A 144,179-nucleotide genomic window follows, 5' to 3' on the forward strand; every position below is an offset into this window, starting at 1 on the left:
TATTACAAAGAAAACCAATTATATTTAAATAATATCAGCTGAGTGCAGTGGCTCATGCCTCTAATCTCAGCACTTTGGGAGGCTAAGGCGGGCACATTGCTTGAGCCTAGGAGTTCAAGACCAGCCTAGGTAACAAAATGAGACCCTCTTTCTAAAAAAACAAAACAAAACAAAACAAACAAAATAGCTGGGTGTGGTTGTGCGCACCTGTAGTCCTAGCTACATATGCATATGTCAGTGTCATAGATACTGCTAATGTTACTGAGGTTGTTGCCTACATTCAGTTAAAGGAAATGCCAAACTTCACGTTGAAGTTATTGAAAATAAAGAGGTGATTTTTTTTTCTCCTCAAGTCTACAACCCCCCGTAAATTCAATTTGCAGACTCCCTGGGAGTCCATGGACTCCAGGTTAAAACTTTTGCAATCTGGAATAGGCTCAGCTGATCCTCTATATCATAATAAAGTAATAAAAATTTTCAGGGTCTTTTTTGTGGAAGGTGGGCTGATCGTGAGGCATGTTGAAGGTCTTAGAATTCTAAGAGAGAGAGAAAGAGAAAGTGGAGAGAGAGAGAGAGAGAGAGAGAGAGAGAAGCAGGGCTACAGTAAAGAGATAAGTTAAGACCAGGGATCTATAGATGATATTGGGCAAATCATCAGGAAAAGTCTGTTACACACAGCTCCTTTTTGTCAGTACGTTGTAGTCGGGGAAGAAGGGGACAACTGTACCTGTCTGGGGAGGGGCAACAAAGAGAAGTGCAGCCACCCATGTGAGGCCAGAGTGGCTACCCCAGAACTACATCCAGAGAGCAGTTAGCAGCCAGTTGACCATGAATAAACAGCTGGCAGTGTGGGCTGAGTCACGGTGCCCAAGAGACCAACCTTCTTCAACCCAAATATGTTAGAGGCAAGTGTCTGTTGCCTGAAAGGGAGAAGCTGGATCCTGCATGGACAGGAGCTACCCAGAGGCTAGACGCTGAGGTTACTTCTAGCTAAATAGGTAAACGTGACCCTGTAGGCAACCAAGGGCTAGGGGCCAGGTAGGATGTAGCAAAGGAGTGTCTACTGTAAGTGAGATCATAGAAGGAGCATTCTGCCATGGTTGTGGGATAAGAAGGGACAGTCACAGGTAGAGACATAGTACGGTAAAAAGAATGATAAATATCTCATTAGTAATTTTAATATTTTGATTACATGTTGACATGGTTTGGCTGTGCCCCCACCCAAATCTCAGCTTGAATTATATCACCCAGAATTCCCATATGTTATGGCAGGGATCCAGGGGGAGGTAATTGAATCATGGGGACTGGTCTTTCCTGTGCTATTCTCACGATACTTAATAAGTCTCATGAGATCTGATGGGTTTATCAGGGGTTTCCACTTTTGCTTCTTCTTCATTCTCTTTTGCTGCAGCCATGTAAAAAGTGCCTTTTGCCCTCCACCATGGTTGTGAGACATTCCCCAGCCACGTGGAACTGTAAGTCCAATTAAACCTTTTTCTTTTGTAAATTGCCCAGTCTTGGGTATGTTTTTATCAGCAGCATGCAAATGGACTAATACACATATTGAAATGATATTTTGGATATATAGGATTAAATGAAATCTATTATTATAACTTTCACCTGTTCTTATTTTTTAATGTGGCCACCAGAAAATTTGGAACCACTTATATGGTTGGCATTATATTCCTATTTGTAGAAATAACACATAGTTATTTCACCTAGACATAACTCATGCCATTAACTCATGTAACTCCTGTAGTTATAATCTGGCTTAGACTAGACAAACACTGTGTAAGCTTCTGTAGTCTTCTGCATGTTCCCTCTTTTCTTATTTTCGGCAACAGAATGGCTCATATGAGATTCTCAAGAGTTCCAAAGACATTGGCAGCAAGGACTAGGTTGAGAAAGGTTCAGCTCTCTCATACCCTCCTTCCCACTATCCTGATCTCACACCTCATAGACTACCAGATCCTCCAAATTCTCTCAGTAGATCAGTCATTTTGTGGCCTAACCAGCCTATCCTGAAGCTCATCACCTGAACCCCTTATCCTTCAAAACCACGAAATTCCTTGAAAAGCCTCTAGAATATCAGGCTCCTTCCTGGAAAAACCCTAACCATGGATCTATTTCCTAAACTGCCTTCTCCATTTCTACCTCTGAGTTTCCAGGTATGCGTACAGAGCATCACTCAATCCTGCAGATCGGCCCATGAAAAATTCACGGGCTGCAGTCCCAGCTATACCCTCCGCGATGCACAGCAGTGCACACGCTGGACAGCTCTCCCATTCCCTTCAGTAATCATTCAGATCCTTACAACTCTCAGGGGCCCTAAGGATTGGCAAAATGTGCCCCTTCCACCATTTAGTTTATTATGATATTGTGGCTCAATCTGGACAGTTCTGACCTTGGGGTAGGGGGAATTGGGGGGATTTCCAGGGTCCTTGTGGGAAGCTTCCTTGGCTGCACACACATTCTGTGCCCACATTGTAACAACCTGCCCCCCTCCCCAACATTTGGTTTCCACAGTGTCAGTAGCTTGTATATTCTATGCTATCTGTACCCTCCTGCCACAGGGAAAAAGAAGCAAGGTTGGAGTCTGGTAGACGTGAGTCAGATCTCTGAGGGTGGGGGCAGTAACTTCAGGGGATGCTCGGAGCATGATTCATACAGGACACATGCTTTTTCCAAGTATATGCATGGCCTTATGTATATTGTGGGCTTATATTCAGGAGGAGTATATTTTCTACTTTTCTGTGACCAGAGATTCCGGCCTTCACATTCTGGGATAAGTTAATATATGGTGCTCCTGTGCAGTACACAACCCAGACAACTTTACTGGGGGCCTTAACATAGTCACCTCAAAACCCCTGCACCATTCCCATCTATTCCATTGTCAGAGGATGGCTGCCTTAGTCCATTTTCAGCTTCTATAACAGAATACCATAGAGTGGGTGATTTCTAAACAATAGAAGTTTATTTGTCTCACAGTTCTGGAGACTGGGAAGTCCAAGAGCATGGTGTCAGCATCTGGTGAGGGCCTTCGTGTTGCATTATCCCATGACAGAAGGCAGAAGGTAAGTGAACACAGGAGACAGAGTGGAAACTGGGCAGAATTCATCCTTTTTATCTGGAACCCACTCCCTCAATAACTAACCCACTCCTGAGATAAAGGCCTTAATCTATTATTAAGGGCAGAGCCCTCACAATCTGATCACTTCTTAAAGGTCCCACTTCTTAATACCATCACAATGGCAACTAAATTTTAACATAAATTTTGGCTGGGACATTCAAATCATAGCAATGGTTTTGCCTCTATTCATGTGAACTTTCTCAACTTTCTGTTTCCCACCTACAAATCTATACCTGGGTGCCCTTCTCTTGCCTCTCCCTTCCATTTCAGAGCATCGGGTGTTTTGTCTTTGTCTGAGGTCAACAACTCCTATGCTCTTGATCCTATCAGTGAGTTCCTCTGGATCTTGCTACATTAGTTATTCTCCTTGTTCTGATTTCTTCATATATTTCTCTCCATGTGCTTTCCAATTGTCCCATAAAATTCATTTCAATCCATAAAAACCTTCCCTTGACTGCCAAGGTCCTCCGTATGACTTTTTCTCTTCTCTCTTTCAGCCAAGTTTCTGGAAAGAGAATTCTCTTTTTTCTTTTCTTTTTTTTTCCTTTGAGACAAGGTCTCACTCTATCACCCAGGCTGGAGTACGTGGTATGAGCATGGCTCATTGCAGCCTTGACCTCCCTGGGCTCAGGCAATCCTCCCACCTCAGCCTCCTGAGTAGCTGGGAATACAGGTGTACACCACGATGCCCAGCTAATTTGTGTACTTTTTGTAGAGTCAGGGTTTCACCATGTTTCCCCGGCTGGTCTCAGACTCCTGGGCTCAAGTGATCCTCCCACCTTGGCCTTCCAGGTGGGCTCCATCTCTATCATTCAGCTTAATGTTCTTCCACAAGGGTCTTCAGGTACCTCCACATTGCCTGATTTGCTGGGTAACTTTTTGGTCCTTATTTTACTAAACTCCTCAGTACATCTGACATTGATGATCACTTCTTTCCCCAGAAAACTCTTGATAGATTCTACTGGCTTGCATGATACTTTCCTATATAGAACCTATCAGTCAGTAGAGGACCATATCTGACATCTTTGTCTAGGGTGAACAGTTAAACTCAGAGTCCCTGGCTGGGCAGCCCCACGGTCTCCTGAGTTGAGGGAAACCGATCTATAGCCAGTTTGTGGAAATCATGCTGAGTGGGGAGTGAGGCAGCCATGGGAAGTCTTGGCTTGAGGGCTTCAGGCCTGGCCTTCTTTATATCTGTGAGACTGCTTTATCCTTACACTACATTTACTGTTAAAGTTTCTGTTGGTTGTGATCAAAAGTTTGTCTAAGACAAACACCATGCACTTTAGAGTTTATCCTCTGACATGTACATTTGTGGGTTTCTCTGGTCCCAAACTACACAGTTTCTTACTGTAATTCTCGCTTGCTCTTTACCGAGAACAACTGTATCAATGTTATATCCACCTGATTTTGAGGCTCTGGTTGCAAATGGTCTGAATCACTTATTTGCAATTTTGGGGAGACCATGTGCCCATGAAACATAACTCAGTGTGGTGATCTAGGTAACTGGACAGAGATTAGGGACACCATTGCTATTGATTAGATTCCTCTGAATTTTACTTTGTCGAAGCTCCCTTTTTTTTTTTTTAGATAGGGTCTTGCTATGTTGTCCGGGCTAGTTTCGGACTCCTGGCCTTAAGATATCCTCCTGCCTTGGACTTCCAAAGTGCTGGGATTACAGGAGTGAGCCACTGCACCCGGCTGAGGCTTCTTAATTTATGATGGAAAATATCTAATTGAACAATTGAAATTATTCTCATCATCCCTTAAAAGATCTATTTTGGTGATAAAATTATTTATTATAAAGTATGAGAAATTCCTGGGCATTCGAAGCTCTCCATTCTCCTTTTGTCGAATATTATGCTTGGCTGTGGCCCACAGTTATTGCTGACCCATCCTCCTCTTTTCCTCATGCATATGTATGACTGTGCAGTGTGTACCATGCAAATTCTTTTACTGTACATACATTCATATACACTCCTCATCTCTCCATCAGTCCCAGTCCTTTAAGACCCAGCTCAAGATGCACCTCTTCCATGAAACCTTGCTCAAGAGCTTCCAGTACAATTCTTTTGATCTTATTGGGATTTCTCCAGCTCGGTGGTTATCAACTGGGTGTGATTTTGTTCCCTAGTGTCATTTGGTAATATCTGGAGATATGTTTGGTTGTCACAGCTGGGGTGGGAGCTGCTGGCATTTAGTCAGTAAAGGTCAAGGATTGTAGCTAGACATCTTACAGTGCACACAACAGTCCCCCACAACAAAGAATTACTGGACCAACAGTGTCCACAGTGTTGAGAAACCTTGCAGTCTAGCCTGACTTAGCACCCCTATCATTTGATTACTCATTATGGTATAGAATCTTAGGGCTGGATGGGAACCTTTAGGAATCATCCTATCATCCTTGTATTTTATAGGTTGGAAGACCAACCCAAAAGAAGCTGCGGAGAGTCACAGAGTGAGTGAATCTTTGGCAGGGCTGTGTCCCCTGACCCCTGGGCCATTGGCTATTTCTTTTTTTTTTTTTTTGAGATGGAGTCTCGCTCTGTCGCCCAGGCTGGAGTGCAGTGGCGTGATCTCAGCTCACTGCAAGCTCCGCCTCCCGGGTTCACGCCATTCTCCTGCCTCAGCCTCCCAAGTAGCTGGGACTACAGGTGCCTGCCACCATGCCCGGCTAATTTTTTGTATTTTTAGTAGAGACAGGGTTTCACCGTGTTAGCCAGGATGGTCTCGATCTCTTGACCTCGTGATCCGCCTGCCTCAGTCTCCCAAAGTGCTGGGATTACAGGCATGAGCCACCGTGCTTGGCCAGCCATTTCTGTTCACTTACGCAACAGTTCCCTTTCTCCCAGGTAGGTTTAAAACTTTAAAAGCAAAGTTAGAATCTTTTTCTTAAGCTTGTAGTGGACTCTCCCCTCCATGCCCTCACCCTCAGCCCAGTACTAGGAACACAGCACATATTTGTTGTCATATCAAAATAGCCCCAGATTGTGTAAAATATTTTATTCCCCTTCAGACATATTTTTTAAAAAGAAATGTAAGGTTATCTCCTGGATGTAACCTCTCAAAAGGAGAGATGAGTACATCTAAATCACAGAAGAAATCCTACAGAGGCCTTCTGCGGAAGCATGTTCAACATTAATTAGAGTAAATACCAGCCAGCTGAGGCTTATGCATTTAAATGATGGTGATGAAAATCACCAGCTTAGCAGTTCAGAGGAAAACAGGAAAGGTTTCTACTAAGGGGAATGATTAACTGTATCCTTACAGAGAAACGGAAAACAATGAAAATCAGAAAGGACATCACATTGTATACGTTTGTAAATTTGATCCTATACACTCTGACTTTTAATCCATTCCCATCAATCAATAAATTATTCTCATTTAGGAAAAATATGTAAGCAATTGTTGAAACAGAGTTCAAAAAGGCTAGGTTAAACATTCAATGAAGGAATATGAGAACAATACTTCAGATTGCAAAAGAGGAGCTGGTTGACTAGAGTTCTGCATTTCAGAGGCAGAATAGTGTAAGAGGAGGTTGCAAGTGTGGGCCCAAGGGAGCTGATCCTGGATTTGCATCCTGGTGGTGCCAGGGAGAGGCTATGTGACTCAGGTAAATGCCCTAATCCCTCAGCTTTGAAGTGAGGATTGTTAACAGTGATTCCCTAAATATAAAATCGTTGTGAGGAATTAATGAAAAAATACAAAGAGTACTCACCATAGGATTGGGCTAAATCTAAGGGCAGAATGACGATTATTGTTTTTAATTAATGACAGTTACTGTTATTAAGAATTATTAAAACTCTACTTTTGTTTCTGAAAAAATGGAAATATAACTTAGTTTTAAAATTTCCATTTTATGTCCTCAGAAGAAATATGACATTCCCTTCATAATAAAGAATAGAAGTTCCATTACATTGGGGTTCTTACTTTTAAAATAAAACAGTGGATTTTTAGATATACATATGCAGAAGCTATTTCAATTGTATGAATAAATCTGTAGGGTTAAGGATATGGAAAATAATTTAAGCTTGATTTTCTTTCTTTCCTCTCTCCTTCCCTTCTCCACTTTCCTCCGTCCCTCCCCCTCTCTTCCTCCTACCCTTCCTTCATTCCTTTAACAAGACATACAAATGCATGTATATGGGGTATGTGAAAGTAAGACATTTATAGAGAGTGTGTCAAGCAGGTGTTATGGAAAGTTTAGGAAGAGAAATTTCAGAGCCCTGGGTTTCAACCCTGGCTCATAGTAGATATGTCAGGCAGATCACTTAACCATCTCTCATCTGTAAAACAAAGGGCCTGGTAGACAATGGGTAAGGCTTAAGTACTAGATTGTATTTTTATATTTGAAGAGCCATAACAGACATACAATTCAAACGTGTTGTTAAAAATGATCCCGTCTTTTTTTTTTTCTTTTGAGGCGGAGTCTCGCTCTGTTGCCCAGGCTGGAGTGCAGTGGCACAATCTCGGCTCACTGCAAGCTCCGCCTCCTGGGTTCACGCCATTCTCCGGCCTCAGCCTCCCGAGTAGCTGGGAATACAGGCACCCGCCACCACGCCTGGCTACTTTTTTGTATTTTTAGTACTGACGGGGTTTCACCGTGTTAGCCAGGATGGTCTACGATCTCCTGACCTCGTGATCTGCCTGCTTCGGCCTCCCAAAGTGCTGGGATTACAGGCATGAGCTACCGCGCCCAGCCAAAAACGATCCCGTCTTTTTAATAGTAAGTTCAATGTGTGAGAAAAGAGTGAAACATGATTCAATTTTGAAATGACATTTTACATTTTGAATAGATTTCTTGATTCAGGCATTTTGTTACAGTCAACTTACAAAACCAGAGCTGGCTTTATAAGTGTGTGACCTGTGCAACTGTGTGTTTAGGAGGGCTCTACAATCGATTTAATGCTGTGTTGTTGCCATCTTGAAATTCTTAATGATTTTTGAACAAAAGGCCCTGCCTTTTCATTTTGCATTGTGCCCTGCAAATTTTGTAGCTGGTCCTGGCTACAACTTCTAATTTATAGTTTAATTTCTAGGTCCGGCATTCTCTCCTGTTTTAGTTAGAAATCCACATGGATCGCTTTCCTCTGCATCCATTCTCAGTGTTTCTGTTGATATAAAACTAGCAAAGGCTGCCTGCTAAGCCTGCCAAACTGTAGGATGCGCTGCCAACTGAGCGCAGGACGCGCAGTGCCCTCCTTGGGCTTTAAAGGGCAGGGGATCCATCCTTCAGCCTCAGCCATCTGTACTGTAGTGGCCTGAGCTTCTGTCACTGGCAATTCCCACATCAACGCAATGTTTGTAATAATAGTCCAGCAGACTGCGTGGAGGACTCGGTGAGAGAATAAATAGTCCTCTGAAAACTAGAGGTTATCAGTCACCTCAAGGATGAGACTCATCCTGTGAAAACCCACAGCCCCCATGCACCCCCTCTTCTTGCTGGTGTTGAGTATTTGCTCAAGTCCTGCTCTAATTTCCTTCAAGCAAATGCTTGATGGCCCAGTAACAACAGTCTCTACAGGGCAGTAAAAAGGAACTATTCAGAGAGAGCCTCTGAGTCCTATTAATGCTTGTGAAGATGATTCAACTTCAAAAAACACTTCTGATCTCTTAGCGTGTGCTGTCTGTCCTCCATCCAGGCGCTGAGGGCACAGCAGCGAGCAAACACAATGACAATGAGATAATTACAATTTATCATGGTGGCCCAGACATCGTGGGTTTACTCCCTGGCCTCTAATAGTCACCTCGCAGAGCTGATGTGAGGATGTGAGGAGATAATAAGTGCCTGGGCACTGAAAGACCTACTTTGCGGGAGTATGCGCAAGGTGCAATACAAGCACACGATTTAAAAAAAAGGCAAGTTGTTCCTGAAAATGCATAGAGGTATTTTCCCCAATAGGAGCAGCTTAAATGCAAACAAACAGAGGAAGAAATTTAAGTTATTTATCTTTTCTGCTAATTTCCAAACAACAGAACGTGACGTCCAGCACAGCATCACTCCCTAGACCTGCAACCGAGGGGAATGCTAGTGGATAGACATGCCAACAGCGAGAAAAGACTGTGCTCACTCCAGTGCTGGCCGCTTCTGGCTGTCCAGTGCTTCTCGGGGCGCGCTCCCTCTTTCTCTTCCCACGCCCGCCTAGTCCCAGCGCCGGAGGGAGGCGGCGCTCGGGCGACCCTCCCCACCCCATCCCGGGGCTCCGGCGTAATCCCGGCCCAGCTTGGAAAGGAAGCGGGCGTGGCAAGTAAAGGCAGGGCTGGGCCACGGTGGGCAGGGCACAAGGGCGGGGCTATAGCCTAACTGCGCCGCCGAGGCTGCTGCTGGGTTTGGAAAGGAAGCGGGAGCGGTAGGGAGAGGAGGGGTCGGGCTGAGCTGTGGGCGGGGAAAAGGGCGGGGCCATGGATGGACCACGTGCCTTCTTAGGTGGAGTCCGGGGCTGGGCAGGGGGAGGCGGGGCCAAGCCGAGGTGGGTGGAGAAAGAGGGCGTGTCCATGGCCTAGCTGCGCCGCTGAGGCTGCTGCCGGGCTTGGAAAGGAAGCGGGATTGGCAGGGAGAGGCGGGATCAGGCTGAGGTGGGCGGGGAGTCGGGGGCGGAGCCATGAGTGGGCCTCGTGCCGGCTTAGGTGGAGCCCGGGGCGCGCGGGGAGAGGCGGGACCGAGCAGAGGTGGGTGTGGCGGGGGGGCGGGGCCATGATGGGGCGGGGTTCGCCCGCTTCCTAGGGCCCAGCCCAGCCACTCGATCTGCCCGCCGGCTCCGGAGCGGCTCTGCCTTCCCGAGCGCGGGACGCGGCGCCCTGGGGGAGGAGGGCGAAGCGACGCGGCGATGGCTCCGCGGGCACTCGCGGGGTCCGCCGTCCTAGCCGCTGCTGTCTTCGTGGGAGGCGCCGTGAGTTCGCCGCTGGTGGCTCCGGGTGAGTGTCCGGTCGGAGCCGGGGCGCCGGGTGCTGAGCCCGGTCCCGGGAGCGCGGAAGGAAGCGAGGGGTCGGGATTGCAGCCCCGCGGCGTCCCAAGGAGCCTGCTTTCTGGCACAGCCGCGGGATCCTGGCGCTGAACAACTGGCTGTCCCGCGGCGGTCCGGGCAGGGCGCGGTGCGTGGCAACGGCTCCCGTCCCTCCCCTCCCGCGGGCCCCGCTCCCGCCTTCCCTCCCTGGGGCCTCCTCCGAGGATCTGTGTCCCCCAGCCCTGGGCTGTGCGGGGTGTAGGGACCAGGCCTTCCTCGGGGGCGCTTCCTCCACGGCCGCGCGCCTGGGAACCCCGCGGACCCCTTTCCCGCCGCCCTTGTCCTCAAAGGCGCCGCGAGCGGAAGATCGTGACACAGAGCACCGGGTTCGCCGTCGGCGCCTCCTTCTCCCTTTTAAATACCTCAGAATATCCTAAAACCTAGAGGACTTTGAATCTCTTTCCACGTTTCCGTTTATTTGGGTGGTTGATGGATTCTTGTAACAGGTCAAGGAGTCCACATTTCTTCCCATATATCCTGTATAAATCAGGCTCGGAAAAAGGGAAGGCGCCTTGGTAAACTACATTTTTTTCTTCATTGTGTTGATTCCTGTCGTCACGAAAGGAACCTTGTGTGGTCAGGGCAGGAAGCCACCAACAGAGATGCTAAGGTGTCACCAGCAATGAAGCAGTTTTTAATTGAAATCAATCTTAAGAGGAGGTGTAAGTTTTATGGAAGTCCTATGTCACATCCTTGCTTTTATAATTACAGACACTAGGGATTCCTTACCACCGCTTCCCCTCTTAATTGCCACCTAACAGCTGCAGTTAAAAAAAAAAAAAAAATACTTACTTGGCCATTTGGGGTTACTACAGCTGGGAGTCTGACGTCAGCAAGCTCTTCCAAGCTTGGTTTCAGGGGTGGCTCCTCCTCAGGTCCAAATAATAAGCAACTGGAAGCCTTTCAACAGTGACTGTCTCCTCCATAAACATCCATAAACTCTTCCTCCTGAGAACATTTCAGTCGCTTACAACTTTTACACTGACTTAGCAGTTTGGCCTTCACTTTTTCATAGAAACCAGAGCAGGTTGGAAGGGAAGGAGATGGATAGTATTGTCTCCTGAGTCTTTTTAGCAGGCCCGTATTTCCGTTAGCCATCTACCTGGGGAAATGGCAGCTAGTGACATGTTGTACTGGATGGAACAATTGTTTTTCTTTTTCTTATTTTGATACAGGGTCTCATTCTGTCACCCAGACTGGAGTGCAGTGGCATGATCTCGGCTCACTGCAACCTCCAGCTCTCTGGTTCAAGTGATTCTCCTGCCTCAGCCTTCGGAGCAGCTGGGATTACAGGCATGTGCCACCATCCCCGGCTAATTTTTGTATTTTTAGTAGAGATGGGGTTTTGCCATATTGGCCAGGCTGGTCTCAAACTCCCGACCTCAAGTGATCCTCCTGCCTCGGCCTCCCAAAGTGCTGGTATTACAGGCATGAGCCACCATGCCCTGCTGGTTCATTTTGATTTTCATCCTGCGTTTGATTGCTGGGACACATAGATGCATAATCAGGTTCCACTTGGATGTGAGGTTGGAGACATTCCTTAGAGGGTTAGAGTCAGTTGCAACAGAATCTGAGGAAGAGTTTAATCTGGGAGTAAAATTATTAAAAATTCAGCACATGATGCATGTAATTAGCCATCATCAGTAGGAGAAATCCATCCCTAGAGTGGGTGTGTGTTTGGTTTGACCTCTGAGCAACACCCAGGTCTCAGGACTAGAATGTGACTGATGAAAGCTCTCATCTAATTGCATGACAGCCTTTTTTTTTTTTTCTTTTTGATGAAAGTTAATGCGGAAGAAGAAACAGGTATCTAAAAAGGAAAAGATACAGAGCACAAATTTGCAAGTATCTTGAGGTGTGTGTAAAGAGAAGATGCTCTGACCAGCCAACGTCTGATCCCCTTGGAACCAAAGATGGTGTTAATGTTCTCACGTTGAGCATAGGGAAGTAGAGGGAAAGGAATGGGAAATACTGTTGAGTGCCTGCTGTGTGCCAGGCTTTGGGTTGAGTACTTTATATGCATTTTTATTTATTTATTTATTTTTCTTTTTGAGACAGAGTCTTGCTCTGTCGCCCAGGCTGGAGTGCAGTGGCGCGATCTTACTGCAAGCTCCGCCTCCCGGGTTCACGCCATTCTCCTGCCTCAGCCTCCCGAGTAGCTGGGACTACAGGCGCCCGCCACCACGCCCGGCTAATTTTTTGTATTTTTAGTAGAGACGGGGTTTCACCATGTTAGCCAGGATGGTCTCGATCTTCTGACCTCGTGATCTGCCCGCCTTGGCCTCCCAAAGTGCTGGGATTACAGCCGTGAGCCACCACGCCCGGCTGCATTTTTATTTATTTATTTATTTTTATTTTTATTTTTATTATATTTTGAGACAGAGTCTTGCTCTGCCTCCCAGGCTGAGGTGCAGTGGTGCCATCTCGGCTCACTACAACTTCCATCTCCCGGGCTCAAGCAATTCTCCTGCCTCAGCCTCCCGAGTAGCTGAGATTATAGGCTCCCACCAGCATGCCTGGCTAATTTTTGTATTTTTTAGTAGAATCGGGGTTTCCCCATGTTGGCTATGCTGGTTTGTAACTCCTGACCTCAAGTGATCCGCCCTCCTCGACCTCCCAAAGTGCAGGGATTACAGGTGTGAGCCACCACCCCCAGCCTTCATATGCATTTTTAAACTCATTGCTCATAACCCTATGAAATACTTATTTCCAGTAAGGCAACTGAGGCAAGAGAGGTTAAACAACTGGCTGAACATCACATAGGTACTGTGCCAGTCAGCATTCAGAGAAGCAGAACCACTAGGAGGTGTCTGTGTATGTGTGTACCTTTATATGTATCTTTATCTGGGATAACCCAGCCTGCTTGATTCCAAAGTTCATTCCCTTTCCACTGTACCCCACTGCTCTGCAGAGAAAAAATAGAATATGAGTCAACCTCTGCAATCTCGCTGAGATTCTAAGATAGTTTAGAACATCATAAAATTGTAAGCATGTGGTTATCAGAAGTTGTTAAGTAGAGAAAAGAAGGGCAGATAGCTTCACGGTGGGTAGTGACAATGCCTTTTTCACTTCCTTCCTAGTAGAAGAATCTCATTAAACTTGTCTCTTAGCAGCAGCATTCGAAACTATATACCACAAGCACCCAAAGGGATGATTTTCCACATCTTGGCTTATTTATGTTCTTAAGTTCTCTGGTTACTCAACCTTTAGGTTTATTAGTTTCTCTCTCAGACAGTGGGCATAGCCCTCGAGTAAGGAGTGGGTGGAAGAGGTCCTGGGGCTGGTGAGATGAGAAATGCATTGTCCTTGGGCTGCGGGCTTCCCTCCAGCATTCTGACTCCCTTTTAGATGCTAAAGATAAGCTTTATTAAATTCTGGGTTCTGTCTTAGCCAGGTAGCTGCGAAGCTGTACATCCACATAATATATAGTGTTTGGAAAGTTTTGAAAAAGCACGCCTTGGAACTTGGGAGTCCATGTCTACATTTAATTTAAAAAGGAAATGAAAAATGTGAGAAGTCTCTGTCAATTCCCTGCCCCTCCCCCAAAAAGGAAATGAAATGAATCTATTTGGAAGTTTGAAGAGTTGAATTTGAATGTGAGAGACCAAAGCCCCAAGTGAACAAACAACAGATTTTATTGTTTCTTTAAAAATGATTCTTTGGCCCTAATGTTGAAGTTTAGTGACTTATTAAAGCAATAGAGAAATGATTTAAAGCTGACAAGAATAAATTAAATTGTCACTGGTATAAACTATTAGGTTGAGTGGTTCCTAATAATTTAGGACACTTCAGTGGTTGTAAAGATTTGGTTGCTGCTGAAAACAGGTATGTTAATAATTCTGGTGTGGTTTATAAAAACTAAAATCAGAATTTGGTGTTAGTACACTGTAGACGCTTTACTCTTCTAGGAAAAAGGAATTCAATTTTTATTATTACCTGGTTTGTGGCAGGCGGTAGTCTAAGTACCTAGGTCATTTCATTCTTACAATGAATTTCCTGTCAGTTATATACGTAATTTTATTCCTGTGTTTGTAGATGAAGAAATTGAGCCTCAGAGAAGTTGAAAAAGTTACTCATGGGCTGGGCGCGGTGGCTCACGCTTGTAATCCCAGCACTTTGGGAGGCCGAGGTGGGTGGATCATGAGGTCAGGAGATCGAGACCACGGTGAAACCCCGTCTCTACTAAAAATACAAAAAATTAGCCGGGCATGGTGGCGGGCGCCTGTAGTCCCAGCTACTCGGAGAGGCTGAGGCAGGAGAATGGCGTGAACCCGGGAGGCGGAGCGTGCAGTGAGTCGAGATCGCGCCACTGCACTCCAGCCTGGGCAACAGAATGAGACTCCGTCTCAAAAAAAAAAAAGAGAGAAAAAGAAAAAGTCACTCATGTGTAAGCTGGATTTTGTCACGGAGTCCATTGAGTCAGATCTGTTTGATTTTGAAGTCCATGCTTATTATTACTAAACTGTTTTTTTGAGTAAGAAAATTCTTTTTTATTCTGACATATTTATAAAGAATCAGTAAGTAACAAGGTCATGGGGTGCTATGGTGGAAAGAGCACCAAGCCTTAAGTCAGGGCCTTGGACTTGAAGTCAAAAATCAGAAGGAGGCCGGGTGCAGTGGCTCACGCCTATAATCCCAGCACTTTGGGAGGCCAAGTTGGGCGGATCACGAGGTCAGGAGTTCAAGACCAGCCTGGCCAATATGGTGAAACCCCGTCTCTACTAGAAATACAAAAATTAGTTGAGTGTGGTGGCACATGCCTGTAGTCCCAGCTGCTGGGGAGGCTGAGGCAGGAGAATCACTCGAACCTGGGAGGCGGAGGTTGCAGTGAGCTGAGATCGTGCCACTGCACTCCAGCCTGGGTGACAGAGCGAGACTCCATCTCAAAAAAAAAAAAAAAAAAAAAAAAAAAAAAAAATCAGATGGAGACCCTGATGCCTGCAGCATATGGTTCTGCCCACCTCCATTTCCTTACCTGTAAAATGGGCATTGTGCCAACACCTGTCTATCTGTCCTACTGGCTGCTCTGTCTTACTGAGCTCTTGTCTCTGAAAGTTCTGGGTAAATGGCAAAGTGGCATGTATCTTTTATCCTGTGTATCTTTAAAAAATATAGTATTTTTTCTCCAGAGTGCGCTAATATTAGGCTTGATTTATATTATGTCATTTAAACTGTCAAATAAATGTGGACCACATATATTAAACAGTTTTTATTCTGGAGGTGGTGATAGCTTTGCAATGATAGGGATTTTTAAAAAGCCCAGAGTGACCCCTCAGATTAGAGTTTGCTACTGTTGCATGGGAGTTAAGTAGCCAAGCCATCTTTTCCCATTTCCCTTTAGCTAAAATACAGTGCACTAGGTATTTTTGGAAAATTTCCCCAAAGATTTAAAGTTTGTGGGAGGAAGGAGCGAGAATCACCCTTGATTCCATTACTCCAAGGCACTAGCCATTGTTAGCATATTTCATTCTGGTCTTCTCTGATTGCATTTTTTTTTTTTTTTCTTTTTTGAGATAGGGTGTTGCTCTGTCACCCAGGCTGGAGTGCAGTGGTGCGATCTCAGCTAACTGCAAGCTCCGCCTCCCGGGTTCATGCCATTCTCCTGCCTCAGCCTCCCAAGTAGCTGGGACTACAAGCGCCCACCACCATGCTCGGCTAATTTTGTTTTTGTATTTTTAGTAGAGACCGTGTTTCACTGTGTTAGCCAGGATGGTCTCGATCTTCTGACCTCATGATCCGCCCGCCTCGGCCTCCCAAAGTGCTGGGATTACAGACATGAGCCTGTAATTGCATTTTTAACTCGGATAGGTTCTTTAATTGCATTTTTAACTCGGATAGGTTCATAATGCAATATAACTTTGTGTCATGACTTTTTCAGTTTGTTACACAGAAATGTTTCTCTATTTCCGTACACACCCAAAAAAGGGCTGCCTACTGCTCCACTATATTGATTCACTGTATTTTACTTTACTATGTAACTATTCGGGAGATTTCAGTTGATAATTATTTTTAAGTGAGTTTTAAAACTCATTTCAGTGAATGCCTCTGTGCCTGAAATTTTGCCTAAATATCAGAGGACTTCCACAGAAAATGGGTTCCTGAAAAGGCACTTTGAGGGTCAAAGATGTTCACATTTTTGAGACAATTGATGACATCAGTGTTGATCTGAAGGTCATCCCAGGTTACATTCTCACAGCAATAGCCAAAAAGACTCAATTTCATATTCTTGTTATTTTCTCTGAAAAACATATTCGCTAATTTGTTAGGCAAAAATTGGTACCTTGATTGTTTTAATTTGTACGTGGATGGTAACTATCAGGTTGATTTTGTTTTCTTCTAGTTTTTGAGCCATTTGCAAGTGTGTAATCCTTTATGGACAATTGTGAAACGTAAAAAGCTCCGAAAACAAGTTTTTCTTGTAGGCTTTTGATACCCTCTGTAGGTCGTAAAACTTAACTTGAACTAATGTGAGGTTTTTAATTTTTTTTTTGAGATGGAGTCTCTGTCTCCCAGGCTGGAGTACAGTGGTGCGATCTTGGCTCACTGCAAGCTCCGCCTCCCGGGTTCAAGAGATTCACCTGCCTCAGCCTCCCAAGTAGCTGGGATTATAGGCATGCACCACCACGCCTGGCTAATTTTTGTATTTTTAGTAGAGGTGGGGTTTCACCATGTTGGCCAGGCTGATCTGGAACTCTTGACCTCATGTGATCCACCCACCTCGGCCTCCCAAAGTGCTGGGATTATAGGGATGCACCACCACACCCAGCCTAATGTGAGGTTCTATGGTATATATTATTCTGTCTTGACTATTTGCATGTTCTGCTGAATAATATTAATGAATTTGATTTGAGTGTTACAGGTTGTACGCTAAATGCATTGCATTGCCTTCCTAAAATCACAAGGTTTAAACTTTGAAGCACATCTGACCTCCAGGTTTTCAGATAAGGGATTATGGTCCTGCATTTTTGCTTCTGTGACTCATCTGTTTGGAGGCAAATACAAAGCTGCTCAAAGTAGCAAAATTTCCATTGGAGAAAATGAGTCCGCAAATGAGTGACGCTTCAGAAAAAGTACAACTTTGGTACTCTAGTGTGAAATCTAAGAAAATAAGGGTACCCCCAAAAAACCAAGATTTTGTTTACTCCAAGTGACTTTATGAATGGGTGCCAATTAGAATGGAAACTTGTTGGCTAGATGGAGAGTTTGGGCCAAATTTCTCCTCTGCTTTCTTCTGCCAGTTACTAACACAGTTCTCTTTGTAAGAGAAACTGAATCTACCCAAGGGACTTTCTGGAGGATGGATGGGTAGAGGGGCCGGACATCTGACCTTGAGCATCCTTTTGCCAAACCTGTTGAACTCAGAGGACCTGGTTTCCTTTTTTTTTTTTTTTCTTTTTTGAGACAGAGTCTCGCTCTATCACCCAGGCTGGAGTGCAGTGGCGCAGTCTCGGCTCACTGCAAGCCCCGCCTCCCGGGTTCATGCCACTCTCCTGCCTCAGCCTCTCCGAGTAGCTGGGACTACAGGCGCCTGCCACCACGCCCGGCTAATTTTTTTTTTTTTTTTTTGGTATTTTTAGTAGAGACGGGGTTTCACTGTGGTCTCGATCTCCTGACCTCGTGATCCGCCCGCCTCGGCCTCCCTAAGTGCTGGGATTACAAGCGTGAGCCACCGTGCCCGGCCAGCAGGACCTGGTTTTCCATTCTCACTTGCAATACCCCAAGGCCCCTGGCTTCTTCTCTTTACTCAATAGCACCGTCCGAGGATCTCGAACAGAGAGAACCCCCCAGCCAGGTATCTCCCATTTCCCGTGCCCGCTGCCAGCCCTACCTGATCCCCCTCTCCCATTTTGTTTGTGCACTCTTGTGGATAACTGCATTCCAGCCACTAATAAAAGTGCCTGTTGTACAGAGAAGAAAAAAATCTTTAAATTACTTTCCTTATCTGTATTATAGAGAGAATATGGCTGAGCTGTCTCACGGCATTGTTGTGTCAGTTACGTAAGATAAAACTAGTGAGTGCTTGGCACACAGTAAGTGATCAAAAAGTGTATTATTATTGCCTAGCCTAAACCAAATACTAACCTATCACAGCTAAAGATTGAGACAAAGTTCCTAACCACTCCAGAATTTTCCTTTTTGGGCCTCTGCCATTACTTGAGGGGTTTCCTGTCACCTGTTGTTCCTGAGCCCTGGGTGCTGGTGCTGGTTGTGTAAAGGGCAGAGGGGTCTTTGAGGAGGGGATGTTGGGCAGTGCCCAAAGGAGTAGGGTCCAATGGGCTTGGCAGAGTTCTCTTGGGAGGCAGGGGATTTGTGGGGCAGAGCCATTAGCCACCAAAACTAAGCAAAGAAGGAAGGAAAACATTACCTTTATAAGGTGATATAGTCTGTATATTTGTCCCTGCCCAAATTTCATGTTGAATGGTAATCCCCAGTTTTAGAGGTGGGGCCTGGTGGAAGGTGATTGGATCATGGGGTTAGATTTCTCATGAATGATTTAGCATCATGAGAAGTGCTGTCCGCACGATAGTGAGTGAGTTCACAAGAGATCTGTTTGTTTAAAAGTGTGTGGTACCTCCCCCCGACTCTCTCTTGCTCCTGCTTTCACCATGTGATGTGCCTGCTCCTCCGTTGCCTTCTGCCATGATTGGAAGCTTCTGAGGCCTCCTCAGAAGCAGATGCCACTGTGCTTCCTATACAGCCTGCAGAACTGTGAGCCAATTAAACCTCTGTTTTAAAAAATAAATTACTCAGTCTCAGGTATTTCTTTTTTGGGGGGACAAGGTCTTGTTCTGTTGCTCAGGCTGCTGGAGTGCAATGGTGTGATCTCAGCTCACTGCAGCCTCTGCCTCCCGGGTTCAAGTGATTCTCCGCCTCAGCCTCCCGAGTAGCTGGGATTACAGGCGCCTGCCACCATGCCTGGCTAATTTTTGTATTTTTAAGTAGAAACTGGGTTTCACCATGTTGGCCAGGCTGGTCTGGAACTCCTGACCTCACGTGATCTACCCGCCTTGGGCTCCCATAGTGTTGGGATTACAGGCGTAAGCCACCATGTCCAGCCTCAGGTATTTCTTTATAGCAGTGCAAGAATGGCCTAATAACGTAAGGGTAGAACATGACATTTTCTTTTGGAAGAACTTTGGAAGATTCACCAATTGGTTTATTCTTAGATAGCTGATCTATAGGTGTAGTCACAAAATTGTGACAGTTTTTCTTTAGTATTTGATGTAATTGTCACACTGACATGCTTTGTGATTATCCAGGGTCCGACTGCTTCTTGTTCATCTTCTCGTGGCTCTTTGATGAGTGTTTCAATGAAGGAGACTCTTAGGAGGAGGAAGCAGAGTCCTGTAGTATTAGGGCTGGAAGGGACCTTGACTGTGTCCTGCAAGCTTTTATTTAGCAGATGAGGAAACTGTGTTGGCACAGCCAGGACTTAAGTGAGTGTCTTTGCTCATTCTGGGACTCTTCTCTTTCTGTTAGGCTGTCTATGGAAGTGGATCCAGCCTTGCTGCCTATGGCAGGTTTCCTTGATCTACATATGCCCTTGATCCTCATGCTCAAGGGCCTGGTTTCTCAGCTCCTTGGATGTAGGAGGAGGAGGACTAGGAAGAACTTTGGCTAACTGACTCATGGGAGTAATTGTGTTATTCTTAGTCATATTTTAGATTCAGAAGGGACTTTGATGGTCATCTTGTAATTAACAGCCTCTCTTTGCAGCTAGGGAAACTAGCCCAAAAAGGTTCAGTGTCCTGTGGGAGTCAGGAATGGCTGTAGCCCATAGCAGATGAGGAGACCTTTAGGTTTGGTGAGGGAGGGACTATGTGTATGTCTTGTTCGCCATTGTAGGCTCGTATCCAAGCACAGGGCCTGGAGTAGAGTAAATATTTAAATATTTGAATGAAGGAAGGAAGCCAGAGTTAGAATTCAGGTGTTAGGACTCTTGGTCCAAAGCTTTTTCTTTATAATAAAGTGAAGAGTTACTGTTTTCAATCTTCACCCACAAATCTTAGATGTAAGCCTCCCCACAGCCCTTCCCCTGCACTGGTGAGAGGCTGTTTTGTCTGCCAGCCTCTATGGGCCATATTATTCCAAAGGCAGAAAAATCTGGTCATGGAGGAAAAATGAATGATAATAACAAACAAGCAATACTTACCAAGAACGATAATAACAAACAATCAATACTACCTTATCAGGTGATATGGTGTGACATTGGTAGCATTTTCAGTGCAAAGATTTTCGAAACCCAAATCTCTTCATAAAACTCTTCTCAAGGACAAACTAAACTCAGTTGTGTTTCTACAACCAGTACTTCAAATGTATCTATTAATTGTATATGTATCTTATTCCTGATTTTATAATACTTTATACTATTCAAAACCAATTGTTTCATGGCTTCTTTGATTTACTTATTTATCCAACAGATATTAATGAAGTAGCTTACAGTGTGCAAGGCACCGAGAATGAAGTGATGTGAACAAAATAGACTCAGTACCTGCCTTTATGGAGCTAGTAGGTTATCAGGAAGACAATTAAACAAGCAAAACGACATACCCTGAGTACCTTGTCAAGGAAAGTATGACACAGGGCCAAAATACCTAACCTAGGGCTGAGGTTGGGACATGCATGGACAAACTAGACTCCAGTGCAGGTTGGGCATGTTCTCTGGAGGAAATGAAAGTGAAATTTACAGCTGCAAAAACTGCAGGAGTTGGTCAGGTGGAAAGAACTTGTGGTCACCGAAGAGAGGAGGTAAGATCAAGCAAAGCAACAGCAGTGGTTCCCAAACTTGAGTGTTCAGAAGCCCAGCTGGAAGGCTGGTTAAAACAGATCTCTGAGCCCCACCCGAGAATGCTTAGTCCATAGGACTGGGATGGGTCTGGAGACTTGCTTTTCAACTCTCATGTTTCCAGGTGATGCTGGCTAAGTATCAACTGTGAGCAGGGCAGTGAAAGAGATAAAAGTAGGTGGAATCCCCTCCGCTCTTCTTGGGGCTGTATGTATCCTGTCCTCTGCACATTCTTCAAGCTGAGATCAAGGATAGCATTTCCAAGAAACATTTCCTAGGTATTCTCACTGCCTTTATTGCCTCCTGTGAATATATTGTCCACAAGTCTATGGATACATGTTGCATCTTTTCCATGTTATTTGGCCCTCAGTTACATGCAATTGTTTCCACCATGTTTGTTTTGTCTAGGTAGAGCTTCTTGAGGCAGCTGAGCATATGAAATGGGTACAAAATATTTGATTGCCTGATCAAATTTAATTCTTGCAACCGCTATGAGGAGCAGGTTGCATGTTGTTCTCTGTTCTGTGGAGATGTGGAAACTGAGACTTACAGGGAATAACCAAGATGAAGAGAAGGGGAATTTCTTGTTCAAGTCAGAGGAGGGGAAGTCAACGTGAGGTGTATGTTCATTGTTCTCAAATGCGCTTTGCATTATGTGAAATTGCAGGTATTCTGTGCCTAGCACCACTAGTAGAAGGAAAGTTTTATATTTAATTTGTTTCTGAGCTTTTTGATTATAGGTTCATCTTCTTAAAGAGAATACAAAGGCATCTTATAAATTGAATGTAGATTTTGTTTTTAGCAGGAAATGATTATCTTAGGAATTCTACAGAAATTGTCCCCTTGCTTTTAGAGTAAATATTTGGAGGGGGTAATTCAATTTACATGTCATTAGGCTTAGAAATGATTTTTATAAAATTTTGGCGTGAGGGAGATAGGACATACCAATTTCAATTTCCTGAAAAGACACACATTAGACAATTATGCCATTACCAATCTTTGAGTGGCTAGATGGATTTCGCTGAGTGGTTGAAGACTTACAGAGAGCCTGTGCATAGCACGTTCACAAGACAGGTAGGGTTCAAAACTAACCAAAAAGAATTCCTTTCGATACCAGTAAGCTGCCAAGCCTTCCTTCCCCATGCGTGGATGTAAACATAATCTGGTTTTCTCAGATTCCTGTAAGAGGTGGAAGTTTGAAGAATTCATTGGGCTTTTGTATCACAGTACAACTTGAGAACACTAATTTTCAAATGTTCTAACAGTTCTTCATAGCTGGAAGTCCCCAACACAATCATGTGAATCATCCACTTTATAAAAAACAGCAGCCTGGAATTTCCTGGCATTGGTGAAGTGGCAGATGGCTAATGAGCAGGCATTCCTTCATTTTTCTTTGCAAGTTTGTTCTATATGCTCGTATGGCCTGAATGCTTTTACTGCTTCCTCAGTTCTTTCCATCCTCCCTCTAAAGGCAAAACACAGAACAACCACCAAAAGAAAAAGGGAAGCATTGGACATTGTTTAAAGCTATGTCATAGAGCCAAGAAGCTGGGTTTTGAAGGTGAAACTCATTTCACAGTCCTGAATGTCAACTCAGCCCTTTTTAATAGTCATTGCAGGTAAAACTTGTAGATTATTCTTTACAGTGTGCAGTTAATTTAAAAATGAGGTTTCTCTTATTTGAGATATCGTTAGGTGCTGTGTAGGTATGTAAAATGAATAACAAACTTCTTTTTTGTTCTCCACAAACTTGTGATTGAGAAGGGGGAGATAAGCTATGAATACAAATCACTATAGTATAGTAGAGAATGTGTTTGGTGTAATCAGAGAACTACAGACAAAGTGCTGTGTGGGATCAAAGGGAGGGAGACTTTCCTTCTGATAAGGGCGATGGAAAAGACTTCATTCATAGCCTGAAACTTGGCATTTTCGGTGGACCTTAAAAGGGAGTGTATGGAATGGTGTGCTGAGCAAAGCAAACAGCCTGTGTGCAAAGACATGGAGATAGGAATAGAGAAGTTAGTGCAGACTGGGTGTGGCAGAGACTCCTCAGTGGAAGTCACGTGAGATGAGGCTGCAGAGGGGAGACTGAGGCTAGGCGACAGAGCTCCAGAAACTGCACTTTACTGTGTAGTTGTGGAGGATAGGGGACAACAAGAGGCCCCCAGACATTGCCGTGTGATAGAAGAGCCCCAGAAGCTGAGCTGAAAGGGGACAGGGCCCTGTGCTGTCAGCAGGGCAGTTGAGACTGCCATTCCCATTTCCTTTTCTGCAAAAGTGTAGGTGGTAGGGAGGCAGAGGGTGAGCCGTCAAACAAATAATACAGTCCTTTGTAAGTAACACAAATAGGATCTATGCAGCAGAATAGATTTAATGCAATCCATATGACATGCAGATAGAAACAATTTTTCAAAGTTTAAGGAGTGCTGAGAAATGAGAATCATGAAGTCAGTGCTAAGTATATAGTTCTGGCCTAGCGTGGTGGCTCACACCTGTAATCTCAGCACTTTGGGATGCTGAGGCAGGAGGATTGCTTGAGGCCAGGAGTTCAGGACCAGCCCGAAAACTATAGCAAGACCCTGTCTCTACAAAAATAGAACAAAAATTAGCTGGGCATGGTGGCATGTGCCTTTCATCCTAGCAACTCAGGAGGTTGAGGCAGGAGGATCGCTTAAGCCCAGAGGTTCAAGGCTGCAGTGAGCTGTGATAGTGCCACTGCACTCCAGCCTGGGCTACATAGTGAGACCCTGTCTCAAAAAGAAAAAAAAAGAAAAAAAAGTATATAGTCTTGATGGCTTGGTGGTGTGAAAGCCAAGGAGTGTTCATTAATGGTTAAAGCTCGCTAATTACGTATTTTTCTTAAGTTAGAGTAAATACCTTGAAATTATACAAATCAGCTTGTCTATTGAATTCTTGATTACAGGCGTGAGCCACCACACATGGTCCAGACTATTGAATTCTCAACCATTAAATATTTATGTTTTGGAAGTATGTTGGTGTATTTTCATTTTTTGGCCCTACTGTGGGTCTTGTCCTTACTTACTTCTCTTTCCCAGTATGGAGGACTGTCAGTGTTAAGGCAGTCTCTAAATAAACCATGCATATCAGCACTGGGATGATTTGTAAATCCTGCTTGGCTAAGGGCTCCATCTCTGTCACTTCTGGTGAGTTTTCTCAGTCCCTTAATTTCTTATGATGTGATGAAATAGATTTGGGGGAAGGAAAACTAACCAGCTTCAAAGCAATTCAGTATACATCCAATGCCTGCATATTATGGAAACAGTAGTTACACAAACTAAATAGATCTGGTGGATCTTAGTTCCTGGGTGGGTGGGAGGGATAGGGATGGAGAAGACTTGAAGGAGGGAAAGAGAATTCTTTTGCATGAACCATATGGTAGTTGATCTGTTGCCGCCACAAACTTGTGATTGAGAAGGTTGATCTTTTCCACACTGGTTCAGTGCTGCATCTTGATACATTAGTGAGTAAAGACTCTTGACTTTGAGTCAATGTGGTGTAATAAAAATGATATATTTGATCTTGTCCCTGATTCCTGGGACTCCTAAAAATAACCCTTGGGATTTCTTGAGTGATAGGAACATTTTTTGTTATTCATAATGAGCTCCTTTAGACCATACCTGAGTTTGTGCTCATGTGATCCTTGGACTCTTGGTGGGCCCCCAGGTAGCTTCGGGATGGGGGCTAGTTGCCGGAGGAACCAACCATGTGATTACAGGGTTGGAACTTTTAGCTGCAATCCCTGATCTCTGGGAAGGGAAAGGGGCTGGAGATTGGGTTCACTCAACAATAGCCAATGATTTTGTCAGTCAAACCTGTATAATAAAAACTTGGTTAAAACTGCAGCAAGGAGGCTAGGAGCTTCTGGGTTGGTGACATATGGATGTGTTGGGAGGATGGCGTGCCTGGAGGGGGCTTGGAAGTTCTGTTTTCGTGCCTGTTCCCCAACTACCTTGCCCTATGAATCTCTACCATTTGGCTGTATCTGAGTTGTATGCTTCGTAATAAAACCGTAATCATAAGTGTAGGGATTTTCTGAATTCTGTGAGTCATTGTTCGCCAAAAGAGTCCCGATCTAGACCCCAGAAGAGGGTTCTTCGACCTCGTGCAAGGAAGACTTCCAGGCAAGTCCATAGAGTAAAGTGAAATGAAGGTTATTGGAAAGTAAAGGAATAAAGAATGGCTATTCCACAGGCAGAGCAGCCCCGAGGGCTGCTGATTGGCTATTTTTAGGGTTATTTCTTGATTATATGCTGAACAAGGGGTGGATTATTCATGAGTTTTCCAGGAAAAGGGCGAGCAATTCTCAGAACTGAGGCTTCCTACTTTTTTTTAGACCATATACGTAACTTCCCAACATTGCCATGGCATCTGTAAACTGTCATGGTGCCGGTGGGAGTGTTTCTTAGCATGCCAATGTATTATAATTAGCATATAATGAGCAGTGAGGATAACCAGAGGTCACTTTCATTGACATCTTGATTTTGGTGGGCTTTCACTGGCTTCTTTACCGCACCCTTTTATCAGCAAGGTCTTTGTGACTTGTATCTTATGCTGATCTCCTATCTCGTCCTGTGACTTAGAATGCCTAACCTCCTGGAATGCAACTCAGTAGGTCTCGGCCTCATTTTACCCAGCCCTTATTCAAGATGGAGTCACTCTGGTTCGAATGCCTCTGATAATTCTAGCAAAATACCAAACTTATTGAGGGGGGTCATGGAAAGCCCCCAATTTGTAGTCCCTAGGCAGAAGTGCAGTTAGCCTGGGGACCCCATTTGCGGCTGGCATCTGAAGTGGGGTCAGTCTTGTGGGACTGAGCATTTAACCTGTGGAGTCTGCACTAAATGCCAGTTGGTATCAGAATTTAATTGAACTGTGGGACACCCAGTTGGTGTTGGAGAACTGGGTTTTGGAAAAATGGAACAGACAAGTCTTTCCTATTGGGAAAAACCAACTCATAATATGAAAACATTGGGGCTGGAATAATCTCTCTGAAATTGCATAGTTTACTATTTAGAAGATAAAGGCTCAAAAGTGTTTTTAAAAGATTTAGTGGGGCGGGCAGGCACGGTGGCCTCATGCCTATTATCCCAGCACTTTGGGAGGTCGAGGCGGGCAGATCACGAGTTCAGGAGCTCGAGACCATCTTGGCCAACATGGTGAAACCTTGTCTCTACTAAAAAAATACAAAAAATTAGCTGGGCATGGTGGCACGTGCCTGTAGACCCAGCTACTTGGGAGGCTGAGGCAGGAGAATCACTTGAACCTGGGAGGCAGAGGTTGCAGTGAGCAGAGATCACACCACTGCACTCCAGCCTGGGCCACAGAGTGAAACTCCATCTCAAAAACAAACAAATAAAAAAGAATTAGTGGGAAAGAAAAAAAATTATCAGGCTGTTCCTTACTGTTTATGTGTTTACATTGTGTTTTATAGTGTAATAAAGTAGAAGTTATACTACTGTATGGTTTTCTTTGACTCTTGTTTCCTATGGTTTTCACCAAAAATTTCATAGCACTGTCTCTGCCTCCAACCAATGGAAACATCTAAAATGTCAATATGATGGATTGTAGGTTTAGTAGTCTCTTTACTAAGGGATTTCCAGTATCCTGGTTTACCGCTGTCTACACTATTAATATTACTCTAACACTACAGTAACAATTTCACATGGTTGAACCTTATAGTAATGATGGCTCCTTATTGACTGTTACATACAGTTTAAAAAAAACCTATCGATTATGATCAGGACATTTTAGAAACTACAAAAAGTAGAAAAAGAGAAAAAAATGCCCCAGAGTTCCAGCAAGAAAACATAAATGTTAACTGTACATGGGAGGTATTTTTTTAACAAGTTTCTTTTTTTCTATGCACACCTCCTCCTTTTTTTCAAAAACATTTTGTGATTGTACTGTGAATAATTAAAATAAAAGAAAATGTGGGGAATGCTAAGACACAAAACACTAAAAAGAAAAAAAGATTTAGAATCTTACCACTTTGATAACATTTTGATGTCTTTTTTTCTTATAAAAACTGGGACCATTTAAGCTCTAAATACTGCTTTGTATGTGTTTTTATTTTTTTCACTTAACATTTTTCATTCACAATTGAGATCATTTTGGACAAAGTGGGTGATGACAAATCTGATCCCTTCATACAAAGTGTTTCTATTGTTTTAAGAGTCAAAAGGAAGTTTAGGATTTCTGAGAAGTAACCAACTGTTTCATCAGTGTTATATGTAGATCAGGGTAGCATTTTAATTTTGTATCTTAGAAATGGCAGCAGAATTACTTTTTAACAATTAGCACTTGATTAAATAAAAGATAAATTGACTTGGAAAGAATGTAACTTTTAAATGTACCTTCTCTTCCTAATAACTGATTCACTAGGAAATGCCATTCTGTCATTGTAGATTTATTGTTGTGTTAGATGGATAATGATTATCTGTAGGTTTTCTACCTTCTCTAACTCTACTACGTGAACACTGTAGTATCTAGAATAGAGATGTGCTATGGAGAATCCCATTCGATGGACTTTTACTGAATGTTGAAACTGTGAGCTGTCACATTTCAGCAGTAATGGAGCAGAGTGTGGAGTTGTGGAGCCAGACTGCCTGGATTAAAGTCACCTTTGATACTTGTTACCTGTGTGACCTGGCATAGGTTACTTAACCTCTCTGTTCTGTAGTTTTACATCTTTAAATGGGGCTGGAAATAATAGAACCTACCCCATAGAGTTATTGTAAGGATTACATGAGTTAATATCTGAAAAATGCTTGAAATAGTAACTGTACACATTATGCATCAATATGTGACTATTATTAATAGTATTTTTTTCTATGTGTCTCACTGGTTGCTACTGGTTTTCAGAGTTCTTGTTTGGGTTTCATGCTAGTGACATTCATTTCTCCTCCTTAACATTGACTTCCCTATGTCTAGGGTTTTCCTGATTACTTCTGTTTAATCTTTCCTTCGTTTGCCTTTTCTGAAGTGACCTTTATTTTGTCTCCTACTCACTCCTTTACTTTGGCCTTTCCCTAACAGCAGTAGCGGGGACTTCACACCAGGGGACTTCAGCCGGGACAGATCTTTGGAGCTCCACATTTACTCACCTTCCTTTTCCAGTTCCTATGTTCTCAGAAGCCGGCCCACGTGCCTGTCTTGGAGGAACATTGCCCGACCTAACCTGTGACTAATTGGAAAGCCCTCCGTTTAGGACTTTTGTAGTTCTCTGTTTAGTCATTATCTGCTTCCTCTACCTGGAAGGAAGAGAATCACTGGCTTGCATGCGGAGATGTGGGTGCCTGACTGGCCTTGTGGTGCCAACTGAGCAGTGCTGTGTGGTCACTGCTCACTCACCCCCAGGGCTTATCTTTTCTGCACCCCACATTTAACACTGCCCCTTCCAGTCCAGCTCATGTGATTCCTTGTCCTTTTCTGGATGTTTGATTTTATATCCCCAGCTGAGCTGTGAGCTTGGTGAGGATAGCAACTGCTTTGCTCTTATTATCACAGATAATAATAATCACAGCAATAATGGCTAGCATTTATTGAGTACTTAACTTGGATAAACCCTAGTAATCTCATATAAGGCTTAGAAACTATTATTATTTTATGGATGAGGAAACTGAGGCACAGAGATGCTAACTGACCTTGCCTGGGGCCTCACAGCTAGGAAACAAGTCGAACACAGTGCAGCCAAGAAAAAAGCCAGTTTCTGCTTTTGCTTCCATGCTTCCTAGGGAGTAATCTTGCTTCAGAGTTGGCCCTGCCTGCAACAGACCTTGGTTCAAATGTTGGCCCAGCTATCTCCCAGATGAGTGACTTCAGCTTCAACACTTTGTTCTTGATCATCTCCATTTCTAAGATGGGTTTAATATTAACACCTATCTCAGAGTTGTAGAGATAAGAAATGATAACGTAAGTAAAAATTCCAGTAAAGGTTAGTTGGTAGTAAAGTAGTTGAGCATCCTAGAGGCCCTGGATGTGGAAATCATAAACCCCCAACACTCCACAGGGGCATCTGTTACCATCTCTCTTTCTCCCTCTGCCTGGTCAGGCGCTGGGCCAGTCTTCTTTCTGACGCCGTTGCTACCCTCCAGCCGGCTCGGCACCACCCATTTTTTCCCCAGGTGATTAGTTTATGTCCTATTCTGCAGGGTAGAAATGACTCGGCTGGACTTCCAACCCTGACAGGTGCCAGTTGTGCCTAGAAACCAGGGATCTAGCTCCCCAAGGATTGGTTTCCTGCACCAGCTCTCTGTAAGCTCCAGGGAATTCACTGATTTCCTAAAGGAGCACCCCTTTGACCCCATTTCTTCCGTTGCTGCTGGAGACAGGCTGAGATGGCGTGTTTCCTCCTATTTGATGGTTTTTTTCTGGCCCTTGCTACTTAGCCTTCCTCCCATAGTTTAAATAATTTCTAACCTAGTTCTTGGTTGGCTTCTTGCAAGGAATGTATATGAACAGTTCTGTTAGGACTCGCAGCCATGTGGAAATTGGGCAGTAGCCTTTGGTGAGGTTGTGTAAGCTCGGATTTAGCGTCCCCTTATGGATCTGGCAGTTGGGGATGAATTGGAGTCCTGGGAAAATCTGGTTGAGAGCTAGTTCCCCAAGCTGGGTTTAGGAATGTGCTGCTATTTATAGCCTTTCTTTTGAATCTTTGCAAAATGGAAACTTCTGTTGATTTTGATGAACCCAGGAGCATGCTGGTATATTTACATCCTTCAGAAAGGACTTATCCAACAAGGGTGTGAAGCTGTGGGGTGTATCAGTTGTCCAGCTCTGAAAAGAATCTACTTATTTATGTTTGTAAAAACCGTTGGTATTTGGCAAATGGGGTGTAAGTACACTGGACATTCTGTTCTACCAAATAGGATCTTAACAAAACTGCTTATAAAGTTACAGTGAACTTGGGGACTTGATTGATTACCCAGGAGCCCTTCTGCAATGAGAGAATTTGCTTTCACATATCCGCTGCGGCAGATGTTTCAGGCACTCCTACTGTGTTGCAGGAACTGTGTTAGGGATTAGAGGTACAAACCTTCACTTCCCCACCTCCACTTAGGGAAAGAGGTGTTTGACTTCAGTCAGGGTTTTCCGGCGAGTTCTGTGTCCTATTGGGATTCCTGCCTTTGACCGTGGTATGTCTGAGTGGTGCGCTGTTGTAGTGAGATGGGTGGGGAAAATGTCCTCCTAAGCTTCGGTTCTTTTGCTTGGCTTATTTCTCTGCCTCGACCCAGTGATATCATGTAGGCAACTGATATATTTACAGAATGATGATATTACTTAACTTCTTGAGATTAGAGATTTCAAATAAAAGAATGAATGTGAAAGTACATTGAAAAGTGTGTTATTTGGGTGGGAACTTTTATATCTTGTACTGTGTGTCCCTATTTCATGTGTATGAATGAAAATTTTCTTTATTCCTCTCCTTTTTAAATATTTTTTCTGAAAGATTTTTAGATGCCATGTAATTAACATTGCTGGTACAAATTATGTTTGTGGCAACCATTGAATAATAGTTTTTGAGCAATAATGTGAACACATGCATCTGTGAATAAGGTGCTTTTCAATAGCTGGAAAAAGGTCTTTTACTTTTACCTTTATGATAGGTATAGAGGGAGATGAAGTAGTTATACATGAGTGATTTTTTTTTTTTTTTTTTTTTTTTAAGATGGAGTCTCGCTCTGTCACAGTGGCGGGATCTCAGCTCACTGCAAGCTCCACCTCCCAGGTTCAACCTGGGTTCAAGCAATTCTCCTGCCCCAGCCTCCCAAGCAGCTGGAACTACAGGCACATGCCACCATGCCCAGCTAATTTTTGTATTTTTAGTAGAGACGGGGTTTCACCATGTTGGCTAGGATGGTCTTGATCTCTTGACCTTGTGATCCACCCGCCTCGGCCTCCCAAAGTGCTGGGATTACAGGCATGAGCCACTGCGCCCAGTCGATCTTTTGTTTTTTGCAGTTAAAATTAATATTGGGAAATTTTGTGCTATCAAGATTTTTTAAAAATGAAGCCACTACAAATTTCATTCACCTACAGCTGACTTGAGTCTTTTTTTTATGAAGATGATTTTTACACCAGAAGAAGATATGTGCAAGTTCCAGTGTTAATCATATATCATAGGGTCATTGGAGAGAGGCAGCTTCTTAGTGTTTAACGGCCTTGGGTGGATGAATGTTGACCTGTATGCAGCCCAGCTGTGTGGTTCATTGGTGACAGTTTAACAAAGCCACATAAAGGCATGTGTCGCTAGATAAAACCCAAGGCCACCGCCCCTTGCAGAGAGCAACATGGCTTAGAGTGTGGGCCCCGGTGTGTCCGGAATTGGTGGGTTCTTGGTCTCACTGACTTCAAGAATGAAGCTGCGGACCCTCGCGGTGAGTGTTACAGCTCTTAAGGTGGTGCGTCTGGAATTTGTTCCTTCTGATGTTCGGATGTGTTCAGAGTTTCTTCCTTCTGTTGGATTCGTGGTCTCCCTGGCTCAGGAGTGAAGCTGCAGACCTTCGCGGTGAGTGTTACAGCTCTTAAAAGCAGTGTGGACCCAAAGAGTGAGCAGTAGCAAGATCTATTGCAAAGAGTGAAAGAACAAAGCTTCCACAGTGTGAAAGGGGACCTGAGCGGGTTGCCACTGCTGGCTGGGGCAGCCTGCTTTTATTCTCTTATCTGGTCCCACCCACGTCCTGCTGACTGGTAGAGCCGAGTGGTCTGTTCTGACAGGGCGCTGATTGGTGCGTTTACCATCCCTGAGCTAGACATAAAGGTTCTCCACATCCCCATCAAATCAGTTAGATACAGAGTATCCACACAAAGGTTCTCCAAGGCCCCACCAGAGCAGCTAGATACAGAGTATCGATTGGTGCACTCACAAACCCTGAGCTAGACACAGGGTGCTGATTGGTGTGTTTGCAAACCTTGAGCTAGATACAGAGTGCCGATTGGTGTATTTACAATCCTTGAGCTAGACATAAAGGTTCTCCACATCCCCACCAGAGCAGCTAGATACAGAGTGTCAATTGGTGCACTCGAGCTAGACACAGGGTGCTGATTGGTGTATTTACAATCCCTGAGCTAGACATAAAGGTTTCCCACATCTCCACCAGAGTAGCTAGATACAGAGTGTCGATTGGTGCATTTACAAACCTCGAGCTAGACACAGGGTGCTGATTGGTGTGTTTACAATCCCTGAGCTAGACATAAAGGTTCCCCACATCTCCACCAGACTCAGGAGCCCAGCTGGCTTCACCCAGTGGATCCCGCACCGGGGCTGCAGGTGGAGCTGCCTGCCAGTCCCGCGCCGTGCGCTCGCACTCCTCAGCCCTTGGGTGGTTGATGGGACTGGGCGCCGTGGAGCAGGGGGTGGTGCTCGTCGGGGAGGCTCGGCTGCACAGGAGCCCATGGAGGGGGTGGGAGGCTCAGGCATGGCGGGCTGCAGGTCCCGAGCCCTGCCCCGCAGAAAGGCAGCTAAGGCCCGCTGAGAAATCGAGTGCAGCGCCAGTGGGCTGGCACTGCTGGGGGACCCAGTACACCCTCCACAGCCGCTGGCCCGGGTGCTAAGTCCCTCATTGCCCAGGCCGGCAGGGCCGGCCAGCTGCTCCGAGTGCAGGGCCCGCCAAGCCCACGCCCACCCGGAACTCCAGCTGGCCCGCCAGCGCCGCACGCAGCCCCAGTTCCCGCTCCCGCCTCTCCCTCCACACCTCCCTGCAAGCTGAGGGAGCCGGCTCCTGCCTTGGTCAGCCCAGAAAGGGGCTCCCACAGTGCAGCGCTGGGCTGAAGGGCTCATCAAGTGCCGCCAAAGTGGGAGCCCAGGCAGAGGAGGCACCGAGAGCGAGCGAGGGCTGTGAGGACTGCCAGCACCCTGTCACCTCTCACTGGGATTCCATTGTCTGGGTTGGATCCTGTCCTCCTACACACTGAGGCTTGTTACTGAACCCATGCGCCTCATTTTCCTCATCTGCGAATGGGGGTAATGAGAGATGCTTCCTTACAGATGCTGCGAGGGTAGCATGAGATTGCCCAGGAAGCATCCAGAACACTGCCTGACACCCCTAACACCCCGTGTGAATGCTGCAATTGACAATTACTTTAAAGTAGCAACTCATTCTTTATGACGTACCACCTTGCAGAAATAATCTGAAGCAAATATTAGATTTCTGAAGCCCTGTTGCTTTAAGGTCACTTCAAACAAATGGCTTCTTCAGAATTCCATTTCTTTCTTGAGTGGACATAATGTATAATTTTAAAGGTTCGCAAGGGCCGTTAGTCTCTCTCCATTCCTGTTGTGCAGCCACCCAGCCCCTTCCCAGGAGACAGACAGTGCTATCAGTAAGTAAAGACTTTGGAAAAGTCCCCAGATGGACAGCACCAAAAATAGCAAAAGGAGGCGGGGCAGCGAAAGAGGGAGGGAGGGGCTGGAGAACAGGAAAAGAAGATGGGGAGAGAGTCAGCAGGGAACCCTCCCAGTCCTTGAACCCCACGGGTATTGCTTTTTCTCACACCCCTCTCTGAGGACCCCACTAATGTGTGCCGCCATCAGCGAGGGTCTGTGGGAATCTCCTCAGTCTTCTGTCTTAGAGGCACAGTTGGTGGCTTCCTGGCCTGTGTCCCAAAGCAAATAACTGGTGAGCTGACCTTGCTCCAGTCTGGAGTGAGGCCAGGTCAGATGAGCCTTCTGTTGTATCCTGAATGCAAACCATTGTTTGAGATACTCTGGAAGAGTCCAGAAGTTGAGGTCCTTGGCTTCTCAAGACACTGGGGTCCTAGAGTTAATTTCCTCCCAAGAGGGAGCTTTGGGCGAGGTGGGAGGTGGGGGAAGATGGGGGGATGGGGGTGGCTGTAGTTGTCATCTGTGTTGGAGTTCTGTGGCTTTAAGAAATAACTTCAAATGGTAAACCCGAGACAGTGTGGGGTAGGCTAGGGACTTTCTCTGACTCTGCAAAGTTACTTTTCTCTCTTCAGTTCAAATTGAAGCCAGGGATGGTAAATATTTATATTTCATCTTTTTTTTTTTTTCTAAGATGTTTCTTTATATTGACATCACTCAAGTTTCAGTCCTTTGTTCTGGTAGCAACCCGGGGTTCAGGAATGCTCTGAGTGCCCCAGCCTCCTGCCTGTCAAGAGTGTCCTGTTCCCTTTTTGTCCAGCCAAATTCAGTTACTCTGTTGAGGCTCAGCATAAAGTCCTTTTTCTTTCTGGATCATCTTTATTACTTCCCTTCTCAATCTATGTGGTATTTAAGAAGGAAGCCCCAGCTTAAGGGTAGGTTATGCCCCAAATACTACTTTTGAGTAATTAGATTGTAAGTTGAAATGCATTTTCTCATTAAAAGTGATAATTATCATTAGTAATGATAATTTTTCAAGGCACCCGTTAGCCAAATGCATCTGAAAATAAGGCTTTATAGCTAGGCATTGCTGACTCCTGCACGTTTTATTGGGGAAGTTGTCTGAGCTTCCGTCTGTTCCCAGAGTGTCTTTGCAACCCAGAATCAGACTCCAGGGCTTATGTCTCATGGTAGCATTTCAGGAATTTTAACAAAATAAAGGTAATTGAGGGACTGTATGCAGCTGGGGTTGGGTGGGGTTTTGTTTCATGGGTGGGTGGACTTTGGCAGGTGGATGCCATCTGGGTGTCCCCTCCCTGCCTAGTTACAGCTGCCTTTTTGTGGATAGGTGGGGTTGTAGCAGCTGTTTGTCTAGGAATTGACTGGAAGCTGAAAGCTGCCTCAAGTTTCACTACAGAGTTCAGCACTTATTTATATACTGACTTACAGTGTTCTCCAATTCTGTTTAAGCCCATTTGTTCTCTCTACAACATATTCTTGAGCTTGGGCAAATGCTGTGTCTTTATGATTGCCACTGTGGGTAGATGGTCTTAGAGCCTGTGACTTTAGTTATCTCTGTAACCAAATAGGAATAATTTGGGGATGATTTTATTTTGTAGAATTCGCTTTGGTTTCTCTTCTTTTATTATTGTGGGCAATTGATTTAAACTGTATTTAAAGAATTAACTTGCCTAGGTACGGTGGCTCAGGCCTATAATCCTAGCACTTTGAAAGGCCAAGGTGGGTGGATTGCCTGAGCTCAGGAATTCGAGACTGGCCTGGGCAACACGGTGAAACTCCATCTCTACTAAAATACAAAAAATTAACCAGGTGTGGCAGCGTGCGCCTGTAGTCCCAGATACTCTGGAGGCTGAGGCAGGAGAATTGCTTGAACCTGGGAGGCAGAGGTTGTTGTGAGCTGAGATTGTGCTACTGCACTCCGGCTTGGGTGACAGAGTGACTCTGTCTCAAAAAACAAACAAACAAACAAACAGAATTAACTTAAAAGAGGTTGTGTTGCACTAGTAGTAAGCTGCTAGCTACTGACTAGATAATAGGTCCTGGCTCTACCAAAGTAGGACTGAGAGGCAGTAGGTGGACTAGTTACAGATTCTGTCCTGAAACAAGATTTTTGTCCCAGGTTCTTACCAGTTTTGTTTGTTTGTTTGTTTTTGGGTTTTTTTTTTTGTTTTTTTTTTTTTGTTTTTTTTTGAGACAGAGTCTCACTCTGTCCCCCAGGCTGGAGTGCCGTGGCGTGATCTCTGCTCACTGCAAGCTCCGCCTCCCAGGTTCACGCCATTCTCCTGCCTCAGCCTCCCAAGTAGCTGGGACTACAGGCACTCGCCACCGTGCCTGGCTAATTTTTTATATTTTTAGTAGAGACAGGGTTTCACCGTGTTAGCCAGGATGATCTCGATCTCCTGACCTTGTGATCTGCCCGCCTCAGCCTCCCAAAGTGCTGGGATTACAGGCGTGAGCCACCGTGCCTGGCCTCTTACCAGTTTTTAACCATGTGACCTTGAGCAAGTGCAGTACCCTCACCAATCTCTTTACTCTTAGTGTTGTGACAGTCGGAAACCCTTGGGACTGGTAGTCTAAACTCTAAATGATGTGACTTCCCCCGAGCTTTGTGCCAACCAAGATCAAGATCAAGAATGGCTCTGATAGCAATTCTTCCTCTCCTTACCAGGAGAGGAAGAATTAGACTGGAGGGGTCTAATCAAATACATTGTTTATGCAGCAAACTAAATGGAATGGAGATTGTAAATAGCCACACATCAGGTCAGTGCAGGGTTTGCTACCAGATGAGTTTGTCAGATTTGATGTTGCTGTGAAAGGAGTTATGAAACAATTGGATTTGAGAGCTGTCGGGATTTGGCCTTGTGGACATGGAAAATGGGCTTGTGTCTTCATCTCCAGCAGTGTCAGCCCAGAGTGAATAGTGGATGAGGCCGCAGAAGGTTGGGGAATAGTGGAATTTTGAGAATCATGAAGAACATCAGCTCCTGTTTGTGATTTTTTAGATGAGGAAACTGAGGCCCAGGGAGGTGAAGTGACTTGTTCAGTATCACCAGGTAGCTGGCGGCAATGGTGGATGAAGATAAACCCCTTTAGAGAAATGAACATTTAGACATTTAGCCATCTTGGTAATCTAGACCAAAAAATAGACCCTTCTCAGATACTGTGATTTGAATGTTAGCTTAAAAATAAATAAATAAGTAAATAAAAATGGGTGTTTGTGTGTGTGTGTGTGTGCTTAAAAGCTATTTTCCAGCTAACCTTGATGTGGGTTATCCACTTATCAGCCAAGTTCCTTTCCCATCAAGAGTTTGTTGGTTCAGTTTGCCAGGAAACCCTAGCTTCTGAGAATGCGCACCCTTTCCTGGTAAGGAGAGAGGAAGAATTGCTATCAGAGCCATTCTTGATCTTGATCTTGGTTGGCACAAATCTACTTGGGAGAGGTTAGGATGGCTGCCTTGTCTGGAGTCTGTGGTTGGATTTGAGAGCTGTTTGGATTTGGCCTTGTGGACACGGAGGATGGGCTTGTGTCTTCATCTCCAGCAGTGTCAACCCACAGTGAATTGTGGATGAGGCTGCAGAAGGTTGGGGAATAGTGGAATTCTGAGAACCATGAAGGACATCAGCTCCTGCTTGTAATTTTTCAGATGAGGAAACTGAGGCCCAGGGAGGTGAAGTGACTTGTTCAGTATCACAGAGGTAGCTGGTGGCAAAGGTGGATGAAGAAAAACCCCTTTTGAGAAATGAGCATTTAGACATTTAGCCGTCTTGGTAATCTAGACCAAAAAATGTTAGCAACCCTCAAGCCATGCCCACTGGGTGTGAGGAATGCCATTTCCCCACCATTCTGTCTCAGCTCCTCTGACCATTGGGGTCAGTTGGAAATACAAGTATTACTTGGAAACAAGCTAGAAAATTGCTTTTGACTTTTTAGGTTGACTTCCAGCCATGCTTCATGCCTCCTCCTCAGTTCCCTGCTGCCTTTGATCTTTTTCATCTCACGTTTTCTTTTGTAATCTCAGCAGGATCTTGGCAAAACACACATACCTAGTGGGTCCTCAGAATACAGCAAATTTACCAAAGCTCACTGGGCCCAGGAAAAACCCAAAGAATTTTGACAAACACTGGCCTTTGTGTTGGACATTTTTTATTTGTGGTGCTGTGGAAGAGAGTTACACTTACCAGCTAGAGCCAAGCTCTGCCTGTTTCAGTGGCTCTTGCTGTGTGCAGAAGACTCTCAAAATGAAGTGATGGGCTTGTTTTTGAAGAGCCAGCAAGGCTGTAGGGATCCCAGGTTATGACCCGCATAAGGCGAGCTGTGATTTGGGAGTTGGGAGGGAGATTGATTGGTGCTAAGGGCAGTAGTAGAGTTTTTTGTTGTTCATCTGGCAAAACTGCTTTGGAGTCTGGTGGGAGCATTTTCAAAACTTATCCTACTTCTTGCTGTGCTAATTGGAATCCATGGTTTTGAAGTTTGCAGAGCCTTTATTCTAAACCAAGTTGTGAAATAGGCGAGAATAGGCCATCATTTAGCATTTTAACAGAAAAGTGGCTAAATGATGAAATATTGTTGAAAGAAAAATAATGAAAATGTACTTTAGGCATTGGTAGATGGACAGCACTCTCTCACAAATTGTGTTTTACATATGCAGACACTGAGAGTAAGATAAAGTGTGTTTGAGCATGCAGGATCCACACTGCCTGGTTTGAATCCAGGCACTGCCACTTGGTAGCCACGTGACCTTGACGTTGGGAATATTGCCTGACCTTTCTGTGCTTCTGTTTCCCCAGCTGTAATGTGAGGATAACACTGGTAACCATTTTATAGGTTTACTGTGAAGATTCAGTGCTTAGCTTAGTGTTGGCTCATACGTGCTCCATAGTTGTGGTGGTGGCTTAGTATCGATAGTGCTGTAATAAACTAGTGTGAATCAGACATCATCGATTCTGGAGCCATCTCACACTAAACTGTTCTCTTTCGTACTCTAGCTCTGTCTGCTTTCCATTCTGATCCTGATTTGTTCTGGCTTCCAGCCTGCATGGCATGCCCTGAGTGGTCTCATACAGTTAGAGATTTGGGGTGCACATCTCAGCTGTGTTCTGAATTCCATTGTGCATTATTTTCACTGACACCTCCCTTCAGTCTCTCTACTGAGACTATTGTCTGCTGAAGTCCCCTCTTTTGTCCTCACCCTCCTAGTTAGCAACAGATGTCATTGCTTCCTCCCTGGCCGTTCCTTAGGCTGGCTTTGAACTCTTGGGCTCAAGTAATCCTCCTACCCAAGCCTCCCCAGTATTTGGGACTGCAGGTGCATTTTACACTGGTTTGCCATTGCTTTTTATGGTGTGTGTGTGTGTGTGTGTGTGTGTGTGACAGGGTCTCGCTCAGTCCCCCAGGCTGACCCACTCTCCCAGTAGAGTGGCACAATCATGGCCCACTGCATCCTCCACCTCCTGGCCTCATTTGATCCTCCCATCTCAGCCACCCAAGTAGCTGGGACTACAGGTGCACAAGCACTCCTAGCTATCTTATTTTTGGGAGATTTTTTTGTAGAGATGAGGTTTCACAAAATGTGTAATCTTGCCTTGCCCTCCCAAAATCCTGGAATTTCAGGTGTAAGCCACCACACCAGGCCTTGCTTTTTATGTTAAAAGACAACAGAGGCACCTGTTCCCGCAACTTTCTTCCACCCACTATAAAGGAAGGCCTCAGGAAAAAATGTATCCTTTTCTATTCAGCTATTTAATTCCCCTCCTTCATATGGAAATCATCTCAAGGCCATTGCTTCATACTCCCTCTCTGTCTCTCCCTTTTGCTGCTTCCTTTCTACATACAAATACTTTGATTTCATCCACTTAAAAAATAAACCCCAAACAAAAATTTCTTCCCTTCACCCTGAGGGTGAACTACCCTACCCTCCTTGCTTGCTCAGACTGGGCTTCTGGAAGGAGCACAATGAGCTCAGTGTCTCTGTTCCTGAACCCAGGGAATCCAGCTTGCATCTTGCCATCCAGTTCATTGGAAAACTGCTCCAGCAAGGCCACCAAAGAGCATCTGTGGATTGTTTTTCTTTCTGTTTTATTTTTGCCTATTTATTTCCGTTTTTGTTTTACTTTATCTTTAGAATTTTTAAAGAACGTTTACTTCAAGAAACTACAGAGAAACAGGGAGCAAAATCCAACAAGGGAGAAGTTAAAAAATCCCAAGCTGCTCCTAAATTAGAAACTGAAGGTTTCCCATGTGTTCTTAGGAATTTCTATGTGGACTGATTTATCTGAGTTCTTCTCAAGCCTCTTTCTAAAGATTTCTCTTGGGTTGTGTCTTCGTTTGTTTTCTGTTGCTATAACAGAATACCCAAGACTGGGTAATTTATAAAGAATAGAGGTTTATTTAGCTCGCAGTTCTGGAGGATGGGAAGTCCAAGACTGGATAGCCATATCTGGTAAGGGCCTCTTGTTGCTTCATGACATCAGTGACAAAATGGAAGAAATCCCATGGTGAGAGAGGAAGCAAGAAAGCACCGAGGAAGCTGAACTCGTTTTTATAACAATCCACACTCCCAATAACTAACCCGCTCCCATGAGAACTCACTCACTTCTGTGAGAACAGCATTGACTCCTTTATGAGCATGGGATCCCTAAGACCCAAGCACTTCTTAAAGGTCCCACTACAGCTCAACACTGTTAGTTACGTTGGGGACCAAATTTCAATGTGTGTTTTGGATGGGACAGATCATATTCAAACTATAGCAGTTTGTTTGTTTCTTTCTTTCTCTTTTTAAAAATTATGGTGAAAACACTTAACATGAGGTCTACTCTCTGAACAAACTTTTAAGTGCACAATACAGTATTGTCAGATCTCTAGAACTTATTCATCTCGTGTAACTGAAAATTTGTATTTTATGCCTGTTGATCATCAACTGTCCCTTTTCCCCTGCCTGCCCAGCCCCTGGCAAACACCATTCTACTCTCTGGTTTCCATGAGTTTGACTATTTTAGATACCATATATAAACAGAATTGTATAGTATTTGTCCTTTGGTGTCTGGCTTATTTCATTTAGCATAATGTCCTCAGGGTTTACCCATGTTGTCACGTTTGGCAGGATTTTCTTCTTTATAAAGCTGAATAATATTCCATTTTCATATGCCATGATTTCTTTATCCCTTTGTCTATCGATAGGAATTTTGGTGGCTTCCACATCTTGGCTATTGTAACTAATGCTGCAGACAACATGGGAGTGCAGGTATCTCCTCAAGATCCTGATTTCAATTCTTTTTTTGGATATGTACCCAGAAGTGGGACTTCTAGATCACATGGTAGTTCTATTTTTAACCTTTTGAGAAGCCTTAATACTATTTAGCAAGCAGTGGCACCATTTTGCATTTCCTTCGTATTTTAGTCGCACCCTCTTATAGCATCTGACCCAGCTGACCACTTGCCTCTTCTGGAAACTCATTCCTCGCTGTCCTAGACTGGAGCTCTGGCTGTTCTTCCTCAGCTTCTGAGTGGAGAAGATCCAGTTGCTGAATGCCTATTTCCATCTGGATGTCACCTGCTTACCTCTATCTTTGCATGTTCAAAACTGAACTGTGATGTTGTCCTCGAGATGCCAAGTGAATTCATTTGCTAGAGCTGCCTCACAAAGTACCACAGACAGGGTGGCTTCAGCAACAGAGAAGTCCAAGAGGAATGTGTCAGCAAGGTTGACTCCTTCTGAGGGCTATGAGAGAATCTGTTTCATGCCTCTCTCCTGGGTTCTGGTGATTTGCTGGCAATCTGGTGTCCTTTGGCTTGTAGAAGAAGCATCATCCAGATCTCTGCCTTTTTCTTCAAATGGTGTTTTCCCTGCATCTGTCTCCACATTTCCCCTTTTCAGAAGGACATCAATCATATGGGACTAGGGTCCACCCTGATGACTTCATTTTAACTAGATGACCTATGTAAAGATCCTATCTCCAAATACGTTCTGAGGTATTGGGGGTTAGGAGTTCAACATAAAAATTTAGGAGGAGGTGACAAAATTCAAACCATAACACCAAGCAAACTTGCTTTTTTTTTTCATATATTTCCCATCACAATGAATGGGACCAATGTCCACTATGTTGCTCAAGCAGAAACTTGGACATCATTTTTATTACATCACATGCCCTTATATTAATTTGGGTTCAAGAACTCACAGAATTGGGAGGCGGAATTTTGAAATAGGAATCCTAGCATCCATCAGACCTCGCAAAGGGATCTGTGACTCTCAAATGACCAACAGCCTCTGCTCTACATACTTTTTAAAGTGTCTACCGTCTTGGTACAAAAGTACCACATAGTAATTTTAGAAAGTTATAGAAAAGTATAAAGATAAAATTAAATTTATTTCATTATTTTAGCACCCAGAATCACTTAGCATTTTGGTTTTGGCTTTATACCTTCACGCGTTTTTATTTTTTAAAAAAACTAGTTGGATCGTATTTGCATGTAAGATTTTGAATCCAGCTTTTGAAATTCAATATTGGATCATAGTGTTTTTCCATATCTTCACAAACAATTTCATAGATCTTTAAAGAGTGCATATTATTTCATCAAATGAAACAGTGATTTAGATATGTTCTTATTATCTCATTGCAAATATGCAGCTGTTGCTATTTTTTGACTTTTATAAATAATGCAACAACCTTTGCTATTTGAACTAAATAATTTGTTCATGATTCAGACATGATTCAGCTAGGGGTGAAGGAGAAGGAGGGATACAGTGTTTCTCAGCAAATTATTAGTGTAAATTGAAGGAAAGCTAAACCTACTGAAGTTTATAAATGTTTTAGACATTATGGATGAATAGTTACTTTGTTATTTAAAAGCTATTTTTCATTGAATTGTTAAGGTAGATCACAATGTATTCTCCACTCTGCATCTTTCTTGTTAGCTATTCTTTGTAATGCACAACAGGGCTGTCCAAAAAAACTTTCTGGGATGGTGGAAATGTTCTTTATCTGGCCTGTCCAGTATGGTAGCAGTTAGCCACACATGGCCACTGGGCACTTGAGATGTGGCTATGCAACTGAGGAACTGAATTTTTAACTTTATTTAAATTCATTTGGCTTAAATTTGAATTTAAATAGCTACATGTGGCTAGTGGCTATCTTACTGAATAATGCAGGTCTTTTATGATTATGACTAAAATACAGTGCCCACCTTTTTGTAGACACTCTTCTGAATGCTTTACATATTAATGTTGTTTAATCTTCACAGTGACACCATGCAGCAGGCTTCCAGTTACTATTGCTGTGTAACAAATAACCCCAAAGCTTAGTAGGTGAAAACAACAATCATTTCTTTTGTTTAAGGATTCGTTATACAATTTGAGCAGGGTTCATCAGAGACAGCTCATCTTTGCCCCATGGAGCATCAGTTGGGACTATAGGATCTGCTTTTATTATGGCTATTATTGGCTGGTAAGTTGATGCCTGCTATTTTCTCTCCACAGGAAAGCTTAGGCTTCCTCACAGCATGGTGGCTGGGTTCCAAGAGCAAGTGCCCCAAGAAACAGGAAGTGGAAGTTGTCAGTTTCTTATTGCCTGAGGCTGGAAAGTGATAATGCATTACTCCCAACACATTCTGTTGGTCAGGGAGAGAAGAGTGTAAATGTAAGGGGAGGAGATACAGACCTCACCTCTCAGTAGAAGCAGTAGCAAATAATTTTGAAGCTGGAAACCAGAAAGTATCTGAGACAGGTCTCAATCAATTTAGAAGTTTATTTTGCAAAGGTTAAGGACATGCCCAGAGAAAAGGATCTCAAATCCACAGGAACAATCCGTGGTTCATGCCATTTTCCTAAGAAGATTTTGAGGGTTTCAAAACTTAAAGGGGAAAGAGGGAGCAGATGTTCACATTACTGAATCTACCTGTTGCAAGGGAAAAGGAGCGGGCAGGGTAATAGTCAATTATGTCAGTCAGTCAGCACTTTACCTAAGATAAGGTGAGCATGGAGTAGCTACCTGTGCAGATACTTAACCTTAGATACTTAGCTATCTGCCTAAGAACAAAAGGAAAGGCAGTTTCTTGAATGACTCAGCTTTCAGCTTAATTTTTTCCTTTTGGCATAGTAAATTGGGGTCCGAGATTAGATTTTTATTTCACAAGGCCATCTTGTAAAATTACCACAGATTAGTCACATTCATTTTGATCCTTTTTACAGAGAGGAAACAGAGTACAGAACAGTTAAAATTACTCGCCTAAGGTGACATGGCTAGTATGTGGCCAAATAACATGTCTGTTATTTCTGCCAGGTCTGAGCTTTTAATCTGAGTGCTATATTGCATCTCCCTATAATTTGTATGCTTCACTAACGTAGATTCATATCTTCAGTTTTTTGATGGCATGATAATTACGAAATTAAGTGAATGACACATGTTTGTAAGTCCCAGAGCTCTGTAGGTATATAGTGTTTGTTAGGGGTTGCCACATAGGTATATAGTGTTTGTTAGGGGTTGCCACATGTCAAATTCACGATGAAGCCACCTTCTTAATCACCTGATTCAGAGGGAGGTGTTTGACTCCAATTCTGAGCCCCTCTGCTTTCATCCCTGTTTCCCATTGTCCCCCAGAAAGAATTTATTGTCACCCCCAGATTGAAACAGACAGTGATTCTGAGTAAAGCTCCTTGATCTCAGCATGCTGCCAACTTCACCTATTCTTGTTGCATGGAATATGTGTTATATAAAGGGATTAATAAAGAAAACTTATTGTTTTAGGACCATAAAAGGGATTAAATAAATGTTTCTGGTTTTTACTGAAAATGAGGCATGAGGTTAAACCCTAACTTAGACGGCATATTGCGTATATTTAGGGATGTATTTATTGTATTGATTCTTCAGGGAGAAATCAGAAAACACAGGCTATTTCAAATTCTGGAGGTTGTCTGATAAAGTAATCAATGCAACCTCTTACAAACCTAAGAAACCAGTTATTTCCTTTCATGTTCAAAGACAATGGATAGTTCCATGCGAAAGGGAGGTAGCCTTTGTTCCGTGGCCTCTGGTTTGCAAATAAAGCTTCTGTTTGATATTGTTTGTTTGTTGCTGTGATGAACTGTGCTCATTTCATATCAGGTATATTGTCCCCATTATAATCATTACGATGCAGGAGTTTTCTTCTGGGTCACTTTGTAAACTGGGGACCTTTGGCTGGCGACGCCCTGCCCAGGCCTCACTTGGCCACACTGGCGTGCTTCAGCTCACCTGTGGTATAGCTTGTACCCGCTTTCAGCAGTTCCCAAGCTCTTGTAGTGCACCCAAGAAGAATGAGGATACACGACACATTGAAGGGTGAGGAGGGCGGAGAAGAATTTTATTGAGCAATGAAAACGGCTTTCAGCAGAGAGGCAATGTGGGGTTCGGGGGAATGGTTCCCCTACTTGAAGTTCCTCCTGTGTGGCTGGGTCTGGGGCCTTTAATGGACTCAGAACGGGGAGTGCGTGCTGATTGGTTTGTGAGGAAAGCGCACCAAACAGGAAGACAAGTCCTCCATGTGGTCCGAGGATTTAACTTGGAGCTTGGCTTTCAGGCTTTAAACTGTCTTCAGCATGGAGGTGGGGTTTCACCGGGGACCCAACCCTGTCTGCCTGGGCATCATTTGGCTGCCTCCTGCCCCTCTCAATTACAATACAGATTCTTTTCTCACCAAAATGCTCTTGAGAAAGCTTATATTTAAATGTCTCTAGCTTTCCAATTTCTGGGTTTCTTGAGCAGTGTGTGAACCTCCCTTCATGTAGAAAACCTCATTTTATCCCTTCAGAGTCAGGATATTCCAAATACTGAAGCTTTGTTTCAGTCAAACCCCACAGTTTTCTTTGGTCCTCATCTACCTGACTCCCCTCTTCATTTTGTACTTCTCTCATTTTTCCATGGCATGGTGCTCTGTTGATTCTTTTGCTACACAGTATGTTCTTCCTGAACTCCTGGCCTCAAGTGATCTGCCTCCTTGGCCTCCCAAAGTGTTGGGATTATAGGCGTGAGCCACCGTGCCCGGCCTAAATATTAATAGTGGTAGCTAACACATTTATAGTGCTTACTGTGTGACAGGCACATATATAAGGCTAACTTTTTAATGTTTAATTTAATTTAATTTTTTTTTTTTTTTTGAGTCAGTCTTGCTCTGTCACCCAGGCTGAAGTGCAGTGGAGCAATCTTGGCTCACTGCAACCTCTGCCTCCCAGGCTCAAATGGTCCTCTCACCTCTGCCTCCCAAGTAGCTGGGACCACAGTTGTGTACCATAATGCCCAGCTAATTTTTGTATTTTTAGTGGAGACGGAGTTTCACCATGTTGCCCAGGCTGGTCTCGAACTCCTGACCTCAAGTGATTCCCCGTCCCCCGCCGCCCTTTAGCCTCCCAAAGTGCTGTGATTACAGGCGTGAGCCACCGCACCCAGCCCAGTGTGTTCTTCCTGCGATCTCAGTTGGCCACATCATATAATTGTGTGCCCCAGGCTCACTGCTTTCTGGAGTCCATGTGGCACCCCTGCAAGCTAAGATATCAAACTGCCTCTCATATATATAGTCATGTGATACTTTGACATGTCTAAAGGCAAAAACTTCCCCTTTTCTCCAAAAGATACCCACTTCAAAGCTTCCCTATTCTTGAAGTCATAAGGTAGATCCCCACTGTTCTTATCTAATGCCCTGTGTTTTCCTTCCACAGCATTTCTCACAATCCGTCACGATCTGCCCATGTATACTTGTTTAATGGCTGTTTCTGATGCCATCCTATACGAGCCTCAAGACGGCAGGGGCTGCATTACGTTGTTCATCACTCTATCCAGTTCCCACCCAGTGTGGTGCTTGTCACATAACTGGCACACATTCAATGTTTATTGGGATTAGTGAACAAATAAACAAGTGCACTCACTTCCATTTTTATGTTTGCACCCTGGGCCAAGATCTTGATGCTATCCCTGACTTTTCCCTCTTCTTCATTCTGTAGATCTTCTAGTTTACTAAATCCTCCTAGAATGTAAGCTGCATGAGGACAACAAATCTCCACCTGTTTTGCTCAGTGTGATGCACTTGCATCACAAGTGCCTAGAATGGTGCCTGGCATGTGGGTGAATATTTGCTATGTTGCTTGCTAGTTTACATGTAATAATTTATTTCATCTTTATAACAATCGTAGAAGGGTGAGTACGTAGTATTTGTATGCCCATTTCATAAGAAACCAAGGCATCAAGATGTTAAGTTCTTGTCCATTGTCACACAGCTGCTAAATGGTGGAGCTGGGAATTGAACTTGAGTGTTCTGAGGCCATGCTCTTAATCACTAAGAACTGTGCTATAATGTAATGTAGTGTTTATGTAATATTTGTAATGTTACATGTAATGTTTATGTGTTCATTCTTTGTTTGTAATGTTACATGTAATGTTTATGTGTTTATTCTGTGCTGGACACTTCACTACAACCCTGTATACTCATTCCACAATGAGTTTTTTAAAAAAGGGTTTTTTAAAAAATGACCCAGCATGGGACCCGGTTCATGAGTAGCAGAGTTAAACTCAGACTGTTTGAGCCCAAACCTGGGCTATCTTGTGCCTGTGCAGCCAGACCCACCAGTCTGCGTGGCCTGTGGTTTCGGGAGCAGACCCTGACTTACTGTGAACATTACCTGAGAGTCATTAGGATTTTCTTGCCCTGGACAGATATCTAATGCAGCATGCATGTTTCTTTCTGTAGACAATGGGAGCAGCCGCACATTGCACTCCAGAACAGAGACGACCCCGTCGCCCAGCAACGATACTGGGAATGGACACCCAGAATATATTGCATATGCGCTTGTCCCTGTGTTCTTTATCATGGGTCTCTTCGGCGTCCTCATTTGCCACCTGCTTAAGAAGAAAGGCTATCGTTGTACAACAGAAGCAGAGCAAGATATCGAAGAGGAAAAGGTTGAAAAGATAGGTAAATAACCAGGGCTCTTTTTATTGGGGGTGAGGAGACAGTTTTTAAATATGAAACCAGTGATATATGCTTTCCATTTCTCTGAGGCAGAATGATCCATTTTAGTGGCAGGTGGTACAGTGTAGTGTAAGTGCAGATTGCGCAGTAATCACACCTAGTTTGAAAACTTGCTTTCATTACTGAATACCTGCCAGATAGGGCACGCTTTCTTGCCCTGTGGCCTTAGACAAGTTATTGTGTGCTCTGAATCTCTGCCATGTATAATTTCACTTAAATGTATTTTTAATTAATTTAATCGTATTCATTTGACATTTTAATTTAATTTCAACGAGGAAAATAATCCTCACCTTTTGGGGTTTCTGTGAAATTTAGAGAAAAGATGCATTTGGTATTTGGAATATATGACTACTCATTAAATATTAATCCTTACTATTATTATGGAATCAGATTCGAATAAGAGTGAAGGAAAAATTAAAATAGGTCTCCCCATGTTTGTGGTGTTACTTTTGCTGGGGGAGTTCTATCTTAAATATTTGTGGTTGGAATTTATGTTTATTAAGTAAACGATCGTGTGCACAGTGCAGAAAAAAGTATGGCAAGAACTGGTGCCTTAGTACTAACTTCAGGCTGTCTCATCTGTTTCTCCTAACGTGGAGTCATAAGGTAGTGTTTAGAAAAACCTGCGAGACGAAATCCTGTTTTCTCCACTGATGTTTCTTTCCCATCATCTTTAGGGATGTTTCCTGACTTGGGCCTTGAGAGGTAGTAGGTGACTCCTCCTATTCCTTTCAGCCCCGCTAAGGGCAGTTTCTGCAGAAAAGTGACATTGGAGTAGGTCGCCCTTCAGGCAAAGCAGGGCTGGCTGCGGGGAGGTTCCTCGTTCCTTGCCAGCTTGCTGGACTGTTGGTTTTTCCCACCCCCACTGACCTTTGAGGCTGAGAAGGAACAGGATTGCATGATGAGTCATGTATGAGCCTGTGAGCAAACCAAAGCCAAGTGTTTGTCAACAGAAAGTGGAGCCTCCCCCTCTCCTCCTTCCCAGATGCTCTTTAGGTTGGTTTAGCAGCCAGCTTCTGAGCTGTCTAACCAAACATGCATGTTCACGTGGAGGAAAGCTGACCTTTGGATAGAGAAGGCATTTTCCAGGTAAATGAGTAGGACATTGCACACCTTGATGCATTCTCTTTGAACTAGGATGGAGCGTTTCAACCCTCCCTCGCTCTCCTTATTGAAACAAATTTTGCAGATTGGTTTCAGAGTGGTTTGCTTTTTTTCCCAAAGACCATCATGTACTCATGTACACTCTTGGTACAGAGTCCCCAAAGTAAACTGAGTTTGTGGACATATAACCAAGCCCTGAATGTAGGTAATTTGGAAGTGTATTTCAGAGGATAGAGCAGTCTGATGAACATGGATAAATTATGATCCAATTTAAAAAGGAAATTAATATGTAAATTGATATAGTAAGTCTGCAATTAAAAGAAAATCCAAGGAGAATCTTTTTCTTTTTTAATGAGCTTTCTTCCCATTTCTCTTAAGGCTTTAAGGAAATGATGAGAGAGAAATAATAATGAGGACTGGTACAAGTGCATTTCCAAATTATAGTCTTGGAAAGTGAGTGAGTATTCGAACTTCAGAAGAGCTGGATGGACAGCTTTGATACTCTCTCTTTATGCTTGTTATGCATTAGGAAGTTTGGAGCTGGAGGGAGAAAGCCTAGAATTGTAGCACCATGGGTGATTTCCTGAGGCTTCTGGAAACTGTTCAGTGAGGTCTGGGGTTCTAAGATTGATTGACTTGATGCTGATGACCAATTGTAACCTGTTCTCCCCTCCTCTTTTCTCTTTCAGAATTGAACGACAGTGTGAATGAAAACAGTGACACCGTTGGGCAAATCGTCCACTACATCATGAAAAATGAAGGTGTGAACATTTTAGTGTTCCAAAACAATTCAGTATTCCTATCCTTTATTAAAAACCTGCTTCGAAGAGTCAAGATTTATATAGACTCTCTTACTGACTTCACCTAAGCTTTCTAACACCTCAGCTTCCAGCGTTACTCAGCTACGCAAGTTTCACATGAGTGAGTTTTCTAAGCATGAGTTGGTCTAAGTGTTGCAGAGACCCAGCCGTGGAGCTCTGTCAGCTGGTGTTCAAATCCTGGCCTCACTGCTTACTGGTTGTGTGCGATTTGGGAAAACTACATTGCCTTGTTTCATGAGGTAGAGTTTCTTCCTGTAAAATGAGGATAATAATATTTACCTCAGCCTGGCACGGTGGCTCATATCTGTAATCCCAGCACTTTGGAAGGCTGAGGTGAGAGGATTACTTGAGGCCAGGAGTTCAAGACCAGCCTGGGCAAAATAGCGAGACCCCATCTCTTCAAAAAAAGTAAATAGCCAGGCATGGTGGCACATTCCTATGTTCCCAGCTACTTGGGAGGCTGAGATAGGAGGATCACTTGAGCTCAGGATTTCAAAGCTGCAGTGAGCTGTGATCACACTGCTGCACTCCAGCCTGGGTAACAAAGCGAGACTCTGTCAAAACAAGAAATAATAAGAAATAATAATAATGATAATAATATTTACTTCACAGCATCGTTGGGACATAGCACACATAGAGTGCTCAGTATGGTAAGCACTCAAATATTGTCTGTTCCTTTTTCATGTGCTTAAAAAAATTGTGGTAAAATACACATAAAATTTAGTACTGTTACCATTTTAAAGTGCACCCTTCAGTGGGATTAAGCACATTCACAGTGTTGTACATGCATCTCCACTGTCTAGTTCCAGAACTTTACATCTTCCCAAACTGAAGCTCTGGACACTTTGGGCAGCCACTCCCCATTCCCTCCTCCCCCGTCCACTGGCAGCTGCTGCTGTGCTTCTGTTTGTCTATTTTATGTCATCCTTTCTCCAGTGTTAACACTTTCACAAAGTTGAACTTTTATGAAATTTAGTATTTTTTCACCCTGAAATGTATTCTAAATTGTCATCTTAAAAGGAAGATTAATTTAATCTTGAGTAAAGAAACTTTAGGGTCATTGTTCCGAGCACTGGTTATTCCCTCGATAGCACACCGTGCCCTCAGTGATATTTAAGGTGTGTGGGATTCCTTGCCCACTTACTCAATAGCTGTGGATTCTCACACTTTGAATTCTCATTACAATTTAAAAGAAAATGTTTCCCCTGGGCTTTGTCTGTGCTTTAGCCAGCATGGGCTCGTGGACTGATAGAGCTGAGCCTGATAGAGCTGAGCCATTTGTCTAAAGGTTGAAATACACCACACTCATCAGTAAATACATGCTCCTCTGCCCTCAGGCCCTTCCCTGGGCACCCCACACTCCCAGATGCTCACTACTCCACAAGAGCACCTGCCTGCCCAGACTGTTTGTCAGTTTGACTCTCTTCAACTCTTTTTGACTTAGAGAAACAGCAGTTTCATATGGTTGAGCATAATTTTCATTGCTGTTTTTAGAATGTGCTTTATATTTTTGGCATAGATCTGGGTGCTTTATATACATAATCTCATTTAATCCTCAAAACATCCCTATAAAGTTGCTTCAATTACACCTATTTTACAGATGAAGAAAGAAGGTTCCAAGTAGTTAAATTTACGTGGTTAGTGAACAGCCCAGCTCTGTCTGTTTGGTTTCAAATTCAGCATCCTTTTCAACCACACAACATTGTCCCTCCTCTCTTCTAATATGCAGTTGTCAATTTCTGCACTCTATAAAATCAGACAACCAAACTTATTCGGATGATGTGTAAAATAACAAAAAAGACCAGAATACTTGGATTTTGATCTCTGTCTTCCAGAGACCTTCCTTCAGGGCACAGTAGTTCGTGATACTGTTCTTGAGTACTCAATCATGGATGTTTCTTTTACATGAAAAAAAAGTGCTTTTTAATTTGCCCAAGCAATGCATGACTATGTCCTTGGCATAGAAGATGTACCCATTCTGGAAGTGTGCAGCGTAAGGCGTGGATGACCCCCTCACTGCCTCTGTGCCTTTCACATTCCAGACTGCCTTCTGTGGCTGCGAGGAGCTTGCAGGCCCTTGGGACCCGGGCTTCTGAAAGCTGGAGCAGTTGCCAAATTTGTGATGATGCATGAAATGGGTTACTGGCAGCTGAATCAGTCGAAATAAGTAAACTGTGAGAACCTTGCCAGGGGCTGAAGTTCTCATGTATCGACGTCATGGCACTCATGAGGGTTTGCTATGTGCTGGGCCTGTTCTGTAGGCTTTCCAGGGACTCTATGATCTCGACATTTTCTTCCCATGTTATAAACTGAAGCCCACCGTACTTAACTAAGTTGCCAATATTGCACCGCTGGAAAGTGGCGGAGCCGGGATTGGAACTCAGGTGTTCTGGTTCCATAGTCTGTTATTTTAACCACTTACTGTTGTACCTCTGTCCAGGTGGCATGAAAGAGGGATGGAAAACTTATTCTTTTCAAAGAGGGACAGTATATAGCTGGGGTAGTTTGTGGAAATCCTTAAGCATTAACTCAATAAATTCTTCAAAGTACCGGCCGAGCGTGCTGGCTCATGCCTATAATCCCAGCACTTTGGGAGGCTGAGGCGGGAGGATCACTTGAGGTCAGGAGTTCGAGACCAGCCTGGCCAACATGGTGAAACCCCGTCTCTAGTAAAAATGTAAAAATTAGCTGGGCGTGGTGGTGCATGTCTGTAATCCCAGCTACTTGGGAGGCTGAGGCAGGAGAATCACTTGAACCTGGGAGGCAGAGGCTGCAGTGAGCCAAGACTGCACCGTCACTGCACTCCAGCCTGGGTGACAGAGTGAGACTCTGTCTCAAAAAAAACAAAAATAGGCCGGGCGCAGTGGCTCACGCTTGTAATCCCAGCACTTTGGGAGGCTGAGGCGGGCGGATCACGAGGTCAGGAGATAGAGACCACGGTGAAACCCCATCTCTACTAAAAATACAAAAAATTAGCGGGGCGCGGTGGCGGGCGCCTGTAGTCCCAGCTACTCGGAGAGGCTGAGGCAGGAGAATGGCATGAACCCGGGAGACGGAGCTTGCAGTGAGCCGAGATTGCGCCACTGCACTCCAGCCTGGGCGACAGAGCGAGACTCCGTCTCAAGAAAAAAAATAAATAAATAAATAAATAAAAAATAAAAAATGAAAAAAATAAAAAAATAAATAGATAAATAAAAGTACCAGATGACGTAGGCCCTGTTACCACCCTGTTTTGTAGATTAGGAAACAGCGACCCAGAGCATGAGACACTTGTTCAAAGCCACACAAGCAGGTATGGCAGGATGGTGCCGGTGGTAGGCACTTCTCTTAATTACAGCAGAGAAGGTGTTTGGGGTCCTTAGAGGAAATTATGTAATTTCCTCACTTCCCACACTCATGGGCAAATAGGGCTGTTTTTGTTTTTTTTTTTTAAATGATGTTGTTTTCCTTTTGGAAAGTAGCCTTTGTGTTTTTACTGTGCTTAGTACCAGTAGGTACCACTGAGCAGTCAATACCTGAGGTGCCATTTTTCTCCTCTCTCCTCTGCTCCCCAGTTCTCTTTGCCTTCTATCTTATTCTCAACCCCAGGTCCCCTCTTCTCCTGTCCATGCCTTCATCTGTGTACCTGCGGTTTCTCCAGGGGCCTGTGAGGACAGCTGGTGACTCCAATCCTTTGTGCAGCCCTTGGTTCCCTTCCTGGGCCCCCAAATAATACCTAATGTTGCAGCATGCCCCTTTCCAGCTGTGGCCCCTTCAGCTTCCAGCCTGCACCAAAACCACAGCCTGGTGACAAGATGCAGCCTTGATCTCTTACCAGTTTATAACCTAGCATGTTTGAGTTTGGCTTTGAGACTGAAATCCTCTATTTTGTGGACCAAATGCATTTTTAAAAATATTTTTGTCTCAATGATTAACATAACTTTTAACTTAGTACCAATTTGGACTTCCCTGTTGATATTTTCTGTGTTTGATAAATTGGAATTAACATTAATTTCGCTTTCTAGTTTTAAAAGTGATATGCGTACCATAACTTTTACGTTAAAAAAGGAATAAAATTAAGCACAATCTCTATTACCCTTTTCCCACGTGTGTTTAGGTTTTCTTTTCCTAGATTCATGCATCTGTAAACATTTGCAATCATGATATATGAATGGTTTCTGCTTCGCATTTTAAGTTTGGCAAACGGGGTGATATTTGACCTGTACTCATGGTAACATTCTTGTTTATGGTTTAAACACATTATGTCTTTAACGTTGGAAATCAATTTTAATTTAGATAAATATCTCTTGAAGGATGGATTATCAGCTGACCTGCTGGGCGAACACACTTTGTTTGTTTGTCTCCATCCTCACACAACACTTCTGACACAGATGTGTGGGTTTTTTCCATACTTTGCAGTTCTCCAAATCCCTGAACCCTGCAATTTAATACAATTCTGACCCTGTCTACCTAGAGTTAGCGTCAGATCCCAAAAGACTGCCTCTACTTGGGATGCCAGTTGGAAGCCGGGGCTCGGGTACTTCTGACCTATAATCTGTAAATGGCTGGGAGGAGGGATCCACAATCCCCTCCTCCGGTTCGATATTTTCCTAGAATGGGTTACAGGACTCAGGGAAACACTTTATTACATGTACTGGCTTGTTATAGAGGATGCTACTCACGAACAACAAAATAGAAGAGATGCATAGTACTGGGGTGGGGTGCAGAGCTTTCCTGCCCTCTCTGGGTGCGCCACCCTCCCAGCACCTGCACCTGTTTAGCCACCTGGAAGCTATCAAATCTTGTTGTTCAAGAGTTTTTTTTGTCGAGTTTAATTTCCAGTCCCAGAACCCTGCCCGGTCCTCCCCTGCTCTGACTTTCCTGAGGTCCCTGGGTAGGGCTGAAAGTTCCAGTCTTCTAATCGCTTGGTCTTAATGAAGACTGGCCCCACCCTGAGACTGTCTAGGGGCCGCACCCCGAGTCACCGCATTAGTGTAAACTCAGGTGTGATGAAAAGGTGCTCATTATGAATAACAAAAGACACTCCTATCAGGAAATTCCAAGGCCTTTAGGAACTCTGTGACAGGAACCCAGGACAATGACCAAATCTATTGCATATTATGCCACACCTGCACTCTGACTATTTTCCTAATCCAAAGGGGTGGATGTACCGCAGTGCTAGCTTTTAATTCATCTTTCTAAATAGAGCCGAACTGAATCGTGTCTGGGTAGTCGCTGGAGTTTTCTTGCATTGTATGGATGTTTGGAAGGTATCTGGGAGTCTGTAGCTGAGTTCCTCTGCTAGGCCCTTGAACTGGCTGCTTAGTGAAAATTGCAGGGAGTACTACAGATAGTCCTCAAGTGCTTCTGGTTAGTGATTAGTACTTCTGATCCCTAGGCAACAGATGCCTTTGTAAAGTTTTTGCCTTCAGGCTTCGTTTATATTTTGGCAGAAAAGATTCCTTTATAAATGACTGTTAGTACGAAGTGGGTTCTGAAACTTTCTCTGTTGATTATGCAACATGCCATGAACCATTATTCAACCTCTGTCCCTTTGGGTAGGGACTTGGACTTTGAAGGATAGGAAGGAGGGTGTCAAGGTTAAAAGCACCCACCCTGGAGTCAGACAGACCAGGGTTTGTGCCCAAGCCTGTCACTCTCTAGCTGTGTGACTCCAGCCAGTCAGTTACGATCTTTAGGTCTTAGTCTGTATACTTGTAAAATGGGGGTGATAATTCTACCTACTGTTAAGATCATCAGAAAAATCCAACACGTAAGATCTGTAAAGCTTTCAGGCGGCAACTGGCACGTGCCGGCTCTTACATTTTGGTGACAGCAATGTTAGTTTTTGCTTGGGAAATTTGCCTTAGGTGTGAGGAAAACTTTGAAGAGAATAGTGATGGGAGAGACAACCAGACATTTTTCTTGCCTGATTTTGGCTGTTTCATGCATATTATCAAGCAGGGATTCAGAGAGAAAAAGAGGTCTTTTCTGGAAAATACCACCCCTTGGAACATCTTCCCTTTTCTTGAGGGAGTTTCCTTGCCCTGTGCCTAGCTCCTCCCATTTTGGGGAAGGCAGGGAAAGGAAGTGTAGTTGACAAAAGGCAAGTGTGGAGAAAACCACCTAAGGCTTAGTGTAGCTGTGAGTAATATGCAAGGAGGAGATACACCTTCAACAGAACTCAGAGTATTGCTCTTTTATGGTAACTTCACAACCAAATCAAGGCATGTGTTTCAGTCCTAACGGTGGTGTTATATTAGAAAGCCTTCTCGTTACTGGAAACCAAAAATGTTCCCAATAGACAGATTACTGAAGTTGACTCCCTGGAGGTTAGCTCAGAGACAGGGATGCATGTGTGTACATGCGGGTATGTACCTGTACATGCATGCATGTGGGTGCGTGTGTGTGTGTCCCACATGCCACAGGGTGAGTCCTAGAGACTCACTCAGCAAACCAAGGGGATGTTTACTAATTATTCCTGAGAGAGAAAGATGAGTTACAGGAATTCATGAATAACCGAGAAACACACGTCTATAAAAAGCAAGCTTTAATAATGATTTCAATATATCTTATCCTCCTGGGATTATTTTGTAATTTGATCTTTCATTTTATAGGTGGTCATCATTTTACAGGTGATTGATTTTCTCAGGCAGTGAGATTTTAAAAAGCTCACTCCTGTATGTGCTGTTAGTGCTGTCCCTGTTTTAATACCTTTTGGTGGTGTTTTCCCTCTTTTTTATGTTTATAGTTTTGAAGTTTGGTAAATGTTGGCAGAGTAAGTATGGGCGGCAAATTACTTTATATAATCAGCCATCCATATCCATGAGATCTGCACCTGTGGATTTAACCAATCAAGGATAAAAAAATTAGGAGAAAAACATGGATGGTTGCATCTTTCTGGACATGTGCAGACTTTTTTCTTGTCATTATTTCCCGTATAAAACAGCATAACAACTGTTTACATAGGATTTCCATTGTATTAGGTATTGTAAGTAACCTAAAGATGACTTAAAGTGTATGGGGGAGGGGGAGATGTGTTTTATATCAGGAACCTGAGCTTCTGTGGATTTTGGTGTCTGCACGGATCTGGGGAACGTCCCCACATGGATACTGAGGACTACTGTATTTTGTATACAATAAAATACAGAATTGTATATGGGATTGTATATCCAAACCTGGTATCTGAAACAACATTATTTTTCTGAATCCTCACTTATTAGCCAAAAGGGAAATTAACTGACATTACCGGATTATACTTAAATGTGTTTTACAGAGGGGACTGTCTTCTTTATTGTGCAGGAGAAATTACTATGGATCCGTTTTCATAATGTTTTTGTAATGACAGGAGGTTTTATTTAGATCAAAATTTGTGTTTGGAAATGCATTTGGACATCCTCACAGATAGCTGTGAAGGGTAAAGTATTTCTTTTGGCAAAAGATTAAGTGTAGGCCGGGCGCGGTGGCTCACGCTTGTAATCCCAGCACTTTGAGAGGCCGAGGCGGGCGGATCATGAGGTCCGGAGATCGAGACCACGGTGAAACCTCGTCTCTACTAAAAATACAAAAAAATTAGCCGGGCGTGGGGGCGGGCGCCTGTAGTCCCAGCTCCTCGGAGAGGCTGAGGCAGGAGAATGGTGTGAACCCGGGAGGCGGAGCTTGCAGTGAGCCGAGATTGCGCCACTGCACTCCAGCCTGGGCGACAGAGCGAAACTCCGACTCAAAAAAAAAAAGATTAAGTGTCGTATTAGTATTTCTTAAAAGAAAAAGGCAAAAACCCATATGTTCTCAAGGGTTGCAATGGGGCAATGTGTCCCCTAAGAAGATAAAAATTGTATCGGGGCCAAAAAAAAACCCTCACTCTCTTATATGTAAACCACAGATATGCATATAGTACATAGCTGAATATATATCTGCCGTATTGTATTTTAATGGGAGAGTCATTAGGGTAAAGTAGTTGAACAAGGCTCTTGGGTGGGGCAGTAATGAAAGCCAGGTTGAGAAATACCATGTTGTAAGCCCTTAACTGTTAACACTTACAGCAGCAGTTGGAACTAGAATTAATATTCCTTCTCTAGAAAAGTCATTTGAATGTTAAATATTAAAGGTTGGTGTTGGCTTACATGGTAAATAGTGATTTTTATTTGTTCTTTCCTCTCTAGAGAATTGTCGTGGTTAGTCATGAGAACAGTGCTTCAGAAATCAGTTGAAAAGGTTACAAGCCAGTAATAACATTTGGCCTTGCCAATTAAATAGCCAAGGGAAACTTGAACATTCACTTCAGTCTTGTATCCTGGGGAGCGTGACCACTCTACAAGGAGGCAGAAAACACGTGGCGTGTGGATGTGGGTGTGGGTTGGGGGACTGAAGAAACTTAGATTAGGTTTTTTTTTTTGCTTTTGTTGACAGCCTAGCTTCCCATCTACAAATTTGGATTTTTTTTAGAAGTCTAATTTAAGTTAGCATATATTACATAACTTATATGTTATGATCAACACTTGAATTTTTTTTTTTTTTTTTTGAGACAAAGTCTCACTATTTTATTTTTTATTGAGCCAGGTTTTTCATGTTTTGCCAGAAGGGTTCGATCTCCGGCCTTTGTCTCTGCCCGCCTTGGCCTCCCAAAGGGCACAGCGTCCGGCCAATACTTGAAATTTTAAGATATCTGGCCAGTCAAGGGCTTATATGATCCTGAAGCTCATCTGGAAAATTAACCTTCTCTCATCCCTGATTCGATATGGGATAGAATTGACGCTACAGGAGGATTCAGAGTTTAGAGCTAATTATTTTGGCACATAAAAGTTATTAGACTATAGGTCACTTATGAAATACATTTCACTATCATATTTTTCAAAGTATACTTATCAAAATTAGTTAACTGCAATGGAGCAGCGGCATATAAATGGACCTTTAGTTTGGTGGAGTTGGTGTGGGGTGAGGGGGTGATTTCTTCTACTTTATATTGCTATTGATGTGTAGGAAGCAATGCCTTATAGTAGATCTGCTCTCCTTGTCATAGATTCTCTGTCATTCTTACTAAGTTCCTGTGGGGTGAAAGTTATTGACAGATGGTGCCATGTTATGCAGTTATGTTGGGGGAGACCCTCTCTTCTCTAGGCCCCCGGGACCTCATCTATGAACTGAAAGAATGGAATTAGATGTGTTTTCAACAGCTTTTCTGAGCGATTACTCATCTTATTCATTTTATTTTAATTCTTTAATTTTATTTTTATTCCTTAGCGAATGCTGATGTCTTAAAGGCGATGGTAGCAGATAACAGCCTGTATGATCCTGAAAGGTGAGTGCTCCTCCCCTCTTTCTTAGTGCGACATCTTTTCAGTTACTTTCTCAGATATGGCGCCATCTGAAATGCTCTTCTGCTAGAGCAGGTTTCCCAACTTTGACACTATAGTTATTTGGGGCCAGGTAGTTCTTTGCTGTGCGAAACTGTCCTGTGTATTGAGGATGTTTGACGGCATCCCTGGCCTCCACTCACAAGGTGCCAGAGCACCCCGTGCCCCCACCCTACCAAGGTGTGACAACCCATAATGTCTCCACACATTGTCAATGTCCCGTAGCAGGGACAGTCACTGCTGGTTGAGAACTGCTGTGTTAGAGACTAGTGATGGGAAGAAGGAAGGCGTACAGGTTAAGGGCAAGAACATCGCCTTGGAATTGGGAGATGTGGTTGAGTCCTGCCTGTACCACAATATTAACTGTCTGTTCTTGAGGAAGTTAACTGACCGACGTGAGTTTAAGTTCCATCATCTATGAAATGGAGATCACCACAGTACCAGCTTTATCGGGTTGTTGTAAGGAATACAGAGACGGCATCTTTGGCCTCCATTCACACTGAAAGACCTCCACAAACAATGAGGATTAAATGAACAAGCTGGTTTGGAGCTATCTGCTATGTTCTGTTTTTGAATTACTATTTTAGGTTATGGTTGTTGAGCAGCATATTCCTTCATAATTAATTACAGATAACTGTATTTCCATATAAGTATTATTTCTCCAACAAGGAGCTTTTATTGAATGCCTACTGCGTGTTGAGTGCTACTCTGGAGCTGGACATCCACAGACCCTTGCCGTGGAGGAACACAGTGGGGAGTGGAGACGTGTGTGTGAGGCCTTGTGGTGGAGAGCCTGCAAATGCTGTGGAGACTGAAGGCTCTGGGGAACCCCGGGGGGCCAACAGGAGTTCAGGAAGGCTCATGGAAGAGGTGCCTTCTGAACCAGGCGTGCAAGAGTTGGAGATAAGAAGGTAGGGCTGGCTATAGGAAGAGGAAGGGCCAGAAGAAAAGCCACCACAGCATGAAAGCCTGGGACTCACCTGTGAAGGGTTCGGTCCAGGGTGGCCAGGCCAACTGACATGGCAAAAGGGTTGGATCTTTCTCCGCTTCCTATGTGGGTCGTGCACTCAGCACACCTTAGATGTTTGTCAAACTGGCTACGTTAGATGTGTGTTTTAGAAAGGTAACTCAGAGTGCAAGGAGGTGAGTTTAGGAGAGACGTAGAGTCATAGAGACAAGATCTCTGATTTCTCCCACATTCCAGTCCTGGCCACAGATGGCCAGTGTTGGGACCATCTTAGCTCATGGTGTCTTTGTCTCAGTCATCTTTGAGCATCCTGTAGTGCCCGTCAGTGGGTTTTGTACACAGCTGGTACTTGAGAAATGCTTGTTGAATGAATGTTGTTAAACTCTTGCATTCAGCTTTCTAATATGTGGTGCTAATTTAACATTATTTTACTCCAGGAAGGTACTGCTGTGTGTTTTTATTTTAACAATTAGGAAGGCGTCCCTAAAGAGCACCAGAAGACTTTTGGCCGTCAGTCATGTTTGAGGCGGTCTCCTCAACTGTAGGCTCTCCTTTTTTTTAAGTATGCAGGTGGCCAGTTTGCATCACCGAAAAGGCTGGTTTCTGCCATCACAGCCTCCTGTGTGTCTCTGGGGCTCTTGCCACAGTCAGGTGTCAGGCTGTGGGTGCCACGCCACCCCCAGTACTCCCACCTGCGCCAGAGGGCTGATTCCTGCTCAGTTTGGCTCTGTTAGGTTAGAATTCCTCCTTTTCTGCTGGGCCACAGCCTTCACACATGCCTTTTGAAAATAGCTCACATCTGGCCTATATATTTCTGCTTTTTTTTTTTTTTTGGAGACAGAGTCTCTCTTTGACGTCCAGGCTGGAGTGCAGTGGCACGATCTCGGTTCACTGCAAGCTCTGCCTCCTGGGTTCATGCCATTCTCCTGCCTCAGCCTCGTGAGTAGCTGGGACTACAGGCACCCGCCACCATGCCCGGCTAATTTTTTGTATTTTTAGTAGAGACGGAGTTTCACTGTGTTAGCCAGGATGGTCTCGATCTCCTGACCTCGTGATCTGCCCGCCTCGGCCTCCCAAAGTGCTGGGATTACAAGTGTGAGCCACGACGCCCGGCCATATTTCTGCTTTTTATATTTTGGATGGTCTAGCCAAATCTATTCCAGATTATCAAAGTGCTCTCTGCTGTTTCTGAAGCACTATACTGCATAGCAAGGTGATTAATTGCGTGGTTTCTGGAATTAAGCTTTCTAGGTTTGGATCTCAGATCCAGCACTTATTTCCAGTGTGATCTTGGGCAAGTTACCCCACTTCTCCCTGCCTCAATATCCTCATTGTTAAAATGAAGAAATTAGTAATACTTACATCATAAGATTGTATAAGGATTAATTCCATTAACATCTACATATAAGATGCTTAGAATACCGTTAGCTAATTATGACTTATCAACACCATCAACATCTGTTTTGAACATCACTTTTGATATCTTTGCCTAAAGGCTTTCCTCCTTTGATATAATGGAGATTTGATCAAATATTTTCTCTAAGTTATCTGATAATTTGATGGAATTTGGGTTCTTCCCTTTTCCAGGGCATATATACTTAGAGAATCTCTTTGCTTAGAATGATAGGCAGACAACTCTGGTATGTGAGAAATTAGGATAATTGCATGAGAAAGGAGATCAGTGTTTTAGAAAGAAACCTAATACTTTAAAGCCAGTGTATCACTATTAGAAGCAGTGGTTTATTCCCAGCTAATAAACTCAATTCTAGCAGTGATAAATCACATTTTTTTTTTCTTCTAGAGACAGGTCTCACTCTGTCATCCAGGCTGGAGTTCAGTGGTACAATCATAGCTACTGCAACCTTGAACTCCTGGGCTCAAGTGGTCCTCCCACCACTGCCTCCCAAGTAGCTGGGACTACAGGCTTGCGCCATCATGCCTGACTAATTTTTTCATTTTTTTTCAGAGACGAGGTCTTTCTATGTTGCTCAGTCTGGTCTCAAACTCCTGGCCACAAGCAATCCTCTCACTTTGGCCTCCCAAAATGCTGGAATTATAGGCATGAGCTGTTATGCCCGGCCGTGAATCACATTATTATTGCTTAAGATAAACTGTCATCGCACAGTCGTGAGAGCTGAGTACCTGCTGTCTGAGGTCCGTTCACAAAGTCCATTTGTACAATTGGAAGATGCTTTTTTTTTTTTCTTTCAATTTAAACTGCTTCTGTCATCACAGGGAGAGAGATCGCCTTCGCTGGTATTTCCTTTAAGTAACCAGTTGCACCTTTTTGTTTTCCTCCCCACCTTAGCCCCGTGACCCCCAGCACACCAGGGAGCCCGCCTGTGAGTCCTGGGCCTTTGTCACCAGGGGGGACCCCAGGGAAGCACGTCTGTGGCCATCATCTGCATACGGTGGGCGGTGTTGTTGAGAGGGACGTGTGTCATCGGTGTAGGCACAAGCGGTGGCACTTTACAAAGCCCACCAACAAGTCCAGAGAGAGCAGACCACGGCGCCAAGGCGAGGTCACGGTCCTTTCTGTTGGCAGGTAAGATCCCTTCAGATGCTTTTGTTTTGTGTGTGACGTGGGTGCTCTGGTGTGTGGACTTCTGCTTACCTGTCAGATGTAGAATATGTTCTCTATGCCTGGCTAAGCCTATATCTCTGGGATTTTTAGATGTTTTCTCGTGTGAGTCCTAGATTTTTCCAACAACAGAAGAATCCTAAAAGGTGGCTATTGCTAGATCATATGGGAAATGTATAAAGATAAATACCTACCTGCTCTGACAGATAAAACCCAGATTTTCAACTGTATACAGAATAGACATTTATATTTCACTTATGGAATCCAGGGCAGGTATTGAGATATCAATGGGGGGCTCTTCAAGTACTTGTCCAGGGTTCCAGGCCCCCTTCGTTTGTGGCTCTGCCAGGTTTGCCAGCCAAAGGAGCAGGTCTGTGGAAGGTTGTTCACGAGGGGTTTTGAAAGAGCTGGGCCTGAGAGTGGCTCGTTACCATTTTGACTCACACTGCACTGGCTGGAACTCGATCACCCAGCCAAGCTAACTTTCAGGGAACTGAGAAATGTCATCGAGCCGTGTGCAAGGGAAGGGAGAAAACATGGATCTGCTCCACAGCCCTCCAGTCTCTGTCTTGTATGTTCCGTGTGAATTGCTTTGACGGCTTTCTTTTAGTGAGCAGTGCTTTCCACTGTGTCTTGGCTTTCTTGGTCCTACTACCTTTCACTTGTGACCCATACGTGAGGTGGAGATCTTGCAGTTCGGGTGATGAATCCATCGGCCCTCACCTGAAGCATCTTTGCAGTGGGATGCTTTTGCAGTTCTGCTGTTAGATGCTGAGTCCCATGCAGGAACTGCATTGCCGATGTTGCATTTGGAAAGACAGTGGGGAGTACTGGTAAGGAACACACATGCTGGAGTGAGACTGGGTGAGCACTGAGCAAAAGTTGACAGTGCTGCTTACACGATCCTTCTCTCTCAGTATACTGACAACCCCCCTGGGAAGAGTAGCCTGAACTCGTTGCTTCTACCTCCTTCAAGTCCTGGCACTACTACTTTCAAACTGTTATGTTGCTCTGTGCCTCAGTTTCCCCCTCTGTAAAATGAGAAGGACAGTCACACTCACCTCATAGAGTTGCTGTGTGTAGACTAGGTGAGGCGACTCACATAAAGGTCTTAAACCAGCTTTGGGTACTTATGCACTCAAGAAATGTTGGCCGATATTATTTTTATTTTAATTCAGTTGAGTTTCATCATGTGTTGCACAAGCATCACGGAGAAGACTGCAGGGCTGTTTGCCACTTACAGCAAAACAGCACAATTCATGACCACACTGTTTTATTAAGAAGCAGAGTCATGGGAATTTATGAATGCAAAGCAATGAGAACCTGTAGCTTGTTTGGACAAAGCATGTTTTGTTGGCCTTAAAAAAAAAATCTGCTGAAATTTTCAACTCAGATTCAACATGGCTTTTTTTTTTTTTTTTTTTGAGATGGAGTCTCACTTTGTCACCCAAGCTGGAGTGCAGTAGTGTGAACTCGGCTCACTGCAGTCTCTGCCTCCCAGGCTCAAACGATTGTCATACCTCAGCCTCCCGAGTAGCTGGGACTACAGGTGCCCACCACCACGCCTGGCTAATTTTTGTATTTTTAGGAGAGACGGGATTTCACCAAGTTGGCCAGGCTGGTCTCGAACTCCTGACCTCAAGTGATCTGCCCGTCTTGGCCTCCCAAAGTGTTGGGATTACAGGTGTGAGCCACTGTGCCCGACCAAACATGGCTTTTTAAAATGCCCCCAATCCAAGTCTCTGTCTTGGATATTGGATACGAGGAGCACTTAATGATTCCAGGCCGTTTTCCAGCATGTATTACTTAAGAGAGTCTTCGAGTTTGACAGAATAGATTGTGTTTACAGTTTCCCTGTTCTTTCTTTCACTTCTTCAGAGCCTTCTTCTCAGGATTGGTGATCTTATTCTGGGCACAGAAGGAGAATTTATTTCAGATAATTTTTAAGGGAAATTAAGACCAGAACTAGAAAGAAGCTGTTATGAAAGACTCTAGGATTTGGTGATGATATACTAGAAAAAACAGTTAAACTGAATACATTTAACTCTTAATTCTTAATGAAAATCTCTTCCTTAACTTCCTTTAGTTTTTCCTTAATCTGTAATGAAAATCAACGCATTTTTTTTAAAAGGCAAACTCTCAATCCCTAATGCTGATAAAATGTGTTGCTAGGGCTCTTCTGATTTTCTGCATGTGTGTGTGTATATGTGTGTGTGTGTGTGTGTGTATGTTGAGATAGGACTGCTTGACATTTGCATATTTTCGGAAGTTTGTCATCTTCTGGTAAACATTCTGGTTACGTCAGTCTAATTTGTAAACCATTTGAGCGTTTAACCAGGTTTCTGTGGTTAAAAAATCTGATGCAGGCCAGGCGTGGTGGCTCACGCCTATAATCCCAAAACTTTGGGAGGCTGAGGCAGGTGGATCACCTGAGGTCAGGAGTTTGAGACTGGCCTGGCCAACATGGTGAAACCCCATCTCTACTAAAAATACAAAATTAGCCAGGCATAGTGGCATGTGCCTGTAATCTCAGCTACTTGAGAGGCTGAGGCAGAAGAATCACTTAAACCCAGGAGGTGGAGGTTGCAGTGAGCCGAGATGGCACCACTGCACTCCAGTCTGGGCAACAAGAGGGAAACTCCGTCTCAAAAACAAACAAACAAAAAAACTGATCATTGTTAGAAACCACAAGTCTGAAGCTGTTTAATATTTGAGTCTCTGAGGTGTTTTTTTTTTTTTTTTCTTATTGAGACAGGGCGTAGCTCTGTTGCCCAGGCTGGAGTGCAGTGACGTGATCTCGGCTCACTGCAACCTCCACCTCCTGGGTTCAAGTGATTCTTCTGCTTCAGCCTCCCGAGTAGCTGGGACTACAGGTGCATACCACCACGCTCGGCTAATTTTTGTAATTTCTGTAGAGACGGAGTTTTGCCATGCGCCCAGGCTGGTCTCTCCAATTTGGAGGCTCAAGCAATCCACCCACCTCAGCCTTCCAAAATGCTGCTGGGATTGCAGGTAGAAACCACCGTGCCTGGCCAATACCTGAGTTTCTAAATGCCTTTTGCATGCTCTGTAAAATATCCGGCTTAGTCTGTGATGTGGCTGAGTAGAAATCAGCTGGAAGGTTCTGCAGGGGCCAGGGGAATGTGCTGATAGGAATGCATGTTCCTTCTCTTGAATATGTTGTTTTCATTTGTGTCCTAACTTTTGGCTGAATTCATTTGAGATCCTCTGGGTGGATGATTTTTGCTTTATTCATAGTTCTTGTTTATTAGGAAAGCAAACCCCATCACCTCTCCCCGTTCCCCCCTCAGGTTTAGAGTTACGAAAGTGGAACACAAGTCAAACCAGAAGGAACGGAGAAGCCTGATGTCTGTTAGTGGGGCTGAAACCGTCAACGGGGAGGTGCCAGCAACACCTGTGAAGAGAGAACGCAGTGGCACAGAGTAGCAGGTGAGCCGTGGTTTTGGTGACATTGGGGCAGGTTGGTGCGGGGTGGTGAGGAGAAGGTACTTGGAGCCTCCCAGGTGCTGTGGCAGCATAGAAATGGCATTTGACAGGGAAATGGCAGAGCTTTCCTGGACCCAGGAAGACTGAGGGGGACTGAACATGATTACTTGTCTGCCCAGAGCTTCTTGTAAAGAAGTCACAAACTTAGTGCCTCCAAGGGCTTGGCCTGTGTGATAACGAGGATGGAGGATTACTTGTGAGGCAATGTGGCGTGGTGGGGATTGTGGCAAACTAGAATTCACATCACCCACCATGTAGCGCTTGCATTACCACGAGGCAGAAAGCGCGTAGAGTTGCTGCATCTTCTTATGCAAAAAAAAGACAAAATCCAGACTTCTAAAATGTAAAATCACTGATTTTCAATATTGGCAGCTTACTTTTTTTTTTTAAACAACCATGCAGGCCAAACGACGTGTAACCTTGTCACCATTTCTAGGTAAACTGTGACTTGAAAAAGTCTGGAGCAAACAAATCAATGCTTTTTCCTTTTATTCTGTTGGAAACCAGTTTTCTTTGTGTCCAGTTCTGAAACCTCAATATGAATATTTCTCTTCCCACCAAAGATTTTGAGGCAATTGAAAAGCCACAGCGATTTATTTCTTGATTTGGCAATTTTAATTTTGCAAGGCACTGCTTAAAAAAAAAAAACAACACGCAGCCGGGTGCGGTGGCTCACGCCTGTAATCCCAGCACTTTGGGAGGTCGAGGCAGGCGGATCATGAGGTCAGGAGATCAAGACAATCCTGGCTAACATGGTGAAACCCTGTCTCTACTAAAAAATACAAAAAATTAGCCAGGCGTTGTGGCGGGCGCCTGTAGTCCCAGCTACTCAGGAAGCTGAGGCAGGAGAATGGCATGAACCTGGGAGGCGGAGCTTGCAGTGAGCCGAAATCTTGCCACTGCACTCCAGCCTGGACGACAGAGCAAGAGTCATCTCAAAAAAACAAAAAACAAAAACAAAAACCACACATACACGCACCAGAACCCTGTGATAAATTGATAATGGCTTAACTTTCATCTAAACTCCTTTATTTCTGTTCCGGCTTGAGTGGTATTTATCCTTTCCATGTTTCTTATCCCTTATAAAAGAACAAGAGTGACAATTTGGAAGGGATCATGCCCTAAATGCTCCATGGAACCATCAGAGCCTGAACATGAAGGCAGAAGAGTTTAACTTACATAGGGAAGGGAGGGCGAGCAATGGGGGAGAGGTCAGGCAGGGTCCTTGAAAGTACAGGGACACAGCAAAACTGACATGAACCCTGGAGTCAGACTGCCAGGTTCAAGCTCCAGTGTGTCACTCACTAACCTGGGACCTGGGCAAGATACCTGAACTTTCTACGCCTCACTGGAAATTGGAAGTGATGCTCCTTGCCTCAGGGGCGGGAGTGAGATTTCCATGAAGTTGCACATGTGAAGGCAGGGCCTGGCACGTGGGAAATGCGCCGTCCATGCTACTGATTATTATCATGTGATTAATTCATTTTTGGTCGGTGTGGGTGAGTGGAGGAGAGATGTGGCTTTTGGGTGAAGCTTCTCTGATAATCTGCCGGGCTCAGAGGGTTGAAGGTACTCTGGAAGTAATCTGGAACAACTCTGTGCGCCTCAATTTTCTGAGACATAGGGACTCTGATCATTTTCTGGTGCTAGTTAGCCCTTGTGGTTTTGCCTGTGGGGAGATCTGGCATCTCTTCCTGAGTTTAGGAGCAGAATAGGAGCCTTCTTAAAGAGAGAAACAGTACAGAAAAGTCTACCGTTGGCTTCTCAACCAGTTACTGGTGACCTTGGGGAAGGGAACCAAGAGGAATTTAAGAAGAGGATGATGAAGATGAGTAATAACAGCAGCTAACGTTAATTCAATATTTAGTCTTCTAGGCATGGTACTGATGTGTATCTCACATGTCATCATTATAAACCTCTCTGGATGGAGTTAGTACTGTGTTCGTAGTTTTACATATGAGGAAACTGATGAATCGGAAAGGTGAGTTACATGTTGAAGGTCACATAGCTGGAAAGAGGAGGATTCTGATTGAGGTCAGTGAAGGACTTGGCTGTCTGGGAAGAGAAGCATCTGGCTATTCACGTCTTAGGTGAGGAAGGCCCAGCCAGCTTAGCTGCAAAGAAAGTATGGGTCATAAGGACAGGCTGAGTATGAGTCATCAACTGGGCAGTGCGTTGAGAGATGGAGCAGATTGCATCAGAAGACCTGGCTTGCCCTCGGTTAGGAACTGCAAGATGATCCTCTTGTCAGACTCGCCTCTGATTAGAGCTTGGCTAACTAGTGCCGTGGCTGATTTTGGCCACCACTGCCCGGAGAGCGGTACTCTAGATCTAGGAAAGTTAAAAGAACTAGGATTGCTCAGCTGGTTTTTTTGGCCCGAATCTGTCTGATTCTGATTATAGAAATTTGGTCCAAGCATCTGAAGTCCTGACCACATTTAACTGATTTACAATGAGATATTCTCTGCACAGCACACTGTTATTCAGCAGGATTATATAAACGAGGATTGGATTTGATCAGAAGACGTGGGTGCAAATCTGAGCTTCACAATTTGGACATTGTACTTAACTGCCCTACCCCTGGTTTCCTTGAACATGAAATAAGGTATTAAATTCATTGTTTTAATCCAAGAGCCAAGAGAAAGTCTGGAATGTAGTTGGCTCTCAGTAGAAGGTAGTCATATTGTGTTGTGCTGCTCAAATCACAATGAGCACATGAGTGGCCTTCAAAGGGTGATGTGTTTTCCGAGCCTCCGACTTGTAATTGATTTTCAAATTAAAAATTAATTTTTCGTTATGAAAAAAAAACAAACTCAAAAGTAGAATAATATCATGGATGTCCATGATCCATGGAGTAAATTAATTATAATACCTACAGTTTTTTGGGTATTCTATACTTGGCATGCTTTGAAAGGCACATTCCGTGTATTAACTAATTTCTGTAATCCTCACGACAGCAGTCTATAGGTGCTAGTTAGTACCCCATTTTGCAGATGAAGGTCTTAAGCACAGAGAGTTTAAACAACTTGTTTAAAGATACCAGCAAGAATGTGATAGAGTTAGACTTGAACCTGGGCAGCCTTGCTTCAGGTGTCACAGACTTCATTCAACTGGGTCCAGGATGAGCAGGTCCCATGAGTAGAGCCTGCTCAGGTGGAGTCCTGCTGGGTGGCCCTATCTGATTACCCCAAGGAAGTATAGGCCCTGAAAAAGGAAGGAAGGGAATATTCGTTGGTGTTTTAAAAATTATGTATTCATTAAAATTTTTCTTGCAGTTTTTTTTCTTCTCAAATCTCATCCCCCCAAAAAAAGTATGTTTGGGACATTTAACATGACTTGATTTTCCAACTAGAAAAATTCTGAAAATTTTACTTCTGGGCCAGACTGTCTGGTTCTAGACGAAGCCAGAAGATCTGCGCTGGAATGCAGGTAGTGAAGCAGTGTCTCTTCTACAATCTGATACAGTCTTTAGAGTTGTATTTTTTCCTGAAAGAGGTTTTTGCTCAAATTTGGATTTTTAGCCAAACAATTTTACTGCAATGTTTTGTTTTATTGTAGAACAGACTCAAATATTCAAATACAAATGTATAGCCACTTATTGGTTAGGTTTCTTTTTTTCTTTCGTTTAAGGTGTTTGTTACCAGAAACTAAACTTATATTCTAAATAGAATGTTATCAAGACTGTGGCAGGATTTCTGTCTCTCCCTTCTGGTTCCTTCTCCCTTTAAAACCCTAAATCTGATGTTGGGCATGCCTCCCCATTCTTCTCACCCTGCTTTGTTGGCCTGAGTTCTTGTTTGTGGCTACATCTAACTTGCCCTCTTGCCCTCTGCCTGATTTATTTTGGCAATGCGGTTAAAATGGTGTCTTTTTTCTACAGAAAATGTGTTTTGGTTTCTCCTGAGAATAATAAGCTTTTGTTCTTCAAAGTTAAATAAATCGAATTGCTTTCAGCCTCCAAATGCCACTGCCTTGTCTTCATTGTCACTGGTCTTTGGCTTTTTAAAAACGATCCTGTCCTAAGCATTCTATGTCGCGTGTTTCTGAAGTCTGCCCTCTTTTTTTCCATTCGCTGATAGTGTCCTGTTGGAAACATTGATTTAGTAAGCTTACATAACCATACTTTAAAATTTTTTATTTAAAATTAATCAGATTTTAATGGACACATGAAAGTTGCATATATTTGTCATGTGCAATATAATGTTTTCAAATATGTATACACTGTGATGGCTAAATTGAGCTAATGAACGTATGCATTGCCACACATACTTATAATTTTTTTTTGTGGTGAGAACACTCCAAATCTACTCTCTTAGCAATTTTTAAGAATATAATACATTGTTATTAACTGCAGTCACCATGTTGTACAGTAGATCTCTTGAAATTATTTATCCCCTCTAACTAAAATTTTGTGTCCTTTGACCAACCCCTCTCCCACCCCTACCTCTAACCACCTTTCTTCTCTCTGCTTCTGTGAGTTCAACTCTTTTAGATTCCACATGTAAGTGAGATGATGTGGTATTTGTCATTCTGTGCCTGGCTTATTTCACTCAATGTAATGTGCTCCAGGTTTATCCATTTTATCTTCAATGACAGGATTTCCTTCCTTTTTTCTGGCTGAACAGTGTTTCATTGTGTATCTATACTACATTTTATTCATTCATCTGTTCAGGGACTCTTAGGAAGATACCCTATTTTGGCTATTGGGATAATTAATGCAGCAGTGGACATGGCAGTACGGATATCTCTTTGACATACTGATTTCAGTACCTCTGGATATGTACTGAGAAGTGGGATTGTTGGATCATATGGTAGTTCTATTTTTAATTTGTTTGTTTGTTTTCTGAGACAGAGTCTCACTCTTGCCCAGGTTGGAGTGCACTGGGACAATCTCGGCTCACTGCAGCCTCTGCCTCCTGGGTTCAGGCGATTCTCCTGCCACAGCCTCCTGAGTAGCTGGGATTACAGATGCATGCCACCACACCTGGCTAACTTTTGTATTTTTAGGAGAGACAGGGTTTCACCATGTTGGCCAGGCTGATCTTGAACTCCTGATCTCAAGTGATCCACCTGCCTCGGCCTCCCAAAGTGCTTGGATTACAGGCGCAAGCCACTGTGCCCGGCCTATTTTTAATTTTTTTTAGTGACCTGAATACTGTTTTCCATGATGACTGTAATAATGTATATTCCCACTAACAGTATGCAAGAATTTCTTTTTCTCCACATCCTCATCAGCACTTTTTTTATAATTGTCATTCTAACAGGTGTGAGGTGTTATCTCATAGTTTTAATTTATATTTCCATGATGATTAGTAATGTTGAGCCTTTTTTTCATATACCTGTTGGCCATTTGTAGGTCTTCTTTTGAGAAATTTCTATTTAGAATCTTTGCCCATTACAATTTTTTTAACATTTTATTTATTTTTATTGACAAAAATTATCTATGTTTATTATGTACAACATGTTGTTTTGAAACATGCATACATTATGTAATGGCTAAATCGAGCTGATTGACATATCTATTACCTCATATATTTATCATTTTTTTGTGGTGAGGATATTTAAAATCTCTCTTAGCATTTTTCAAGAATACAATACATTGTTATTAACTGTAGCCACCATATTGTGCAATAGATTTCTGATACAGTCTTTAGAGTTGTATTTTTTCCTGAAAGAGGTTTTTGCTCAAATTTGGATTTGATGGCCTATTCCTCCTGTCTAATTGAAATTTTATGTCCTTTAACCAACATCTCCCCAACCCTCCCTTCCCATTTTGCCCCATTTTTAAATTGGGTTATTTGTTTTCTTGCTTTTGAATTGTTTGTGTTTCTTATCTATTTCGGAGAGTAACCCTTTATAAGATGTATGGTTTGCAAATATTTTCTCCCATTTTATAAGTTATCTCTTCACTCTGTTGATTGTTTGCTTTGCTGTGCAGAAGCTTTTTAGTTTGATGAAATCCCATTTGTCCATTTTTGTTGCCTGCGCTTTGGGGTCTTATCAAAAAATCGTTGTCCAGATCAGTGTCATGGAACTTTCCTCCTATGTGTTTTTCTAGTAGTATTACAGTATTACAGTAGCATTTCTTTTATCAAAACAAAAATTCATAATATTAGACATCTGTTTTTATTTTTGTTTTATTCAGACGATTGTATTGATTTTTATTTTAGTAATTTATTTTAGTAATTAAAAGCTTGGTTTTAAACTCCTTACTTTTAATTGTGCCACTTAACTACCAATGGTTTTGGGCAAGTTACTTAATGTTTTCAAGCCCCGGTTTTTTCATCTTTAAAATGAGATCGTTGCTGGACATACATGATACGATGTATGTGTAGTTCATAAGTCAATCCTTGGCACGGAGTATCTGCTAAACATTCACTGCTGTTAAGAATTGTCACACCTGGTGGTCTTAATTTTTTATTAGGTCATTTCTCAAGCATCAACTTTTGGTACTGTGAATTCGTTTTTACATCTTAAGAACATTACAGCTTTGGACTCTTAGGACATCTCAGAAATAGATAGTATTTGTCAAGTCCCTTAGGAATTTGGGCCATTTTCTTGTTTGCATTAAGGAGGCCTTAGAAATAACCATTCCCGGCTGGCGCGGTGGCTCACGCCTGTAATCCCAGCACTGTGGGAGGCCGAGGTGGACGGATCACAAGGTCAGGAGATCGAGACCATCCTGGCTAACACAGTGAAACCCCGTCTCTACTAAAAAATACAAAAAAAATTAGCCAGGTGTGGTGGTGGGCGCCTGTAGTCCCAGCTACTCTGGAGGCTGAGGCAGGAGAATGGCGTGAACCCGGGAGGCGGAGCTTGCAGTGAGCCGAGATCGCGCCACTGCACTCCAGCCTGGGCGACAGAGGGAGACTCTGTCTCAAAAAAAAAAAAAAAGAATGAAAGAACCATTTCCTTCTTCCAAGAGGTGGAATTAAAATTAGTAACAAGGCGATGGAAAAGTTTTGCTGACAAGTTCTTTTTATTATAAAGATCAGAGGGTGGGATAAATTGAAATGCTGGACTGAGACGTTTTCGGCCTAAGCATGACTGCTGTGCTGGTGGTCTGCTTTGGAATAAAAGTCTCCTCTTTGTCAAGACTCTTTCATGGCCCAAACTCCCTCCTGAGCATCCGTGGCTGGTCACAAGGTGGCTCTTCTGACCTTCGGCCGCCTTCATGTTCTCCTCTAACAGTGAGGAAAGGCTCCTTGGCTCCTTTTTTTGGACTCTGTGACAGGAATTATAGTAGAAGCTCCTTGGGGACCCCCTTGGAAGTCGTACTGCTTGATTGGCAGTCCTCTCCGTTGCTTTTATTAACCCTCCAGGAAGCAGGTAATGATGAGAAACTGCAGGTACTACTAGTTAGTTTATTTTTTTCTCTCTAGCTGTAATTTTTTCAGGAAAAATGCATCTTTTTTAAAAAAGCAAAAGGATCTCAGATTTGATGGGAGCCCTTTAACTTGATTCACTGGTCTTATGGGGCAACAGAATATAAAAAGAAACTGCACCTAAAGTAGGCATGGATTAGGCCACCTGGCTTGGTTTTCAGTTGCTAAACACATTTCTCAAAGGTAAAAGCAGTGCCGTGATGCCTGCCGTACTCCTGTGTGGGGGACTGAGCCCACTGAGTCCATCTTAAATGTGGAGGTGGAGGGAGGTTAGCATCTGCCCAGGACCTGCTCTGTGAAGACTAGGTAGGTAGAACCGGCCAGATGAAGAGAAGAGCTGAGTGAGGGATGGGACTTTAGAAGCAATTTTAGGAGTTGTAGGTAATAATATCCTATTTTACAGATGAAGAACCAGGCTTAGAGGGATTAATGTTCCCCATATCTCAGGGCTAGGTAGTAAGAGGGCTTGGATGGGAAGAAATTTATACTTGGGAGCTTACATGCTCAGTGGCCGTGGAGTGTGAGGGAGCTTTGCTTTTCTTGGCAAGAAAGCAAATAAACCGCCGTTTCTTCACATAGCTCAATAGCTCACAGAACTGATCATTCCAGCCTTTGGATGGCCTCCTTGGCGTCCGATGGGATCATCTGATGAGCAGCTGATGGATTTTAAGGCTCTGCCTGGATCAGGTCCAGGTGTGTGAGCCATTCAGTTTTCTTCCAGATAGTTGAAGGTCATAGACTGGTAGACTTCGGAGCAGCTGTGATTGCTAGTTCAGATCAATGGAGGTAAAATTGTATCTTTAAAAAGTATTTCTTGGCTGGGCGCGGTGGCTCACACCTGTAATCTCAGCACTTTGGGAGGCCAAGGTGGGCGGATCATGAGGTCAGGAGTTCGAGACCAGCCTGGCCAACACGGTGAAACCCCGTCTCTACTAAAAATACAAAAATCAGGCATGGTGGCAGGCACCTGTAGTACCAGCTACTCAGGAGGCTGAGGCAGGAGAGTCACTTGAACCTGGGAGGCAGAGGTTGCTGTGAGCCAAGATCATGCCACTGCACTTCAGCCTGGGTGACAAGAGCAAGACTCTGTCTCAAAAAAAAAAAAGCATTACTTGAGCCCCTACTATGTGCCAGGCAGTTTGCTGTGTTTAGGGATGTGGCAGTGTGTCAGACAGACAATGAAGACCATACTCTTACAGAGCTTCTATCCTAGTGCTTATACCAGACTTTTCTCCCCTGCACCTCCCAGTCCCCTTGTTTAGTGTGTGTTGTTACATGTGTTGTTCAAGATCATGCTGAGAGTTCATTACGGAGCCAGGACCTGGGCTTCCTTATAGCTCATTCCTTTACTGTCTCCAATGTATTGGATATTACAAGTGTTTGAAATGGAATTTTTAAAAAAGAACTGAAATATAAGAAATGCGTAGGATAAAATATTTAAACAGCCTAAAAGTCTGCAGGGTGAAAAATACATCCCAAAAATAAATCTTTGCTCCATTTTTATCCCCCTAACCCCTTTGCGTGTATCATCTCTTAAACCTTTTCTCAAGAGGACACCACTGTGATCAGTGTTCTCTATGTCCTTTCAGGATTATGCTGTGCATATACGTGCTTAAGCAATATATCTGTGTATATAAAGCCCCTCCTTTTGCCCTTCTACAAATGAGAGCATAGATACTACACTTGTTGGTACCTTGCTTTTTATTGAAGTTAATGGTTTTTAGGTTCTGTGGTTCCCTGACTGTTGAGTTTTTGTCTTACTCACAGATGACTGAGGAAGAACCAGCTTTTACTCTCCCACCTTGACTGAGCCATAAGGAGTGAAAATGGTGGACACAGTTAAAAAGCTATATGCCCTATTTGTCCTCAGTTGTTGGGAGTGGCTCCAGTACATTTATGACCATGATCTGGGAGTTCTGAGTGGACCTAAAAACATGCTTTACTGTCATCAACTATAATGTTTTTTCTAAGTTATTCTTCCATGGCCTTGTTCTGGGCACAGGAGATACTAAAACATATTTATCAGTATTCCCAGAGTGTAGACAACATGGGGGACCAGGAATTTTTGATTTGTTTTGTTTTGAGTTGCCACCAAAGCAAGCCATCTCCTCCTAACACAAATCTCCCTGGGCAGGGGCCTGCCCCAGGGCCCCTTCCTATTTTTGACCAGGAGTTGACCCACTGAAGGAGAGCTTATCTGTTTTTCCTCTTTATCCCTATCAGCTGTTTGACATCTGCTCTTTTCACTGTAGAAATTCAGCAGTGTTGGAGGCTAGAGACTTTGGAGGGCCTAAAGCCAGACCCAAGGGGGCTTGAGGGAAGCGGAAAATGAAATGCTTTCAGAGACATTTTTACCTATAATTAGAAAGAAAATAGAATTAATGGTTATAATCAGGATTTTTATTTTTCTTTATTTTTTCTTTATTTTATTATTATTTTTTTTTTGAGATGGAGTCTCGCTCTGTCGCCCAGGCTGGAGTGCAGTTGCACGATCTTGGCTCACTGCAAGCTCCGCCTCCCAGGTTCACGCCGTTCTGCTGTCTCAGCCTCCTGAGTAGCTGGGACTACAGGCGCCCACCACCACGCCTGGCTAATTTTCTGTATTTTTGGTAGAGAAGAGGTTTCATCATATTAGCCAGGATGGTCTCAATCTCCTGACCTCATGATCTGCCCGCCTTGGCCTCCCAAAGTGCTAGGATTACAGGCGTGAGCCAACGCGCCCGGCCGATTTTTCTTAATTTGTGCCTTGAGACCTTGAGTTCTACTAACATTGAATATCTTAAGTTAAAACAGTATGCATTTTCTGTAAGTAACAGGACATAGGATACTGTAACGGTTCCACCATAGAGGTTCTGGAATCAGACTTCTTGCACTCAAGATCTTGGCTGTCGCTTTTTAGCTTATCTAGCTTTGGGCAAATTAGCCTCTGAAGCCCCAGCTTCTCCATCTGTTAAGTGGGGATAATACTGCTACTACCACTACTTTGTAGGGATACTGTTCCTTTGCCCTAAATAAGTGCAAAATAGGTTAGGTGCTAAATTACTATATCACATCAGCCCTATTTAAACATGTAGACAATAAAAGTGTTAAAATTAATATTTTTGATATTTCTTGATTCTCTTGAAGCTTAGAGAGGCCAGGTTAGACATAACCTATAAGGTAGTAGCAGTATTGTCCATTTGATACTCAAGTGGAGGCTTACTGAAGGCCGGTTAGCTGAACTCTGTCTAGCTCACAAGCCAGTAGAGAGGCAATATCTAACTTGTTACGTTTTCCTTATTGGAAAGAGATGGTACTATTCAGAGTAATAAGTTACTCTGCCTGTAGCTTAGTGTAGACATTAAATCAGAAGTGTGTTGAGACTAGTAGGAAACTGTTGAATTGCATTTAAATAATTTCCAGTTGAATCCTTCTTTTTCCAGGTACAGAATAACTTTTGATGTCACTTACATTTTACTTGGAATAAGGTGCTCTGGATTCTACCATCTCAAAGGCTGGTAAATCACAAGTGTTCAGTTGCTGTCACTTGGGAAACCCATTGTTGCTAAATATATAAGTATGTTGAAATTGCTATGAGAATATAACCCAGTAAAGAACAACCTTCAGACTTCAGATCTAAATCTAATGTCAGAAGATTCAAAACTGTAAGGAGTGCAAAATTTCTCACTGGTATTCAACAAAGAAGATAATATAATTTGCAGGAATATACTTTTCTGTCTGTGCTAGTTAAAAAAAGTGATTTCTATTTTGAATGGAGAAAAACACCTAGAAACATTATTTTTCCTGAATTGACCCACATACATAGAAAGCTTCTCACTATTGATATTAAAAAATTGAGGTTTTAGTTATTAAGCCCCCTCCTCAAATTGGGGGTTATAATATGCAACTCATGGAAGACGTAGTAGTCAATAAACATAAAAAATGCCCAACTTTACTAATAATGAAATAAATCCAAACTGAGATCACTTTTTGCTTCTCTGGTGGCAAAGATGAATGTTAACCCTAGCATGACCATATAACTCACATCCAAAATGAGGAGGTAGCTCACACCTGTAATCCCAGTGCTTTGGGAGGCTGAGGTGGGAGGATGGCTTGAGGCCAGGAGTTTGAGACCAGCCTGGGAACATAGGAGATCCTGTCTCTACAAATTAAAAATTAAAAAATTAGCTGGGCATGTGGCATATACCTGTAGTCCCAGCTACTTGGGAGGCTGAGGTGCAAGGATTTCTTGAGCTCAGTAGTTGGAGGCTGTAGTGAGTCAGGATCATGCCACTGCTTTCCAGCCTGGGTGACAGAGAGAGACTCTGCAGAGAATGAAAGGGAACACTGAGAATAATTATTCTGGGTAAACATATATAAACCAAGACCTCCCAGGCAAACTGGTTCATGTGGTCACCTTGGTTAAAAGGGTGCGGGGCTGGGCGTGGTGGCTCACACCTGTAATCCCAGCACTTTGGGATGCTGAAGCAGGCAGATCACGAGGTCAGGAGTCCAAGACCAGCCTGGCCAATCTTGTGAAACCCCATCTCTACTAAAAATACAAAAAATTAGCCAGGTGTGATGCCACACGCCTGTAATCCCAGCTACTCGGGAGGCTGAGGCAGGAGAATTGCTCGAACCTGGGAGGCGGAGGTTGCAGTGAGCCAAGATTGCGCCACTGCACTCCAGTCTGGGTGACAGAGCGAGACTCCTAAAAAAAAAAATGGGGTGCAGGGAGGCTGGGTGCAGTGGCTCACGCTTGTGATCCCAGCACTTTGGGAGGCTGAGGCAGGCAGATCACCTGAGGTTGGGAATTCAAGACCAGCCTGACTAACATGGAGAAACCCCATCTCTACTAAAAATACAAAAATAGCTGGGGGTGGTGGCACATGCCTGTAATCCCACCTACTCGGGACCCTGAGGCAGGAGAATCACTTGAACCTGGGAGGTGGAGGTTGCAGTGAGCCGAGATCGCACCATTGCACTCCAGCCTGGGCAATGAGAGCGAAACTCCGTCAAAAAAAAAAACAAAAAAAAAACAGAAAAGCAACCAACCAAACAAACAAAAATCAAGAGGGTGCAGGGAGATGGACATTATCCCACACCAAAGCAGGGAGGCTACAATGGTCTAGACCTTTGTGGTGGCAATCTGGAACTGTAAAAACTTAAATATGTACTGTTTGACCAAATTATTCCAATTAGTAAATATCATGCATAAATGCAAAGAATGTTCAAAGTTGTTCACTTCAGCATTATTTATAGTAGCAAGTAACTGGAAGCATCTTTAAATATCTATCAGTGGGAGATTAAGTAAATGAATTGTGCCTTATACATTTCGTAATGGCCTGCAAATGCCAAAGATTGAAGTAGATGCTGGGTGTGATAGCTCATACCTGTAATCCCAGCAGTTCGGGAGGCTGAGGCTGGAGGATTGCTTGAAGCCAGAAGTTTGAGATCAGCCTGGCAACATAGTGACCCTGTCTCTACTTAAAAAAAAAAATTAAAAAATTAGCTGGGTGTGGTGGCATGCACCTGTAGTCCCAGCTACATGGGAGGATAAAGTGGTGGCTTTAACTCCATGACTTAAGCCCAGGAGTTCGAGGTTCCAGTAAGCCATGATTGTGCCACTGTACTCCAGCCTGGGCAACAGAGTGAGACCCTGTCTCTTAAAAAAAAAAAAAAAAAAGATTGAAGTAGTGTTATATGTACAGACACAGAGCATCTACTGTATATTATTAGATGAAAAAAACAAGTTATAAAATATTCCAGTTGTGTTTAAAAATGATATGCAGCATGTCTCAGTTTTTCTTGCATTGAAGCCGATTGTTTTCCTCCCTGCATACACTAAGCTCCTTCAGGGCTTGGGCAGTGCCTTTGGATGGTGTCTTCTCATCCTTTGCCGAGACTTTAGGTGGCATCTTGTACATAGTTGGCCCTCAGCGATTCCTTAACAGGTGTGATAATATGGCATTCATCTTATCATTAAAAGAGCCCTCTGCAAATTAGTCGAATTCTAGTTCCCAATTACTTTGAAATACATTTAAAAACTGATTCTGTAATTTTAAAATTGAGTTACTGATTTTTTGTTTTGTTTTGTTTTGTTTTGAGACAGAGTCTCACTCTGTCACACAGGCTGGAGTACAGTGGCGCAATCTCGGCTCACTGCAACCTCCGCTTCCCAGGTTCAAGCGATTCTCCTGCCTCAGCCTCCCAAGTAGCTGGGATTACAGGCATGCGCCATCATGCTCAGCTAATTTTTGTATTTTTAGTAGAGACGTGGTTTCACCATGTTGGCCAGGCTGGTCTCGAACTCCTGACCTCAAGTGATCTGCCCACCTTGGCCTCCCAAAGTGCTGGGATTATAGGCAGGAGCTACCATGCCTGGCCAAGTTACTGAAGTTTTTAATTAATATTTCAGTCTTTAAATGATTTTGTCATATTTGTTTTCTCCCCCATTTCTGAGATACATTTTTTGACCTCCATTGACTTTATAGTATTGTGTTTGCAGGGTTTACCCTTTGGAAGTGGATTTAATTCTTGCTGTTTGTAATCAGCTGACAAACATTAGTACTGGGTCTTACCTAAAAGCTTAAACCTTCATACGTGCATTAGAATCAATGAAGCACCTTATAGGAAAGCAGAGTCCTGGACTGCAACCCCGTAGACTCATGATTTAGTAGGTCTCAGGGAGGGGCGCCCAAGGAATCTGAAGTTTTTGGTAAGATTTAAGCCGACTCTAAAGCAGGTTCTGCTGATGGTTCTGGGAAACGCTGATTTTAAAAGATTGCATGGATTAGCCTAGATTAGCATGAATCTACTGGGTTTGTTAAACAAGAGCCTTTATTAAAATAAGAAGGTATTCATGTTAATTTATACAATTTAACACACAGTTTAGACCAGAGTAAGATTTAAAGGACTATAAGCACTGAATACATTGTGATGTGATCCCATTAATCTATATCTGCCAAGATGCTGATCTATGCAGGCAGTACCGTTGCAGGACCATGGTGTCACATGCACAGCAATCATAATCTGCAAGCGGTTAACCGCAGAATGGTCAGTAGAGCCTGGAACAAGATAACCTCTAAGAAGTGTGAGCCTTAAAGGAGCACAGATTATTAGTGAATGATCACTTAAATGTAGCTCCAGGACTTCAGTGTTAATATTGCTGTTATATAACTCTTTCTATAAACGATGTTCTGTATTTATTTTATTTAAAAGTGGTCAAGAAACTTATTAATCCGGCTGTGTGGTTCCATAGCCTTGTCTTAGAATGAGATCGGAATTCAGTGTTGTGTAGGTGTATACTTTTGATCTTCCCAGGGACTGGGTCCCTTTAAAGTATAGGTTTTTAGCATCATTTAACTGTTCATGCAACCACAGTGATTTCCCCTGAGAGAGATCCTGGCAGCATTTCTAGTTTCTGCATTTCCTTTCTGTTGCCCACCACACAGGTGGGGAGCAGAGAAGTGAGGGTACCAGAGGATTCCAGTGATGCTGTGGGTGTGTCCGAGGTGACCCCAGAGCAGTGCAACGTGGAGGTAGCTTTGTGGTCTTCCAGGTCTGACTGCCTGGGGTGGATTTCCTACTTTCCCATTACTAATTGTGTGGCCTTTGGTAAATTATTGAACCTGGAAGCCTCAGTTTCCTCCTATGAAAATAGGAATCATTGACTCATGGAGTCATCAGGAATATTGAGTTAATGACCCTAGAGGGCTTAGCATGACAGTACCTGGCACAGAGAAAGTGCTCTGCAAATGCCAGTGCTGTTATTATTAATCAGATAGACTTTTTCTTCCTTCACACCCTACACTTTGAGATTTTAGCATTTACTGTTCACTAATCCGCTTAGGCTCCTAGTTTCTTATAACATGTTCCTAATTTTTAAAGGGATCAGTTTCTTTTTTTTCTAGAGAATCCTTTTTAACAAGGCATAGATATTCGTATGTATATCCTAATCAGAGACATACAGCAGGTTCGTGGAACCATAATATAATGATAGGATTATGGCTTTGTCTTTATGAGATTATGTCATAAGCAATAAACTCTAAAGAAAAAGACAACCTCTTCCTTTGTTCCAGATAAATCTTCTGGGTGGTTCTTAATTTTTATCCACCAGTCTTGTTTTATAAGCAAAATGGTTATACTTTGGGATTTCTGAATTGTGTTTTCCATGTAACGGAACTTTGCTTAATTTTTTCCATCTTGAGTACTCACTTGTGTAAATTGTAACCACCAAATTTCTCCCGAAGAGAGAGAGAGCAGGCTTGCTCAGTGTGGTGTGGTCCCATGTGATGGCAACTGGGAACAGTGAGTGGGTGGGTGTTTCCTCTCTCACCCACTCCTGTTAGCCTTTCTGGTGTATCTGTGCCCACCCACACATGATTTCTGACTGCTGCAGGACAATATGGAAGGCACCTTGTAACACTTTTATTATTGTTCTGGGTTAAAGAAATACCTGGAAGGTCATATAGTGTTGTGCCAGTAATGTGCTACCATCTAATAAATGTGTGTTTGTAAGGAAACACCAGAACTGCAAGGGTTTTAATAAGATTAGCTTTCCCTTTTCTGCCTAGTTTCTGGTATTAGCAGTGAGGACTTTAAGCAGCAATTTGTATTTTTTACTTCCTCTCTCAAAGATATTGCAGATAGTGCAGTTTTTATCAGCTGCAGAAGGCAGCCGTTGAAGAAAGCTAATGTGATTGTTGAGAGCAGAGAATTGGATGATGGTAATGACCAGAATAGTTAACCTTTCGGAGCATACTGATTGCTTTTCCTCGTATTAAGCGTTGTGCTTAGGATCATTTCATGTCAAATCCTCAGTAACCCTACGAGAGAATGCTACAGAGACAGCCACGGTTCCACAGCTGGCAGCAGGGGTCTGGATTTGAATCCAGGCCCCCCCTTCTTAGCCTAGCCTGTATTCTTGCATGCCCAGTTCTTAAAGCCGGTCAAATCTGTGCAAAACACTCAAAATGAGGAGTGTTTCTAGGCTGCAGTGAAAACTGTTACTGTGATGAAACATTAGTTGCTAGGCCTGACCTCCCCCATCTTTGACTTTGTTATTTTCCTTGATGCAAAAATGTCTAGTTCTAAGGGAGCACATAAAGAGGAGACATAAAAATAGTGGAATACCATACCTGTTTTCTAGATAATGGCCTAGTTTAAGGTTTTGCCTAGAAAATTCCCTCTCATTTTTTCCTTTTTTTTTTTTTTAGGGCCATTTTTATATGTCTCTACCTCTGGCCTTTCTACCTTTTTTCCCCCTCTGCTAGAATGTTTATATGAATTGACACCTACCTGAAAGTAGTTCCAGACTTGACTTATTTCAGTTTTACAGTAAAAATCTGCAGTTCTTGTACAGTTTTGGCAATTCAGTGCAGGGTTATCGGGGAACCTGCCCCAATAATCACGTAGGTTCTTTTCTATTTTTCCTAAGTGTCGGCCGGCTTGAGAAATAAAGGGACAGAGTACAAAAGAGAGAAATATTAAAGCTGGGCATCCGGGGGAGACATCACACGTTGGTAGGATCCGTGATGCCCCACAAGCCACAAAAACCAGCAAGTTTTTATTAGGGAGTTTCAAAAGGGGAGGGAGTGTGCGAATAGGTGTCGGTGACAGACATCAAGTGCTTAACAGGGTAACAGAATATCACAAGGCAAGTGGAGGCAGGGCGAGATCACAGGACCACAGGACCAAGGCGAAATTAAAATTGCTAATGAGCACCATTGTCATTGATAACATCTTATCAGGAGACAGGGTTTTGAGATCAACCTGTCTGACCAAAATCTATTAGGCGGGAATTTCCTCTTCCTAATAAGCCTAGGAGTGCTGGGTATTACTTGTTTCATCAGAATTAAAAACTTGATCCATGCTGTTTTATTGGACAATGTTTCATTTCCTTTTTAGCTAAGGGGATAAAGGTCCTTTACTCATCATCTCATTTGGGAAATAAATCTCTTTCTTTCTGTCTGTCTCCCTCATTCTTCCTCTTGTGTTCTGTCTGTTTTCTCTTATAACCATTGAATATTATGGATGACCCAATGACAGAAGAGGATAACATAGATAATAATAAGGTACATATCTTGAAGGATGAGCTGTAAAATAAGTAAAAAGTATGTTCTTCAAAACACTTCTAGCAACTTCATGCTATTTCTTCATATTTCTGCAAGCTGGGTCTATGTCTGGTTTTGTTTAGCATTTATAGGGTACACACGGTTTTGGCAGATAGGAGAACGTTTTGTTCCTTAACCTTGTGTGGGTTCACCTGCATGCTATGTGTATTTCAGCATACCCAGGAGCTCTATAATTTTAGTCCTGTCCTCGGTTATCCCAGTCTGTAAAACGGGAAAGTAAAAAGTCACAGAGCTGTTCATTAAATGAGATAGTTATAAAAAGTCATTTGAAAAGCAGGGAGCTATTTTACAAGTATGGGGCTTTGTTTGTAATGTAAATGTAAACGGTGACAAGGGCCATTTGTTAGAATGACTTAAAAATACAATCCAGAACCCTGAAGGTACAGTAAAGAACTAAGATGGAATGTTTAATCATTGTGCTTTTACTTGAAATCCCAACCGTGCTGTCTTGGATGGTCAGTAGAGACCTCCAGTCAACTCTCTTCGGTGGGGCTTTAGAAAGACACCTATGGAAGGCACATCACATAGGAAAAGCAGGAGCAAGAGAGAGAAAGGGGGAGGGGCACATACGTTTAAACAGCCAGATCTCGAGAGAACTCTTGGAATTAATTATATTTTACTTAAATTTCTTTAGACTGAATTCTAGAAAAAGGTGTATAGTGATAGAAGGAATGGGGTGAGATGGGATGGGACAGGGTAAGAATAGATTATAATTCTTCTGTGTTTTTAAATATTCAGGCAGATTAATATGTGACATGATGCTTACCCTTGGTTAAAGATCTACGTTTTTTGTTTTCTCTTGCAGCAATGACTTGACTTGAAGAGCTCTAAGAGACTGAAAACTTACAAGATATGAAGTTGCCTTGGGAATATTTTTATATATTTTATACAGTTTCTATCATGGAGTCAGCAGGCATGTGGATAAAACCTAAAAGGGAATATTATTGCTGCGCTGTATACAGAATTCAGTTTGCTTTGAAACAAGTTTTGGTTGAAAGAGTTTGTTGAAAATTTTATTATACTTCCAGGGAGGAAAGAGCTGTTTTTATCTTCTTAACCACTCCCAGCCTCTACTCTTCCCATCCCCTAATCCCAGGCCTTGGTGCACACACTGTAGTTTTTCCATTATGATCAGTATGTGCAGTGATACTATTCATGTAGTCTGAGCTTATGCGCGGGGTGTGTGTGTATATGTGTATACATGTGTGCACGTGAGTGTGTGTTTCTTTTTCCAGTTCCTACATCCTATTTTGACACTGGTTGTAAGAAGATCTTCATACATACAGGTTAGCTGATAAAAGATGAATCTTCAGTGGTAAAAGCTCAGTGGAAATAATCTAGTCTAGACCTGAGGAGTTGATTCCCCAAGGGACCATGGAGTCAGATGGGACCAGATGCTAGACTTTGGATTCCTTGACCACAAATTCAGCATTAACTCCTGCCACCACCATGTCACTCCTACGGCACTTATACATTTTGAGAAGGTTGTTTTTTTTTTTTTTTTTTGAGACGGAGTCTCTCTCTCTCCCCTAGGCTGGAGTGCAGTGGCACAATCTCGGCTCACTACAATCTCCACCTCCCCAGGTTCAAGCAATTCTCCTGCCTAAGCCTCCCAAGTAGCTGGGATTACAGGCATGCACCACCACGCTTGGCTAATTTTTGTATTTTTAGTAGAGACGGGGTTTCACTGTATCGGTCAGGTTGGTCTTGAACTCCTGACCTCAGGTGATCCACCCGCCTTGGCCTCCCAAAGTGCTGGGATTATAGGCGTGGGCCACTGCACCTGGTTTGTTTTTGTTTTTTTTTGTTTTTTTTAACCTTTAGCTGAGCGATTCTTGGTTAATCCATTGAATAAAGGAGAAAATGGTTTAAAGTCACACACACAAATTTGTTTGGACAACCCAAGGCCAAAACAAAAGAACCCTGCTTCTCATATAAGATGGGCCTGCACCTACCTCTGGCATGTTTTTTGTGTATTTCCTGTTTTTCATCCTGTAACTAATGCTCATTATTTAAAACACTCCAGTTACTTTCCCTTTAGGCCTGGCAAACTTTTCTTTTTCTTTTTCTTTTTTTTTTTATAACTGTACATTTTACAAAACACCCGAAAGGACCCAGAGGCATAAATAGTATTACATGATTTATGGTAGCTCTGGGGCGAGCTGTGGGGGAGGCCGGTTACAAGGTCTCCAAGACCTGCCTCCCTGTCAGTGTTGGAGGTGCCTTGAGCACTTCTTTTATTACATATAGAAAAAGCACATCTTTCATTTGTCTCCCAAAAGATGATTTCCGGAAAAATATACTTCAAAGTATTTACTGTACATAGACTTAAATGATTCTATTTCCAGCATCGAACTAAACATTTCTAACCTTTTAAGTAAATGGGGAATTCAGTTTCATGAGAATTTTTACTGACAACTAATAAACACTGTGTGTGTACACATTCATATACACTGTGGACTGGAGAAAGTCAGTGTGGAAATAAATCTCACTGAGATCCAGAAAGTAGCAACATAGGACTTCTAGGGGGATGTATTAGTGTAAATAATATATGTGCAGTCTAGGCTAATCGTTTTAATTAAAAACAAATAAGCATACTTTTTTGCTTTAAAAATATGCCCTCAAAATGGTGGGGGATAAAATGTAAGATATTCTTTAGCTTTAATTATTTTTCCATCTTATTCAAGTCAGAGCACTTTTTTTCAAATAGCAATACAACAGGCAAGAGAATACTCAAAAATATTTAAAACTGTATTTATACCAAGAGTATGTTTTAAATATTTTCTAATACTTGAGCAGTTTTTGTCTGGCAGGCTTCCAAATTTTCCAAAATTAAGCGTTCAGTATTTTCAACACGTACGCTTTTTACTGGTTTATACTGAACTATCTGATGAGAATTCCTAAGTGTTCCCAAAGCAACTGATGTTTACAGGTTTTGTGTTTCTTCTCATTCTTTCTAAGGATGAGGGAATCCACAACAGACTTTCTCTAGAAAACACTAATGATGGGCAACTTTTTGGTGTCATCAATGAGTTGGCTACTACCTTGATGTAAAAATTTGTAAAGGAAATTTTTCACCATTTCGAGTGTCAAGTGTATTTTTAACTGTCTGGTTTGTACTTTTATGACTTTTGTACTACCAAAGCGGAGTTAAAAATAAAAATGTTACACGCAGTGTGTCGTCTTGTGAGTGATCCAATTATTGGCACCTTGTACACTGGAAATACAGTCGTGGCAGTATAATTATTGAGCTTAATTTTTTACAGTACTGAATTTCTTGTGTCTTGAAATATCAAGCGATCACTTGGCTGACTTTCCTCATGCGATTTCCCCTCCTGCAGTACCCCTTCCCCTAACACAGGCATACCTTGGAGATACTGTGGGTTCAGCCCCGGCCTACTGAAATAAAGCAAATATTGCAATCAAGCCAGCCACATGAGCTTTTTGGTTTCCCACTGCATATAAAAAAGTTATATTTATACTATACTATAGTCTGTTAAGTATATGCAATAATATCTGTCAAAAAATGTACATACCTTAATTTAAAATACTTTATTGCTAAAAAAGAAATACGATAATCTGAGCCTTCAGCAAGTCATAATCTTTTTGCTGCTGGAGGATCTTGCCTCAATGTTGAAGGCTACTGACCAGGGTGGTGGTTACCGAAGGTTGGGGTGGCTGTGGCAATTTCTTAAAATAACACAGTGATAAAGTTTGCTGCACTGATTGACCCCACCTTTCATGAAAGTTTCCTCTACAGCACGCAGTACTGTTTGATAGCATTTTATCACAGTCGAACATCTTTCAAAATTGGAGTCAAATCATTTCAAACTCTGATGCTGCTTTATCAACTAAGTTTATGTATTATAATATTCTAAATCCTTTGCTGTCATTTCAACAATGTTCACAGCATCTTCACCAGGAGTAGATTCCATCTCAGGAAACCACTTTCTTTCATCATCTGTTAAGCAATTCCTCATCTATTCAAGTTTTATCATGAGATGGCAGCAATTCAGTTCAATCTTCAGGCTCACTTCTGATTCTACTTCTGTTGCTGTTTCCACCACATTTGCAGTGACTTCCTCCACTGAAGTCTTGAACCCCTCCAAGTCATCTATGAGGGTTGGAATCAACTTCCAGACTCCTGTTAATGTCTCTATTTTTACCTTCTCCCATTAATCAAAAATGTTTTTAATGGCATCTAGATTGGTGAATTCCTTCCAGAAGATTTCAGTTGACTTTACTGAGGTCCAATAGAGGAATCACTGTCTACGGCAGCTCTAGCCTTATGAAATGCCTTTCTTAAATAATTAGACTTAAAAGTGGGAATTAATCTATGGGCTGCAGAATGGATGTTGTGTTAGCATGCGTGAAAGCATTTCTCTCTTTGTACATCTCCATAAGAGCTCTTGGGTAACTGACCAGGTCCTTGTCAGTGAGTTATTATTTTGAACGGAATCTTTTTTTCTGAGCAGTAGGTGTCAACAGTGGGCTTTAAACGTTCAGTAAACCATGCTATCAACAGATGTGCTGTTATCTAGGCTGTTTACAGGCAGAGTCGATTTAGCATAATTCTTAAGGGCCTTACGATTTTCAAAATGGTAAATGAGCATTGGCTTTAACCTAAAGTTGCCAGCTATGTTAGCTCCTAAAATGAGAGCCTGTGCTTTTGAGGTTTTGAAGTCAGGCATTGACTTCTCTCTAACTATGAAAATCCTAGATGTCATCTCCTTCCAGATCTATTTTTTCATTTAGCCACCTTCATCCATGATCTTAGCTACCTTCATCCATGATCTTAGCTAGATTTTCTGGATTACTTACTGCAGTTTCTAAGTTAGCACTTGCTGCTTCTTTGTACTTCTATATAATGGCAATGGTTTCTTTAGTTAATCCTTATGAACTGGCTGGGTGCAGTGGCTCATGCCTGTAATCCCAGCACTTTGGGAGGCTGAGGCGGGCTGATTACTTAAGGTCAGGAGTTTGAGACCAACCTGGCCAACATGGCGAAACCCTGTCTCCACTAAAAATACAAAAACTAGCTGGGCATGATGGCGCACACCTGTAATCTCAGCTACTCAGGAGGCTGCAGTAGAAGGATCACTTGAATCCGGGAGACAGAGATTGCAGTCGCTGTACACTAGCCTGGGTGACAGAGCTAGACTCTGTCTCAGAAAAAAAAAAAAAAAAAAGTTAAATTTAAAAATCTCATGAACCAACCTCTGCTGGCTTCCAACCTTTTTTCTGCAGCTTCCTCACTTCTTTCAGTCTTTATAGAATTGAAGAGTTAGGACCTTGCTCTGTATTGGGCTTTGGCTTAAGGGAATGTTATGGCTGATTTGATTTTTTTATCCAGGCCACTGAATCTGTCTCTGTATCAGCAATAAGGCTGTTGCACTTTCTTATCATTTGTGTATTTGCTAGAGTAGCATTTTTAATTTTCTTCAAAACTTTTGCTTTGCTTTGCATTCACAACTTAACTATTTGGTACAGGAGGCCTAAGTTTCTGCCTGTCTCGGCTTTTGACATGCCTTAATCATTTCTAGCTTTTGACTTAAGGTGAGATGCATGTGACCCTTCCTTTCACTTGATCAGTGAGAAGCCATTGTAGGGTTACTTATTGGCCTAATTTTAATATTTTGTCCAGGGAATAGGGAGGCCTGAGTAGAGGGAGAGAGACTGGGGAACGGCTGGTTGGTAGAGCAGTCAGAACACACACACAGCATTTACAGATTAAGTTCGTCATTTTATGTGGGCACAGGTCATGTCATTCCAAAACAATTACAATAATAACATCAGAAATCACTGATCACAGATCACTATAATAGATATAATAATAATGGAAAAGTTTGAAATATCTCAAGAATTACCCATATGTGACACAGGGACATGAGTAAGCACATGCTGTTGGAAAAGTGGTGCTGATGGCTGGGCACAGTGGCTCACGCCTGTAATCCCTGCACTTTGGGAGGCCGAGGTGGGCGGATTATGAGGTCAGGAGATCAAGACCATCCTGGCCACCATGGTGAAACCTCGTCTCTGCTAACATACAAAAAAACATTAGCCGGGCATGGTGGTACGCACCTATATTCCCAGCTACTTGGGAGGCCGAGGCAGGGGAATTGCTTGAACCCGGGAGGCAGAGGTTGCAGTGAGCTGAGATTGTGCCACTGCACTCCTGCATGGGTGACAGAGCAAGGCTCCGCCTCAAAAAAAAAAAAAAAAGTGCCGATGGACCTGCTCAACTTGCAGGGTTGCCACACACCTATGGCTCATTAAAAAACAAAACAAAAACAAGCAAACAGGAAAACCCTGCGATATCTGCAAAGCACACTACAGCAAAGTACAATAAAATGAGGTATGTTTCATGCGCGTCCGTGTGAAGAGACCACCAAACAGGCTTTGTGTAAGCAACATGGCTGTTTATTTCACCTGGGTGCAGGCAGGCTGAGTCCGAAAAGAGAGCGAAGAGAGATAGGGGTGGGGCCGTTTTATAAGATTTGGGTAGGTAAAGGAAAATTACAGTTAAAGGGGGGTTGTTCTCTGGCAGGCAGGAGTGGGGGTCACAAGGTGCTCAGTAGGGGAGCTTTTGAGCCAGGATGAGCCAGGAGAAGGAATTTCACAAGACAATGTCATCAGTTAAGGCAGGAACAGGCCATTTTCACTTCTTTTGTGGTGGAATGTCATCAGTTAAGGCAGGAACCGGCCATCTGGATGTGTACGTGCAGGTCACAGGGGATATGATGGCTTAGCTTGGGCTCAGAGGCCTGACATTCCTGTCTTCTTATATGAATAAGAAAAATAAAATGAAATAGTGGTAAAGTGTTGGGATGGCAAAAATTTTGGGGGATGGTATGGAGAGATAATGGGCGATATTTCTCAGGGCTGCTTCAAGCGGGATTAGGGGCGGCGTGGGAACCTAGAGTGGGAGAGATTAAGCTGAAGGGAGGTCTTGTGGTAAGGGGTGATATTGTGGGGATGTTAGAAGAAACATTTGTCATATAGAATGATTGGTGATGGCCTAGATACGGTTTTGTATGAATTGAAAAACTAAATGGAATAAGAGAAGGAGAAAAACAGGTATAAAAGGTCTAAGAATTGGGAGAACCCAGGATATCTGATTAGAGAGTGCCTGAGGAGATTCAGCATAGTCCTGCCAGCAAAGATTATTTACTTCAAGAGTTTAGAGTGGCGGTTTGGGGATAGCACCAGGAGATATCAGCTGTGATGGCTTGGAGAAACTGTAAACTGGCAGTGTAAACAAGAGCAGGGCATGTATGAGTAGTTAAGAACGGTGAATAGGAGTATGACTAGACAGAAGATAATAGGGATGACAAGTTTTTTGGGGCACAGTCTAAGTTGGTCTGGTGTCTGGAATGAGACTGGGGCCTAATAAAAAGGAGCATCTATATAGGAGCTTAAATGGGCTGTACCTTGTAGCATTCTGAGGACAGGCCTGAATTCTGAGAAGCGAAAGTGGTAAAAGTATTGTCCAGTCCTTTTTAAGTTGGTGGGTGAGGTTGGTGAGGTGTGTTTTTAAAAGACCTTTAGTCCTTTCTACTTTTCTTGAAGATGGAAGACCGTAAAGGATATAAAGGTTTCACTGAATACTAGGAGCCTGAAAAACTGCTTGGCTGATTTGACTAATAAAGGCTGGTCTGTTATCAGACTGTATAGAGGTGGGAAGGCTAAACTGAGGAGTTATGTCTGACAGAAGGGAAGAAATGACTGCGGTGGCCTTCTCAGACCCCGTAGACTCAGGGCATGTTGAGTAAAGCTAATTTGCCAGTCCTGGGTGGAGGCAAATCTTCAAGCTTGATGTGTAGGGAAGGGAGGGGGCCTGAATAATCCCTGAGGAGTAGAATAGCAGATGGAACACTGAGAAGTTATTTCCTTGAGGATAGATTTCCACGATGGAAAGGAAATGAGAGGTTCTAAGAGGCGGGCTAGTGGCTTGTACTATAGCATAGCCTGCCTTTGCTGGTGTGTGGCGATTAGGCCTGGTGGAACCGCCATCAATAAACCAAGGGTGATCAGGGTGAGGAACAGGAAAGAAGGAAATATGGGGAAATGGGGTGAATGTCAGGTGGATCAAAGAGATACAGTCATGGGGGTCAGGTGTGGTATCAGGAATAATGCGTGAGGCCAGACTGAAGTCCCGGCCAGGAACAATGGTAATTGCGGGACTTAACAAAGAGTGAGTACAGCTGAAGGAGCCGGGGAGCAGAAAGTATGTGTCAGGTGTGAGGAAGAAAATAGATTTTGGAAGTTAGGAGAAACGTAGAGAGTAAGTTGAGCATAGTTTGTGATTTTGAAGGCCTCTAAAAGTATTAGGGCGGCAGCAGCCGCTGCATGGAGACATGATGGCTAGGCCAAAACAGTAAGGTCAAGTTGTTTGCACAGAAAGCCTACAGGGTGCGGTCCTGGCTCTTGTGTAAGAATTCTGACCGCACTAACCATGCCTAGGAAGGAAAGGAGATGTTTTGTAAGGGATTGAGGTTTGGGAGATTAATCGGACACGATCAGCAGGGAAAGTGTGTTTTTATGAAAATTATGCCGAGATAGGTAACAGATGAGGATGAAATTTGGGCATGACTGAAGTAATGGGGGCTGTCTGTGAAGCCTTGCGGCAGTACAGCCCAGGTAATTTGCTGAGCCTAATGGGTGTCAGGGTCAGTCCAAGTGAAAGCGAAGAGAGGCTGGGATGAAGGGTGCAAAGGAATAGTAAAGAAAGCATGTTTGAAATCCAAAACAGAATAATGGATTGTGGAGGGAGGTATTGAGGATAGGAGAGTATATGGGTTTGGCACCATGGGGTGGATAGGCAAAACAATTTGGTTGATAAGGCATAGATCCTGAACTAACTTGTAAGGCTTGCCTGGTTTTAGGACAGGTAAAATGGGGGAATTATAAGGAGAGTTTATAGGCTTTAAAAGGCCATGCTGTAGCAGGCGAGTGATAACAGGCTTTAACCCTTTCAAAGCATGCTGTGGGATGGGATATTGGCATTGATTGGGGTAAGGGTGATTAGGTTTTAATGAGATGGTAAGGGATGCATGATCAGTCACCAAGGAGGGAGTAGAGGTATCTTATACTTGTGGGTTAAGGTGGGGGAATACAAGAGGAGGACTCAAAGCAGGCTCTGGATTGGGAAGAAGGGCAGTAATGAGATGCAGCTGTAATCCAGGAATAGTCAGGGAAGCAGATAATTAAGGTGTCTCGGCCTAATAAGGGCACTGGGCAGGTGGGGATAACTAAAAGGAGTGCTTAAAAGAGTATTGTCTAAGTTGCCACCAGAGTTGGGGAGTTTTAAGAGGTTTAGAAGCCTGGCCGTCAATACCCACAGCAGTTATGGAGGCAAGGGAAACAGGCCCTTGAAAAGAAGGTAATGCGGAGTGGGTAGCCTCCGTATTGATGAAGAAGGGGACGGACTTACCTTCCACTGTGAGAGTTACCTAAAGCTCGGCCTCCCTGATGGTCTACGGGGCTTCCGAGGCGATCAGGCAGCGTCAGTCTTTAAGTATAGAGCCGCTAAGCCCAGAAGGAGTCATTCAGAGAGCCTTGGGCCAGAGTTCCAGGGGCTCTGGGAGTGGCTGCCAGGTGAGTTGAACAGTCCGATTTCCAGTGGGGTCCTGCACAGATGGGACACGGCTTAGGAGGAATCCTGGGCTGCAGGCATTCCTTGTTCTGGTGGTCAGATTTCTGGCACTTGTAGCAAGCTCCTGGGGGAGAAGGTTCTGGAGGAATGCCTGGCCGCTGCCGTTCAGGCGTTTGGAAGTTCTTGTGCACTGGAGATGTGGCTGGGGTTTGTCTCACAGTGGAGGCAAGGAATTGCAACTTTTTTCTATTATTGTACACTTTGAAGGTGAGGTTAATTAAATCCTGTTGTGGGGTTTGAGGGCCGGAATTTAATTTTTGGAGTTTTATTTAATATCGGGAGCGGATTGGGTAATAAAATGTGTATTGAGAATAAGACAGCCTTTTGACCTTTTAGGGTCTAGGGCTGTAAAGCGTCTCAGGGTTGCTGCCGAACGAGCCATGAACTGTGCTGGGTTTCTTATATTTGATGAAAAAGAGCCTAAATGCTATCTGATTTGGGATAAAGAAAAAGGAGCATTAACCTTGACTATGCCTTTAGCTCCAGCCTCCTTTTTAAGAGTAAATTGCTGGGCAGGTGGGGGAGGGCTAGTCACGGAATGAAACTGTAAGCCGGACCGGGTGTGAGGAGGGGAGGTGATAAAAGGATTATAGGGTGGAGGAGCGGAGGCTGAGGAAGAATTGGGACCTAGCTCGGCCTGGCGAGGAGCAGCCTGGGGAGGAGGGGAGAGGTTAGATGGGTCTGTAGAAAAGGAAGATTAGAAAGACTCAGCAACGCTTGGGGTTGGGACTGAGGGGACCGGTGGGAGGGAAAGAAGGAAGATTTGGGATGAGTTGCATTGGGAACAGAGACCAGAGAGGGACTGATGTGTAAAAGAATGCCTGGACATCAGGCACCTCAGACTGTTTGCCTATTTTACGACAAGAATTATTTAGATCTTGCAGGATGGAAAAATTGAAAGTGCCGTTTTCTGGCTATTTGGAACTACTGTTGAGTTTGTATTGGGGTCAAGCAGCATTGCAGAAGAAAATAAGATGCTTAGATTTTAGGTCAGGTGAGAGTTGAAGAGGTTTTAAGTTCTTAAGGACACAGGCTAAGGGAGAAGAAGGAGGAATTGATGGTGGAAGGTTGCCCATAGTGAAGCTCAGAGAAAAGAGAGTAGAGACACAGAGGGAATGGGTTTGGGGGTTCTTACCCTCCAGAAAAGCGGGAAAGGGGTCAGGGCACAGAGACACGAGATAGGGGTGCAGAAATAAGGGATTGGGGCACAGAGATTTAAGAGGTTGGGGCATGGAAATAAGGGATCGGGGCACAGAGGTAAGAGGTCGGGGTGCAGAAATAAGCGATTGGGGGTTCTTGCGCCCTAGAAAAGCGGGACTTGCCGCTAAGGGTGAAGGAGAAGGGGTTGAGGGGTACTTGCCCCTTCCCCAGAAAAGTGGGACTTGCCGCTAAGGGTGAAGGACCAAGGCAGGCGTCCCTGCGTGGTCTGACACCTCTGAAACGTGGGTGAATAATCAGAGAGGCGTCCCTGCAATGATTAAACACAAGGGAAGGCTGCCTTCCCAGTCCGTGACCAGCACCGGAGTTTTGGGTCCATGGATAAAACATGTCTCCTTTGTCTCTACCAGAAAATGAAAGGAATTGAAATTAAGAGAAGGGAGAGATTGAAAAGTGGAAAGGAGAAAGTGGTTGAGGGACAGTGAGAGAGGTTGGAAAAGAGAGTAAGAGGCCGCTTACCAGATTTAAAATTGGTGAGATGTTCCTTGGGCTGGTTGGTCTGAGGACCTGAGGTCGTAGGTGGATCTTTCTCAGGGAGCAAAGAGCAGGAGGACAGGGGATTGATCTTCCAAGGGAGGTCCCCTGATCCAAGTCATGGCCTGTTACTGCTTTTTAAATTGGAAGATAATTTTGGACTTGTAGAAGAGTTGTAAAAGCAGTACAGAGTTCATGTAAACTCTTCCCTCCATTTCCCCGTATGTTACCATCTTAACTATAAAAAAGTGATCACAACTAAAAAATTAACAGTGGTACAGCACCATTCATTAAACCACAACGTTCTTTGGATTGCATCCGTTGTCTCACTAATGTCCCCTTGCTGTTCCAGGATCACCCACTGCATTTAGTTGTTGGATCCTGTCCCCTCTGATCTGTGGTTGTTGCCCTTTAGTCTTTTCTTGTGTTTCGTGATCTTGACACTCGAATGTACTGATCAGTTCTTTTGTAGACTCTCCCTCAACCTAGGTGTTCCAGCTGATTCTTGTGATTAGGCGGAGGTTTTGTATAAGGGAAGGGACACCATATAGGTGATGTGCCCTTCCCATTGAATTGTGTCAGGAATGTGATGGTACGTATTTCCAGTGATGTCAACCTTCATCATTGCCCAAGGTGGTGTCTGCCAGGTTTCATTCTGGTAAAGTTACTATTTTCCCTTTGTAACTAATGAATATTAGAGGGAGATACGTAGAGATTAGGCCAATATCTTATTTCTGCTTAAACTTTCACGCATTAATTTTACCATCTGTATGAGCTTTCTAGGGCTACCATAACAAATTACCAAAACCTGGGTGCCCCAGAACACAGAAATGTATTCTTTCACAGTCTAGAAGGCCAGACCCTGAAGTAAAGGTGTCTGCACCGTTGATTCCTTCTGATATCTCTGAGGTAAAATCTGGCCCATGCCTCCCTCCCAGCTTCTGGTGGTTGCTGGCAATTCTGGCATTCTGTGTCTTCTTCTCTGTGTGAGGGAGTCCTCTGCTCTTACAAAGACACCAGGCATTGGGTTTAGGGTCCACCCTAATCCAGTATGACTTTATCTTAACTTGGTTACATTTGCAGAGAACCCATTTCCCAATAAGGTCATATCCACAGGTCCCAGAAGTTAGGACTTCAATATCAACAGGTCTTGTGGGGGACATCATTCAACCCACCACACTAACATTGGTGGGTCCTGGCTGCAGTGGCTATGTCTGTGGTAGGAGCCCTTTCAGGTTGGTGCCCATGTCTTTTGATGTGGTTCCATCCTTTTCTTTACTTTTCTGCTTCCTCCACCTATTACGCACTTTCTCTTTCTTTCTCTCTTTCTTTCTTCTTTCTTTTCTTTCTTTCTCTCTCTCTTTTCTTTCTCTCTCTTCCTTCCTTCTCCTCCTTCTCTCCTTCCTTCCCCTTTCTTTCATCTTTTTTCTTTTTCTTTCCTTCCTTCCTTCTTTCCTTTTTTCTTTCTTTCTTTCTCTCTCTTTCTCTTTCTCTCTCTCTCTTTCTTTCTTTCTCCTTCCTTCCCTTTTCCTCCTCCTCCTTCTACCTTCCCTTCCTTCTTCCCTTCCTTCCTCCCTCCCTTCCTCTTTCTTTCTCTCTTTCTCTCTCTCTCTCTTCCTTCCTTCCTTTTTCTTTCTTCTCTTTCTTCTTTCTTTCTTAATTTTTTTTTTTTTCTGAGACAAAGTCTCACTCTGTGGCCCAGGCCAGAGTGCAGTGCTACAATCTCGAGTCGCTGCAACCTTTGCCTCCCAGGCTCAAGTGGTTCTTCTGCCTCAGCCTCCTGAGCAGCTGGGATTACAAGCATACGCCACTACACCTGGCTACATTTTGTATTTTTAGTAGAGACAGGGTTTCACCATGTTGGCCAGGCTGGTCTTGAACTCCTGGCCTCAAGTGATCCACCTACCTCAGCCTCCCAAAGTGCTAGGATTACAGGTCCTTTATTTTTTGAAAGCCCTTTATTACTTTCTGGCACCACAAGATGCTCCAGGTTCATCTTGTCTTGTATTTTCCTCGCCCCAGCCCTGAAATCAACCACTAACCCAAGGAGCCCTGGTCCCTTTTGTTTAGAAATAAAGAGCACTAGGTGTCCTCATTGATGCTGGGATGCCACAGCTACTAGGTCCTCTGTACACACATATATACATACACACACACCAACCCATGTGGATACACACATCTTTATGTATTTTTGTATCTGTGAAACAAAAGCATGTGCCCACACTGCTACTTCTGACTCCAGTCTTGCTCCATAGGACTCGCTCTAAGCTTCCTGCTTTCCTTATTTGTAACTTTCTTCTCCGACAGTGAGGAAACCTGGCTCTTATTATCTATGATATTTTTACATGTTTATTCAACCCTAGCATACATATTCAGTAGTTTGAAAATATATTACTGTGAGAAACACATTTTCCAACTGAAGTACTGTGTGTGTGTGTGTGTGTGTGTGTATGTGTGTGTCTGTGTGTATGGTTGTTTTTAGCCTTACAGTATTCTGTGAAAACTGTGTGTGCCAAAGTTTCTTAAGTCAGCTCCTTTGTTCCCCACCCCCTTCTGCATGGTAATGTGACTCATTTGGAACACAGAGTCATTTGTCACCATCTGCATTCCACCTCTCCTTCATATCCTGGTTGAGATTTTTAAAATGTATAGACAGCAGACTTCACTCTGTGTGGTACTGCATAGGATTCTGATTTGGAGTGTGTGTGCGTGTGTGTGTATGTGTCCTTGAAAACAAGATGATCAATAACAGCTTACACTGAGGAAGTGGAAAGGTTGACTTGGTCATTTGTGACCAAGTCACAACATGAGAACCAGAAACTCAGAATGCGTGCACTAGGATGGATGTTAGAATTCCTCCAATCCCCTGTTTTATAGTTGAAAGGGGTCACTTGGGGCGAGGGGCTTAGTTTTTGGTTAACTGGCCTTTTTGATATCCCCTCTAGTACATGTGTAATGCAGAATGGGGACGTTTGGCCACTAACTGGCTTTCATGTCTTTCTTGGCTCATTAGGGGAGTAGTGGGCAGCTGGCGATGTAGCACATATGACCCTTCTGTTCCCCATGGTGATGGACGCTAGCCTTCAATGCTGGCCCTGAACAATTGCTTCAGCAAGCTCCCCACCCTGGCGGTTCCTGGGTGAATTTGCCAGGGGCCCTGTCCACGGCCTTGAATGCTCCTGCACTTCTTTTTCAAATCTATTTTCACATCCAGGATTCCTCCACCCCAGTCTCCTATAGTGAAAATGTGAGGAACCCTTCCTTCCGTCTCACTGAGGACAGTAGAGTTGGGGGCTTGGAAATGGGGTCGCGTGATTTAGTGCGTAGTATCACTGAGGGCTTGTTGTGTGGTCAAAGAGGACTATGTTTTGTATATGAGGTTTGACTTGCCAGTTCTTAGATCCTCCGACTCTTTTGTCTGGGTGGGGCATGTTCGTTCTACCCAAGGATTCCCTCCTCCTCTCCTCATCTTCCCAGGACCATGCTGCAGGACTGTTCTCAGATCTCCCCAGGGGACCCTCACTGTAGCTCTAAACACCTAAAGGACAGCTGGGACTTGTCTTGGGCATTTTGTGGCTTGGCCAGGGGGTGGTGTGGCTGCCCACGCAGTTCAGCTGGTGTCCAGCTCTGCAGGTCCTCCCGCAGAGCTGGCCCTTCGCTCCCTCTGCTGGCCGAATCGGAGAACTGCACGGCCGCTGGGGGTTGGTGCCGTTATCTTCCTTCAAGCCCTGGTGTTGCAGAAAGTACTCGTGATTTTTTGCTGAATGAATGAATAAACAAAAGCCCACCTTTAAAAACGAAAGACTACCATTAGCTATTTTGTGAGAGTAAAGGTTCGAGTGTAGTGTTTTTCTAACTGATTTTCTGGCGCTGCCAGCTTGTCTTTATTGTTTTTCTCATCGGACGCTCCAGTTTCTTACCTGGGAGCTTGTGTCCCTGCAGGTGTTACCTGGATACTGGTGAGAATGATTCGGTTCCGTTTTGGAGGGAACCCCCCGCGCTGAATGCTGTCGTGGAAGTGGTGTGGTCTCAGAGAAGTAGGCACGACCTTTGCTGTTGCGTTTGAGCCCCACACTCACCACTGTGTGATATTGAGAAAGGTATCTTATCTTTCTGAGCCTCAATGCCATCTGTAAAATGACCTGTCTCACGGGAGTTTTAAGGATCAGAAAAATGCCTGCAAATCCACTGTCTTCTCATCCACCCCTACCGAGGGCGCAATTGCTGTACGCAGCATGTTTGGTAACTTGGTGAAGGGTCTACATGCGTCCATCCCCCACAGCTGATCAGAGTGGCTGTGAATGGCCCAGCACACACAACTTTGTCTGAGTCGAGTTGAGCCGGCAAGTTGCTTGCTGTGGAACTGAGCCACAGAGTTCCATAGCCTCATGGGGGAGCCCATGAGGGTTCCCATGGCTAAAGCTACAGCATTAGCCGCCAGAGCAATAAACCATTTTTCTGCAGCAAGCGGGCTGGAAAAAATGGTTTATTGCTCTGGTGGCTAAAGCTATAGGCTATCGGGCTGGTGGAGACCATATTTCCTGCTGTGTAGTCGTCTTTCCTGGTGTGAGGAAAGGGAGGGAAGTGCAGAGGGAAGACAGGCAGTGCTGGTTGCTTTTTTTTTTTTTTTTTTTTTGGTTTGAGACAGAGTCTCACTCTGTCACCTAGGCTTGAATGCAGTGGCGCAGTCATGGCTCACCAGAGCCTCGACCTCCCAGGCTCAAGCAATCGTCCCACCTGAGCCTCCCAAGTAGCTGGGACTGCAGGTGCGGGCCGTCATGCTCGGCTACTTTTCTGTGTGTTTTTCAGAGAGATGGGTTTTTTCACATTGCCCAGGCTGTTCTCAAACTCCTGAGCTCAAGCGATCTGCCCACCTCGGCCTCCCAAAGTGCTAGAACTATAGGCATGAGCCACTGTGCCCAGCCTGGTTGCTTTCAAGCCCCAGATTCAGTTGTCCCCAAGGCCTAGATGCCCTTCTGAACTTCACGAACATTTCAAGGAAATTCTTTTGTTATCTAGTTTGGGTTTCTGTCATTTGCAAGCAACCAACCAAACCAACAAAAAGAACTCGTGAACTCATGACTAAGGCAGTTATTTGCAGAAACGTAGCTATAGGAGGAGTTATAGAGCCACATGGAAAGTGAAGCTCTGGCATCCAGCCCTGCAGCTGAGACTTCCTAGAGCTGCCTCGACTCCATCACCAGAAGGCCTGGCCATGGTGCGGTTTCTGTTGTGAAACGCTTCTGCAAACCCTCTTCCTTTTATTGCTTCAGGAGAGCTTCCTTTCACCATCTTTCCTGGATTGGCACAGGGCTCATTCTTACAGCTGATAAGAGCACAGATTTGGCATTCAGATGCCTTTGGCCGTCTGTGACCTTAAACTCTTTGGACCCTGTCTTCTAACTACAGAATGAAGATAATATGTGCCTCTTAGGGTGGTTGTGAGGATCATATGAGCTCAGACATGTAATGCACTTAGTACAGGGCCAGGCGCAGTCAGTGCTCACTCGGTGGTCTCTGAGATGAAATAGAACAATCTATTGGCCGCAGAGATGCCAAGTTCCAACCCTCTGTAGTGGAATAAATGATGGGGATTTTGCCTTTTGAAAGTTAGTTTTTGATGTTTCTGCCACAGCCGTATTGTTTATAACATTTGAAGGTGGGCTGGGGGAGGAACCACGTACAAGATGTAACTGCAAAGCTTACGGGGCCTGAGGTTCTCCTAATGGCAGGTCAACTGCCTTATTGGAGAGAGTGACTTTCTTGCCTTGACTGATGTTGAATGAACCCAGATCTACCAGCTATGGAGCATGGTCTCTTCCTCTGTTTGTTCAGGCTGAAATTTTATCTTACGCCATTTATGACAAGATGTGCATGTAGTATAGGCATCTCAGTGAGTTTAAAAGTAACTCAGTTTATTTTCATTCCCAAGTTAATCTAGCTGAGAAATCATAGGCAAAATACTCTTGGAATCATAATATTATACCCAAATTGAAAAAATATATGGGTTTACTTATTACAGATGAATATCTTAGTGTTGACCAAATCAAACAAAAACTACACACACACACACACACCCACCCACCCATACTAAATAAAAACCAAGCCAGACACAACCTCTCCAAAATAACCAATCAACCCTCCCAAATCTTCCATGGTTTCTGTTTTGTATTAAAAATGCATTTTATTTTATAAAATCTTATTTGGGGCAAGAGAAAAGATAAAAGAAAGAGTCAATTTTAATGCTATAAATATTCACTTCAAATGCAATGTGACTTAAAATTGAAAGGATAAATTCCCGTGTGTTCTACAATTGTTAAATGATGAAGAAAAATAAAAATATGATGAAGAATAAAAATATGCTAAAATTGAAGTGCCCCTAAGATGCATTTTTGCCTTTAGGTGATTATTAATGATGTAGGTAGAACAGAACTTACCCAGTTTAGAAATTAGTATTATTAGAAGTGATTCATACAGCTTTGGTGGGTAGCAACAAAGATCTAGTTATTTAAAAAAGCATTGAGTGTTACTCATAAAAGTGGGCCAGTGACCTTTGCTGGATAATAAAATTACATCCAACTTTTGTTTTTTTGAGATGGAGTCTTGCTCTGTCACCCAGGCTGGAGTGCAGTGGCGCGATCTCAGCTCACTGCAACCTCCGCCCCCTGGGTTCAAGCAATTCTCCTTCCTCAGCCTCCAGAGTAGCTGGGATTACAGGTGCCCACCACCATGCTTGGCTAATTTTTATATTTTTAGTAGAGACGGGGTTTCGCCATGTTGGCCAGGCTGGTCTTGAACTCCTGACACCAAATGATGCACCTGCCTCAGCATCCCAGAGTCTGGGTTTACAGACGTGGGCCACTGTACTCAGACAAAATTACATCTAACATTTATTGTTTACTTTGTGCTGGGTACATGCTAAGCACTTTTTATCTCATTTAAATCTCATTACAGCCCAGAGGGGGTCATAGCCATGACCTCCACTATACAGATGATGAAACTGAGGAAAGGAATCTTAAGCTATGTAGGGCTGGTTCATGGGTGGGGACATATGGCCCCTGGATCTGCCTCATCCTTTGTAGGGAAAGGAAATTCATGGTCCTGTGATTGCCGCAAAAATACCATTGACAGTAGACCGTCTTGGAGATTTTACAGATAAAGCTGAAGCTGTCCTCACAGGGTTAACGAGAATTCTGGATTAAGCATTAATCGAGCTGTACTTTGGCCTACTTCCTTGTCACCAAAAGTCCTGTAGTAGCACTAGATCCTGACCATCTGCATCCCCGTTGTTCCTATAGATAGGATTTCTGACATTAGAGTCATAAAGCTTTTGTTAGAATTGCTTAAGGTGTTTTTCCCCAAATTCCAGTGAAACAGCTGACAGCCAACCCACCCAGACAAATGGGATCAGCCTGAGAGTACAGTTTCTTCATCACCCTGTCCCATGACTTCACCCTGTACTCTTCGACCAATCAACTCTCACCACACTTAGGCTTACTCCAAACCCTTTAAAATGCCTGGCCCCAAACTCCTCAGGGAGACGAATTTGAGGTTTCCTTCCATCTCTTCGTTCAGTGGCCCTCCCATTAAACCTCTTGCTCTGCTGCAACCCTGTGTCTCAGCCATTGACTTGCTGCACGTTGGCCAACAGACCTATTATGGTTTCAAGGCCTTGACTAACTTTTCTATTCTTTATTACAATCTTCTTTAGAACCAGAACAAAACCCCCTTTTAATCCCAATTGACAATACATACAATTTTACATATACAAAATTGGGTTGTCTCACATTTTGATTCAGCCCTTATCTTTGTCTAATGGCAACATGGATATTGCCACAGAGAGGCATATTATGTCATCTTTAAAAGCACCGGTTTGGGCCAGGCGCGGTGGCTCACGCCTGTAATCCTAGCACTTTGGGAGGGCGAGGTGGGTGGATTGCCCGAGCTCAGGAGTTCGAGACCAGCCTGGGCAACACGGTGAAACCTTGTCTCTACTAAAATACAAAAAATTCGCTGGGCATGGTGGCGCACGCTTGTAATCCCAGCTACTTGGGAGGCTGAGACAGGAGAATTGCTTGAACCTGGGAGGCAGAGGTTATAGTGAGCTGAGATCACACCACTGCACTCCCGCCTGGGTGAGAGAGTGAGACTCCATCTCAAAAAAAAAAAAAAACAAAATCACCGGTTTGTTGTTCAATCTGGGTTCAGTTGAGATTCTGCCACTGTCTGGTTGTGTGATTCTGGATGAGTTATTTAGCTGTTTGAGCCTCCATTTTCCCATGTGTGAAATGGGGACAATCACACCTACAGCTCACGGCGTCACGGTATACTTCAGTGAGATGATTCATGTGCAGGACTTAGAACAGGGCTGACTGCATTTGGTGCTTAACACATAGCAGTACTGAAAATGTTAATCTACAGTCATACCTATAAGAATACTAAAAACAACAACAAAATACCAAAACCCATAACTTGTTGGCTCCCAGAAATTAATTACTGAATACAATTTCTACATTAATATTTGGCAAATTATTCTGAAGTAATGTCTTTGCAGATTTTTTCTCTATATATTTTTTTCCTATAAACTTTTTTTTTTTTTTGAGACAGAGTTGCACTTTGTTTCCCAGAACAGAACATTCAAGGAAATTCTTTTGTTATCTAGTCTGGGTTTCTGTCATTTGCAGCCAACCAACCAAACCAACAAAAAGAACTCATGACTAATGCAGTTATTTGCAGAAAAGTAGCTATAGAAGGAGTTATATATATATATAATATATATATATATACTATGATATATATAATATATACTATATATATTTTATATATATATAGGCTGGAGTGCACTGGCACGATCTCGGCTCACTGCAACCTCTGCCTCCTGGGTTCAAGCAATTCTCCTGCCTCAGTCTCCCAAGTAGCTCGGATTACAGGCGAACACCACCAGCCCCGGCTAATTTTTTAATTTTTAGTAGAGACAGGGTTTCACCATGTTGGCCTGGCTGGTCTTGAACTCCTGACCTCAAGTGATCCACCTGCCTCGGCCTCCCAAAGTGCTGGAATTACAGGCGTGAGCCACGGCACCCGGCCCCTATAAATTTTAATTTAAAAACCACAACAGTCCTTGATGGTTTGTCACCCAGCTTATGGCTGATGCCATGAAAATCTTAGACCCTGGATCTTGTGTCTTCAGAAACTGGTAGTTTAAAGCTTTTGTTTCGTTTCTAAGCATCAACAACTAAGACAGAGAGAGCAGCATGTTGGCCGATGAGTAGAGGCTATGGACCTTCTGTGGCCTGTGAATTCTTCCTGATTTATGTAAATTCTGAGGTTTACCATTCTCCATAGCTTTAGGAATATTTTGGAGAATGGAAAAGAATGAGTTGGACCTAGAAATGGAATTATTTTTCTGGGATTTTAAGTTGGTAATTTATATCAAGAGAAATTGCATTGTTATGCTTTCAAAGTAGCCAGATTCTGACTAAACAAGTATTCTAATTAGCCTGTTCCTCAATGGCCTCAACTCATTTTAGTTTGGAATGTGTAGTTTTGATTAGGGAGATAAGTAAAATTCTTTGCCTGCCTTTTGGTCTCTAGGTCACATTTTACCTTAGTTCTGTATTAACTATTCCAAAATGCTTAAAGGCAGTAAATACAGAAGTCTCCTAGGAACAAGGCTCAGAGGGCAGCACAGGTGAGGAGGAAGAGTTGCAGGTCAGTGGTGTTGAGTGCATTTGCAAGTGGGCTTGCATTGTAAGTGCGTGGTTCACACTCATGTGTATGCTCTGTGTGCTTTCAAAAATATTGGCCCGGGCTGGGTGTGGTGGCTCATGCCTGTAATCCCAGCACTTTGGGAGGCCAAGGTGGACAGACCACCTGAGGTGGGGAGTTCGAGACCAGCCTGACCAACATGGCAAAACCCCTTCCTAGTAAAAATACAGAATTAGCCAGGTGTGGTGGCCCATGCCTGTAATCCCAGCTACTCGGGAGGCTGAGGCAGGAGAATTGCTTGAACCTGGGAGGCAGAGGTTGCGGCGAGCCGAGATCGTGCCATTGCACTACAGCCTGGGCAACAGGAGCGAAACTCCGTCTCAAAAAAAAAAAAAAAAATACATACATATATATATATACATATATATACATATATATACATATATATATGTATATATATGTATATATATAGGCCTAGTTTTGTCTATTTACAGAGAGCTTCTAGATATACTAGTTCATTTGATCTTCTAAACCAGTGGTTTCCAAAGTAGGTTTCACATACCCCAGGGGTGTGAAAAAAAATATTAATGCTCTGATACGTTGTTACTTCATCTTAGTATTGCTAAATACTATAAAGCATATAACATATTAGAAGACAGCATGGTTGTAAAAGTGCTTATATTAAGGGTGTGTGCAGTACTTTTTATTGATAACTGATGCAAGGTAAAAAAAAAAGGTGTGGCAATCCCCGCTAGAGTCTTACATGTTTCTCCAAGTGCAGAGAATGACTTACATAAACGATGTAGATGCCAGGACCCCACTCAAGACCTACTAAGTCTGAATTCCTAGAGGTAGGTCCAGAAATCTGCCTTTTAAACAAGCACACCACATGCCTCAGGGGCACACTGAAGTTTGAGAATGTGTGCTTTCAATTCTTAGAAATAGGAATGATCCCCATTTCACAGATGAGAAAAATGAGGCTCAGAAACCTTAAGAAACTTAAAGTCAAAACGTTACACAGCGAGCAAGAGGCACAGTCGGATTTCACCCCAGGTTTATTAGGATTAAAGAGGCACATGTGTGGGAAGTACCAGGCACGTGTCACATGGGCAGGGCCTCTGAAGACCTGGAGGTCATGACGCATGGCTGCAGGTGTTACTGAAGAGTCAACCCTGGGTGCACCTTTTTTCCCCCATCACTAGGGGCCAAGAGAACAGTGAGATCTGGGTGTCATTACACGAATATACACCCTTTTTTCCCTTCTCCTCCAGGATTTTAAAGATTGAGTTCAAAATGACTAAAAAATGAGGTCAGCCAAGCTCCCCATTTCTTGGCCCCAAACATTGGTTTTCTTAAAGTTTTTGTCTCAATTTGGGATTACTGTCCTTAGGGTAACGTGGACTCATTTTAGAGACCAAACCTTCAGCAGCTGCCCAAATTCTACTCTGTCCACTTTTCCACAGACCACCACAAACCTCACTATTCAGATAGAGCAGGGTAGTCTGAGAGTGAAGGGCCTGAATAATAAATACAATTCCTAACCTCTCAAATTCCTATGGATTTGTGCTCCCACATCCTTTATTACACCATGTATACCTTTATAACACCATGTCAAAATCCAGCACAATCCTGGCTAGCTGCATGATATCTCCCCAACCAGACCGGGAAAAGATTTTATTCTTTCAATCAACAAATATGTATTGAGTTCCCCCCTTGTGCCGTACACTAATTTAGATCTCAGGCCAAAGGCATTTGTTTAGTACAGTCATTTCAGCTGAAAAAAATTGCTAATAGTTGACTCCAAGTGACTAAATGTGCAGGTAAGCATCATCTATGATCAACACATTGACTTGCATAAAATGTTTCTTAAAGTGGCTGGAAGTGCTTCAGAAGTTAGCATACCACTTAGGTGTGGTTTCTATAACCTGATACATATGAGAAACTTACAAATGTAGTCAATCTATAAATGAATGACTTATTGTTCTATTAGTTAACAGGGAAAGGATTTACCATGAAAAACAGATGTCAGCTTGTCTGTGTTTGTCACCAACTCCAAAATAGAGGATTTAAAAATGCATAGTTTAATCTAGAGAAAAAAAAAAACAAGACCAGAAAGCAATTAATTTCTACATTTTCATGATAAAGACTGGTTGTGTGAAAAGCAGTGCCTTTGATCAAGAGTCAAGTCCAAGTCCAGGAAAGGAGGCTATAGCCTGTGTTGCAGTAGTGACTGTGCTCTATCTGCTGCATGGTTGCACACAGATGACCAAACCAGGGAAGTCAGGAGATCTTTGCACTTGTACTTGCATCTGGTGTCTCGTTCATTCTTTCTAAGGCCTCCCGCTTGGAGGTACGGATGGGAGAGGTAGGAAGAGAAGAGAATCAGAGAGACAGAGCGGGGCAGAGGGAGGAAAATGACGAATGGCCAGCACTTACTGAGCATGGACAGATGGGCATGTGCTATGTAAGAAACCTAAAATTCTCTTCATTTTTTTGGGTATCTGGTTTTTCCAGTTATAACTATTCACTACATCTGCTTTGGCAATGAGGGGGAAAAAATTTAATTTCATATTTATATGATAGTTCATTTTCCCCCAGTAAAAAGTTAAATCTAACTTCTTAGCTCAAGAAAACCTATGTGTAATATATACATAAAATAATCTTAATTCAAAATCAGGATTTAACATGGTAAATATCCACGTGATGCAATTGCCTAGGGTTCATGGGGAACTGTGAAGTCTGCCCCTAATCACAGTGCGTGCCTTCCAATCAGAGTGCATTGTGCCTTCACATTGTCCACAATGTTTGAAAAGGTTGGCTATTTTCAATGTCACTTTTCTGACAAGAGGTGGCACTGGGCTGCAGAAAGAAGACACTACACACATAAGTGTGCTCAGACAGCTTGCCATTAGACAACCTGGCAGATAAGGCTAAAAGCTGGAATTAATTTTCAACCTAAAGATTTTTTACTTTCTTCTCATTTCCTTTGGGGGAGCCTGGATATTGGAGTAAAGATGAAAGGGGCCAGAATTAGTTTTAAAGAACTCTTGAAAGTATTGGCCATCTGTCGACCTTTTTGAAGCAGTTATTCATAAAAGAGAATCTTTAAAACTAGAGAGCTGTCAGTTATGGTGAACTCTGCAGCTGATCTAAGAAGTAAAATTATATACACATGTAAATGCGAAAGTGTGTGTCTGGGTAAGAGAAAGAGACTTGTCTGCCCTGATACTGTGTCCGGAATTGGTGGGTTCTTGGTCTCACTGACTTCAAGAATGAAGCTGCGGACCCTCGCGGTGCTACAGCTCTTAAGGTGGCGCGTCTGGAGTTTGTTCCTTCTGATGTTCGGATGTGTTCAGAGTTTCTTCCTTCTGGTGGGTTCGTGGTCTCACTGGCTCAGGAGTGAAGCTGCAGACCTTCGCGGTGAGTGTTACAGCTCTTAAGGCGGCGCGTCTGGAGTTCGTTCCTCCTGGTGGGCTCGTAGTCTCGCTGGCATCAGGAGTGAAGCTGCAGACCTTTGCGGTGAGTGTTACAGCTCATAAAAGCAGTGTGGACCCAAAGAGTGAGCAGTAGCAAAATTTATTGCAAAGAGTGAAAGAACAAAGCTTCCACAGCGTGGAAGGGGACCCGAGCGGGTTGCCGCTGCTGGCTGGGGCAGCCTGCTTTTATTCTCTTATTTGGCCCCACCCATGTCCTGCTGATTGGTAGAGCTGAGTGGTCTGTTCTGACAGGGCGCTGATTGGTGCGTTTACCATCCCTGAGCTAGACATAAAAGTTCTCCACCTCCCCATCAGATCAGTTAGATACAGAGTATCCACACAAAGGTTCTCGAAGGCCCCACCAGAGCAGCTAGATACAGAGTGTCGATTGGTGCACTCACAAACCCTGAGCTAGACACAGGGTGCTGACTGGTGTGTCTGCAAACCTTGAGCTAGATACAGAGTGCCGATTGGTGTATTTACAATCCTTGAGCTAGACACAAAGGTTCTCCAAGGCCCCACCAGAGCAGCTAGACACAGAGTGTCGATTGGTGCATTCACAGACCCTGAGCTAGACACAGGGTGCTGATTGGTGTATTTACAATCCCTGAGCTAGACATAAAGGTTCTCCAAGGCCCCACCAGGGCAGCTAGATACAGAGTGTCAACTGGTGCACTCACAAACCTGGAGCTAGACACAGGGTGCTGACTGGTGTATTTACAATCCCTGAGCTAGACATAAAGGTTCTCCACATCTCCACCAGACTCAGGAGCCCAGCTGGCTTCACCCGGTGGATCCTGCACCGGGGCTGCAGGTGGAGTTGCCTGCCAGTCCCGCGCCGTGCGCTCGCACTCCTCAGCCCTTGGGTGGTCAATGGGACTGGGCGCCATGGAGCACGGGTTGGGGCTTGTCGGGGAGGCTGGGGCTGCACAGGAGCCCATGGAGGGGGTGGGAGGCTCAGGCATGGCGGGCTGCAGGTCCAGAGCCCTGCCCCGTGGGAAGGCAGCTAAGGCCCAGTGAGAAATTGAGCGCAGTGCCGTTGGGCTGGCACTGCTGGGGGACCCAGTACACCCTCCGCAGCCGCTGGCCTGGGTGCTAAGCCCCTCACTGCCCACGGCCGGCAGGGCCGGCGGCTGCTCCGAGTGCAGGGGCCCGCCAAGCCCACGCCCACCCGGAACTCCAGCTGGCCCGCAAACGCCCCAGGCAGCCCCGGTTCCCGCTCCCGCCTCTCCCTCCACACCTCCCTGCAAGCTGAGGGAGCCTGCTCCCCCCTTGGCCAGCCCAGAAAGGGGCTCCCACAGTGCAGCGGTGGGCTGAAGGGCTCCTCAAGTGCCATCAAAGTGGGAGCCCAGGCAGAGGAGGCGCCGAGAGCAAGTGAGGGCTGTGAGGACTGCTAGCATGCTGTCACCTCTCAATACCTTACCCTACCTCTTCGTTGTCTGAATTTCTTCTTTCGTCCGGTTTATCAATGGGAAGTTGGAGCAGCGGTAGCTGTCCAGTCTTCCTTCCCCTGGACCAAAAGTGGAAGCCCCTTTGGTGTCACACTGAATGTACACACGATCTTCCAGTCTTTTGAAACCAGCTGTATCCTGGGCTTTTGGGTTTTGAGACCTCCTGTGGCAGAGACTGTAAACTGACTGCCTCGAAACTCATTGTCCATTTCCCCTTCTCAGTAACTGCATTCTGAGTTTATTTGGCAAAGCCAAGCACACCACTGGCAAGACAACTTTCCTAGTCTCTCTTGCAGCTAGATGTGGCCAGCTGACCAGATTTTGACCAAAGGGCGTAATGTGGAAGGGATGAATTATACTTCTGTGAGGTCCTTAATAGAGAGGGAGTGGGGTTTTTGGCCCTTTATTTTTTATCCAACATGGAATGCAAATGTAATGACTCAAGCCACAGCAGCCATTTTGGACTACAAAGTGACCTTGAGAAGGAAACCAAAATGATTGAAGCAGCATGGGTCATTGATATGCGGGTCATTGATACATGGGTCATTGATACATTCTCTACCACCCTGATCACTAACTCCAGACTTCTTTTACATAAGAGGTAAATAAGCCTCTATTTGTATAAAACACTTATCCCATACAACTGAACATAATCCCAGCTGATACACTTAGGAAATTATTGAAGGAATAAGCATTCTGAAATATTAAGTATATGGTGTACTAAATACAAAAGGAGACATACCTCTAATGCAATTAACAATGCCAAGAGTTTATCTTTTTAAGGGCTCTGAGTGACCCTGTATATAGAGGTCACTTGCGATGGCTTGTCACTACAATACCAAACAAACCCATATGCTCATTAAGCATTTGTAAGGGTGCTGTCCTTAAAGGTGCTGGAAGGCTCAGAAATCATGTTTTATACTAAATAATTACAAAAATCAAATAATGACATTATACATACTTCCCAGTATTAGAGTTTTCAGTTGTGAGGATGTAAAAATGTTTGTTAAAGGAATTGTTTTCAACTAGTAAGACATCATTTTTGAGTGCCTAGTGTGCCAAGCACCGTGCTAAACACTTACATCATCTCATTTAATCTTTACAAGCACATACAATTACTATTCTCACTTCACAGATGGGTAAAGGGATACATAACTTGTCCAAGGTCACATGGCAAAGCTGGAAATCAAACGAAGTTCAGTCAGATTTCAATTCTGTGTTACAAAACACCAAACTAAAGCATCTTCCATGTTTTATTTTTTTCTAGATAGTTTTGAGCATCTTTAATGCCTTTAAATTCTCCATTGAGTTATGTTAGAATGGTTGTCCTTGTTTCAATGAATTAGAAGGCTGAAATCCAGAGGTAAGATCAGGACATTTAGTTATGGCATCAAGTTTGACAGAGAGAAAGCCAAAGCCATGGCTCTGCAAACCAACTTGGTCCCTTCCTTGAGTATAATTTTGTAGTCTAGCTCTTTTTTTTTTTTCCATAGAGATGGGGACTCGCTAAATTGCCCAGGTTGGTCTTGAATTCCTGGCCTTGGCAATCCTCTCACTTCAGCCTTCCAAAAAGTGCTTAGATTACAGACATGAGCTGCTGTGCCTAGCTTAGCTCTTTTTTTTTTTTTTTTTGATTCGGAGTCTTGCACTGTCACCCAGGCTGGAGTGCAGTGGCACAATCTCGGCTCACTGCAACCTCCCAAGTTCAAGCGATTCTCCTTGCCTCAGCCTCCCAAGTAGCTGGGATTACAGGCGCCCGCCACCATGCCCGGATAATTTTTTGTATTTTTAGTAGAGATAGGGTTTCACTATGTTGGCCGGGCTGATCTTGAACTCTTGACCTTGTGATCCACCCGCCTCGGCCTCCCAAAGTGCTGGGATTACAGGCATGAGCCACCATGCCCGGCCATCTAGATTAGTTCTTTACATTGAAAGTAACATCCAGGGTCACTGATATTCTGAGAAAATTAGAACCACCTTTGAGTTAAGACTTCTAGAAAGACACATACATTGTTATATTTTAATTGGAATCAGACATTTAATGGCATAAAAACATTGCATATATGGCTTTGCTGTTCTGAAAGTCATCAACTTAAAATCCAAATATGACACAAGCAGTTTTAAGACTTATTTTGGCCAGCCTCCCCAATCCCAAAGGAGATTTAAAAGTAATAATGTAAAAAAGTTAAGGTCAAGGTGTTTTAAAATCACATCTCAGCTAATGACTAACCCTTTGTTTCCTGGGGACTTCTGCTCTACTGTGAAAACTGCTGAGCTTAACCCGCTGTTGAACAACTGGTTAGTTATTAGTTCCCTGGGTGATTGTCCCTGAAGTTAAGCCATGCTCTGGGGACACATGAGGCACTTTAATTGGGGTAGTTACTTTTTCCAGGTTGGGTACAATGTTTGGCTCTCAAAAGCAAGGTAAACAGTTTACAGTCAAAAGGAATGCTCTGTGATTTTGTGCCTTTGGGATCAAGGGTTGAGATCTTAGAGTATTCTCATAAACATCTGTACCGGGTGCTCAAAGATGTTTGAAGGTTGTCACGCAAGCAGTTCAACTTCTGCATTTTCTGTGGATATGGGCACAGTGATCCACTCAGATTTTTCTCCTAGTGTCCTGAATGACAGCTCATCTACAAGGAGTGAAACTCCAGATATGTGACAAGCAGCATGGGACAGATGCTGACAATCAGAACAGATGCTGGATGTAAACAACTGGTAAGGCTGCACTGGTGCATGCTGGCAGAATCACCTGCTCTGCATCCAGGGAGCAAATGCGTCTGCAAGCCCAGCATGACACTAGCATACCTCCCTGTGCAAATCCCCTCCCCTAATCAGTCTCATCCAAATCTTCTCCTGCAGTAGCAGCTTCTAAAGCCGCAAGGGCCTCCGCCACCGCTGCATCCTCGTCCACAATCTCCCCATCCCCATCCCCATCTCCATCGGAGCCATGGGTATCCTCCTGCCTGTTTCCTGAGTCAGCCACAGGCATGGCATGAGCAGGACCCTTCTCATTAAAGCAGATGCTTAGAACTTCCGTTTCCACATCCTCATTCAATGAATCCCAGCTTCTCCTCACAGAGAAGGGCATATTCAAACCATGCTCCCCCACGGTGGGCTGAATTCCCTCTAGGGATTCATCCTCAGTATGGTTCTTGAAGACACAGTCCTTTTCATTATGATCAATGTTGTCTCCAGCTGGGCCCCAATGCTGAGGGTAATCTGGGGCTGGTATCTGGAAGACATGGTCTTGTACTTCCAAGGCAAAACTTTCTGCCTCAGAAGCAGCTCTGGAATCTCCATTTCTCATGACTTGGGTCCCTTCTGAGGCCAGCAGCACACAGTCCTGTCTCCTGGTGCCCCCTCCTTCCAGGAAGGGTTGAGTTGGGGGAACAGTATTTGCAGTACTGGCCCAGGAGCCCCTGTCATCCTGGGCAGGGCTGGAATTCCCAGTGGGCTGTGGAGTGGCAGCAGGGCCAATGCCATTGACCCCGCAGGCATGGCGTTCCCCTCCAGTGTCTCCCTGTGGGAGCGGCCCTCGGTGAGGACAGCAGGGCTCCCATGGATCAGCTGTCCTGCTGCTGCTCTCAGTCTTCTTTGAGCCCTGCCTCTGAGGGTCATTTTTCTGCACCAAGACTTCACTGCTCCATTTGCCTTTTAATTTGTCAGTGTCGTCTTCATCTAGCTTGCAGCTGTTGACTTCATTGACGTAGCCAGGAGAGGGCACTTGAACTGGATCAAAGAGATAGCTGCAGGGAGGAGAATGAAAACCAGTCAGGTCTGCTCCATCATTAATGCTTTTTACCACAGGCCCTGCTTCTTTCTACGATTCCTGCTAATTTAATTTCTGTGATTACTTTTCAGCCTAGATAAGTGTGTCTAAATCAAATAGATATAGTTCGTATAAAAATGTTTGGTGGCTCACGCCTGTAATCTCAGCAATTTGGGTGGCCAAGGCGGCTGGACCACTTGAGGTCAGGAGTTCGAGACCAGCCTGACCGACATGGTGAAACCCCATCTTTGCTAAAAATACAAAAATTAGCTGGGTGTGGTGGTGGGCACCTGTAATCCCAGCTACTCGGGAGGCTGAGGTACGAGAATCACCTGAACCTGGGAGGCGGAGGCTGTAGTAAGCTGAGATCATGCCCCTGCACTCCAGCCTGGATGACAGAGCGAGACAGTCTTGAAAAAGAAAAACAAGGTTCTGCCAGAAATACATCTTAAGAAGAGAGCAAAAAGGAGGAAGGAGGGGTAAGAGGTAAAGTAAAATACACGGTGATTCATAGAATTTTAAAATAAAAAAACAAATGTCCACTAATAGGGCCATAAGGAGTACATCCTCTCAGTGGAATATTATGCAGTCATTAACATGATAAATATGAAGTCTGTAGTCACAGGAATGATACTTATAATACATATTTTTTGAATAAAGCCAAACATCACATTATGATTACAGTGGAATAAAGCTTATTTATATGTGGGTCTAGAATAGAACTACGATTAAAAAAAGACAGTATATTTGTTAAGAAAGCAAGATCATCAGTTACTTTTTTTCCCTTTGTCTTAGTTAGAAGCTTATGTTCCTGTTACAATTTTCTGAAATGCGATGTGGACAAAATTAAAAGCACATATGTGATTGGAGTGATTTATTTTCAGCGATGCCATTTCAGGCATCCCAGGCATCCTCAGAAACCCAGACCAAATTCAGCCTCAGAAAATGATGGTGTTCCCAACATGCTTTGAGAAGTGAGCAAAAAAAGTTAAAAAAATCTAGGGCACATGTTCTTTTAAATGATATTATAACAGTCCCAAACTCTTAATGTGTTGGCAATGTTGATCATGCCCCAAGCTGGATAAATGCACTGAATACATGCATGGTCTTTAAAAGTGACCCCATGCTCATCACAAATTCCTCCACCTAGAAGTAGTATTTCTGCAGCTTTACCTTTGTATTATTTTACAGCACCTGCACCCCATCTGGATTGTTTTCTGTTACCACCTGGAAAAGAAAGCGTAAAAGGTAGAGAACACAGTGAGTGATATATTAGTGGGAATTAAGTTTGCCTTTTTTTTCCCCTAGAGACTCAAAATGTATTAATGGAGTCACACATTTTGGCAAAAGGGTAACTTCCACATGGGTCAGAGAGGGTGCTGGTTACCAGGAACACCCCATTTCCATCACCGCTTCAGAGTTCCCAGACGTTCACTGACACTTGCCTCTGTGTCAGACCTTTCTCCCAACCCTGGAGTTACGTGTTTCATCCCCATTTTGCAGATGAGGAGAAGGTGGTGGAAGGATGCTAGACAGAGAAGGGACTTCTGCTTTTCTAATCTGTTACCTTCTACAGAGGACACAGGAGCCTCACCAGGGCACAGCCCACTGCACGCAGCAGCAGGAGGGGAAGGAGATTCTGACCGACTCCTCAAGGGGTAAAGGATGCCAGAATAAGCTGGCGGATCTATTGTGTCCCATGATTCAGGCCCTGAGCAGCGTGAGAGCCTGAGTCATGGCACAAGCTTCAGCCACACTAAATTGATTCTGTGTTGCTTTTCCCACCGCTGGGCCAATCTCAGCTATGATTCGTAGACCTGTTCTTTTGCAGCTCAAAGACATGCCCCCTTGGGCTTCCTGGAAGAAGGTGGACTCATTTCCCATCTGCCCACTGTTCCCTGACCCCTCCCCAAGCTGGGCTTTTCCCCATCATTTCCTTTGGAACAAAATCTTCTCTTCATATAAGACTGACCATGTTGGCCTCTTCCTTCCTCAGAACATCCTAAAAGTGAGTATGGAAGCATCTCTTAGATATTATTCATTTCTAATATCTACAGCCTTTACAGTCTTACTCTGTCACCCAGGCTGGAGTGCAGTGGTGCAATCTCGGCTCACTGCAACCTCCGCCTCCCAGGTTCAAGTGATTCTGCTGCCTCAGTCTCCCAAGTAGCTGGGTTTACAGGCAGGTGCCACCACGCCTGGCTAATCTTTGTATTTTTAGTAGAGACAGGGTTTTGCCATGTTGGCCATGCTGGTCTCAAACTCCTGACCTCAAGTGATCTGCCTGCCTTGGCCTCCCAAAGGTCTGGGATTATAGGCCTGAGCCACTGTGCCGGGCCTACAGCCTTTAAAAAGACAAGCCAAGCCAAACCAATCTGCATCCCCAGTCCCCATGTCTCCATGAAGCACATGTACCAGAAAGAGAGATCGTTCATTGCTGGCTGTGTCTCTGTCTCCCATGTTGTCCCTCCTTCCTTCTTTCAGTCATAGATGAATTTCCAGGGATGCTGCTTCATAAGCTTTTGTCCACAGTGAACATGACTGGTGCTTTTTAAGAAGTATAGATTGGTTGCTCAGTTAAAAGGGACTAGATTTACATTAAAAAAATAAAATCCACAAATAACTCCCTATGGTAAGCTGAAAAATGGCCCCCAAGTATATCCACATCCTAATCCCTGGAACCTGTAAATAATAGCTTATATGCCACCCCAGCCCCCACATTAAAGGTATTTGCAGATGTGATTAAGTGTAGGATTTTGAGATGGTACAATTTGCCTAGTTTATCTGGGTGGACTCTAAATACAATTAAATAAATGCTTATGAGAGGGAGGTGGAGGGACATTTGATTATAGACAGAAGAGGAAGAGGCAATGTGACCAAAAAGGCAGAGATCAGAGCAAGGAGATCACAAACCAAGAGCCCCCCAAGCTGGAAGAGGCAAGGAACAGATCCACCCCTGGAGCCTCTGGAAAGAGTGTGGCCCCGGTGACACCTTGATCCCTGATACCCCCCTCCCCCGGATCAAGCCCACTGATACCAACTTCAGACTTCTGGTCTCTAGAACTGGGAGAGAATAAGCTTCCATTGTTTTTGTTTTGTTTTGTTTGTTTTTTTGAGACAGAGTCTCACTCTGTTGCCCAGGCTGGAGTGCAATGGCACGATCTTGGCTCGCTGCAACCTCTGCCTCCTGGGTTCAAGTGATTCTCCTGCCTCAGCCTCCCGAGTAGCTGGGATTACAGGCGCCTGCCAACATGCCCAGCCAATTTTTATATTTTTAGTAGAGATGAGGTTTCACCATGTTGGCCAGGCTGGTCTCGAACTCCTGACCTCAGGTGATCCATCCACCTCGGCCTCTGAAAGTGCTGGGATTACAGGCATGAGCCACTGTGCCTGGCCGCTTCCATTGTTTTAAACCCCTAAGTTTGTAGTAATTTGCTGCAGCAGCACAGAAAACTAGTAACATCCCGAAACCACTTCATGCTTGAGGACCAAACCCCTTGTCTTCCGACTCTTCCTGGGAGGACTCATGGAATGTAGAAGAGTCCCTCGGGCCAGCCCTGCATCTCTTGCCATCCTTTCTTTCCTTACTGTGATTCAGTTTTCTTCCTAGCGTGTGTCACCACTGGACATTCTGTCATAGGTTTGTTTGTGACCCACCTTTTCCACCCTTCTTCAAGCCTAATCCTTAGCACTTAGGACAGCACCTGGTACAGAGCAAGCAGTCAATAAATGTGGAATGAATGAATGATTTAATGGCTATAGATTAAAAATGAGAGGACTATCAGTGAACCTGTTGTGTGTCTGCAACCAATCAAGACATTTCCAGTTTGTGCCAGCCATGTCGCCCAGGTGTTACCAGGGGGTGCTCAGGAGACAGAAAACCCTGCTACTGTGGGACTTTGGGTCTCAGTCACTTGGTCTGTAAATGGGGATGATAATATTCCTACTATATAGTGTTGGGGGTCATATGAGCAAACATTCATAATAAACATAGACCAGGGGTGTCTGTCTTACCCACCCCTGTTTGGATACAGCATATTAAAACACCCCCCCTTCAAAAGAAAAAGATGGAGGTCTAGTATCCAAGAAAGATATAATCTAGTTGCCAGAACCTATGCATACAAACAAGAGTATCAACAATGTCAAGTAGGACTTGTTTCTGGAATAAGGGCTAAATGGTCTATTTCTATCAACTGTGACACCAGTTGAGATAGAAAACCCCAAGTACAACAACAGTCCCATAGACAGAAAAATCACTTTTGCTATGGAACTGTGTACATATGTGTAACACTGTACCTTTCAGAATACTCTTAAACTACCCCATTTCTAAAGCCCAGGATTTTGTCCCCAGCCTCTACTCCTCCTTTACTTTCCTTTTCTGCTGATAATTCATAGATGAGCTGGATAAATAGGACAGGCGAGAAGAAGCACGTGCACCTCCTCCCCTCCCCTCCCTCAACACCTCTCCTCTCCCCTCCCCTCCCTCAACACCTCTGATCTCCCCTCCCCTCCCTCAACACCTCCCCTCTCCCCTCCCCTCAATACCTCTCCCCTCTCCTCCCTCAACACCTCTCCTCTCCCCTCCCCTCCCTCAATACCTCTCCTCTACCCTCCCCTCCTGACCCTCCCCCTCCACAATTTGCTCTGAAATCCTGACCCTTTTCATGCCGTAATACTTTGTTTATCCTGGACTCTTTAAAAGCAAGCAAACCAACAAACAATGACAACTAGTCAGGAGGATAGGTAGTTAAAAAAAAAAAAAAGTCAAAGAAAAGGAGAAAGGAGCTTAGAAGTGTTTGAGAAACAAGGAAGGCAGACTGGATTGTAATAATGTAACTGAAGCAATCATAAAACATTACTCATTGAAAAATCTCAGGTCAACTTTATGATGGTGAATTCAAGAGATGTATAGTGGAAGGCGAAAGAAAGGAGGAAAGAAAAGAGGGAGGAAAGACGAAGGAAGGCAAGAAGGCAAGGAAAAGCAGGCAGGCACATCCAGAGTGACACCTTGCGCTCCCAGCTCCTCAGAGGCTGACCAAGATTGACCCTGGGGCACCCTCCATCCCTGCCTTCTGCTGCTATAGCCAAGACCACAAGAGCAGCCTGCACCGAATGAAGAGACTGCTGAGATTTAACAGCCACACTCGAAAACTGCCCCTTCCCTGCTTCTGAAGGAAATATACATCATTTGTGGCTTTTAGGCTCCCCTCCTTCCCCAGGAAAACCACAGGATCTATACTGTTCTTCCAAGCTGTGCAATTACAAAGGGTGTTGTGGCGGTTTTCCTCTTTCAGAATCAGGTTTCCAGTTTGGTTCCTCCCCCGCTTGCCTCCCATTAGGGCACACCACATGGGTTTTCTAGAGACCTGGTCCCATACCTGAGGGTCATGCTTCTGCACCTCTCCGGAGCTTGGCGGGGACTGCCTCTTCCTGGTTAGAGGTTCTGTCCTCTCTCATCTCGCCCTGAGTTTTCCTTCCCCAGCAACATTCCTTCTCTAGATTAGAAGGACAGGCTGTAATGTCCAAGGCTGTGTGACTGCTGACGAAAAGGGTGGGGACTAATGTACTCACACCCAACCCCTGCATGCCTGTGTCTACAATTATTCTTCCTTATATGATGTGTCATATCAAATTTAATTCATTTTTTGTTTCATAGGTCACTCCCACTTCTACATCTTGCATTTAGCAAGGACTGCTCCTAAGCCCAGGGGCAACAAGGAAATACTCCGCGTCTAGCATGTGATACACAGCAATGAAAAAAATATGTTCTTTTGACGTAAGATTGGGTTCAAAATGAGCAGTCTATCAGCTTTCTTCCTTGCCTCCCTTTCGGCAACAGCTAGCTTAAAGGTAAGAATTCAGTTGTTGGGTACCATTTATTATGAAGCAAAATCAAAATTTGCTTCCTCTTTGGAGTATAAAGAAGCAACAGGCAAAAAAGGGCAAATCCTTCACAACCACGGCTTAGTTTACACAGGGGAAAAACACCATTAGGATGGCTGTGTCCACCTATTGCTGCTGCCGCCTGCTCCTGCAGCCCTGTGTTCGGGGCTGACTCTGTGTTGTGTTTAAACAAGGCCAGGCTATCATGAGGTCAGGAGATTGAGACCATCCTGGCTAATATGGTGAAACCCCCGTCTCCACTAAAAATACAAAAAAATTAGCCGGGCGCGGTGGCGGGCGCCTGTAGTCCCAGCTACTCTGGAAGCTGAGGCAGGAGAATGGCGTGAACCTGGGAGGCGGAGCTTGCAGTGAGCCGAGATCGCGCCACTGCACTCTAGCCTGGGCGACGGAGCGAGACTCTGTCTCAAAAAAAAAAAAAAAAATAAAAATAAAAAAAGGCCATGCTAACGCCATGTCAGTCATTGGTGAAGCCTCCTTGCTGGGAGGGTAGCAATGGAGGTGGGGGAAGGGCGAAATCCAGGGAAGCCCAGGAGTTTTCCAACCAGGCAGAGAAATTAACTGAGTATTCATTAGGAAGTCAAGGGCATATAGGAAAAGACTCAACCCATCTGGAAAGAGCTGCCTTTAAATAGTGATTGCTTTGAAGAACATTTTAAAAGGACATTTTAAAAGGACACAGGAATCCACTTGTAGAAGTTTTACTGGCCAAATGTGGAACAACTGGAGTATTAGAATAATTACTAATCTACAGCATTTGTAGCCAATTGAATAAAACGAGGACTTATGAGTCCACACTAAGATACATAAAGGGAACACTCTACCTTACAAGTAGGAAACCCCAGCTAACAAACATACGAGAAATACTGGAACTAGAAAAATCACCATTTGATAGCCATCATCATAATAATTGATGTCAGTAAGAAGTATCAATGGATGGTAGGACTAGTGGGTGAAATTTTGAGGAGGACAGGATATTTAGTCTTAAAGTAGCTCATATGATTAAGGACAAAATAGTATCCTTACATTGGAGAAACCTGGCATATAGTGCTATAATGAGACTAATCAATGGCATGTGGCTCCTGATAGGATGCACTGAGAACTTAGCCTCACTTCTGTGATTTCCTGACAAAAGAGCATACTCTGAGTTGAAACACGAGGGATATTCTGCAAAGCAACTGGCCTGCACTCTTAAAATGATGCAATGTTATGAAAAAGCAAAGAAAGAAGGATGCTTCCAAATTCAAGGAGATTTAAGAGACATGACAACCAATGCACTGCATGTCCTTCTTGCTAAAAGGTCGTTATTGACATAATTGGTAAAATCTGAAAAAGGTCTGTAGATTAAGTAACGGTATTAAACTGATGTGAATTACCTGCTTTTGAACATTGTACTGGGTTTATATAAGAGAATGCTTTTGGGGAAGGGCAGAACAAGATGGCCAGCTAGAAGCCTCCACTGATGTTCACTTCATTGCCCCACAGGAACACCAAATTTAACAACTATCATCTACACAAACAAGCACCTTTATAAGAACCCCAAATCAGGTACACAATCAGTGTACCTGGTTTTAACTTCATGTTGCTGAAAGAGGCACTAAAGAGGGTAGGAAAGACAATCTTGAACTGCCGATGCCCATTCCTTGGCAGTGGCTGCATGTCGTGGAGAGAGCATCTGTGTGTTTGGGGGAGGGAGAGTACAGTGATTTGGGGATGTTGCATTTGAACTTAATGCTGCCCTATCAGAGCAGAAAGCAAAACCAGGCTGAAATCAGCTAAGCCACGACCCCCCAGCCTACCCACACACAGAGGGAGCATTTGCACCAGATCTAGCCAGAGGGAAATTATATATTCCAGTTGTTGGAACTTGAGTTTTGGCAAGCCTCACCACCATGGACTAAAGTGCTCTGCAATCCTAATAAACTTGAAGGGTAGTCTAGGCCATGAGAACTGTGTTTCCTAGGCAAGACATCAGTGCTGTGCTGGGGCCAGAGCCAGTGGACCTGGGGGGCACCTGATCTACTGAGACACCAGAGTGGCTAAGAGAGAACCTGTGTCACGTGTCCCAAAAACCCAGGCAGCACAGCTCACAGCAATGAAAGCGACCGCTTCCTTGTGCTTGAGGAAAAGAGAGGGAAGATTAAAGAGGACTTTGTCTTACACCATAGGATACCAGCTCAGCCACATTAGCATAGGGCACCAGGCAGTCATGAGGCCCCCATTCCAGGCCCCAGCTCCTAGATGACATTTATAGACACACCCTGGGCCAGAAGGGACCGCACTTCTTTGAAAGGCCCAAGTCCTGGCAAGACCCATCACCTGCTGAGTAGAGAGCACTTGGGCCCTGAATAACCAGCAGGAACACCCAGGTAGTACGCTGTGGGCCTTGGGTGAGACTCTGAGATGTGCAGGCTTCAGGTGAGAACCAGCACATTCCTAGCTGTGGTGGCTATGGGGAGAGACTACTTCTACTTGAGAAAAGCAGAGGGAAGAGTAAAGTAGACTTTGTCTTGCACTTTAGGTACCAGCTCAGCCACAGTGGGGTAGAGCACCAAGTGAGCTCTTGGAGTCCCTAATTCAAGGCCTTGGCTCTTGGATGGCTTTTCTGGATTTGCACTTGACCACAGGCGAGTCCACTGCCCTGAAGGATATGTCCTAGGCCTGGCAGAACATACTGCAAACTCTCTGAGGAGCCCTTGGGCCTTAAGTGAACATCGGCAGTAGCCTGGCAATACTCTCTGTGGGTCTGTGGTAGTAATGGTGATAGGGAGAGGATCCTTTGCCTGGGAAAAGGGGAGGGAAGAATGGAAATGGCCTTGTCTTATGGTTTGAGTGACAGCTCAGCCCCAGTAGGATAGAGCACCAGGAAGATCTCTAAGGATTTTGACTTCAGTCCCTAGCTCCCACCTAGGGCCTGGGGTATCTTGTCGCCCTGAAGGGAAGGACACAAGCCTGGCTGGCTTTGCCATCTGTTGATTGTAGAGCCTTAGGGCCTTGAGCAAACATAGGAGCTAGCTAGATAGTGGTTACACAGAGGGCCTTGGGTAAGATCCAGTGCTGTGCTGGCTTCAGGTCTGACCCAGCACAGTCCTAGTGATCATGGCCACAAGGGTCCTTGTGTCACCCTACCCCCAGCTTCAGGTGGCTCAGCACAGAGAGAGAAACTTTTGGTTGGGGAACAAGAGTCTCTGCCATATGTTAGGTCACAAAACAAGTCTTAAAACATTCAAAAAAAGAGAAATGATATCAAGCATCTTCTCTGACCACAATGGAGTAAAACTAGAAATCAATACCAAGAGGAATTTTGGAAACTAAATGAACACATGGAAATTCAACAATAAGCTGTTAAATAAACACTGGGTCAATGAAGAGATTCAGAAGGAAACTGAAAAAAATTATTGAAACAAATGATCATGGAAACACAAGAGACCAAAACCTATGGGATCCAATAAAAGCAGTAGTTAGAGGGAAGTTTATCCCTATACATGCCTACATAAACAAAGAAAAACTTGGAATAAATAACCTAAAATGCACTTTAAAGAATTAGAGAAGCAACAGTAAACCAAACCCAGAATTAGTAGAAGAAAAGAAATAATAAAGATCACAGCAGAAATGAAGTTGAAACGAAGAAAACAATACAAAAGATCGACAAAAGATTGGTTTTTTTGAAAAGATAACAAAACTAGCAAACCTTTAGCCAGACTAAGAAAAAAGAGAGAAGATCCAAATAAATAAAATCAGATGAAAAGGAAGACATTACGACTGACACTGCAGAAATTCAATGAATCATTAGTGGCTACTATGAACAATTATATGCCAATAAATTGGAAAATCTAGAAGACAGGGATAAATTCCTAGACACCTACCACCTATCAAGATTGAAGACGAAGAAACCCAAAATTTCAACTGGCCAATAACAAGATCAAAGTTGTAATAAAGTCTCCCAGCAAAGAAAAACTTGGGACCTGATGGCTTCACTGCTGAATTCTACCAAATATTTAAAGAACTAATACCAATCCTACTCAAAGTCTTCTGAAAAATAGAGGAGGAGGGAATATTTTCAAACTCATTCTATGAGGCTAGTTTTACCCTGATACCAAAACCAGACAAAGACACATCAAAAAAAGAAAACTACAGGCCAATATCCCTGATGAGTGTCAATGCAAAAATCCTAAATAAAATACTGCAAACCAAATTCAACAACACATTAAAAAGATCATTCATTATGACCAAGTTGACCAAGTGGGATTTATCCCAGGGATGGAAGGATGGTTCAACATATGCAAATCAATGTGATACATCATATCAACAGAATGAAGAACAAAAACCATATGATCATTTCAACTGATGCTGAAAAGGCATTTGATAAAGTTCAACACCCCTTCATAAAAACCCTAAAAACACTGGGTATAGTAGGGAACATACCTCAACATAATAAAAGCCATATATGACAGACCCATAGCTGGTATCATACTGAATGGGGAAAAACTGAAAGCCTTTTCTCTAAATCTAGAACATGATAAGGATGCCCACTTTCATCACAGTTATCCAACATAGTACTAGAAGTCCTAGCTAGAGCAATCAGACAACATAAAGAAATAAGGAGCATGCAAACTGGAAAGGAAGAAGTCAAATTACCTTTGTCTGCCGATGATACAACCTTATATTTGGGAAAATCTAAAGACTCCACTGAAGAACTATTAGAACTGATAAGTAAAGTCACAGGATACAAAATCAACATACAAAAATCTGTAGCACTTCTATATGCCAAGAGCGAACAATCCAAAAAAGAAATCAAGAAAGAAAGTACATTTCTAATAGATACAAATAAAATTAAATACCTAGGAATTAACCAAAAAAGTGAAAGATCTCTACAATGAAGACAATGAAATGTTAGTGAAAGAAATTGAAAAGGACACAAAAATTAGAAAGATATTCTATGATCATGGATTGGAAGAATCAATATTGTTAAAATGTTCATACTACCCAATGCAATCTTTAGATCCCATGCAATCTCTGTCAACATTTCTTCACAGAAATAGAAAAAAACATCCTAAAATGTATGTGGAACCACAAAAGACCCAGACTAGCCAAAGCCATCCTGAGTGAAAAAAACAAAATGGAGGAATCACATTACCTGACTTTAAATTACACGACAGAGATATAGTAATCAATATAGCATGGCTTTGGCATAAAAACATAGACACATGGACCAATAGAAGAGAGAACTCAGAAACAATACACTTATAGTGATCTCATTTTCAACAAAGGTACCAAGAACATACACTGGGGAAAGGACAGTTTCCTCAGTAAATGATGCTGGGAAAACTAGATATTCATATGCAGAAGAATGAAACTGGATCCCTCTCTCTTGCCATATATAAAAATCAAATCAAAATGGATTAAAAATGTACATCTAAGACCTCACACTATGAAACTACTACAAGAAGACAAGGGAAAATTTCCAGGACATTGGACTGATTAAAGATTTATTGAGTAACATCCAAGAAACAAAGGCAACCCAAGCAACAATGGGCAACAAACATCACATCAAGTTAAAAAGCTTCTGCACAGCAAAGAAAACAATCAATGGAGTGAAGAGACAACCCTCAGAATGGGAGAGAACATTTGCAAACTATCCATCTGACAAGAGATTAATAACCAAAATATGTAAGGAGCTTAACTCTACAGGAAAAAAAAATCTAAGAATCCAATTAAAAATAGGCAAAAGATCTGAATAGATATTTCTCAAAAGAAGACATACAAATGGCAAACAGTATAGGAAAAGGTGCTCAACATCAATGATCATCAGAGAAATGCAAATCAAAACTACAATGAGATACCATTTCCACCCTGTTGGAATGGCTTTTATCCAAAAGATGGGCAACAACAAATGCTGGTGAGAATGTGGAGAAAAGAGAACCCTCATACACTGTTGGTGGGAATGTAAATTAGTACAACCACTGTGGAGAATAGTTTTGAGGTTTCTCAGAAACTAAAAACAGAGCTACCGTATGATCCAGCAATCCCACCGCTGAGTATATACCCATGAGAAAGGAAATCACTGTATTGAAGAGATACCTGCGCTCCCATGTTTATTGCAGCACTATTGACAACAGCCAAGATTTGGAAGCAACAGAAGAATGAATAAAGAAAATGTGGTATGGAGTTCTCACAATGGAGAACTATTCAGCCATGAAAAAGAATGAGCTCCTCTCCTTTGCAACGATATGGATAGAACAGGAGGTTGTTATGTTAAGTTAAATAAGCCAGGTATAGAACGACAAATTTCTCATGTTCTCACTTATTTGTGGGAGCCAAAAATTAAAACAATTGAACTTCAGGAGGTAGAGATTAGATAGATGGTTACCAGAAGCTGGTAAGGGTAGTTGGGGGTGGGGGTGAAAGAGAAGTGGGGATGGCTAATGGGTGCAAAACAAAAGTTAGAAAGAAAGAATAAGGCCTAGTATTTGATAGCTTAACAGGTGACTACAGTCAATAATTAATTGTACATTTAAAAATAATTAAAGAATATCACTTGTTTATAACACAAAGGATAAATGCTTGAGGCAACGTGTATCCCATTTACCTGGATATGATTATTATGCATTGCAAGCCTGTATCGAAATATTTCATGTACCCCATAAATATATATACCTACTATGTACCCACAAAATTAAAAATAATTAAAAAATTTAAAATAAAAATGAAGTAAAATCTGCTTGAAAAATAAAAATTTCATTTCACTTTTAACATTGGCTTTAATGTGAAATGGGTTGGAATTATTCAAGAGACCAACCTAAAAAAAGAACTGTGTGAACCTGAACAAGTAGTATATGAAAGGAAAAGCCACCCGGGAGGTGGAGGTTGCAGTGAGCCAAGATCGTGCCACTGCACTCCAGCCTGGATGATAGAGTGAGATCTGTCTCAAAAAAAAAAAAAAAAAAGGATAATAGTCTCTATAAATTAGACCATGGAGAGAGATCTTGGAAGGCAGCTCATCAAAATTCTACCAACCTACACATCATCCTGTGTATGTACTGAAGACCATATATAGTCCCAGGATGAGAACTCTAGAGGCAAATAAAGGGTATGGTTCCTGTCCTCAGGCTGTTGCTGCATCTTAGACGGGGGACTCATACTCCAGAGCTTTGGTGCTTGTCGGCTGTCTGCCTTCCCTACTACACATGAGCTCCTCACAGGCAATGCTTAATCCAACCAGCATCTAGCTTGCATGGGGCACTTCATTATTATTCAAAGGGAGGAATGGCTGGTGAATAACAGGTGGGAATGAAGGCATGATGGGTATGAGATACGATAAATTATTCTAATAGAGGGTCTATACCCTTTTCCACAATCAAATCTCATACTACCCAGTGGTCCAAACTATAAGCCAGAGGCAGGAGCTCAGAGAGATGGGAGAGACTGTGGTTCCCCCTTCCCAGCTTGGGAAACAGCAAAACCTCTATTATGCAATTCCAAGGGTCAAGGACGTCCTACTCCAAGGGTTCTATTCACCAAACTTTTAAAGTGGCTGCTGGGAGGTGGTTTGTGTTTATAGACGTTGGAGTGTTTGGAAGGGAGGAGATACAATAGAATGGAACATGTAAATTTCCAACAATTTGCTCATGTTTAGAAAACACAGCTTGAGATTTCACGTAACCGGTCAGAAGGCGAAGCAGACAAATTCATGGTTATGAGAAGGAACTGTTTCACTCTGTTTAACCCAATTATTTCCTTACATTATTGGGCTACAGAACTTTTTTTCTCATAACAAACTTATTAACAACCAACAGATCTCATGTTTTGTAGAATACTTCTGAAAAATCTACTATAAAAATGACAGTCCTAATCATCACTGGAGTTTTACTCCTCAAACTAATTAAGCTATATGGCGTTTGGGTGAACTTAGCCTGGCAAAGTCTGTGCCCAGGTATAAGAAATCCACCTCCTCGGGGCCGGGCACAGTGACTCACGCCTGTAACCCCAGCACTTTGGGAGGCCGAAGCAGGCAGATCACCTGAGGTCAGGAGTTCAAGACCAGCCTGGCCAACATGGTGAAACCCCATCTCTACTAAAAATACAAAAAATTAGCTGGGCGTGGTGGTGGGTGCTTGTAATCCCAGGCTACTCGAGAGGCTGAGGCAGGAGAATCGCTTGAACCCGGGAGGCGGAGGTTGCAGTGAGCCGAGATCTTGCCATTGCACTCCAGCCTGGGCAACAAGAGCAAAACTCCATCTCAAAATAAAATAAAATAAAAATAAAGAAATTCACCTCTTACCTCCTAGCCATAATGCCATCACCAATGGCATGGGTGTGGTGAAGTTGTTTAATCTCTCCTTTTTTTTTTTTTTTTTTTTGAGACAGGGTCTCACTCGGTCACCCAGGCTGGAGCACAGTACACAGTGGCATCATCTCGGCTCACTGCAACCTCTGCCTCCCAGGCTCAAGCAATCCTCCCACCTCAGCCTCCTGAGTAGCTGCAACTACAGGCACATGCCACCATGTCCGGCTATTTTTTTTTTTTGGTAGAGATGGGATTTTGTCTTGTTGCCCAGGCTGTGATCTCTTGAGTCCTGTTTCTTTATCTGCAAAACGAGTTTGTGAATCAAAGCTCTCTTTCAAATTTAACAATCTAAACAATAAAGTGGGAAAAAAGGGGAACTTCCACTCATTGACTTGATTTTCTTGTTATCACATCGAATCCTGAGAATTATGCTGAAGGCATGCTTCAATACATCCGTGCTGCATGTGGGGCACCACACCCAGTCGTTTGTGAACTAGCTCTTCACAATACCGCCCTCTGGGCCCTACGTCCACACCCACCCCAGGCCATGATCTTGACTGAATGATAAAAGGCCAAGTTCTCTGTCTTATTCCCTCAGCTCTGCAGCTCTTTTGGAAATGCCTCTTCAGCCTCTGTCAGGAGGAACTGTGAGATGGGGACAGAATGTAACAGCAAAGTCCCTGAGAGGGATGAGGGTCTCAGACCAGGGAAACTCCTGATGGAGAAAGTGATCTCCTTCTCCACTGGGAATGGGCTGAGAGAGGTGTGTGCTGCCAGGCAGGAGGGCACAGTGGTTTTCAGAGCACTGGTGGCAACCCTGGGCCTCCTGGTGTTCCTGCATTTTAAAGAAAACTATGTAAAAAAATAAGTTCCCAGGAGCCAAAGAAATCAGCCTCTGAGGGTAGAATGTCTGGGTTGAAATTGGTGTTTCTCAGTGACAGGTGTCCCTGAACCCTCTGGAATCATACCACTAGAAGGGCTGCCTCTCTAGCCTTTACCAAGGCTGGCCTTGCCGGCCCTGTGCACCTGAGAGGTGCTTCCACTGTAGGAATGCTGAGGAACAGGCCAGGGCCTGGTCCTAGGACTTTCTTGTAGCTGGGTTCACAGGATCTTTGATATCCATGTTGAATGTGGAAACACATTCAATGTGGTTTTGTTGTTGTTGTTGTTATTACAACATAGTGATGATGTCACTCCTTTTTTCCCTCCCGTAGTCTTTAGGATAGCATATCACAGTCACTTTCATAGATTGAAAAACATCTCATGTGGCCCTTTCCTCTATTCAGGATCTGATACTATTTTTCCCCCATCTAGTAATTAACCTGCTATCCTTAAGACAGGTGTGTGACGAATGCTCACAGCTGTGTGCAACATCACTGACTTCAGAATGGCTCCACTGGGTCTTGATATGCACCAGGCACTGTGCTAGGTTCTGGGGATATGACGGCACCCGGGTGCTCCCTGGGAGAGCGTATAGTCGTGTGTGTGTGTGTGTGTGTGTGAGAGAGAGAGAGAGAAAGAGAGAGAGAGAGATTGATTCTGGTAAAGCCGGATGGCATTTAGATGAACATTCAGGAAGATTGATCACACCACACCAGCAGTTCAGCAGAGTGGTTAAGCGAGTGACTTATGATCAGAGTAGTCAGCAATTCCACCTCCACCGCTTACTGGCTTTGTGACTTCTAGGCAAGTTTCTTCCCCTCTGTAAGTTTCAGTGGCCTAATCTGCAACACGCGAACAATGATAGTTACAGTTTATGAGGATTATTTTGAACATTAAGATAAGGATGCAAAGCGCTTGCTATAATGTCTGGCATACAGCCAGTACTTAATCACAATAAGCAGTTAGCCACTGAGTATTTTCTATGTGCCAAGGACTGTTTTGGGGACTTTCATCTTTCATATATTAACTCATTTCAACTTTAAAACAACTCTTTAAGGTGGGAACCAGTATTTTATAGACAACTAAATGGGAGGTTATATAACTTGCTTGCCCAAGGTTATAAAAGTTGAAAGTAGGATAGTAAAGGTATTATTAATGTTATTGTTTTTATTATTATAATATTTCTGGCATCCATCCTAGTAAGTTTACTTTATTTTATTTTATTTTTTTGAGTCCGCTGGATTATGCAAGAAGCACTTTGTGCTCCAATAGCTTTTGCAAGAGAGAACTGGATTCTCTACATTCGGGCTGAATTTTATAGGTGCAGTTGCATCAATTCACCAGCAGATGGCAGGATATAGCGGTTATTTTACTCATATCAAGAGAAGGACTTGGTACAATTGAAAGGCCTCAGGATCAGGCGCGGTGGCTCACACCTGTAATCCCAGCACTTTGGGAGGCCAAGGCGGGCGGATCACTTGAGGTCAGGAGTTCTAGAGCAGCCTGGCCAACATGGTGGAACCCTATCTCTACTAAAAATACAAATATTAGCTGGGTGTGGTGGTACACCTGTAGTCCAACTACTTGGGAGGCTGAGGCAGGAGAATCACTTGAACCCAGGAGGCAGAGGTTGCAGTGAGCCAAGATTGTGCCATTGCACTCCAGCCTGGCCAACGGAACAAGGTTCTGTCTCAAAAAATAAAATAAAATAAAAAGCCTCAGAAACAAGAATTATGGGCTGGGCATGGTGGCTCGTGCCTATAATCCCAGGACTTTGGGAGGCCGAGGTGGGTGGGTCACTTGAGGTTGGGAGTTCGAGACCAGCCTGGCCAACATGGTGAAACCTTGTCTCTTCTGAAAATACAAAAATTAGCCAGGTGTGGTGACGTGCGCCTGTAATCCTAGCTACTCAGGAAGCTGAGGTGGGAGAATTACTTGAACCCGGGAGGTGGAGGTGGCAGTGAGCAAGATCAGGCCACTGCACTCCAGCTTGGGTGATGGAGTAAGACTGTGTCTCAAAAAGCAAAAAAAAAAAAACAAAAGAACAAAAAAAGAACAAAAGTTAGGGCCCAAGTAGTGTAGGTGCTTTGCTATGCGGCAAGGTTCGGAGTAGGTGATGTGGTATTTTAGATGGTTACTCTATTAGTCAGGGTTCTCCAGAGGGACAGAACTAATAGGATAGACATATATGTAAAGGGGAGTTAATGTTAAGTGTTAACTCACACGATCACAAGGTCCCACAATAGCCCATCTGCAAGCTGAGAAGCAAGGAGAGCCAGTCCAAGTCCCAAAACTGAAGAACATGGAGTCCGATGTTTGAGGGCAGGAAGCATCCAGCACAGGAGAAGGATGTAGGCTGGGAGGCTAGGCTAGTCTCACCTTTTCACGTTTTTCTGCCTGCTTTATATTCACTGGCAGCTGATTAGATGGTGCCCACCCAGATTAAGGGTGGGTCTGCCTTCCCCAGCCCACTGACTCAAATGTTAATCTCCTTTGGGAGCACCCTCACACACACACCCAGGACCAATACTTTGCATCCTTCAATCCCATCAAGTTGACACTCAATATTAACCATCACAGTTACTGTCATCTTTAAGCCTGATGAGACCAGGGCTTCCTCTAGCACTGGCTGGACATGGGGCTTATTCTGGTCTGGCCAAGCAACGGTGGGGTCAAAAGGCTCCCGAAATTCTGCAGAGGCCTCTTCACACAATCACTGCACATCAGAACTCCATCTGGGTTGGTCTCTGCCCACTGTACATTTGGACAATAACTGTGGAAGAGCCTGGGGGAGGAAGGTGTCCATGGAGTCCAGGGGGTCCAGTTCCTTCCCCCAGGTTAGACCCGGTGCTGCTCCTCCTCTGTGGCTGACCTTGCACTCCTCCCAGATCCAGAGGCTGCCTGTGGTGTGAGCCAATCTCAGAGCTCCCCCTTCTACATGAGGGTACATAGCCATGAGCTGGGAGGGAAAGGTAAGCCACAAAATAAATATGGCCCCATGCGAAGGTTTTGGGGGGAGAAGCCCATTATTTGTTATCTAAAATTAACTCAGAATATCATGGGTGAAAAGGCAACATTTGCGTGAATGACTAGAATGAAATGGAAGGCACGCAGAGATGTCAAGTTCTGCCAGGAGCTTGTGGTCATCCTCTCCACACTCCCCAGCCTCCCAGATCCTCCTGTACCCTCGTGGGGACAGTTTAAGGAAAAAGTTTGAGAAGCTATGTTCCTATTCTCTGGACTGTAAATTCCTGGAAGTAGGCTCCTGTTTGGAGCAGACAAGATGTAGTTCATTAATGAATAAAGACTAGAGTGTGAGTGTGTGTGTATGTGTGTGTGTGTACGTGTGTGTGTGTGTGTACGGGGTGGAATCCTGTAGACAGATAGGAGCACAGGGCACTGGGTCGTGAGGAATCCATCTGGCTCTGAGTGGGGCCTGACAGCCTGTGTTTCTAACAAGCTCAGCATCAATCATTACTAAAGGATCTGCTGAAAAATCTCAGACACCGGGCTGGGCACAGTGGCTCACACCTTTAATCCCAGCACTTTGGTAGGCTGAGGCAGGTGGATCACCTGAGGTCAGGAGTTCGAGACCAGCCTGGCCGACCTGGTGAAACCCCATCTCTACTAAAAATACAAAAATTAGCTGGGCATGGTGGCAGACACCTGTAATCTCAGCTACTTGGGAGGCTGAGGCAGGAGAATCACCTGAATCCAAGAGGCGGAGGTTGCAGTGAGCCAAGATCACGCCACTGCACTGCAGCCTGGGCAGTAAGAGCGAGACTCTGTCTCAAAAAAAAAAAAAAAAAAAAGTCAGACACTCCTGGCATCAGTGCCTGGTCACTTTCATTTTTATGGCTGCATTACCAGAAGTACTGGTCAGGGTCCTATGAGGATCACATGACTTAAACATGTGACAGTGCTGGCAATGGGTGTCTTGCAAATACTAGGTGCTTAGGAAATGTTGGCCATTTGCATGTTCATGGCAATTGTCTGTGAGAATATTCATGTTTCTTTCTTTCTTTTTTTTTTTTTTGAGACAGAGTCTCACTCTTGTCACCCAGGCTGGAGTGCAGTGGTGCCATCTTGGCTCAGTGCAACCTCTGCCTCCCGGGTCCAAGTGATTCTCCTGCCTCAGCTTCCTGAATAGCTGGGATTACAGGTGCCTGCCACCATGCCCGGCTAATTTTTTGTATTTTTAGTAGAGACAGGGTTTCACTGTGTTGGCCAGACTGGTCTTGACCTCCTGATCTCAGGTGATCCACCCGTACCAGCCTCCCAAAGCACTGGGATTACAGAGGTGAGCCACGGTCCCTGGCTGAAAATATTCTTTAACCATTGGGTGCTAGTTCCATTTAGATACTGTGTAGAAATGGGCAGTGTTTTGACCAAATCTTCCCTGGAACCACATGGGAACTGGGGTGTGTCTCCATGACAGGGAATGTCTCTGATTTTGCTAAGTAGCCGTATCTGGGAGATGGCAGACATCTGGAAGAAACTTGAAGCATTTGGACAAAATTAAGTTCTAAAAATGCTGAGGAAGTTTTAGAGGCGGCCATGTGGAGAGGAATTTATATAATATAGTCTGGTAAGGCTACAAATAGATTTTAAAGGAAGCACAGCTCAGGGCCACCTGCTTGGAATAAACTAGTTCAGGGTAATTCCCAGAATCTTACAGTACCTGCTGTGGACTGAATTGTGTCTTCCCCCAAATTCACATATTGAAACCCCAACTCATTGTGAGTGTAATTAGAGATAGGGCTTTCTGGAGGTGATTAAGGTTAAATGAGGTCATCAGGGTGGGGTCCTAACATAAGAGGATTGGTGGCCTTATGAGAAGAGGAGAGAGAGCACTCCCCCTGAGCAACCTCGGGAAGATTAGAAAAGGCTTGTGAGCCAAAGTGAATGGCGCTGGTGGGTCCAGAGCACACCGAGGAGAGGCCACGTGAGGACACAGTGAGAAGGCGGCATCTGAAAGCTGGAAAGAGCTCTCCCAGGAATCGAATTTGCTGACTCCTTGATCTTGGACCTCCCGGCCTCCAGGACTCTGAGAAAATAAATTTCTTTTGTTTAAGCCACCCAGTCTAGAGTATTTTGTTATGGTAGACTTAGCAGAGTGATATAGGGCTGTGATTTGAAAGAATCTTAGAAGTTATCCCACCCAACTATTTTATTTTATAAATGTGCTTCCAGACTCAAGACTGGAAGCAAGCACTGGTCGGAAGACAAGAACAAACCTACAATTTGTCCCCTACTTGTAGATGAACCTACGTGTGCAGAGTTGGAACCCAATATTCCTTTAAAGTACAGTAAAAATAGGCTTTGCACTTGGAAAGACTGAGCATGGTTTAGAGGCCTTAAACACCCCCCTACTAAGGGTAAGACACTCTGCTAATTGCTAAGACACTAAGAGGTAGAAGATCTCTGCTGTTTGTTAATTGACTCACCAACCATTCAGGCAACAGATATTTCCTGAGCACCTATTATGTGCCAAGTACCGAACTTGATTCCGGGGATGTAGAAAGAGTTTACTGTCCAGGAGAGGAGACAGGTATATAGATACGTGACTAATATAGTGTCATAAGTACTAGATTCAAATATGTCATATAATATGCTATATAGGACAAGGAGCTACAGAGTAACTGTAGGAAGATTAGAAAAGGCTTGTGGGCAAAGGTGGGCAGACAGTGGTTCTGGTAGATTTCCAGAGCACATTCCAGGAGAACAAGGTGCACTCCCACTGCCCTGTCCTCAAACAGCATCATCTCTTTCGTATCTGGATTACTGACTGCAACATCATCTTACTATCACCTATACCTACTAGTGTCTCTGGCTAATATATTTGCCACAAAGCAGTCATGATCCTTTTAGGCCATGAATCTGGATCATTTTCACTTCCCCTGCCTAAAACTTTTCAGAGGTCTCTCATGCTGTCAGGATATTTAGTAGCATGCAATAATGAAGATGATTAAAATATCAAATGTACATAGTCCTTCTTATGTACCTGGTGTTCATCGATATGCTTTACGTATACACTTGGTTCTCATTATTTGTGGATTCTGTATTTGTGAATTCACTGACTTACTAACGTTAATTTGTAACCCCCAAATCAATACTCATGGTGCTTCTGTGGCTGTTCCTGGGCATGTGCAGAGTGGCAAAACATTTTGAGTCATTAGATGCTTATGTTTCTAGCTGAGCTCAAACAAGATGACACTGTGTCATACTGTAAATGGGTATCTTCTCATGGCCCCATTGTTTGCATTTTGTGCTTTTTGTTGGTGATGTCACTGTTAAAAATGGCCCCAGGCATAGTGCTGACACGTTGTCTAGTGGTCCTAGGTGCAAGAATGCTGTGATGTGCCTTACAGAGAAAATGCGTGTGTTAGATAAGCTTTGTTCAGAAATGAGTCATAGTGCTGTTAGCCCTGAGCTCAGTGTTAATGAATTAACAATACATATGCAAATAAAGTGCTTTGACAACTGAAACACACATAAAACAAAGTTATATATTGATCGGTTGATGAAAATATTGTGACCAGAGGCTTGTAGGAACCTAACCCCATATTTCCCTTGAGAGCAATGGTGCAGTATTCACTAACTCCTTGTTTGAAGTGACTTTCTATAACGTAACTACAGTGAATTATGACTGTTGACTGCAGTAACTCACTTAAAATTAATAAGAAACATATACAATAATAGATGAAGTCTTTTCTATTGCATGCACAGCTTTCTGGTGCATTGTCCCCCCTTTCTTTCCCTGGCCACACTGGCCTTCTTTCAAGTCTTTAAAATTTATGTTTTGTTCCTGATCTCAAGGATCTTGTCAAAGACTATTTCCTTTGCCTTCTCACCCCACTCCATCTAAACCAGCCATTTTAAAACCCTGCTTTCCACCTCATATCACCTTTCACTTTACATTCTTAGCACTACTTACAGTTTTATTTAATTGATTTTTTGACGTCTTTCCTGCCTTCTCAACTATTCAACTCATGAGGGTGGAGCCTGCGAGTTGCCTGCAAGTCTTAACTCTGCTTGTTTGCTCTTAGGCAGAGGAGGATGAGCACATGAGGAGGATTGGGAAGAATGCTCAGGGAGGGAGGAGGGAATTGGGCTTTATTATCAAGAAGCAGGAGAGGAGAGAGTCTTCCATCAAAGGGTGTCATGTGCCTCAGAGATAAGGAAAGGATGGAACAGTGCACCTGAATTTCGTATCAAGGAGGCTGTTGGTGGGAAATGCAGGAAGGTTGTAGAGCAGTGGAGATGCATGCTGGGGTGCAGCAGGTTGAGGAATGCATGGGGCATATGAAAAGGAGGAGAGAGAACTCTTATGGAGCTTGGTTGAGATGGAAATGATGAAGGGAATAGTTACAGTGGACAAGGATATAGGATTATAGGATGGTTTTGTAGCAGGTGAAAGATAAATACCTTTTATAAGCCAAGGAGGAAAAAGATAGTTGAAAGAAATTGAGAACAGTAGAAAGAATGGGGGAAAATCTAGGATCAAGTCAAGATCACTAGTGAAGAAATACACCTTAGAAAGATGTAGAGATATACACTTTTCCCCTGGAGCCTAGAGGGAAAGAGGCAAGGGTGATTTTAAGTGGAGACAGTTCTAGATGCAGGGTGGGAAGCTGGAGGACTGTAAGCTGTGAGTTTCTTGATGTAGGGGGCAAGGTGTCTGCTGTAAGGGCTAGATGTGAAAGCTCAAAGTGACAAGGTTTGGAATGGTGTGTGGTGGAGGGGAAGAGCAACCACTGAAAGGCAGCTGAGCAGTGCTGAGGGTTGGCCTCAGCTGGCCACCAAAAATCTGAGTGATGCCAATGCATGTAGTTCTGGCATTCTTTCCCTCTCCCAGCAGTGCCCAGCAATCCAGGTAAAGGCCCATAGCATGTGGGTTACTACCCTGGTCCCAGGTTGAGGTATAAGGCAACAGGGCTTGGGTCTTGAGAGTGCTGGCAAGCGTGGCTGAAGCAATGGACCTGGAGCCTGCACTAAATGATTAGGGCTGTGTGGCCAAGAGGTTGGCTAAGGAAGAAGAAAGAATCCTGCATGGTGAGGATCCTAATGAGGTTAGGAGGAACAAAGACAAGACCGGTGACCTGGCATCCTTGAGCATGAGGAATTTGGAGCCGTAAGAGATGGTGGCATTGACACATTAGTGTCTACAATGAAGGACATGGTCCAGGATGCGGCCATGGAATGTGAAATGTAGTGGAAGTGAGGATGACTAGAGTGGAGAAAGTCAGAAAGGCTTTGGGCCTATGGTATTGAATGATCTGGAGCCGCTGGGAAGTCCCCAGATGATGGCAACAAGTAGGGAAAAGGACAGAATAGGCCGATGACATGAACCTTAAAGGAAGATAAGGTTTGCAGATAGGAGGCAGCTTGACCATCTAGAATTTGCAAAGGGAACAAGAATAATGCATGTACCACTTTCAGGAGACACAGAGTGAGGGGACCAGGCTGGTTCCACTGGAGTAAAATACATAGAAGATTATATTGCAAGTTCGGCCAAAGATGGAAATGGTAAAGGGCTTGGGAAGGAGACTCAGAGAGAAATAAAGAGAAGGAAGGTCTGTATTCACAGTACCTGGGTCCTAAACAGGAGAGTATACTGGAATAATCTTGAGGGCTAGTCATTATCCCAGAGCCTCTGATTTAGTGGGTCTGGGATGGGGCATGAGAAACTGAATTTCTAACAAGTTCCCAGGTGAGGCTGATGCCGTAGGTCCTGGGACCACACGCTGAGAGCCACTATTCTGAGGCATGGACATTACGAGAGAAGCTTGAAATTGCCTGGGGACGGGGGGATAGATTAACCGGCAATCTTTTCAGTGTGGAGACTTGGTTGAACCATGCATTATCACACTCATTTTAGAATTGTACTCCAAAAAACAAACATAAAAAGGAAACAGCAATTCTACTCAAACCTGAGTGAGCCAGAAAGAAAGAGACTTTGGGGACTTCTGTCTACTGGCTTTAAGGTTTTAGGTAATAAAAACTGTAGCAGAAGACCAAATGATAGAAAATGTAAAGTGAAGAGAATAGATTTTCTCACCAAAGCATGGAAAGATAAAATAAAATAGCTTACCTGTTGTGGATATTGTCTGTTAGGTTTCTCTAGAAGTTTAACTTCTCTTCCTGCAACAACAAAAAAGTTGAACACTGAGATAGGTGGGTTGCCTTCTTTTCACAGCCAGATATTATCGTGAATGTGATGGCAGGAAGCGTTTCCTAAGGGGCACTGGGCAGTAATGTGGGGAAGGATTTCCTGGCTTGGAACAGTTTGCCCAGAAAGGCAAGGGGTTTCACATTTATCAGGCTGGGGTTTGCAGCCCAGCTCCTGACACTCAGCAATCAACTCACAGTTAACCACAATTTCAGTCTGTAAAACAATATTATAGTGAGATAACATCATATAAACTGTTGATCACACACTGGAAATGTTGGAGTTGTCCAATAACTGAAAGCCATCTACTATGGACTGAGTATCTGTGCCCCCTGCAAATTCGTGTGTTGAAACCAATCCCCAGTGTGATGGTATTAGGAGGTGGGGCCCTCTGGGGATAAAATTAGTACCATTATAAAAGAGATTCCAGAGAGCTGCCTTGCCCCTTCTGCCTTATGAAGTTATAGCGAAAGATGGTTATTTATGAAGCAGGTCCTCACCAGACGCCAAATCTGCTGGCACCTTGATCTTGAAATTTTCAGCCTCCACAACTCTGAGAAATTTCTGTTGTTTATAAACCACTTACTTTCTGGTATTTTCTTATAGCAGTCTGAATGGACTAAGACATTCTAGTTGTTATTACTGTTGATAAACATTACATGACAATGTGCCTTTTCTCTGATGGACAAAGTTTTGACTAAGCGAAAAATCCCACAAAAAAACAAAACAATAACAAAAACAAGCAAAGTTGAATGAATAAATGTGTGATATTTCAATAAAATACACGACTTAGAAAATAGCTTTATGATGTATAGAACTTAAGAAAGTAAAACAAATGTTCAGATTTTTATTCACTTCTCCATGATTATTAGAATAATTTACTACATATGGACACATCGTTTTCAAGAAAGGATCTTATTCCACTCCCAGGTAGACTATAGATTGAGATAATGAGCTCTGTCTTATGATATTGGAATGGTTTTACATCCTTTCAGTGATTTAATTTTATATTCTTGTCAGCGAAATATTTTCAGTTGGTTATTTTTTTAAATTGTTCAATAACTCCTTAAGATCTGATACATTGCTCAAATGTCCCATGATCATTCTATTATTCTTATTTTTTATCATAGTACTCACCATTCAATTTAAATATTACTTGATAAGGAAGACATGAGAAACGGAAGTCCATGCCTGCAGGGAGATAACCCTCTAGCAGGGGAGAGCAAGGAGGTGAGAAGAGTTTACAACGAACTACAATATCATTCAGAGTTCAAACAATGGCATCAAAGGGATGCCAACAAAATCCAGAGGTGGTTCAGGTAGGGAAGAGCGTGTAACTGGGCGGCTTCGAGAAGCTGACAGCACCTGAGCCAGGCACTGAAACAGAGAGGAATCATATCGGATGAAAAACTAATAAACGGGCCGGGTGTGGTGGCTCATGCCTGTAATCCCAGCACTTAGTGGGGCTGAGGCGGGTGGATCACCTGAGGTCAGGAGTTCGAGACTAGCCTGGCCAACATGGTGAAACCCCGTCTCTACTAAAAATACAAAAAATTAACCTGATGTGGTGGCAGGCGCCTGTAATCCCAGCTACACAGGAGGCTGAGGCAGGAGAATCGCTTGAATCCTGGGGACAGAGGTTGCAGTGAGCCGAGATGGCGCCACTGCACTCCAGCCTGGGCAACAAGAGTGAAACTCTGTCTCAAAAAAAAAAAAAAACAAACAAACAAAAACAAACAAAAAAAGAAAAAGAAAAGAAAAAAGAAAAACTAATAGTGACCAGGTGTGTCAGGGGGGCCTTTTAGGCAAGGGGGATGTGACAGAGATGAGACAGAAAGAATGGAGTGTTATTTAGTCAACAAAGAATTCTGAACTCCTACTGTGTGACAAGCCCTATGCTATGTACAAGAAACTGCAGATTTTAGGTAACAAAAACTGTAGTGAAAGACTGTTAGAAAATTTAATGAAACGTGGAAAGAACAGGGTGGGATGCCAGGCGGTGCGTCCTACAGAATGACAGCCTGATGGGAGCAGTAAATATTCTGGATTGCTTGATGTTTAAGGAGGAGATTCAGGGGGAACAAGGATTTCCATGGAGTATTAAGAGTCAACCTAGGGAGTGAGATGTGAAGAGGGAAGAAGGCAGAACCATATGATTTGAACATCTACATCTATGGGGTGAAAGGTTCTGGGTGAAAGAAACAGACAAGCAGCAGTAGAAAAAGTTTGAGGTACAGGGCTCTACAGTGCCTCAGATGAAGAGAACAGCTACCAGCCCAACAGCATCAAATGCTGTGCAGACGATCAAGACCATTTTAAAAACTGGATTTTTATCTTGACTTTGATTATACTGTATTCCCCATAGAACAAATCCGAAATCCACCTCTCAAGCTACCCTCTTTGTCTCCTAAGCACCAGACCCATATTTTGCATGTGGATGATGCAGCATTTCTGAAGAGAAGACCTTAGCAGTCAGTTCCTCCACAAACATTTTCGGAAAGATAAAGAAAGCAGAGGGCATTCATCTTAGTGACTTATCCAGGTCTATGCAAGGAATCGGTGGGGAGGAACCAGGACTTGTTTCCTGGCCTCCTGTCTCAGAGTGTCCTCTGTGAATTGATGACGTCACATAATTCCTGTTTTTGTTTTGAACAAAGTACCCAACTGTCTGTTAGAAGCTACTCTTAGATGTCTGCACACTTAGTAAGCTGTTACTGAGTGCCTAAGAAGTGCCATGTAGAGTGCTAATAACTGAGAGTATAAAAGGGGAACAGAACACCCTACTTGCCCTACCATGCAACTTACCAGGTGGTTGGTAGACAGATCAAAACCAGTGGTAAGTGCTTCCTAGGAAACCAACTGGATGTGGCAATTTGGAGTTTTAGGTGAGAATCCACTTAGAGTGAGGGTTGGACCCTTTGAGAGGGTAGCATTTAAACTGGGATCAAAAAGATGAGATGGGGCCAGCTATGGAATGAAAAGCTCTCATTAAACCACTGTGCTGTTAAAAAACCTTAAGTGGTTCTGTATTGCCTATCAAATCTTAAATATCCTCAGCTATGCATTCAAGGCCTTCTACAATATGACATCCATGGCCTTCCAAGTTTATCTGGGGAACTCCTCCAGCTACTTTCTATTTCCAGCCAAACTAGACTTTTCATTATTCTTTAATGCCAATGCTTCTATACCTTTGCACATATTATTTTCCCCAGTTGGCATACCTCCTTACCAATCAGTACTTTGCAAAATTCTATTCATCCTTCAAAACCCATTTCACACACCACTTTCTCCAGGAAGACTTTAAAAAATTCCAAAATAAAGGTAATTACTCATTTAAAATATTTCTAGGCTGGGCATGGTGGCTCACGCCTGTAATCCCAGCACTTTGGGAGGCTGAGGCGGGTGGATCATCTGAGGTCAGAAGTTTGAGACCAGCCTGACCATCATGGGGAAACCTTGTCTCTACTAAAAGTACAACACTTAGCTGGGTGTGGTGGCACATGCCTGTAGTCCCAGCTACTCAGGAGGCTGTGGAGGAGAACTGATTGAACCTGGAGGCAGAGAGTGCAGTGAGCTGATTGCGCCACTGCACTCCAGCTTGGGTGACAGAGTAAGTCTCTGGCTCTAAATAATAAATAAATATTTCTAAAGGATCTTTAAGCTCTTTGTATCAGTCCATTTTCATACTGCTATGAAGAAATTCCTGAGACTGGGTAATTTATAAGACAAAGAGGTTTAATGGACTCACAGTTCCATGTGACTGGGGAGGCCTCACAATCATGGCGGATGGTGAAGCAGAAGCAAAGGCACATCTTACATGTCAAGAGGCAGGGCAGCGTGTGCAGGGGAACTGCCCTTTTAAAACCATCAGATCTCATGAGATTTATTTACTGTCACGAGAATACCATGGGAAAAACCCGCCCCCATGATTCAATTACCTCCCACAACACGTGGGGATTATGGTAGCTACAATTCAAGATGAGATTTGGGTGAGGACACAGCCAAACTATATCACTCTATCAAGGTGGACAGCTCTGATCATTTTCCATCTTGGATTATAGCACATAATTCATTTATACAATGTTCCCTCTATCAGACTATAAACCCTCAGTAGAGAAGGCCATGGTTTCATCAGTGTTTATCTGCACATTGTGTCCCTTGGCACAGTGACTTGCATATAGGTGGTACCGTGCATGTTTTCAAAAAAATTTGACTTAAAAATATCATTGGCAATTTAAAGATGCCTAATACCAATGTATAATATTATAACACAACAATGCTCACATTTTATCGATTCTAAGATGTACATGTATTCATTTACCTTTTAACATATCTGGAATTGGAATGTATCTCTCAATCATTGCACATCATGGTTACATTGGCAGCATTATTTTCTATCTTTTGTTACATAAGATAATGGTACATGTTACAATCAATGGCATCTAATATTTAATGAAATGTGGCATTTAATCCTATATTATAATTTATTTCAGCAATATATTATGCAAAAATTTTACAAACAATACCCTATATTGAACAAGTGTCTACTCTGTGCACAGTTATACAAAGAAGTCCTTCTAAGGTGGAACTAACAACATCCAGGGATAAAGTAAGAAGTTTATGAGCTCCAAGAACTATAAAGATCAGGTGTCAAAATAACAATAACCATGAAATAAGATGCATCAAAGAAGTAATTTTTCCCAGAATGACTTTTTGAAGTAATAAATCTTTTAAAAAATAAATATTTTTTTGGTATACTGCTGGTACCTGGAAAATATGTGTTTCCATACATGGATACAAGTATAAATAACTCATTTGTTTGGCAAGCTAGCACTGGCATGACACTGGCTTGTACATGGGGAAGACCTGATGCCTGGTACAGCCAATCAGCACTAAGCGTTGTGGGAGTTTGGGAGAAGATGTAATCCCACTGCAATGACGCTTCCAGGAAAGGCTTTATGGAAACATGAGGCCATGAGAGATAGGTAGAAATTAATTAGGCAGAGAGGACAGTTTTAGTAAAAGCAAAAAGGTAGAAAAGAACAGGACTTGTATGAAAGACAATGGAGTGACCCATGTTGGATTTTGGGGTCACAAGATGGATATGGCATATGTGGCCAGGTTACTGAAAGTAGGTCCAGGAGACCAAATATGACATGATTGGCAAAAAAATCAGGTTCTGAAGTGGCAAATGACAAGATGGAAGCAATATATTAGAAAGCATGACCTACCAGTAGTAAGCAGAGAAAATGAAAAGGATTGGGTACAAAAAGACTTGCTAAGAGTTTACCTTTTGAATTTAATGATGAGATAAAAAAAAGCTCAGCATGTGGTGGCATCGAAGGGAATCCACAGGAAGAAGCAAATTTGGAAGTGATTTTTTTCAAGACTTCTTGGATTTTTGAGTTAATTTCTACTGCCCTGGTTTCTCTTAGCACATTGGTTGATACGTTTATTACACATAGTATTGTACAAGAGTTATGTAGCCTCACTAGCTCTTTCCTTATGCATAAAATGACAATGATAATAGTACTGTAGCAGGACGAGCCGCAGGCAAAACCTCTCAAACACCGAGTTGTAGAAGGAAGGGCTTTATTCAGCTGGGAGCATCGGCAAGCTACTGTCTTAAAATCTGAGCTCCCCGAGTGCACAATTTCTGTCCCTTTTAAGGGCTCACAACACTAAATATTTTACATGAAAGGGTCGTGATTGATTGAGCAATCTAGGGGATATGTGACAGGGTTTCATGTACTGGTAGTCAGAGTGAAACAAAATAGAGCAGGGAGTTTCACAATGTTCTCCCGTACAATGCCTGAAATCTATGGGTAACATCGGGTTCTAAGTCATGAGTTGATTTTTAACTACTAGGTTTAGACCAGGCAGGCCCAGGAATGGTTTTGGGCCTGGCCCCGGGCTGCCTGTGTTTGATTTCACTTCCTTGTTTTTTTTCTTAAAACAGGTACTGAGTATAAAACAATATAAAACAATATGAAAGGGTCTCTCTCTTCCCTCATTTCCCCCCTTTGAGACTCTCCCTTTTTATTAGTGGGAGTTCTCTTATTTTTGCTACTTATGTCTTTTTGTGCAATAGATTGATAGTGATTTATACAGTACACTTGTGCTGAAGCATTTTGGTGAACTAAGGTAGCGACGAAGCTTTTTATCATTTGAAGAAGTACAGGTAATAAAAAAGGGAGCAGTAAGCAGGTTTCTATTACATTATAACTCCTATTATAAGAGTTTTAAATTTTTCTAGTGCTGGGAACCACCTTCTAAACATAGCTTCAGGGTTGAATCCGTGCTACACTTGTACAGGCACATGTGCCAGGTTTGTCATATTTCTAACTATGTCTTTAACTACTTGCCTTTGATTATCTATGTGTAGACAGTAATTAGTAAGGTTAAATTTCCTATAGGCCTCTCTTTCAGCTGCTAGCAAGTAGTTGAGAGCCAATGTATTTTGATAGATAGGATTTCTTATCTGAGTTTTTTTTGCCAGGCCAGAATAGTCAAGGCTTGACTGGTTTTATTAGTGATGATTTCTAAAACAGCTTGCAAATGTATGATTCTGTTGAGCATGTAAATGGGGGTCCAGTATCCCCATGAGCCATCTTGTGTCTAAGTGGCAGGCCTATAGTATTGTATAATTTTTTTAGGGGGACATTTATCATCTTTTTAATTACCTATGGCTATGCTTCGTTTTTCACAGGAAACATAGACAGGGAAGCCCAGGAGTTCACCTGTTTTTACGGGCAGTAAAAAGAAAGATGGTTTAATGTGCCAGTTACACATCTACCTGTCCACTGATCAGGCAGCTTAGCATAGGCCCTATGTCCGCATATCCAGTATAACCTAGTGGGGGCAGTCCAGTCCCAGTGGAATTCTGGGTGGGCCCAGACAGTCTGCAACCTTGGAAATTTACTGAATGGATCTCTGTGTAATTGGAACTCCACCATGTAACTATTTTCTTTTGTGGTACTATTATTATACAGTTTTTGTCCTAGGCAACTAAATCATCGTACAGAATGAGTGAATTTTTTTCTTTTTCTAGCTATGCAATATTGTCCAATAATTGAGGCCTTTAGAACCTTAAC

At 43.5% G+C, this 144,179-nt stretch overlaps 2 protein-coding genes across 4 annotated transcripts; one reads left to right on the forward strand and one right to left on the reverse strand.

Moving 5' to 3' along the window:
* Positions 1-9,868: 9,868 nt before the first annotated feature.
* On the forward strand, positions 9,869-86,260 carry RELL1 (RELT like 1). Its single transcript, XM_032135529.2, has 7 exons — positions 9,869-10,045; positions 46,993-47,217; positions 49,068-49,139; positions 58,419-58,476; positions 61,807-62,043; positions 65,391-65,529; positions 83,892-86,260. The coding sequence occupies exons 1-6, from the start codon at positions 9,958-9,960 to the stop codon at positions 65,524-65,526; spliced, it is 816 nt and encodes a 271-aa protein (XP_031991420.1). The 5' UTR covers positions 9,869-9,957; the 3' UTR covers positions 65,527-65,529; positions 83,892-86,260.
* Positions 86,261-110,797: 24,537 nt separating this feature from the next.
* On the reverse strand, positions 110,798-137,060 carry CUNH4orf19 (chromosome unknown C4orf19 homolog). 3 transcript variants are annotated; one of them, XM_032135530.2, is made up of 3 exons: positions 137,008-137,060; positions 114,017-114,070; positions 110,798-112,820 (listed from the first exon to the last, which is right to left on the reverse strand). In XM_032135530.2, the coding sequence occupies exons 2-3, from the start codon at positions 114,046-114,048 to the stop codon at positions 111,902-111,904; spliced, it is 951 nt and encodes a 316-aa protein (XP_031991421.1). In that variant the 5' UTR covers positions 114,049-114,070; positions 137,008-137,060; the 3' UTR covers positions 110,798-111,901. The 3 variants fall into 3 exon arrangements, with proteins under 3 accessions (XP_031991421.1, XP_058286143.1, XP_058286142.1); XM_058430160.1 differs by lacking the exon at positions 137,008-137,060 and adding an exon at positions 118,222-118,259; XM_058430159.1 differs by lacking the exon at positions 137,008-137,060 and adding an exon at positions 115,259-115,286.
* Positions 137,061-144,179: the final 7,119 nt, after the last annotated feature.

The sequence above is a fragment of the Hylobates moloch genome, unplaced genomic scaffold (genome assembly GCF_009828535.3).
Source record: "Hylobates moloch isolate HMO894 unplaced genomic scaffold, HMol_V3 SCAFFOLD_17, whole genome shotgun sequence".
Lineage (NCBI taxonomy): Eukaryota > Metazoa > Chordata > Mammalia > Primates > Hylobatidae > Hylobates > Hylobates moloch.

Excerpts from the sequence above, each read along its gene's own strand:
- CUNH4orf19 (XM_032135530.2), bottom strand. The coding sequence starts at position 114,048 with ATGGGGTGCAGGTGCTGTAAAATAATACAAAG. Across the intron at positions 112,821-114,016 it reads TGCTGTAAAATAATACAAAG|CTATCTCTTTGATCCAGTTC; the intron begins GTAAAGCTGCAG and ends TCCTCCCTGCAG.
- RELL1 (XM_032135529.2), top strand. The coding sequence starts at position 9,958 with ATGGCTCCGCGGGCACTCGCGGGGTCCGCCGTCCTAGCCGCTGCTGTC. Across the intron at positions 58,477-61,806 it reads AGCCTGTATGATCCTGAAAG|CCCCGTGACCCCCAGCACAC; the intron begins GTGAGTGCTCCT and ends TCCCCACCTTAG. Across the intron at positions 62,044-65,390 it reads ACGGTCCTTTCTGTTGGCAG|GTTTAGAGTTACGAAAGTGG; the intron begins GTAAGATCCCTT and ends TTCCCCCCTCAG.